This window comes from Metarhizium album (genome assembly GCF_000804445.1).
Source record: "Metarhizium album ARSEF 1941 chromosome Unknown scaffold_46, whole genome shotgun sequence".
Classification (NCBI taxonomy): Eukaryota; Fungi; Ascomycota; class Sordariomycetes; order Hypocreales; family Clavicipitaceae; genus Metarhizium; species Metarhizium album.
In genome coordinates this window covers 1-101495 of record NW_024467620.1, presented here as the reverse complement: position 1 = coordinate 101495, position 101495 = coordinate 1, and the positions used below count along the sequence as shown (strand labels likewise).

The 101495-nt window shown below is 53.7% G+C and overlaps 31 protein-coding genes across 31 annotated transcripts; 16 read left to right on the top strand and 15 right to left on the bottom strand.

Moving 5' to 3' along the window:
* Positions 1-3609: 3609 nt before the first annotated feature.
* On the bottom strand, positions 3610-5780 carry MAM_08213 (uncharacterized protein; the record flags this gene model as incomplete). The annotated part of the gene is made up of 4 exons (XM_040827011.1): positions 3610-3969; positions 4026-4392; positions 4473-4841; positions 5209-5780. 4 exons carry the CDS (start codon positions 5778-5780, stop codon positions 3610-3612), a joined length of 1668 nt encoding a protein of 555 aa, XP_040675024.1.
* A 2583-nt stretch (positions 5781-8363) lies between these two features.
* Positions 8364-9984, top strand: MAM_08212 (uncharacterized protein; the record flags this gene model as incomplete). The annotated part of the gene is made up of 2 exons (XM_040827010.1): positions 8364-9582; positions 9815-9984. The coding sequence occupies 2 exons, from the start codon at positions 8364-8366 to the stop codon at positions 9982-9984; spliced, it is 1389 nt and encodes a 462-aa protein (XP_040675023.1).
* Positions 9985-10396: 412 nt separating this feature from the next.
* Positions 10397-11242, bottom strand: MAM_08211 (SET domain protein; the record flags this gene model as incomplete). Its single annotated transcript, XM_040827009.1, has 3 exons — positions 10397-10429; positions 10492-10686; positions 10754-11242. The coding sequence occupies 3 exons, from the start codon at positions 11240-11242 to the stop codon at positions 10397-10399; spliced, it is 717 nt and encodes a 238-aa protein (XP_040675022.1).
* Positions 11243-14808: 3566 nt separating this feature from the next.
* Positions 14809-16414, bottom strand: MAM_08210 (Peptidase aspartic; the record flags this gene model as incomplete). Its single annotated transcript, XM_040827008.1, has 4 exons — positions 14809-15086; positions 15155-15516; positions 15592-15871; positions 15943-16414. The coding sequence occupies 4 exons, from the start codon at positions 16412-16414 to the stop codon at positions 14809-14811; spliced, it is 1392 nt and encodes a 463-aa protein (XP_040675021.1).
* A 2303-nt stretch (positions 16415-18717) lies between these two features.
* Positions 18718-22109, bottom strand: MAM_08209 (acid trehalase; the record flags this gene model as incomplete). Its single annotated transcript, XM_040827007.1, has 3 exons — positions 18718-19887; positions 19986-20273; positions 20331-22109. The coding sequence occupies 3 exons, from the start codon at positions 22107-22109 to the stop codon at positions 18718-18720; spliced, it is 3237 nt and encodes a 1078-aa protein (XP_040675020.1).
* A 1079-nt stretch (positions 22110-23188) lies between these two features.
* On the bottom strand, positions 23189-25048 carry MAM_08208 (N-acetylglucosaminidase; the record flags this gene model as incomplete). The annotated part of the gene is made up of 1 exon (XM_040827006.1): positions 23189-25048. The coding sequence occupies one exon, from the start codon at positions 25046-25048 to the stop codon at positions 23189-23191; it is 1860 nt and encodes a 619-aa protein (XP_040675019.1).
* Positions 25049-25847: 799 nt separating this feature from the next.
* MAM_08207 (transposase) lies at positions 25848-26753 on the top strand (the record flags this gene model as incomplete). Its single annotated transcript, XM_040827005.1, has 1 exon — positions 25848-26753. The coding sequence occupies one exon, from the start codon at positions 25848-25850 to the stop codon at positions 26751-26753; it is 906 nt and encodes a 301-aa protein (XP_040675018.1).
* Positions 26754-28603: 1850 nt separating this feature from the next.
* On the top strand, positions 28604-29659 carry MAM_08206 (2-nitropropane dioxygenase; the record flags this gene model as incomplete). Its single annotated transcript, XM_040827004.1, has 1 exon — positions 28604-29659. The coding sequence occupies one exon, from the start codon at positions 28604-28606 to the stop codon at positions 29657-29659; it is 1056 nt and encodes a 351-aa protein (XP_040675017.1).
* A 5569-nt stretch (positions 29660-35228) lies between these two features.
* MAM_08205 (Extracellular membrane protein, CFEM domain protein) lies at positions 35229-35790 on the top strand (the record flags this gene model as incomplete). The annotated part of the gene is made up of 2 exons (XM_040827003.1): positions 35229-35451; positions 35528-35790. The coding sequence occupies 2 exons, from the start codon at positions 35229-35231 to the stop codon at positions 35788-35790; spliced, it is 486 nt and encodes a 161-aa protein (XP_040675016.1).
* Positions 35791-36275: 485 nt separating this feature from the next.
* On the bottom strand, positions 36276-36512 carry MAM_08204 (uncharacterized protein; the record flags this gene model as incomplete). Its single annotated transcript, XM_040827002.1, has 1 exon — positions 36276-36512. One exon carries the CDS (start codon positions 36510-36512, stop codon positions 36276-36278), a length of 237 nt encoding a protein of 78 aa, XP_040675015.1.
* Positions 36513-37414: 902 nt separating this feature from the next.
* On the bottom strand, positions 37415-38593 carry MAM_08203 (initiation-specific alpha-1,6-mannosyltransferase; the record flags this gene model as incomplete). Its single annotated transcript, XM_040827001.1, has 1 exon — positions 37415-38593. One exon carries the CDS (start codon positions 38591-38593, stop codon positions 37415-37417), a length of 1179 nt encoding a protein of 392 aa, XP_040675014.1.
* An 889-nt stretch (positions 38594-39482) lies between these two features.
* Positions 39483-40418, bottom strand: MAM_08202 (uncharacterized protein; the record flags this gene model as incomplete). Its single annotated transcript, XM_040827000.1, has 1 exon — positions 39483-40418. The coding sequence occupies one exon, from the start codon at positions 40416-40418 to the stop codon at positions 39483-39485; it is 936 nt and encodes a 311-aa protein (XP_040675013.1).
* Positions 40419-41198: 780 nt separating this feature from the next.
* MAM_08201 (symbiotic chitinase) lies at positions 41199-45319 on the bottom strand (the record flags this gene model as incomplete). Its single annotated transcript, XM_040826999.1, has 10 exons — positions 41199-41537; positions 41619-43146; positions 43284-43494; positions 43573-43825; positions 43983-44482; positions 44543-44611; positions 44676-44756; positions 44825-44983; positions 45048-45077; positions 45139-45319. The coding sequence occupies 10 exons, from the start codon at positions 45317-45319 to the stop codon at positions 41199-41201; spliced, it is 3351 nt and encodes a 1116-aa protein (XP_040675012.1).
* A 1338-nt stretch (positions 45320-46657) lies between these two features.
* MAM_08200 (LysM domain-containing protein) lies at positions 46658-48388 on the top strand (the record flags this gene model as incomplete). The annotated part of the gene is made up of 4 exons (XM_040826998.1): positions 46658-46688; positions 46784-46841; positions 46897-48053; positions 48135-48388. 4 exons carry the CDS (start codon positions 46658-46660, stop codon positions 48386-48388), a joined length of 1500 nt encoding a protein of 499 aa, XP_040675011.1.
* Positions 48389-48889: 501 nt separating this feature from the next.
* On the top strand, positions 48890-49753 carry MAM_08199 (Methyltransferase type 11; the record flags this gene model as incomplete). Its single annotated transcript, XM_040826997.1, has 1 exon — positions 48890-49753. The coding sequence occupies one exon, from the start codon at positions 48890-48892 to the stop codon at positions 49751-49753; it is 864 nt and encodes a 287-aa protein (XP_040675010.1).
* A 229-nt stretch (positions 49754-49982) lies between these two features.
* On the bottom strand, positions 49983-51029 carry MAM_08198 (arrestin domain-containing protein; the record flags this gene model as incomplete). Its single annotated transcript, XM_040826996.1, has 1 exon — positions 49983-51029. The coding sequence occupies one exon, from the start codon at positions 51027-51029 to the stop codon at positions 49983-49985; it is 1047 nt and encodes a 348-aa protein (XP_040675009.1).
* Positions 51030-52763: 1734 nt separating this feature from the next.
* MAM_08197 (alcohol dehydrogenase) lies at positions 52764-54073 on the top strand (the record flags this gene model as incomplete). Its single annotated transcript, XM_040826995.1, has 4 exons — positions 52764-52953; positions 53023-53711; positions 53775-53855; positions 53924-54073. The coding sequence occupies 4 exons, from the start codon at positions 52764-52766 to the stop codon at positions 54071-54073; spliced, it is 1110 nt and encodes a 369-aa protein (XP_040675008.1).
* Positions 54074-55349: 1276 nt separating this feature from the next.
* Positions 55350-57630, top strand: MAM_08196 (uncharacterized protein; the record flags this gene model as incomplete). The annotated part of the gene is made up of 2 exons (XM_040826994.1): positions 55350-55405; positions 55497-57630. The coding sequence occupies 2 exons, from the start codon at positions 55350-55352 to the stop codon at positions 57628-57630; spliced, it is 2190 nt and encodes a 729-aa protein (XP_040675007.1).
* Positions 57631-57941: 311 nt separating this feature from the next.
* On the bottom strand, positions 57942-59006 carry MAM_08195 (Fatty acid hydroxylase; the record flags this gene model as incomplete). The annotated part of the gene is made up of 1 exon (XM_040826993.1): positions 57942-59006. One exon carries the CDS (start codon positions 59004-59006, stop codon positions 57942-57944), a length of 1065 nt encoding a protein of 354 aa, XP_040675006.1.
* Positions 59007-61313: 2307 nt separating this feature from the next.
* MAM_08194 (Peroxidase/catalase) lies at positions 61314-63503 on the top strand (the record flags this gene model as incomplete). The annotated part of the gene is made up of 1 exon (XM_040826992.1): positions 61314-63503. The coding sequence occupies one exon, from the start codon at positions 61314-61316 to the stop codon at positions 63501-63503; it is 2190 nt and encodes a 729-aa protein (XP_040675005.1).
* Positions 63504-64489: 986 nt separating this feature from the next.
* On the top strand, positions 64490-65938 carry MAM_08193 (Metallophosphoesterase domain protein; the record flags this gene model as incomplete). Its single annotated transcript, XM_040826991.1, has 1 exon — positions 64490-65938. One exon carries the CDS (start codon positions 64490-64492, stop codon positions 65936-65938), a length of 1449 nt encoding a protein of 482 aa, XP_040675004.1.
* A 904-nt stretch (positions 65939-66842) lies between these two features.
* MAM_08192 (glycosyl transferase) lies at positions 66843-68490 on the top strand (the record flags this gene model as incomplete). Its single annotated transcript, XM_040826990.1, has 4 exons — positions 66843-67035; positions 67136-67530; positions 67614-68152; positions 68310-68490. The coding sequence occupies 4 exons, from the start codon at positions 66843-66845 to the stop codon at positions 68488-68490; spliced, it is 1308 nt and encodes a 435-aa protein (XP_040675003.1).
* Positions 68491-69122: 632 nt separating this feature from the next.
* MAM_08191 (Glycosyltransferase, DXD sugar-binding motif protein) lies at positions 69123-70100 on the bottom strand (the record flags this gene model as incomplete). Its single annotated transcript, XM_040826989.1, has 1 exon — positions 69123-70100. The coding sequence occupies one exon, from the start codon at positions 70098-70100 to the stop codon at positions 69123-69125; it is 978 nt and encodes a 325-aa protein (XP_040675002.1).
* Positions 70101-73581: 3481 nt separating this feature from the next.
* MAM_08190 (N-acetylglucosaminyl phosphatidylinositol deacetylase) lies at positions 73582-74605 on the top strand (the record flags this gene model as incomplete). The annotated part of the gene is made up of 4 exons (XM_040826988.1): positions 73582-73750; positions 73890-74080; positions 74145-74212; positions 74266-74605. The coding sequence occupies 4 exons, from the start codon at positions 73582-73584 to the stop codon at positions 74603-74605; spliced, it is 768 nt and encodes a 255-aa protein (XP_040675001.1).
* A 3462-nt stretch (positions 74606-78067) lies between these two features.
* Positions 78068-79071, top strand: MAM_08189 (Concanavalin A-like lectin/glucanase; the record flags this gene model as incomplete). The annotated part of the gene is made up of 2 exons (XM_040826987.1): positions 78068-78342; positions 78426-79071. The coding sequence occupies 2 exons, from the start codon at positions 78068-78070 to the stop codon at positions 79069-79071; spliced, it is 921 nt and encodes a 306-aa protein (XP_040675000.1).
* Positions 79072-80075: 1004 nt separating this feature from the next.
* MAM_08188 (uncharacterized protein) lies at positions 80076-80429 on the bottom strand (the record flags this gene model as incomplete). The annotated part of the gene is made up of 1 exon (XM_040826986.1): positions 80076-80429. One exon carries the CDS (start codon positions 80427-80429, stop codon positions 80076-80078), a length of 354 nt encoding a protein of 117 aa, XP_040674999.1.
* A 1022-nt stretch (positions 80430-81451) lies between these two features.
* Positions 81452-82287, top strand: MAM_08187 (putative effector 5; the record flags this gene model as incomplete). Its single annotated transcript, XM_040826985.1, has 2 exons — positions 81452-81522; positions 81588-82287. The coding sequence occupies 2 exons, from the start codon at positions 81452-81454 to the stop codon at positions 82285-82287; spliced, it is 771 nt and encodes a 256-aa protein (XP_040674998.1).
* Positions 82288-83107: 820 nt separating this feature from the next.
* Positions 83108-83830, bottom strand: MAM_08186 (uncharacterized protein; the record flags this gene model as incomplete). The annotated part of the gene is made up of 1 exon (XM_040826984.1): positions 83108-83830. One exon carries the CDS (start codon positions 83828-83830, stop codon positions 83108-83110), a length of 723 nt encoding a protein of 240 aa, XP_040674997.1.
* A 2952-nt stretch (positions 83831-86782) lies between these two features.
* Positions 86783-88061, top strand: MAM_08185 (alpha-ketoglutarate-dependent taurine dioxygenase; the record flags this gene model as incomplete). Its single annotated transcript, XM_040826983.1, has 3 exons — positions 86783-86932; positions 87014-87746; positions 87808-88061. 3 exons carry the CDS (start codon positions 86783-86785, stop codon positions 88059-88061), a joined length of 1137 nt encoding a protein of 378 aa, XP_040674996.1.
* Positions 88062-90269: 2208 nt separating this feature from the next.
* Positions 90270-91165, top strand: MAM_08184 (chitin binding protein; the record flags this gene model as incomplete). Its single annotated transcript, XM_040826982.1, has 2 exons — positions 90270-90521; positions 90587-91165. The coding sequence occupies 2 exons, from the start codon at positions 90270-90272 to the stop codon at positions 91163-91165; spliced, it is 831 nt and encodes a 276-aa protein (XP_040674995.1).
* A 394-nt stretch (positions 91166-91559) lies between these two features.
* MAM_08183 (Major facilitator superfamily domain, general substrate transporter) lies at positions 91560-93795 on the bottom strand (the record flags this gene model as incomplete). The annotated part of the gene is made up of 3 exons (XM_040826981.1): positions 91560-92606; positions 93179-93573; positions 93660-93795. 3 exons carry the CDS (start codon positions 93793-93795, stop codon positions 91560-91562), a joined length of 1578 nt encoding a protein of 525 aa, XP_040674994.1.
* Positions 93796-101495: the final 7700 nt, after the last annotated feature.

Below are 101495 nucleotides of genomic sequence, written 5' to 3'. Positions count from 1 at the left end.
GCATTTCTCTCTTAACCTTAATTATATATGCAAAGAAATATAAGCGTAAAGTATATTAAATCCTTGCATGTAAAATACATGCAAACGTTCCTTGTAGGCAATTTGTGTGCTGCAGTTGTTTCCCTTGTTTTTTATAGGTGTTTTTTATAGTAAGCAGTATCTGCCGCTAATATATAGCTTTATAGCTATTTAAAGTAATAAATATATTAAATGCTAGTACTAAAAGGTAGTTAAAGCTTAGTGCTTATATATATATCTTTAACTATATACTATAGAATTTAACTACAGCTAGTAAGGCTAGTAATAACTATATATATATAGAAATAAGCAGCCTCTATAAAGTAGCTAGCTTAAGTACTAGTTATATAGCTTTATAGCTATTTAGAGTAATAAATATATTAAATATAACTACTAGATATTACTATAATAAATATATATAAATTACTTCTAAACTATTTTAAGACTAAATTAAGCTAAAATAATAAATAATTTATAATTTCTTTACTAGATATATCTTAGAGAAATATATCTTTAATTTATTTATAAAATAACTTAAGCAATTAATCTAAAGAAATAAAATACAAAAGCTAAGTAAAAAAGTAAAGTTAAAAAAAGTAAAGTTAAAAAAAGTAAAGTAAAAAAAGCAAAGTGTTATAGTCTAAGCTATACTCGACCTTAATAGATGCGCAGCAATAGATGCACTGCACTACAATGCGCAATAGAGGGACAAGCCTATGCAGGACCTATATAGTGCTAGATTAAGCAAGCTGTAGACAGCTTGTTTAATACGTACTCTTTTGACTTAACAGTCGGTTAAGGGGTCCGGCAAACTACCAGGATGACTGCGGCTGGCACCCGCTATAGCTCAATAGGGCTAGTCTATTACATTTAAACAAGCTTTCTAGGGTCGCAGGTTCGAGCCGCACAAAAAAGAGAGAGTGCAAGGGATACTCAACCTGGGCTTACAAGGGCCACCGCCACCCTTAGGGGGTGCGAGGTATAGGAGGCACAGAAGGGGGCTATATTATAGTCTGAGCTATGCTTGACCTTAATAGATGTGCAGCAATAAATGCACTGCACTATAATGCGCGATAGAGGGACAAGCCTGTGCAGGACCTATATAGTGCTAGATTAAGCAAGCTGTAGACAGCTTATTTAATACGTACTCTTTTAACTTAACAGTCAGTTAAGAGGTCCGGCAAACTACTGGGATAACTGCGGCTAGCACTTGCTATAGCTTAATAGGGCTGGTCTATTATATAAAGGAAAAAAAATAAAGGAAAAAAAAACAAAAAAAACAAAAGAAATAAAAGAAAAACAAAAAACAAAAGAAAAACAAGAAATAAAAAACAAACTAACTAAACTAATTAAACTAATAAAAACGTTCTTAAACTTTATAAGACTAGTTAAAGTAAGAGGGGGGTATTCTATAGCTATTAGTATAAATTATTTTTAATTTAATTTTAATCTTAACTAACTTACTATATAAAATAAATATATAAATATTATAAGCTATATTAAGCCTCTAGAAACTAACTATATAGTGCATCTTAGCAATTATAAAAAGGCTGTCTTTATAGTATAATAGCTGCATAATAAAGAGTATATTATTTAGTAATATACTAAGTAAATTCTATTAGCTAGAATTAGTTCTTAACTAGTTTATAATTATTTAGTAAGTAGTTTATACTATTTCTATGTCTTTATCCTTATCCTTCTTGTCCTTAGAAAGAGAGAGAGAGGGGGAGAAGCTTAGAGGCAGGGGCAGGGGCAATAGTAATAATAATAATAATAATAACAATAATAGCGGCGGCAGCAGTAGTAAAAGCAATAATAATAATAACAACAACAGCAAGAGCAAGAGCGGGGGCAAGAGCGAGAGCAAGAGCAAGAGCAACTAGGCAGGCAGCTTAGCAGTATTCTATTAAAATTAGTCTTAATCTCTTTTCTAATTACTTTATAAGTAGTTTAAGCAGTATATATACTATTCTTAGTTAGCAGTATATAGTAGCTGCTGCTTTAGTATTAGCAGCAGCAGCTTTATTATATATAGTTTAAACTATAGTATTAGTAGTAGTAATAGCAGTAGTAGTTAGCAGTATAAGAGTAGAAATAAGAATTGCCTTAGAAGGCATTATGCCTTACTATATAAGCTTGATATAGGCTTATATAGTATTTATAATAGCGCTTAGCTATTAATATAGTCTAGATACTATTCTATATAAAATAAATATTAATTATTATATAACTAGTTTTAAACTATTTTCTATAGTAACTTATAAGTTAAGTTATTATTTAATTGCTTTTTATTATCTTTAAAGTAGTACTTCTCTAGGTTAATTTTATAAAATTAAATATAATAGTTTTAAAGTAATAACTTAATTATATATTGCTATATTTATAAGAAATAAATAAGAATTAATTTATATATATATCTAGTTAGTATTATACTTAATTATATAGCATACTATTTACTTTAAAATAGCAGAATAATTCTCTAGGGAATAAAATTAGCTAGCTATCTTAGAATTATTTCTAAGTTAGTTTTAATTATTACTTTTATTATCTTCTTAAGAAGACTTATAGCATTAAATTTTAACTTAAAGATAAGCTTATTAGCAAGTTGCTTCTTTAAGTTTAAGTATTACTAGTATTATAGTAATAACTTATATCTATAAAATATTTTTTTTTAGGCAGTATAAATAGTTTAGAAATAATTTAATAAGATAATAAAAGTAGTTTAAGTTTATAGAAGGAAAAAAAGAGATATAAAAGTTAAGAAAGATAAGTCTTACTTAGATAATAAAAATATAGTAGCTAGGTATTTACTTTTATATTAATTTATATATTATAAGATAAAATTGCAAAATAATATATATATTTATAGAGAGTGCAAGTAAATATATAAGTTTAAGTAAGTATTTTATATAATATTAAAGTTAATAACAATTGTAAAGACGTGCGTAGTAATTAACTATAATTACAAAGACGTGCGTAGCGCTGCAGCAAATCAGCAGAATGCAAATTAGGAAAATTGTAATCGTGCCCGCCCCACTTTATGTGGTTCGGCTAGCAAAAGCCCTCACCACCAAAGGTGGTGCTCGACAGCAAGGCGGGCCGGACACCAAGGCGGGCCAATTTTCAACCTAATAACGCTATTAACCTCTTCGCCTATAATGTACACCCTTCTCGTCCCAAATTTCTAGTAGATCTAGTACAGAATCCAGACGCCATTTACGTGCCTTTTTAGCTGCTTCAAAAAACGTCCTCTTGGCGTGGTTGTGGCGCCTTTTGTCGGCATGCTCTTTATGCTTGCTGTTCGCCTGATGAACTCGAGAAAGGTCTTTGCAAAGGCGTGATTGGAAGGAGAAACGGCGAATGGTTGACGCGACAGGTATGCATTTGTTGGCGGTGACGGGAGGGGAGCCATATGAAGAGGTGCATTATCTGTTGACTGTTTTTCTAGACCGGGAAATAAAAATAGGACATGTATAGAAAACCAGATATTACAGCCCTTTTTAAAAAAAAAATCAAAAAAATCAAAGGTCGTCACTCATTCATTGGAAGCTTCAACGAAAAAAAAAACCCCGGATGTAATTACGCAGCTCATTAAAGATCCACCTGATCAATCGCCGGCCACCATTGAGACCAGGCCCCCTGCTCGTCGAGGTTATTGCTGACTTCCGCGAAAAGCTGGTTCAACAAGGTATTAGTGTCGAGCTCGTGCTCGTGCTCGTGCTCGTGCTCGTGCCCTTGAACCGGCCAAGTCGCCTGCGCCGAGGGCCGCTCCGCGCCCCGAATCTCCCGAGTATGCGCGTCGGATCTATCCACGACACGGAACTCGTGGACAGACTGGTGTAGAGTATCAAAGTCTGCTCGTGTGCGCCCCTGGTATCGTGTCCGGTCCTCGGTTGCTCGCTCGTAGAGCACGGATGCATGGTGTATCGTTTTGATCTTGCGCGTGCCGCCCTCTCAATGTTAGCGCAACGGTGGCCACGGTCGTGTCATGCTTGCGGGCGGCTTACCCATCCGTCGGCGATTTTCCAGACAAGTCGAAACTTTTCCAGGTAGTCGAGACACATTTTGAGACAGTCGCTTGCTCGCGGGCTGCGGCCCAGGTTCATTCGGGGGTATTTCGCCACGTAGAGGTTGAGGTAGCCGGCTGAGAATGCGCAGAACCCGGCAAAGGGCGTCATGAGATGCACGCCACACTCGGAGGCCTCGTGTAGAATGGCGGCGATGTGCTCTGCCGCGCCGAAGAGGAGTCGGGAGCTGTCGTCCCACCAGCCCTCGGGGGCGGGCGCCCCCAGCATGGGCTGGTCGACTGGACCCCGTGGCTCCGACTCCGGGGTCGGCAGGAAGGGGAAGTACTCGCGGTGAAGCATGAGGGTGCTGACAAGGCGTAAGCAGGGGCGGCGGCGGCAAGTTGGGAGCCCCGTCGACCGCTACCGCTGTGGGAAGGGGATTCTTACCTCACGTAGTACAGGAGATTGAGGTAGACGAACGTCTCGCCGAAGCCGAGCGTCATGTGGACGGCCACCGAGTTGCTGGGGTAATGGAGCTTCCGATGCTGGCCTGCCCTCCAGGCCTCGAGCTGGCTTCGGGATTGTGACCAGGGCGACGCCGGGACCCAGGGGCAGTTCTGGGGTGCGCACATGCCCGGTGCCCGGCGTCCGTCGTTGAAGATGAAGGTCATTACCTGGGCCCAGATGTCGAAACCGCCCACTAGTATCTCGAAGCTCTGCGTCACGTCGAGCACGCCGGTCGACTGGCCCGCCAGCGAGTGATGGCCACCCACAGATTGCGGAGGTGCGTCTGGCCCAAAGGCAAACTCGACGGCGCTCAACGGCCGATTTAAGTAAGTATTTTATATAATATTAAAGTTAATAATAATTATAAAGATATATATAGCAATTAACTATAATTATAAAGATATATATAGCGCTACAGCAAATCAGCAGAATGTAAATTAGGAAAATTGTAGTAGCAGCGTTTGCAGATGCAAGCTAATGTGCGACCGTAAAGCTGCGCTCTATATTGACATAACTATTCGACAATCCCAATTCTCGACGCAGTTTAGGCAGACAGAGATGGTACGAATGCAGCCCTGGATACGTCTTATGTTGAAACACCAAGGCCCATGGGCTTTGTAAGGACAGGTAAGGGAAGCCGAGGGGATAGCCTGTCGACCATGGGATCGATATGTACTTCAGCAAAACGGGCATGAAGGTTCCCATGAGTCTCTTGCGGAGAGTCCACAAGGCATCCTCGGGGACGCGAATATATAATATCTCGCGATGCCGCTCCAGCTGGCCCTGTAGCCGAATGTATTCGGAGTACAGGCTCCTCCAACCAGGTCCGCCTCTTCGATTGAAGCGACGCTGGACGTGACGCGCAGTGTGGATCTTAAAGGGATGCGACGGCTTCAGGATGGCTTCAAATATTTCTACTGAGTTTAGCGGTGCCTCGATGATGAATGGAACTGTGTTCACCAACTTGAGCGATTCAGCCACCGGCTCGACGGGAATCTCGAAGGGCATTGTATTTGCGGCTTCAAAAATTCCTGAATAGCGAGGATGTGACCACAACAGGTGGTGCAGCGATTGCAGGGGGAGCTCGTCATCAGACACGGGCTGCTGAGCGGGAGGAAGCTCTCTGTATTCTTCGACGGGATTTTCTCGAAGGTTTCGAGCGACTGCTTCTTCTTCATCAAGCTGGCGCCAGGCCTTGGGCTTTTCACCCGACCGCTCTGGCGGTTCTTTCGAGTCAAGTTGGCCCATAATTTGGTCTGAAAGTTGGGGGGGGGAGGTTATTGTGGGATGAGAAAGCATGCGCGGGAGTTGGGTTTTTGTAGAGATTTTAAATCCTCTCAAGAACGCGTCGCGACAGCAGACTTTAAACCATGCTGAGCCATGTGACTACTACTAAAGTACTTAAGTGAGTAGTTGGGTACCGGCGTGCCGTGGATTGTCTTTAGACTTGTGCGCGCCTCCTTGGGAAGTCGTGCTTGATGACGCTTTGCCGACTTTTGCATTGTGGTGCCAAAAATAAGTTATAGGTGTGGCGCAGACAGTACGTACTTAGTTACAGCTCAGTTTAGGCTAGTCTTTATATAGATACTAGCTAATGGATATATTTGTGACCAACGCAACACATATGCTTTTTAGTTAATAGCCATTCTTGGAAGCTGTTGCCCGACATATTGCCTTGTGCTCTCTGTAGTGAGCAACTTGACACGTCCGCCCGCAATACATAACCGATTTGCACCTCCCGCACAACATCAACTGCACAGAAATCTTTTCGCAATTCGCGCACCGCCCCTGTGCCGATAGCGAAACCCTGCCATTCCTATTACTGCTCTCCACTGCCGCTAACAAATCCTCCGCCTTCTTTCTCGCCAATCTCAACACCCGCTGTTCGCCCAAGCTAACGTGTGCCGCCGCCCATGCGTTTCCTCCCGAAGAATAGACGCCCTCCTTGAGCTGTTCTTCTAGCTTTTCCACGTGAGTTCCGAAATTGTTCAGAAGACCACCTGTCGATTCCACCAAAACCCGCAGGACTTCCACCTCGTTCGAATCGCTGATTTTGGCATCCGTAGTACTAGCTTGCTGAAGTGCTAAGACAGCGACGTCTGATTCGTCCAATCGCTGAACACGGAGGTATCGAAGGACATCTTTCGGTAGCGGATCGGTGAAAGTGAGGGTGATGGTAGTGGTAGAATCGAGTCCAGCCGAGGCCCAAAGCTTCTGCTTTTGCTTAAAGAAAGGAGCCATAGGATGCGTTGCAAGAACGAGATCATAGCTATCATTGGGGTTACCGGGTGCGACAAAGCCATAGAGACGTAAAAGCCGATTATTTGGCATAGGCCCATAATTAATAAAGGGAATTGCTACACGGGCATGACACTTTGGCTACACGGGCATGACTCTTACACGGGCATGACTTTTACCACTTCTGATTGGTCGCATTGTCTCTGTTAACGACGCTGGATTCTGCCACCTCAGCCGCAAGTACCTGGGCCATTTTAACCTTGCTTCTGTGTAAATTACTTCATTTCGGCTAAGCTACTACGCAGCAACCCAGTGGTCGCGCAGTCGGGGCGACCCCCTCGAGCTTGCTTTCTTCATTTTCGTAGCTTTTAATAAACCATAATACGGCACCCTATGCTGTAGAGATAGCGACCAATTCTTTCACTACAATCTTGTTCTCTTCTCAAGACGTCAATGTCTTTGCCTCGCACACCTCCTCGCAGGTCGCGGAGCCCTAGTCCCAGTGATCAATCACAAAGAGGAAAGCGACACAAATCCAGTCGGCGACGCAGATCTAGTCCTTCCACAGTTGAAGACCGACCACAATCCGCGAGTAGCTCTGCTACGAGTATCGGTCAGTTCTACGGCCTCGGGGACGAAAATGCACTCGATAACCTGTTCGCCTCTTTCCCGCAAACACTTTCAAGTCTCCCACACCCCCATGGTTCACAGGGCCGCCATGAGCCTGCATGGGGCCTTCGATCTGACTATGAGATATATCTTCAAAATGACTTCTTCCGTGGAAAAAGATGGAGCCAGCGAGTCAGAGCGCTTATACCAGGCCCAGAATTTGATCCATTCGCCTCTGAACCTCCCGAATCACCCCCATCCGCCCAGCATCTCCCAACAAGGACAAGAGCCGAGTTCGAGTCCGCAATGCGCATAGTACGAGAGGTTACCGGCGAAGGTCGAAGGCTAACTGTAGACCTTGCTCGATCATACGAACGTGTACAAGCTTGGCGAGAGAGATGGGGATGGTCACCATTAAGTTTCGAAGCATATGACTCTCCTCCACCGTACTCTCCACCTCGTAGGTCACCCACACAACCTCCTCGAATATCACCGACGCCCGAAAATATTAGTTCCTCGCCTATGCGACAGTCTCTATCTCCCGCCCCGGAGCCAATTCCGAACCCAATAATCCCTGGCGACCCAGCGCCCTCGGCCGAAGTTCTTTTTAAAACAACCAACGCATTTGCAAAGGAGAACGGATTTGGTATTATTCGGCGGAATAAATATTCCTATAAGGGACGGTTGATTAGGTACTCCATTCAATGCGACCGGTTTGGACAATCTCGGGCCTCGGGGGGTTCTGGTCTTCGAACCCGAAGGTCTCGGAAGTGTGATTGCAAATGGATGATAATTGCTGAAGCCCTAGAGGAAGGCAAGTGGCTTCTTCGACAACATAGAGACCCGAAACATCACCAGCATAACCATGAACGGAGTATTACGCCATCTGCGCATGTTTCCCACCGCCGCCTTACTACACCAGTTAAAGCAACCATCGAGTCAGCAAGCCGTCGCGCGGGTATTCGAGCCAGTGATGTAGCTGCTATGGTTGAGGAGCAATTCCCCGATACAACACTCCTGCGGAAGGATATCTATAATGCCCGTTCGTTCATTAACCGAGAGAAGCTAAATGGCTATACACCTACTGCGGCATTGATCAAACTCTTTGATGAGAAGAAGATCCCATACATCGCGAAATGGGCCGATGATGATCCAGATAGACTGCTTGGTCTTGTCTGGACCTTTCCGTACTGTCTACAGATGTGGAAGCGCTTCCCCGAGGTTATTAGCTTTGATAACACATATAACACTAATCGCTTCAAGCTTCCTTTATTCCAGGCTACTGGCCAAACCTGTCTTGGAACTGTGTTCAATGCTGCATTTGGCTTAATAGATAACGAGAGGAGGGAGGGGTTCCAATTCCTTGCAGAGAGTGTTCGCAAGCTCATTACAAAACACTCACTCAGGGAACCAGATGTCATCATCACAGACTTCGACAAGGCTATGAAAGCTGCCGTTAATGATCAGTTTCCAAATGCACAGCAACAGCTTTGTATTCATCATATCCTTTCAAACGTTTTGCTTAAATCGAAGACTAGGTGGACGGGCCAACGTGAGGACAGTACTACTAGCCCTAGCGCTAGTGACAGTGAAGACATTCCCTCACAGGCGGATGGCGGGTTGAGCACTACAGATAAGCATCTGATCGAAGATCGGTCGAGTAGTGATAAGATTCCTCATACTTACCAAGGCGTTGTTTTAATGTGGAAAAAGGTTCTCTATGCCGAGACTGAGGAAGCGTTTGAGCAGGCATGGAGAGATCTTTGTAAAGAGTTCGACGACCAACGAGCGATCTTACAATACCTCTACTCGACTTATATGCCTGTTAGTGCTCAATGGGCACGTTGCTTTATCCGTCGTTATCGTAACTTCGGAATCCGAGTTACGTCCGGCACAGAAGCAAGCAACAATAATATCAAAAGCTATCTATTAAATGGCATGAGCCACCTCTACCGACTCGTCGAGGCAATGCAGGATATGATACATGACCAAGAACGTGCCTTTAAGGATGCCTGTGGACAGGATGATGTCCTGACTGCTCCACAATACCTAGGTTCGATGGGAAACTATCTTGGTGAACTACGAACAACCATGTCATCGAAAGGACTTGGGTTAATCAACAAGCAATACTGTATTGCTCGCAAATTTCTGCCGACGGGGAAGAATCCCTTCCCCGACTCTATTGGACTTTGCGACGACGACTGTACGGTCTCTATTGAGCTGGGAATCCCATGCTATCATAAAGTCTACGCAAAGCTAGATTCTGACACACGTTTCACTAAATGGGAGGTCCACCCACGCTGGCGACTACGGGAATCGGCATCTCAAGATCCATACCGACGAATTCTTGACCCGAAAGTTGCCACTGCACTACGTGGAAGGCCAAAGAATACAGCGCAGGTTATCCCAGAAAGCCTAGCTATTACATCAAGTAGCCGATCTGATAATCAACCAAGTGGGCGACGAGGTCGACCGCCAGGAAGTCTCAATAAGCCAACTCTTGCTAGGAGAGTGCATAAAGCTACTCGAGAAACCATCACACAAACTGGTGGCCAAATTGGCATCTCAGCCCAGCAAGGGCCAGGTAGACCTTCTAAAGTCCTAAATGCTGGGAATACGACAGGCGTGCGGTACAGTGGACGGAGGACGCAACGAAACATTCGCAGGACAAGGAGTCAATGGGAACTGGCTAAGAGTGATGACGAAGATCCAGATTGTATCGTTGTGAGGCAATAAATTAAGTAGACCACATCACGTCTTTTGCCAGTATTTGACAGTTACTGGCTAACAGTACAAGGACGGTAGTTTAATCCGAAATGCAGGCTTGCAAGATAGCAGAAGACCAATCGCGCCCACAACGATAAGTGACTGCAATTCATGGTGATGTAGGAGCTTGTTAGTGAAGTTGGCTACACCGCCTTTCCGAGGAAGTATCTGTGGGGCCAAGAAAGTATGCGACCAATCAGAAGTGGTAAAAGTCATGCCCGTGTAAGAGTCATGCCCGTGTAGCCAAAGTGTCATGCCCGTGTAGCAATTCCCTTAATAAAAACCTGAAAGAATAGTCCCAAGTAAGCACATAGGTTGGTACCCTCAGACAACAAGACAGACATACCTGATCCCCGGCTTCGTAGTCTTTTCCGGCAAGGACGGATAAGTTTCCAGACGAGGCATCGTAGACATGACATGGCTTAGCCTCGGACGAGTGATTCAACATATCCGCGAAGGGCGCCAAAAGTCGAATCGACTTTCCATCAGGCAGCACAAAATCCATCGCACGGCTCCATACGGTGCAAAGAGCCCACTTGTACTAAAAAGCAGGGAAAGAAGCGTTAGTAGTTGATGAGTCATACCTATCACATGCGCAAATTACTTACATCTTCGATGGTAAATTTGTCCAGTGGAAAAAGATCTGGATAGTGTCCGAGCATTCGCACGACTAAACCCCTGTAATCATCCTCGATACGTTGCTCCAGCTGCTTTGTGATGGTGTACAGTGAAGTCCCAGCGCAAACTTCTAACTGGTCCTCCATAAAGAAGATGCTTGAAGAGTAGGTCGCAGGTAACGCCGCCACGTGGTTTCGAGGGCCATCGTATCCCGATTTGCGCGATCGGACAAAGAGAATATAAATAGCTAACGTGTCTTCAACAGACAGGGGTAGACTTGTTGAGCGAAGGACTGGCCCAAGAATGGAATCAGCATATGCATGCTCGACCGTCCAGAGAATGCCACTTGGAATGGTGAGAATATTTTCTCCTTCCTTGAAACACTTCAGTGTTCTGACACCACGCCCGGTGGTTGGGAAATCGGCAAGCTCCAGGTTGTCCAAGCCCACCGCTCCGGATTCTTTTAGCCAGCTTTCCATGGAATCGGATCTAAGGGGGAGAAACTGCAAATTCGTAGCTATTACCGGATGACGATGTTAGGCTTTTCGTGGTGGGGTCCAAGCTTTTCAGTTGAGGCCGCGAACCTTCGGGCTATAGGTCAGGTGAATTGCTCGGCGGGCTCACTGCTCCACCACGCCCTAATTTTTCTGCGGTCAGCCCTGCTGCCATGCCCTATAGTACATTCTCAGTATAGATATATAGCAGCTTTACTTAACACTAAAAAGCTTTATTAAAAATTAATAGATTTTTTAATAGCGCTATAGCTATATAAATTGTTAATAAGCAGCAGCTTTTTTCCTTCTTTAATAATATTATAATGCCTAATAAAAGCCCTTATAACCTCTTAAATCTGCCTCTGAATTTGCCGCCCTTACTAGGCTATAGCAGCTTTAATAACCTCTATAATGCCTCTAGCACTAAGTATTTAAAGAGAGTGTATATAGGCTAAGATTTAAACTACTATAAGGAATTAATGCTGCCAGTAGCAGCTGCTGCTATTATTATATTAATTAAATTAAAATATAAGTAATAAGTAAAGAGAACTAATTAAGATAGAGCTCTCTAAAGATTAAGTAATTTATTCTCTTAATACTATTACTATTGTTATAGCTAATTAATATAACTAGATAAATAATAAATAGCTAGAATAACTTTAAAATTTAGCTTAATAGTATATATATTAAGTAAAAATACTAGAAATTATATTTTAAGTAATTTAAAGCTTACTAATATAGTGCTATTAAGAAATTTATATAAATTATATATATATCTTTTTAATTAATTAAGAGTATTTTACTACTATATATTTATACTGTAATAGACTTAAGCTGTAGGCTCAAGTGAGTACAAGGCACTGTGTTAGTGCCTTATTAAATACTTTTTAAATATATATTAAACTTATATATATATATAATAAGTAGAAAAGAGGGGATAGAGAGCTTCCTCTTTTCTTCTTCTCTCTCCTTAAGTTTATAGTTAATACTAGTAACGCGTACACGCAGTCGCCTGTAAGGCCAGTCCTTGACATATACTAAGAATATACTATAGAGTATAGCAGTAGAGCTGCTAGACTAAAATCAGGGCATAGTAGAGCAGTGAGCCCGCCGAGCAAAATAGGTAAGCCCGCTAAGCAATTCACGGTAATTGTGCCCGCCCTATTTTAGATAATTTAAAGTAGTGAGAGCTTTGCTAGCCGAACTATCTAAAGCAGGGCCTACACGATTAGCGCGAATAGCACGACTCTATAATGTACACATTTCCAGCAGCGTCTACGGAGTATTAGCTCCCCACTTGTCGACAGAAGGGTAAATAAGGACGCGCTGCTTCGACTCGTGCGAACACAAATGCCGTCTGCGATTTAGCGTCTTAATATAATAGCAGGGGCCTATATAAAATAATAACTATAAATAATAGTAGCTTTAATATTTAGTTCTTTACTACTTTAATAATATAGATAAAATACTAATTATAAGAAGTCTAATTATACTAGTAGTTCTAGACGCTTAGCAAAAAGTTAGTTCTCTATAAAGTTGCTACGCTACAGTGAGCAAAACCTTTCAAATCTGCGCCTTCAACTACGGGATAACTGACTGAGCTACGTACGTGCATCAAGGACCACACAACGATTCCTGTAACTCGTGTCCTCGCCTACGGCATCCACAGTGAGGTCATACAAGCTGCTAAAACGCCCTGCGTGATCAACAGCCTAATCTCCGGGCGGCAATCTCATACGAAGACGTTCCTGTTGACTACGAACGAGTTTGAAAGAAACAGCGAAGCGCGAGGTCCTTGCGGCCCGAGGTTTTCACATCTGTAAAGCGATTCGGGGACTACCACTGCGACATCTTGGCGGAAACGTATCAGCTTCCCGTCCGAACATGTCTCGAAGAGAGCCATCCCGCGTTTCGCAAATCGGGCTCGGTGTCTCTGTTCTCAGCAGCGTATACTCCTGATCTGAGACTTTAAATCGTATCAAAGAAATCAAATGGCGAGTTGCGGAAGACTATGTATAGGCCCCTCATTGATTGCCCAAATTTCTCCCCACGACTTATTGTTGACGAGATATCGGCAAGGAATTAGAGTTCAGCGTTGGATTCGACAACATCCATTTATAGACCTTTACTCCGCTGGGCGGGGACGATGCAGTCATTCATTCGGCAACCCGTCTTCAAACTCTTGCCAGCAGGCATATCGCAGGCAGATGAGCGTCGTCTGCTTTCTTCTCCGAGAAGGCGAGCATGCTCGACTTCCAGTTTGTCAGCGGAGACGGCTAGGTGCAACTAGGATTGAATAGTCGTTGTGAAACTCAACTTTGCGAGTCATCATGATTCACATCAGTCGGGCCAAGCCATAGTACCGTGGTACTTTGTGGAGCTGTGGAAATGTAACGGGGGCTGGTCTTGAAGATCAGGGCTTGGAGCAAATGACTCGTATTCGCATGTAACATTGTAGGGTCCTAAAGGTCCTTGGTTCCTCAGCCTGATGGACCCAACCAACGAGTGCTTGTGTGTGTAACCTGAGTAGGCAACAAAGAGGTGATGCCCTTTGTGGCTTATTGCCTTGATGCCTTGGTGCCTGAGCCCACCAGTGGCCCATGAGGGCATCGTGATAGCTGCAACCTTTGTGCATTGCAGCTAGTCATGTGATGTAGTTGAGGCTTTTCCGTGTACCAGGAAACGACGTGTGTGATGAAGGAATTCAAACGTCATTCGAATACTGGCATGTACAAGATGCTAGACGGTCAAGTGGAAGACTTTGACAGAGCTTCAGACCAAGGAAAAGAGGATGTTCGGAAAATGCACCGCCAGTATCTCCGACTAGCTGCGCTTCAGAGGTTGGGCGTGAGGCGAAAATACGGAAGCACAGTGGTTCGACACATATGACTGAGATGGATATGGAGACGCCGAAGACAAGGAGATGAGGTGCGGTGCGCCTTGGCTCCGTGAAATGATGGGTGGCCCGATACTACTGACAACTTGGTCACGTTGCGTTGGCAGCATTCGGCCTCCAGCTAATAAGAAGATGAGACGGAATATCAGATACAAGACAGCGCAGCCTCCAATCGCATGCGGCCAGACGGTGGATATTTGGCCCAGGGTACGGAGTATTGTTCGCATCATAAAACGTTGCTGTTCTTGAGGCAAAGTTACAATCTTTACAGCTTCCGGGGCCAAGCCTGCGATTGCTGCTGAATAACTTACATGAAGCCAGCCGTCCACTGCTCTTCAGCCGCTCTCCACCGCGAGAGCTTGCCTGGTCTGCGGCAGGATTTGCCAAAGACACGATGGAACTGACAGGCATCGTCACACTCACACGCTTGGGCAAGCACAAAAAGTTACAACGAACGAGCACAGCCAGAGGCTACAATGGCGACCAAGGGCGTCAACGGGAACCGGCTTGACAGAACTGTCTATTCTTGTCGCGAGGAGCGAGACACAACACACGGTTCTAGCCTAGTACTTGGCTGACCCTGCATCCGTTGCAGAACAACAACTGTATGCCCGGGAGGACACGGCACCAATCGTACATGGGCGCTGGCACGAAATCAAGCTTTTCCGTCCGCCGCATCGTCAATCCGAGGATCAAGATACGCCGCGATCTCTTCCTCTGTGAGCCCAAGGAGCTCGCTTTGGACCTTGTCCGTCGGCGGGTCAATCTCTTGAGCTTCGGGGGCACAATCTCCCGTGACATCGTCCGGCATGGCACCGTTGATGGCAACAAGGTTAGAGCCGCAGTCGGCAGCAGCGGCAATGTAGATGTTCCTGTCGATGGGGTCGTAGACGACAAAGGATCTCCGGAGGAAGTGAGTGCCCAGCCACACATCTGCACACGTGTAAGAAAAACAGGTCAGTCTCTCCAACGTCAGCTCACACGGAGAGGGGTTGCCGTACGGGAAGGGAGTCTTGAGTTGAGGTATGGCTGAATAGCCATCATGCACCGCTTGCCGTCGTCGAGCCGTCCCACCAGCAGGTCAGCCAGAGGAAGGGAGATGGTGGTGCTGTCGCTCATCCTCAAGTCCAGCGAGCCCTTGGAGTCGACCAGGTCGCAAGGCAGCGTCACGAGACCCTTTTCCAGCCCGGCACCCAGGTTCTGGGCGACCGCCTTGAAAATCTCGTAGGCGAACACGACGACGGGGGCCCCGGTATCCAGCCCAATGGTCACCGGCTTCCCGTCGGTGAGGCTCGTGTCCAGCACGGTCGTCTGCTTCCCGCCACCGGTCGAGAGAGTGACGGTCTGCATCTTCATGACGTAGCTGGCCGGGACAGGTCAGTGTCTGCATCACACGTGCGTCCGGCGGCGTGGCCTTGGCAGGTTTTCACTCTCTTACTTGTCGTTTTTGTTCGGGACAATGGGGAACTTTTCGAGTCGGCCGGAGAACTTTGCCGTGTCGTAGCCGCCGAGGGTGAGCGAGCCCCGGCCCCTGTTGCGGATGCCGGCACCGAACGCCTGGCTCTGGGTGATTTTCCGGTCGACGAGCCTTTTGAGAATGAAGGAGTCGGCCCATTCCGGAGCACTTGGGGGGAGGAGGCCCAGCGTGCCAACGATACGGCCCAGATTGGACTGGCTGACGTTGGCCACCCCCATTCGGAACATGCCCAGTGAGCGGCCTGGGGACGCGAACATCAGCGTCAAGATGGAAGCGTGGCTGGCGTCTTGCGCTGTACCGTTGACGACCTACCTGCAATAGCAACCTCATCCATGAAGAGCTGCGTATAAGCCTTTTCACCCGCATAGCTCATCTTCTCCGGCCTGTGTAGATCCCGACTAGTCTTGCTGGCTGCCAGGTCAAAATACACAGGCAGCGGTCCTTCACGGCTCAGGCCCGGCGGGAGATTGGGAACCCAGAACGGAGAGGACCCCGTATCTGGTTCCACGAAGACCGTCTGCGGCGGTGTTCCGACCTGAAGGGGAATGCCGAGTGCCGCGACTGCCCTTGGCCCGGTATAGTCGCGCATGTCAAAGTCCGCTGCGACTTGACGCCTCGTTAGGTTGCCGTCAGCCGTGTCCGGCTCGGGATGGATCGTCACAAGGGGCAGCTGAAGCACGCCATTTTTCACCACGGGCTTGGGAATGGCTTGTTCTCGGCTGTCTGCCGTGGACGCCAGCGCCGTGGACGCCAGCAGGACCAGCAAGGTCTCAAAAGGAGTCATGGTGTAGGGAGGGCCTTTCAGAACGTGGAGTAAGGCATAGAGTGGCCTGTGTGGTGCTTGGTAGAGGGAAAGCTGGAAGCATAATTCGGAGCAGCAGCCACCGTCCACGGAGGATGGCTTCGACGTCTTATAGTTCTTTGCAAGCACAGCTTCACTCTGCCGTCTTCGCCGTCCTCGGGGCCACGCACGGCTCGTGCGAGTCACGAGTCAGAATTTCTACTGAGACGTTTGACCTCATGCTTCCTGACACGAGAGTGGAGGGGTAGTTAATGCAGAGGCGGTGCCCAGCACACGTAGAGTCGGTACAGTTACGGGAACAGGAAGAAGTAGAAGCAGCTGCGCTGGTCGTCCCTTGCTTATGCTTGATGAAGTCAAAGTCGTTCAAATCAAGAGCTATTCGGTGCGAAAAACGAAATCTACAGTTAGTCCGTCATCCGAGTAGTCCGTTTTGATGCCTAAGCAGCTAGTTACTCTACATGGTCTTTAATAGACGTCACTACGCCGCCTCAACAGGCTGGGCAGGTTGTTGGTTGTTTCGACAAAAATACGTCCATCTTGTATGTCGGCATTCACAAGACAGGCATCGGGATAAAAGACCGCTCCACGCTAATTAATAACAAAAATCCCGACGGTTTGGACGCACTCTATTTTGTGGGTCCCACGGCACGTTGCCTCATTTAGCATCACACAAGACCCAATTCAGCAGCCGTGGGGTCCGTCCAGATAAGCCGTCCTTGGTCCTGTTTCCCGGGGCATTAGTCATTCGTCGTGACGAAGCGCTCGATATACATGGCAGCCCTTGCTGCTTGTCAGAGTTGTCCCTGATTCCGCTTTTTTTGGCGCCTGGGATATCCTCTCATTTCGTCGGAAACTACTTCCATCTTGGGGCGATTGTGGATAATGCAACAAGGGTAAGCGTGGGAGTCTGAGGGTCAACCGCGGAGCATAAGATGAATGATTCATATCGGGGCCAAGTGGAGTTGTCCACCGCGTCGGTGCGAATGCGTGCTTACAAAACTCAGCACATGCACTCCTCGATCCAAAAATACCCCCGAGGGAGTCCCCCGGATGTGCTGACAAGACGGAGGGGCGCGGCTCGGGCAACTAGGCAAAGCGGGATGAAATTGGTGGCCGGCGAAGAGTCCTGTTGATGCCGCCCGGCAGCCGGCCCCTAGAGGAGATCAATCAAAACGCCCTGTTGTAAACCTCTACAACACTTGCAACTTTGGTGTTTTGGCATGTACACGGACTGACCGGTGAAGTTGCAGCAATGGATCATGTCAGACTGCGCTACAAGCTTCTACTTCCACCTGGTGGGCATCCGGAGAGGAAGAGGCCCCGGCATGGCTTCAACACGGGGTCCGAGTGCGGCGACGTACAATGTGTCCCTGTACAACTTGTGCTTGCCATCCTACGCAAGCGGTCCGTCCACGTGTTTCTGACGGATATCTTGGCGCATGTCGCTTGGAGACAAGGCCACAGAACGCACGAGTCGTAGTCTGTGCCGTCCCTCATGGACCGCCGCTGGCCCTAGTCCCGACGTGATGCGAAGCAGATGACTCGTCGTCTCATCCCTCCGCCGTCCCTGGATTACTGTCGGTCTTGACGACACACTTGAGCGAGTGGATTGGATGAAATGTGGCAGCTGGTTGGACACGACACGTCGGTTGTACTTGTAACGAGGGCTAGTCGCAGACATCAGAGCTGGGCAGATGACTCGATTCACATGGTATCGTCTGATCCCGAGGTCGTTGATTCCTCATCCAAAGGACCCGACCAATGTAACAAGGGCTGGTTAGAGATTGGAGCTTGGAGCAGAGACTCAATGCACATAGTGTCGTATGGCCCTGAGGTCCCTCGTTCCTCCACATCCAGGACCCGACCACAAGGGGCTGCATGCACAAAAAGATGTCTGCCCGTGTGCGCAGCCGACCGGTGGCTGCAACCTCTGCGGTGCGGCAAATCATGTGGTCGAGGCTTTGTGTTTGGGCGCAAGTTCCGCAAGACCCCAGTCTCCTACTACGTCCGTCGATGCAATACAGAGGTCCCAGGACATTGGCGCGTCACGTCTACACACCCCGACACGCGAAAAAGACCAACTCGTAGATTCAACGCTATATAGATTGGCAACTTCTGCCGGAAAAGGGGCCTCAAAGGTCGCCGCATTGCCTCGGATCGTGAATGCGGGAATTACAGGTCCGGGCAGTCTAGTCTGAAAGGTGCAACTCTATATTCATCAACGGCCCGGCCTACGTTTTATGCTGCCGTGCTGCGGGCTGCCGTGCTCAACCTGGTCGTCCCAGTCAGAAGCGTTTGCCTCTGAGCATGGCTCCTCGGCGCCAGCCAAGGCCGCTCGGCGGCTTCGCTGGGCCAGATTGTCCAGCGTCGACAATGACGGCCCATTCTGCCACGGTGGCGCCGGTTCCATTCTTGGCGTCAATGTCGACCCGGCCGAGGGCTTGGTTTCCGGTGATCAGCAGCGTCGCGTACCGGGCGGCCGGGACGGGCTCGCTGAGGGTGACGTTGGTGGTGTTGCCGACCGGAATGGCAATGACGTCCAGGTTGGTGGACTGGGCGCTGTACGGCTTGGACAGCTCGACGCCTGCCAGGTGCGCCACGACTGTGTAGTTGGCGGTGGACTCGGTGGTCGCAGCCGCCGGGTCGACGCCCTCGAGGCTGCCGAGGGTAGAGTTGTGAAAGACGACGGTGGCGTTTACGGGCGGCGCCTGGGCCCAGTTGAAGTGCAGCCGCGACACCATGGCGCCGACGTCGTCCGGCGCGAGCATGACGGTGACGGAGCTGAGGTTGGCGGCGTACCAGGGCTGCCACTTTGTAGACGTGGCGCCGTCGTTGGCCGCGATCGGGAACTGGCCGGGCCGGTATCTGTCGGGCGACGCGGCGGATTTGCACTGGAGGAGGTTGCCGGGGGTGGTGTTTACTCGGCCGATGTTTCGGTTTGGCACGACGGCCGTGCCGTCCGGGGGCAGGTCGTGCGTGCTCGCGCTGCCCTCGGCGCCGACGTGGACGGCAATGGTCTTGTTGGCGAAGCGCGGGTCCGCCGAGGCCAGCGGCCGGACGTGCCGGGCTCGCCGTACCGTCGTGTGTGTTGCGTTGGATGAGGCGCTGAGTGGCCAGCCGCGCCAGTAAAAGGTCCGGTAGGTGAGGTGCGAGATCTGCGGAGGCAGGTTGGGGTTGATGTGAAGGGCGTCGTCGGGCAGCAGGCGCAAGCCGAGATAGCCAAATATGCCGACCTGGTTTGCGCCGCCGTGACCGGTGAGGAAGGGGAAGGCCGGATGGGTTCCGCCGTTGGTGGTGGCATTGTCAATCAGCTGCTCCGAGAGCTGGTAGAAGGGTGCGCGAGCATACGGCTTGTACGAGTACTGCGAGTAGGTGTAGGCCGAGCAGCCCGAGGGCGAGATGTCGTTGGCGATGATGGAGAAGAATGCCCACGTCATGGCGGGCCCGTCTGGCGACTGTTTGTTTGCGTACTAACGGGGCGGGCTGTGAGCGCCGAGGACGGGGACGGCCCATGGATCGATCCATGGGCAGACGGGCGTGCTTGATTACTTACATAGTCCAGGTCGCTCAGCGATTCTTGGGCGGTGTAGTTGGCCGTGTAGGACAGCGGGAACGTGTCCAATATGACGTCGGCCTGCTTCACCACGGCGCTTCCGTTCATCGTGGTGAACTCGAGGGTGACGTCGTTTTCGCGGAGGAACAGCACGTTTGCAGCCATGGAATCCCAGGTTGCGTTTCTCTCCTGGCCGAATTGCGCGCGAAACGTGTTGGCCGTCTGCAGCGTTTCGGCAATCAGGGGCATCGTGTAGCCGCCCGCGTCGACGTGGTTTGCGTATTCGTCCTGTCAGTCACTGTAAGCGGGCAGGAAGACAAGCGGGGAAACTCGAGTATCACGCACGGGGTCCGTCATGTTCTTGACAGTCCAAGACGTGCCATTCGGAGCAAGGAGGTTCGAAAAGAAGGTTGCGATGGAATCGTAGACGGGAAACAAGGTGTTTTTGAAGTAGGCAGTGTCGCCCGTGGCGACGAGTTGGTTGACAAAGGATATGCCCACGTCTCCGTTGAGGTGATACTGGTAATCCCAGCACGGGCCGGTGGCGGTGCAGTTGCCGAAACGGCCGCTGGTCCAAGGAAAGGCGGCGGCGTCTTTGGAGAAGACGGTCTTGTTCTGGGAGCCGGCGTGGCTCGTCTGGGCGTTCGCCTTGGCCTGGCCGTACTTGCTGACGCGGTAGTTGGTGATGCGCTCGGCCGACCGGGGGTGCGACGCGACGAGCCCGGGCTGCATAAACAGGTCGGCATCCCAGAAGATGAGCCCGGCGTACGAGTCCGAGACCAGGCCTCCGACGGGAATGCTGTCGACGTTGACGGGGGCGTCGCCGACCAGGTCCTGGGCGTTTGGGCCGACGGTGCTCTGCAGCAGATAGTACGTGTTGGCAACCGAGACGATGGCCGAGTCGATGATGTAGCTGTCGCGGGGCAGGGTGCCGTTGCCGGGGTCGGCGTAGCTGTCGACGGAATCGTCGGGCATGACGTCGTTCCACTCCTCGACGTGGGAGCGCAGAGACTTGTCGAAGCCCCGCGACGAGGCCGACGACGCCGCCCTCCTGGCGACGTCGCGGGGGTCGTCAAAGGCGTCGCCGGACGCTGCGCCGACGTACTTGGTCACCCTCACGGCCTTGCCGGCGGAGAAGCGGACGGGCACGGCCTGGGCGATGGAGGAGTCGTTGCTGCGCACGTACGGCTTGTCCGCCACGAGGGTCTTGCCGCCCAGGCCGACGTGGTCGGAGCCCGTCAGGTTGGCGTAGATGTAGGCCGTGACGTTGGCGATGCCGGTGGGGCGAACCGCCGAGTAGATGGCGCCGGCGTCCTCGCCAGACTGGACAAAGTCGGTGCGGACGGCGGAATAGCCGTCGAGCACGTTCACGACGGTTGCGTTGGCGTCGACCGACGGGACGATCTCGAGGTCCACGACAGCCTGGTTGATGTGCAGCTTGTGCGCGAACATGAGGTAGCGGATGTCGTAGGAGCCGCGGTTGCCGCCCGACGGAGACCACGTGTACGACCAGCTGAGCACGCCGGCCTTGAAGTCGTAGGTGGAGCGGAAGTTGGTGATGGTGGTGCCATCGACGGTCGAGTCGAGGTAGACGCCGCCGCCGAGATCGAGCACGAGGCCGCTCCAGTGCGGCAGGCCGCTGATGACGCTCTCATGTCCGTACTGCAGCAGCCAGCCGAAGTTGGTGCCGTTGGTGTCGGGCTGGGCGTTCCAGAAACCGGCGACGGTGGCAAAGGACTGGCGCCTGGAGAAGAGCGGCCAGCCGTTGATGACATCGCCGCCCTTGTCGTCGGAGTCGAGCTCGAAGAAGGGGCCGACGCTGGCGACGCTGATGCCAAGGTAGCCGTTGGCGACGGAGCCCCTGGACTGGAAGCGGCCCTGTTCCAGCGTCGTGGTGCTGAGCAGCCAGTCGGCGTCGTCCCACGTGACGCCTGGGAAGTCGGTCTCGTACTCGTACGCCCACGTGCGGTGACGGCCGCCGTCCAGCCCGCTGTACTTGTACCGCGCCAGACAGCGGGCGACGCGGTCCGGATTCGCGACGGCCTGGGCCACGCGACCAAGACTCAGCGTCGCGGCGACGACGACGGCCGCCTTGGAGGGCTGTCGAGCCGTGTCAGATGTCATGGCACGCCCGGGGCATCTGTCACGTGTTCCGAGGGGGGGGGACTCACAGTCGCGCGCATGTTGCGAGTCGGAATCGTGGCAGTGGTGCACTCTGCTTCGCCTCGCTTCGCTTCAAACCGGAGCCATGAGACGAGCAGACAAGGCGCAGATGCCACCCGGAGAGCTGTGACGGTCTGGTCTTATATTCGATGCCTCCTCACGTCCAACGGCCCGACTGACATCTCGTGGCTGGAATAAGCCTTGGGCTTACCCAGCCCGGGGCACTGAGCTCGATGCGGCTCACGCAGCTCGCCCCACAAAGCTGGCCGTAAGCAAGTACACATCACACATCGTGTATGCTCTGGAGCCATCGACAGATGCGTTGATGCGTCGGCGGCGGGCGGGGAAGGCCGTCGGTTTGTGCTCGCCCTCGATGCTTGTCCGGTGGTCTCGACTCTCGACTCTCGAGACGACGGCTGTTGCTCCACAATCTGGGAAGCCGACAGGGGGAGGGAAGGAGACACTCGTTCACTCGAGGCCGGGTACCTGCGGTGTGGACCCGCCAAGTGAACCGAGCTGACTGGCGGCCAGCCAGCCAGCCAGCCGACAAGCTGCTTTGCAGTGTGCACCAGCTGGGGACGTGGACTCGACGACGACGCTCAACCCCGCCCTCGACGTCATGGGGAAAATGCGGGGATCCGATGGGGACGCAATTGACTTTGTCCGGACATGGCCCGGCTTAGACGGCTTGGACGAGGCTTGCGCCTTTGCGGACGCCACGCCGCCATCGCCTCCGTTTCCGGTGGCCAAGACCCGCCGTGAAGAAACATCGCACGTACTGCATCACCAGCCGCACTTCATTCATCATACGACAACATGCTTCCGAGTTCCCCCCGGTTGGGAGTCGGAGGGTTGGCAGTCTGGACCACAGCGTGCTTGCAACGGTCACGGCGGCGAGAGCAATTGGTGCACGTCTTCAAGAAACCTAGTGCTACAGACAAAATATCAAAATATCTGCTACAAAGAAAAATACTTCGTGTGCGCGTCGACGTCTCATCGGCACCCCCCGCGTCCCAGGCCAGCCCGCGTGCATCTGCCGCTCACTTCACAGCGCCCTGGTCGAGGTACAAGTCGCACGCGTGAGCATGTTGCAGGCAGTACTTGGGCGCCAGGGGAGCGGCCATGATTCCATTGGCAACAAGGTACTCTCTAAAGTTGAAGATGCGCTGGGTCAGATACGTCGTTCGCTTCGCGCCCGTCGCGGGATCCCTGTTGCCGGACCAGACGAGCTCGGCGAGCGCAGCTGCGCGCGGCCACATCTTGGAGCTGATGGTGGTGTCGTCGACTTGTTCGCCCCAGAGCGGCGCGGCGGCGCCGACAATGTGCTTGGCCTGCGCCGACGACAGGTTGGCCGTGAAGTCGTAGTCGTAGATGCGCTGCCACGTCTTGTACGGCGCGCACCACGAGCCGCCGGGGCCGCCGTAGTTGAAGGAGAAGGTGCCGTTCTTGGGGTCCGGGTTGGACTGGGGGGCGTTGTAGCGAGGGTCGTTGGTCACGTAGCCGCCGAAGCCGCAGTCGAGGTACATAAAGTCGGCGCTGGACACGATGACGTCGTAGCCGGCGCTCGCGAGCTTGGCGATGTTCTCGACGCCGTTGTTCCACGACTGCATGATGACCGTCTTGGACACGTTTTTGGCGCGGGCGTCGGGCGAGAGCACCACGTCCTCCCACATGATGAGGCGGCGGTCCTTGTTGCCGGTCTTGTCCTCCGACATGAAGAGCGGGTACGCCGTGTCGATCCAGTGCTGGTTGAGGTCGAAGTAGGTGCGCTTGGGGTCGGCGGCGAACCAGTCCCGGATGCCCTTGCTGAAGTTGAAGCAGTTGATCATGAGCTCGTCGCCTCCGACGTGGAAGAAGTCGTCGGGGAACTTGCGCGAGAGCTCCGCGTAGACCTTGGCCACGACCTCGTACGTCTTGGGGTTGATGACGTCCAGCGCGCCCGGGTTGGGCTGCACGGCCGTGTGCAGCGGCCAGTTGTCGTTGGACCACCAGCTGTTGTCGCACGTCACAATGTCCTTGTCAATCTGCCTCCATCCCGAGGCCGAGTGGCCGGGCATGTCGACTTCGGGGATGATGCGGACGCCCCGCGCGCGCGCGTACGAGATGATGTCCTGGACGTGCTGTTCCGAGTAGCTCTCGCGCTCCGAGTAGGCGTCCCGGGTGACCTGAGGATACGTCGCCAGCTTGATGGGCCAAGACTGGGTGTCGGTGATGTGCCAGTGGAGGATGTTCATCTTGGACAGGGCCAGCCCGTCGATCTGCTCCCTCATCTTGGCTACCGAGATGAAGTTTCGGCCCGTGTCGATCATGACGCCGCGGTAGGGGTAGTTGGGGTGGTCCTTGATGGTGACGGGCTGCTCGACAACCAGGCCCCCCTCGCCGTCGGAGATGACGAGCTGCTGGAACGTGGTGAAGGCGTGCAGGGCGCCCCAGACTGTCTTTGCCGCGATCTCGACCGTCGACGACGAGGCGGACACGGTCAGCGTGTAGCTCTCGTCGACGCCGTGCTTCAGGTCGGCGGACCAGTCGGCGACCTGTACCTTGACCTCACTGAGCCGCTTCTCGTCGCCGTCATTGTCTCGCTTCGACTTGGTGCTGTTGGCGACGGCGGTGGGGAAAGGCTCGAACTGGGGAGGCGGCTGCTCGATGGCCTGCGGCACCCATTTGAGGCTGATGGCGCCGTAGGCACGGTTCCAGGCGTCGACGACGATGCGAGAGTTGTTGGTCTCCTGGGAGCGGTTCGCGTTCGAATTGATCCGCAGACACAGCTGGCCGACACGTTTGGGGCCAGAGTTGCCCCAGGTCACGTTCTGCGGCGCAGGAAGCGGGTTCACCTTGACGGCAGAGCCGAGCCCGACCGCCGCCGAGGCGATGACAAGGGCGGGGGTGAGGAAGAGCATTCTGGTTGAAGCGACTTTTTTGCAGCGGATCGCATCCAACCCAGCACAGCGTGAGTGGCAACGGTCGATAATGTAGTGTTTTGCGGACTGGCAAAACCCCCTTACTCCCGTACACAATCGAGGCGCCGAACAAAGGGCACAAACAAGTTGATCACGAGCCGGAGGAGACGTGCTCGAACCAAGCTTGCGTCAAAGGATCGACGATGGGGAGGGGCCAGCCAGCTTAGAGTCTCGACACGACTTGTCGGAGAGACATTGAAGAATATAAAGGCGAACGAAGGTGGCTATGCACGCCAAAAAGCCAAACGACAGCAAGGAATTGCGGCGGTCGGCAAACCACGCGACTACACAGTGACACTAATCGTGCCCGCCCCACTTTATGTGGTTCGGCTAGCAAAAGCCCTCACCACCAAAGGTGGTGCTCGACAGCAAGGCGGGCCGGACACCAAGGCGGGCCAATTTTCAACCTAATAACGCTATTAACCTCTTCGCCTATAATGTACACCCTTCTCGTCCCAAATTTCTAGTAGATCTAGTACAGAATCCAGACGCCATTTACGTGCCTTTTTAGCTGCTTCAAAAAACGTCCTCTTGGCGTGGTTGTGGCGCCTTTAGGCTAGATATAGCTAGAGCTAAATTTAATAGCTAGCTCTAGCAATATCTAGCTTTTTAAGGTCTTCAAAAAAAGATTGATTCAAGTCGAAAAGCTTCAGAAGATGTGACAAGAGCTCTTTCTTATTACAACAAGCTTAAAGAGGCTATTCAGCAGTACGGAGTCCCTCCTGAAGATATCTGGAATATGGATGAGACTGGCTTTCGTATTGGAATGGGAAAGGACCATTTAGTTGTTGCAAAGCGAAGAAGAGCTCATACAATTGAATTCGTTGAATACTGCGAACAGCACGATATAATTCCCTTTGCGTTGCCCTCGCACCTTACACACATCCTTCAACCTCTTGATGTTGTGATATTTCAGCCACTAAAGCATTATCATGCAAAGGCGTTGGATATCATTGTTCGAGACGGCGTGTTGAATATTACAAAGATTGAATTCCTTGCTTGCATTCAAGCTGTACGAAAACAAGCTTTCAAGACTACTACTATTCTCACAGCCTTTCGAAAAACTGGAATTTCACCCTACAATCCACAGCCTGTAATTGAGGCCCTTGAACAACGAGCTGCAATTTACACATCAACACCATCGCCGCCGCCGTTATATCACAACAACTCTTCCGACTTTGAGACGCCCACAACACTCAGGCAGATAAATAAGGTTGCCAACAAGCTAGGGGAGGTATTAGAAGACGATACATCCCTTGAGCCTGAGTTTGCACGCAATATCAGTCGTTTTATCCGCGGCTCTCTTATTGCAGCTACTGAGCTTATACAGACGAAGAGAGACCTTGGGCGTACAAAAGCAGCTCAATTACTATCACAGCGACGTAGAGCTCATAAATATCACGCCCTACAAACTGGTGGCGTTCTTTCTGTGGATAACGCGCGTGAGATGGTCAAGCAAAACGAGAATGACCGCCTTGATACTGCTCGTCGGGTTGTTGAGGCAGCCGACAAAAGGCGCCACAACCACGCCAAGAGGACGTTTTTTGAAGCAGCTAAAAAGGCACGTAAATGGCGTCTGGATTCTGTACTAGATCTACTAGAAATTTGGGACGAGAAGGGTGTACATTATAGGCGAAGAGGTTAATAGCGTTATTAGGTTGAAAATTGGCCCGCCTTGGTGTCCGGCCCGCCTTGCTGTCGAGCACCACCTTTGGTGGTGAGGGCTTTTGCTAGCCGAACCACATAAAGTGGGGCGGGCACGATTAGTGAGTCGTGACTGCACGGGGCTAGCCTCCCCTTCATGTCGTCCGGAAAGAGGCGACATGGACCAGCCGACGACTTGACGCGAAGAGACGGTTGAGACACGGTCTGGATCGATGGGTCCTGCGCAACTGCAATGAATGCAGATGCATGGGATAGATGAACACGACTTTGGCGCCTCACGAGATGGGCTCCACGCAACACCGCCAGTGACCACCACCACCAACCCAGCCACGATGACAAGACTGGAGAGGGGCGGAAATGCGGTGCAACCGAGTCGATAGTTACTTGACATTTGTCGAGTTGTTTCCCCTCCTCCGGGCTGGGCTGGGCGGCGATGCCACAGGTGACAGGAGGAGGCTGGGTCGACCCGGGTTGTGCCATTCGCGCGGCGGAGAATCCGATATTTGCGCGGCACTAAGCGGAATAATTGGCAGTATGTAAATGTGTATACATTTACTGAAAACATGCGTTTCGAAGCGACTGAGGCTCCGCCCAGACTTGCACGATCCAAAGCTAGCGAGTAACGTTAAACAAAAGATTTTAAATTAAACATCAATGAGTTTTTTTTTGACATGCAACCTCAGCAATGTGGGTGTGTGTGTACGGAGCAAATGTTTGGGGTGGGGCGGGTGGGGGCCTTAGCTCCATGCAGCGTAGTGCCGCCCGGATGTTGATGCGTCGATGCGAACGCTCTTTCTTTCTTGGGCATTCCGGAAACATGAATGGACTTGACCGTCAGCGAACCGCGCGCGGCCGGCCAGTCAAAGACGCGCGGCCAGGGCTACAAAGCAGCCACGGTCCCGTCCAATTGATGATTTATTCACAGCCTCTCCTGACTCCTGATGCCTTTGCCGCCCACACGGCCATGGCTTCGACGGCGCAGGCCGCCTCCAATCAATATCTGCAATGGTTGGCGCTGCGCGTTCCCCCGCATTGCCGTGTCAACGTTACGTCGGCCGAGTCTTCCTGTTTCTTTGACAGCATTGTCCTATTTCTGTTGATTGGCAAACGTGGCGCGACACATCGTTTCAACCGGCCAACTTGTCGCCGTAGCCAGCACGCCGGATTCGCGCTGGACGGGGCGACCCGAGTTTCAGCTTCATCTGGGATGGCTCGGGACATCTGTCAACTGCAACCCTCCTTTTGCTCCATCTAAGCCTCGTGAGTCGTGAGTGTTGACGAAATCTATCATCTATCCCTCGTTTTGGCAGCGTAGGTCCGCCACTGGACAACAATCGTGGCCGCCCGTGTCAGTTCTTTATCCAAGAAGCTGATGCGTTTTGGACAGAGTTCGGGGACTAGGTCCAGCCGTCAATGTCCCGGGGCGTTGTGATGCCGAAAGTGACAGCAAAAGAGGCCCGTTGGAATTACCGTGGTCGCGGGCAGCTGCTCGGGCAGCGTCGCCTCCGCCGCACCTCGTCGCCGCCGTCCGTTGCCTTGCCTCGGCATCCTCAGACTCCCCTCACTCACCCCGCCCGCTTCATGTGTCTGGTGCTTGGCGCCCCACACTGCAACAACACCCATTCATCTCGGCTGTCGGCTGTCGGCTGTGGCCAGTTGCCGACTGCAATGGATATCAGGCGCGACCCGTGGTCCTGCATCGCTTCCAAGACGTCTGCTCGCACATCGTCAATCACCCCGTCGAGACAAACTCGCGGGACAGTCTACTATCAACACCCAAACATCGACAAGACCCCTTCGCTGGCGACCCCCTGAGAAGGAGCAACCATCATGGCTCCAAAAGGACCCATCACGACGCCCTTCACGCAACTCATGGGCATCCAGCACCCAGTTGTTCTGGCGGGCATGGCGCATACCTCGGGCGGCGAGCTGTCCGCCGCTGTCTCAAACGCTGGCGGGCTAGGAGTCATTGGTGGTTTGCAGTATTCGCCAGACCAGCTTCGCGACATCATCGCGGAAATGAAGGCCAGTTTCAAGCAGCCCGATTTGCCATTCGGCATCGACCTTGCCCTCCCCCAGGTCGGCGGCAACGCACGAAAGACAAACCACGACTACACGCACGGAAAGCTAGACGAGCTCATTGACCTTACCATTGAGAGCGGTGCGAGGCTTTTTGTGTGTGCAATCGGCGTCCCGCCCAAGCACATCATCGAGAAACTGCACAAGAATGGCATCTTCGTCATGAACATGGTGGGTCACCCCAAACACGCCGTCAAAGCCCTCGACCTCGGCGTCGACATGGTTTGCGCCCAGGGCACCGAGGCCGGCGGTCACACCGGCGAGATTGCAAGCTCGGTTCTGGTACCCGCCGTCGTTGATGTGGCAAGGCGTTACAAGCCGCCCATGCTCAAGGGCTCTACTGCCTTGGTCCTTGCCGCCGGTGGCATCAGCAACGGCCGGGGCGTCGCCGCGGCTCTGATGCAGGGCGCCTCTGCTGTCTGGGTTGGAACTCGCTTCGTGGCCTCGGTCGAGGCGAATAGCAGCAACGAGCACAAGCAGGCCATCTTGGACTGCGACTTTACAGACACGGAGCGGACCCTTGTCTTGTCCGGGAGGCCCCTGAGGATGAAGCCCAACGACTACATCAAGCGCTGGAACAAGAATCCCCAAGAGATACAAAGCCTCTGCGATCGAGGTATTGTCCCGGTTCAGCATGACCTCGAAAACGGCGCAGAGGACATCGACGTGCCGCACTTTATGGGTCAGGTCGCGGGATCAATTCGAAGCATCCAACCAGCAGGTGAAATCGTTCGCGAGCTCGTCCAGGAAGCCTCTGATATGCTGAGGATTGGGGGATCATACCTTGATGGCGGCAGTAAGCTGTAGACCTAGCCATCCCTGGTTCAGATCCCCGGGTGCAATAGTCACCCAAGTTACGGAGTACACGTCGGTCAAGCGGCTCGCGTCAAGGGGCATCTGAGAGGCCGAACTTGGCAAAAATGGAGATGAGGCTGCCTTTCACCGAAACAAGTGAGAAGCCACCATCTTCCTGACGAAACTCGCAGAAGTTGAAGTGGCCTGCAATCTTGGCGCATGGATGTTCATTGGAGCATGGCACCTGGTTTTGATGGCGAGTCTCCTGATCAGTTGCACTTATTGACCGCCTCAACCGGCCAACATGGGTTACACGGCTTGATCACGAGGCCACGATAGGCGCCCGGGCTCGCGGCCCGGCAAAGGAGCTTTGTACGAGGCATCGTGGGTGCGTCAGGATACAAGGGTACACTGCATGTAGAGGCCTTGGGGCGTAGAATCTGAGCGCTTCCATGTCCCAAGGCGTAACTATTATGAGCTTGAACAGAGTGAAGCCGTTCCAAGCCCGGCTATCACTGCCGTTGTCGCATGATGTCTTGTCACCACATGGTATGAATGCCTCGATGTGATGAATCTGAAGTCTCCACGTTTCTGGGAGCCGAGACAGCAGGTTCACAGGCCTGGCACTGTTACGCGAAACCTGCGGTCCGAGATCACAGGGCTTGCTGCAATGCACAAAGGTTGCAGCCATCACGATGCCCTCATTGGCCGCACGCGCGCCCGGGCGTCTGGGCACAAAGCCCAACAAAGGAACCCCTTGATGCCTCAGTCAGCTGGTCAAGCTCGGCGACAGCCTCCCTGCAAGCAGATGAGAACGCCACCACGAACCACGCCCGAAAGGATGTCTTCATGAGACTTCGGGAAGTCTCATCACCACATATGTACACGTAGGCAGATGGCATCAAAATCTTCTAGTCCTTCCGACCCGATTTGACTGCTCGAATGGGTACCGTGGCACCCACGAACCAATACCTAACGTGTACCTATCTTTCGTATGGCGTCTTCATCTCCACGGAAAGTTGGGTTACGCGATTTTGACCAGCCTCACACTGAGCTCCCTCGACTCCCTTGTACAGGCTTAGCTTGGGCATCGTCATCGTCCGTATCGTCGGCGTCACTTGTCGGCTCGGAGGTGCGATTCGGGGTGCGTGCACATGTCGGTACTATTCACTTGGTAGCTTTTAGTTGACCATGGCACCCTGGAAGAAAGAAGATGGCGGTGATGGGACTTTGTACTGATTCGTAAGGATTGTAGCGTGTCTGCGAAAGGGCAATTGCGTCCTTTGGTAACGACTTGGAGGCACATGCGGGTCCTGACGCTAAACTACTTTTATAAGTCGACGTCATTTTTTGGGAGCACCATCAACATCAACATCGACTGTTTGCCCTGGAACGGTTCGTCATGATCTTTAAAGCTTCGGCTTCGCAACTCAATCCTGAAATATCGGTGGCTCAGTAGCGTCTGCATTGTCTTCAACACATTCCAATCCACGATAAATCGATCTTTGCATCATGTTTGAAGGTTTTAAATCACCAGCAGACAAGCTCAGCAATGGCTTGCTGACACAGTAGTCGGCTGGACATGCACGACGCTATTTATGGGCGGCCTTGGGGCTTGGCTAGTGGTCGTACTTTATTTGTGCCTAGTCTGATGCCATGTTAACGATCAAAACATGTCCTACACTGCAAACTGAAGGCTGTCGGGGGCGGGGCGATCAACCTGCAGTAACCATCCATGCCAGCCTTCAATGCATTTCCTTCAACAATCCCACCGCAAGTAGGAAGCTGCTGAGGGTCCCGGGCGCGACCGTGGAGCCAGATGGGAAGGTGGGAGGCCTCGCTGCGCATGAGCTCTCAACACACATTCCCAACCCAAGTCTCTCAGCATTTCCTTCAAGTCATGTCACCATGACCTCAAGTTTCGATAGTACAACGTTCGCTCTATCGCCAGCCTGTTTTGGTATGACTTTCTATGCGTGATTTTTCTGAGCTTCAATAAGGATGCTTTTCATCCGGCCGGAGAGATCATGTTCGGCCTCTTCCACCTCTCTCCCTTAGGAATTACCTCTCGCCGCAATGTATTGACCATTGCAGTAAACGGTTTGAAGTATGGAGTGAAGATTTTCTGCGCAATTTGGAGAAAATCCTCTTCGTCACTTATGACTCCCTTTTGTGAACTTGCCAGCTCCCAGTGCAGCATAATTTCACCTCTTAAAACGCTCAACTGCTCTTTTGGTTTGACCGTCAAAATGAATGCTTTTCCAGAACAGTACCCAGAAGAAAGACTCCACATTGTGCATGAAAGAATGCCATTCACCAAGCAAGGTACTAATGATTATGAGCGCTCTTGTCCCTGTTATACCTTTTGCTCCTAAGGCGGCTACTCGTTGCTCTCTGATAGCGAGATCAAGATCGATTAAAAAAGCTAGATATAAGGGATTCTCTTCTTCTTCATGGATTATAAGGTCGTTGATAGAAACATCTTAGTGTAGTAGGCCTGCGTTATGTAGAGACTTATGCCCTTCAAGGCAACCTGCCAAGCAGGCAAGCAGGCAAGCAGAGACGCTTGTGAGGTAGCCTTATAAATTGACTTTCTATAGTCACAAACAATAGTCCGCCTGTGAACTCGGTTCGCTGGTGATACAACGCTGTGTTTTGTAGGAGACCTTGAGCAGGATTGCTTGCTTAGTGGCATGGCGGCGTTAGTTTCGCTTGATGGCCCCTTGGGGCTAACGCTACTGCTTCGACCTATGCGCGAAATACTAGATCTGCTAGTGGCTAGTGGCAGATTTAATCCAGTAGGTTGATAATTCGCAGCTTTAGTAACGTCTAGTTCCCCTTCAAATATTACCTAGAACATTATGATCTATGCCGCAAACTTAAACAGTCTTATAGTGGTAGTATTAGGCTATATTTACTACATCCTTATTAGTGGCTTTGTGGAGCAGTACACCCTCTTCATCCTACTTAGTATATTGCCACAAGTCTTTAATAACAAGTGGCTGCTTTAGGTTGTCTTTCCGATGAGCTCTCTGACAGGTCGTCGCTTAGCCTGCAAAACACAGTACGCGCTTTATAATATTGACAATAAGACGCTCCTTCTTACCGTTTCGTTTAATCCTAATATACCGCTTGCTGCTAGATACTACAATTGTAGGGTTAAACCTAAGTTTCTCTTTATTTATCCACAGAAATCTAAGAACTGTTATTACAAATATTTGTCCGTTCTTGTTAATATCGAACTGTTCTGAGGCGGTACCCCCTAACCGATCAAATTCCCAAACCCTCATCAGTGACCTACAAAGAGTAAATCCCAAGACAAAACGTCAAGTGTCTTAAGCGGCCAGAACCTCCCTGGCGTATCTGGCAAGGTCAATCCACGCAATTGATGCTGTGTCAGCTTTCAGGTTGTATTTTAACTCGCTAGCCACAAGAACCTGCGACTGTTGATATCTTACATCCTTAGCGTCAGGCTTATATGTAATGTCATTATTAATAAAGCTAATATCTAAGCTACGTTTGCCTGTAGAGCCTAGTAATAGGGTGCTGGGCTGCGACAACATCTTTTGTCGGTGCAGTAGCGTTAAATCGAGACCGCCTGCAAATACCTCCAATTTAGGGATAAGGTGGCCAAGCCAGGCAACCACATCGCTCTGCTTTGCGCTTGTGGGCCAACCAGCCCAGCCTTCATTAAAGAGCGGATTGTCGCCCTTAATACACTTGCTGAAGGCTGTCTTAGACGCAAAACCTAAACCTAGAATGCCTTCAAAGACGGTGTCATGGAGATTAGGAACCCTGATGTGTAGGGGTCTAAGTTCCTGCTTCAAAAACTTGTCCACATCGGTCTGAAGTTCTGATGAGTTGACGAAGCTGCTCGTGTTTTGACTACAGGGTCTGTTCGATGAAGGAAGAAATCGGTCGGAGAAGGGGAGTAGATTTGGTTACGAGATCGTACACATGACTCCAGACAAGCGCATCATCAAGGCTGTCAGCGATGGCAGCTTCGAGGAGTGGCTTGATACGTCCGATATTGAAGTCGCCATAGTTGACCGCGGAATTGAGCCTGAGTAGGTCACTGAGGAGGCTCTTCCCGTCGCCGCTGGAACGCAGCAGGCGGCAAGCTCGAGTAGTTTGGAGTGCCAAGAGCAGATCTACAGACAGATTCTGCAGTTCTTTGTTCACAGTCAGATCAGTAGCAGCATGTTGCAAGACAGTGTGAGGTACCTTCTTGCTCAAGCCGATCTAATGCTTTGGATGACAGCTTGTACTGTGCATGAAACGAGGAGCGGAAATTCTCTAGACCATTTCCGATGGGATTCGTTTTAACTACATCCGTTCAATGTTGGTCGATGATATCCAAGAGCTTTGCTTTTGGTGGTTCCTTGTTGTGAGAAGGGGCTTCGTCACGACCTGCCGGAAAGACACTTCAGGAAGAACTCACGGTCGCTCTGGGTGATGAGCCACCACGGCCACAGCCGGCTGGGAAGTTCCCGACGTGGTGGAAGCCACGGTGGCTGACCTCTAGGAATGTGGACCTGTCAGGCACCGACACTTGTTGCAGCGTCGCAGCCACATGTCAAAGGAGATACCCCTGTGTTGAGTGAACAGAACAATGGCTGTGGCGTCAACGACATCTGGAGCGACATTGCATCTCAAAATCTGCACCCAAATGCATCTTCACCATGTTGAGGGGACATAAGCATCAACGCAGCGTGCAAAGCCATGTTCAACCACATTCAAGCACCGGTGCGCTTGCAGCCCCACGACTTCAAATCCCATCATTTCGTCTTCGTTGATGAATCTGGTTGTGAATAGTCTCCACAATGTTATCCACTCGAAATTACTCGCTTATTCCGTTGAAGGTGCACAACTCGGTCGAGCGGTTTTGGCTTGCGACATGTTCCATTGGCATGAGCGAGCCCTTTATTCACCAGGCACAGAGTGCTGTGGAAATATAGAGCGACGAACCTATCCGACAACGAACTGCGGGGAGCAGCCAGCGTGAGCAGAGACGCGTTGTGTCACACAAGATTAGAGCCGGGGTCGGTATCAGCGCTGATGATGTTGCGGCGCCGCATCGTGACACTAGATATATGATGGCTAGAAGAGCCAAGGTCCTTTGAATACCAAGTCGTCCCGAGAGCCAAAGCGGCCGGGCGAGTCCGAAGCTGTTGGGGTCGTGGTCACGATTCCGCTGGGGCTCATCGCGGCGCGCCGGTGGAGTCGGCTAATAAGACCGGCTTTTTGTCCGACGGGTGGGTCGAAGAAGCACAATAATAAGATCATCCGTGGGGCCGCACCCGCATCTGATGTGCGGATACCCGACATCCAGGTACGTACCCGGTACCTACCCAGGTACGTATCATTTGATGCGATTCCATCTTCCGTGTTGCCGTCTGTACTCGGTCGTTACAAAACGCAAACGTCGGCCAAATTACCCATCCGACTCGACGCCTGCTCCCAACCTCTTGCCCGACTACAACTGGATTCATCGCGTCCCGCCGCTGGGCACTGTCGACGCCAATCTCTACTCGCAGCTCACGAAACGCCCCGTCCAGACTCCGGAGCCCAGAGTCTCGCCATGAGACTCGTCGCCGCTGCCTCTCTGGCCTTGGCCTCGCTGGCCGCGGGCCAGAGCCTCGCAGATCTCCCCGACTGCTCGCTCCCCTGTATCAACGAGGCCGTGAGGCAGGGCACCGCGTGCTCGGCAACTGATCTGGCCTGCGTCTGCGACCAATTCGACGCCATCCAGGGCGCTGCTGCCGGTTGTATCCTGCAGGCTTGTGGCCAGGACATCGCGCTGAGTACGTTGACCGACCAGTCTCACGCAGCTCGCGACTGACACGCCGCGTGCGTCTCGGACTGACCATTGCCATCTAGACCAAGTTCTTCCCGACACCGAGAAGCTTTGTGCCCAGGCTGGCGGCAGCAGCAGCAGCAGTGCCGGCAAGTCTAGACCAACGCCGACGAAACGCCCAGGTCAAAGTGCGTCTGTCGCCACCGTGCCTCCTCCCGCCATGACGGCAGAGCCCTCGTCGACCGGTGCGCCAACCGCTCCTCCTGTCGTCACCGCTGGGGCGGCTGTCCTTGTGCCTGTGGGAGGATTGGCCATGTTGGCAGCAGCCGCGGCTCTTGCTCTGTGATGTCGAGTCCACAGGTCGACCGAGGACGCAACGTCAGCTGGCAGGCAGGCGGCTTTGAACACTCCGAGAAAGCTTCCGGCATGGCCACGAGCCGGGCACACTGGACCCAAGACACGTGGACTTGTTCCTGAACTACGTACATCAAAGTGCCCGACATGTGCAGTCCCATTTGCGCCGACTGGTTGTTTGCTCCGAGACCAGGCAGGTCCTTTGGTTCCCTCTTTGGTCGGGAGCACCATGTCGGCAGGTGAGAATTGGCCAACAGCTGGGTCTTCTTTTTCACTTCTCTTCTCTGGGCATCGCATTCTTGATTGTATTTCTTGGACGGGGGGCTTGGCACTGTAATTACGCGACCACTTATATTATTGCTTCATTCACACCTGAGCCAGCAGGATGCGCCTCGCCATGTACCGTGAGTCCATGACCATGTACCCCATTTGCAAACAAACTGCTTGGCACAGGTTCAGAGGGCCCACGGGCCGATTCTACTCGACCGTCTTGACAGAGCAGCCGCCACCAACGTTCGTTATCGGGAGAGTTACTGCTCCCGGCCTGTTTCTTGCCCTCGGGTCATGGTGAGCGTCGAGGACGCTGCCGAAATTGCAGCTCGCCAACATTCTCTGCGTAGCATCGCGCACAAGCCATGTCACGTCAGCTTCGTACATGGGGCTGGCTGCTGCCCAGGCGAGTGGCTCAACTTCCAAATCGGGCCAATCCTCCATGGCGCCATTTGACAAGCCCAGCTGCGGCGATGGATCCTTTGCCAGGGCTGACGAGGGATTGATTGGGCCGACTTGGTTCGGACGACCAACCCGTTCGACAGCGTGCCCCTGACCATGTCGGCGACCCTTGTCCGATGATGGCGGTGGCGGTATCGCGGCAGCCAATGGAAGAAACGGGCGGTTGGGCGTATCAGATCCCTCGATAGCATGTACACGCTTTCCCTGGACGCCGAGTGGTCGGCATCATCTTTGTCCTTGTCCAAGACCATGTCCGGTGGGACGTCATGGCTGGTTTATCGGCCGAAGACAAAGGATGACAATGTGGTCGGTCACTGGCATGTGCAGCTTTGCCCCGGGGCCAAGGTGTAACGGTGTAACCCCGAAACAGATGCCCGTCGAATTATCTATTGTGTGGGCTGTGTCGAGCCCTGCCCGCCAGTTGCCAAGGTCATGACGGGGTTGGAACTCGGGACGATGGGTGAGGTGAGGTGAGCTTCGGGCCCGTAGGATGGATTGCCTTGCTGCAGGACGTGCGACCCCAAATCCAAGATTTGACGGGGCCCTTTGCTGAAGTGGCTGCGGATTCGGGAGGATTTTTACCCCCTTTTTTTTTTCTTCACAGCAGCAGAGCTGGGAAAAGCCTCATCTGCACCGGCCGTGTTCGCCCCTTGATGGCATCGACTCGGCTGGCCATGCGGCGCGTGTCAAAGCTTAGATTTGTATCGAGAATGCTCATGTTACCAGGACTCTAATAAAACCCAAGTGCCAAAGCCGGCCCACGGGCTCCTCAACGACCCTGTTTGAAATCGAAGTCGCCGGCCCTGCGTAACCATGGCACGCGGCTGCTGCGCAATGCTGGCCCATCATGTACATGTCGACCGTGAGAAATCGTCGCCCCCCTGCTACTGCTCTGGCTCTGGCTCCGGTTGCGGTTGCGGCTGCGGCTGCAGCTCTTGCAGCAGCTTGAGCCGATCCACGACAATCTTCTTCCTGTCCGCCTCGGACAGCTTCTCAAAGGCGGCGACGTCCTTGTCCCACTGCCCGACGCACTCGGCGTCCCAGTTGCACTCCTCCACCTGCCCGTAGGCGGGATGCGTGTAGCGCCGGTGCCTGCTCGGCCAGTTCGACGCGTGGTAGTGATGCTTGACCAGGGCGCCGCGAGACCCGTGGTTGCCCGAGTCGGAGTGGCCCTGGCCGGCGCAAAAGGCCTCGACGGTCAAGACCAGCACGCGGCCCACGACCTTGGACTCGTCCATGTCGTGGAAGTCGTCCCACGTGACGCGCGGCCCCTTGGTCGCCTTGTTCATCTCCGCGAGCACCGCGGCGGTGAAGGCGGACGGGCCTGTCCCCGTGATGACCTGGTCAAAGTCCAGCTCGACCTTGTCGATGGGCACGCGCTGCCTCCTCGCCTCGGCCTTGAACCACCTCATGATGCTCTCGATGAGACGGAGCATGACTGGATGCCGCGCCCGCGAGACCACGGTCCACTGGCAGAAGGATTGCGACTTTGGGCCCAGGATGCGGTGGTCGCGGAACCTCGGCATGTCCACCTCGACGCCCACGATGAGGTCGTAGTCCCGCTCGTTGTAGCGCTCCGGGATGAAGCGGTGGAAGGGCTTGATGGCCTCGACGTCAATGTCGGCGTAGATGCCGCCCTCGGCGTACAGAATCATGTACCGCAGCAGGTCGGCCTTGACGATGCGCAGGTTGACGCGCCGGTAGAAGTCGACAATGTCCGGGCGGTCGAGGCCGTCGGGCCCGAAGTGCTGCTCGACGTAGGTCAGGTCGCTGGCGTCGGTGATGACCTCGTAGCGCATCTGGGGGTTTTGTTTGACCCACGTCATGGCCCTTGCCGTCTCCGTGATGCCGAAGAGGAGGGGGTCGATTTTCCACGTCTGCCATATCTTTTGGGGGAACGTGCTCCCCGGCAGCTTGACGCGCGGCGGCTCGGGTGATGATGCCGTCATGCCCAACGGGCTCGGCAGCAGAAGGAGGAGGTCCAAGTTGAGCAGGAGCACGACGAGGCAGACGCAGCCGACGTATATGGGAAGACATTTTCGAATCCTCTTTGGCAGCGCCATGCTTCTCAACTGGGGAGACAGCCGAGTCCGGAAAGATGGCACCAGCCCCGATTTGTCCATCAGGAGAGCATGTGGCCCACGAGCCCGGCAATGCTTGTTGTTGTTGCTGTTGTGGTGGTGTTGGTGGTGGTGGTGGTGGTGGTGGTGATGGTTGGCGACTTGGGATGGAAAGCAAGCAAGGCCTGAGCGGTCACGCGGTATTCGAGTTGCTTGACGCGGCTCGGCGAGAGAAGAGGCCAAAAGAGGCTGAGGCTCCTTGCGCTTCACCCGCAAACTTGTCGACGGGTGTCATTGTTTGTGGGGCCGCTGGTGAGCTCAGGGGAACTAATGCAATCCATCGAGAGACGGGCTACACGAGCTGCCCCGGTCGTACCAAGTCGCCTAGAGAATTACTCGGCAGGAATTGACGCCCAATTGCCGTGAATCCCCTGATGGATGGTGGCCCAGTGGTTCAGCGCTTCAGCTACGTGCGTGCGTACTACTTTCATGTGAGTGTCTCGGGCCTTGCCGCTCCTGCGAGAGCACGGCGGCCAGCCCCCGGGGGGAAGCGACCTCTCCGGCGCTATGCCGTGACGGGTAATGCTCCGGAGTCCGGACCCGCGGACGGCCAATTACTCGGCCTCACAAGCCGGGGCCGCTTCCCGAAGGGCAGCACTCCGGCCCCGCCCGTTGGCCGTTGCTTGGCTGATGGTCCCAAATCCCCCCCCCGTCAACAGAAAAATACGGCGCCTTAATTGTGCGCATTGTTCGGTTCCAATCGCAGGGACAATTGCGGAGGGTTCCCCTTTGCTGCTGCAACAGCCAACGCTTATTAATTTGCAAGACCAAGGCGGACATCATGCGCTTCCCTATGTGGATGACAAGATGCGCAGCAGCCCCTCGACTCTGCCTAGTCTGTGCTTCGCCGCCTCCAGGAGCCCGGCGCATCTTCGAATCCGTCCAGAGATCTCAGCTGCGGCGGTCTCAGGTACTGGTCCTCCCAGTTCCCAGCATCCGCCAGTCTCTCCTGAAAGGCGACGTAGTCAGTCGCCTCCATGTACATCCAGCCGACATTCTCAAACTCGCTCTCCGTCAGGCCGCCCTCCCACCGTGAATCTCGACCCCGGGGGCCCATCTGCTCCACCTCCTCGGCCGAGTAGCCATCGCCTGCGGCGCCGTGCGCAGCTCTCTGCACGAGCTTGACCACGGCGCCGCACTCCTGATCCAGGGACTCGAGACAGACCTGATCGACGACCAGGAAGAAGTTGTAGCGAGCCCCGCCGGCGTAGCCACCGTCTCGGCCCGCCGCGTCGGCGTTGAACTCGTCCACCGAGGGACGCCGCTCCGGCCTACAGTTGGCGCGGTACTCGTGCACCACCCACGCGGAGAAGCTCTCGCGCAGGGCGTCGATGGTGGCGCCCTCATACAGGCCCCGGTCGCTCATGACCTGGAAGCGGTGCCTGGGATACAGCTCCGGGTTGGGGGCGGGCTCGTACGGCAGCGCCTCGACGGGACCGCGGAGCTCGTCCAGCATCCGGGCCCAGGCGGCGTCGTCGCCGTACGCCGTTCGATAGACCACCAGCCCCCAGGGAGCGTCTGGCTTGAACTGGGCCGCGTCGACGGCCTCGGCCACTTGCCGCAGCGGGTCGGCGAACCGGGCCGTCTCCTCGAGCGACCACGCCTCGCGGACCTCTTGGCTCAGAGGGTATGCGTCCTCCACTCGCGCTTGGGCGCGGAGCCGGCCGTCGGCGTCTTTGCTGTCGACCTGGCTCAGAGCCGTCTCTAGGGCTCTGCTGAAGGCGTCTACGCGCTGGCGCTCCTCGGCAGTGAGGCCTCTCCTGGGCATGTCTGAAGAGGAAAGGGAACGAGACGTCGTGTCTGGCCCGGGGGAGCTGGGGTGGTTGGAGTGCCGAGAACCGTGGCGTGTTCTCCGAGGAAGCTTTGAGTGTCCAGGGCGACCTGCAAGATGGGCGAGACGAGAGGCTGCGCTTGTGCTGTCGCATAGGACACAAGGTGGCATGGACCGCGCCCGTTGTTGGGTGCGATGCCTTTGGAGGAGGCCGTGAGAGGACAACTTGAGGCTCCAGCACGTTTTGGCGGGGGATGACTGCTATTTAAAGTGCCAGACCGACCTGTCGGCTTCGGGATTGTCTAAAATAAGGCATTGCTGTGGACTCCACTCGCAGCCGCGTCCAGCCGAGCGAAACGCGAATAAGTCTCTGGTCCCAGCTTCCAGGCTGCGTGCTGGCCGCAGAGCCAGACAGTACTGACTTGATGACGTGAGTGTGCAAACGTGACGGCGAGATGTGAATGCACTTGAGCAGCTAGCTGGTTGTATTTGCCTAGTCCTCGTCCCGGGGGACCGTCTCACTATACATGTGCTGGACACCCGTGTCTACAAGCCGACACCTCTCAAAGCCAACAGTCGCTACTATAGCGCAATTACAAAGCAGGGAGGATGCTTAGGGGTAGGGTCAGCGGCACTACGGGGTCGGCCGGCCGAGGACGAGCATCACGTCCCAGGGCAAATAATCTCACAATGGGGGAAATGGTCCCAAGGCCAAGCAAGAGGGGGGGGAGAGGCAGTGAATTCAACGAGAAAATCAACCGCAACACGGAAGACTTGTCAGTCGCGGTTGTTGCCCGCCTGCCACGTCAACTTGTCGATGTTCTTCAGGAAGAAATCCACGTCGCTGCGCAGTTCCTCGAGATGGGGCACGCCGGCGGCCACCGCGGCAGGGACCTGGGCAGAGACGGTCGTGTGGACCATTCGCACAAAGGAGACGGCCTTGTTGGCGACGGCGGTCCGCATGGCGGGCACGAACTCGAGCCAAATGTCCCTGATGCCCTGGAGCTCGGGGATGTGGCGATCCATGTGGGTGATCTCGTCGGTGAGCTGCTGCAGGGCTTCGCGCTCGGTGATTTCGGCGTAGGCGTCATTCATGTAGCTGAAGACGGCAAAGACCTGTGTGCTCGGTGGTGGTTGGGACGAACGGAATTAGTCCAGCGAGTCCCGGGGGTCGGGGTTGGCGGCAAAAACACTCACACTCTGCAACGTGGTGGAAATGTGCTGCGCCTGGGCGACGGCGCCGCCGAGTGCTTTCTTGATGCTCTTTTGCAGCGTGGCCGGCGCGATGGGATTCTGGAGGCTGAACAGCTGGCCCTTGACCCAGTTGATGTGGCCTTGGACCAGGAGCAGGTTCTTCATGTTGCCCCAGTCGCCAACGGCACTCATTATGCGGCCGGCGGGCGTGTTGGGGGGCGGCGCCCACTGCGAGGGGACGCCGGTCAAGCCCTGGACGTTGGCGACAATGGGCGGCAGGTTGGCGGAGGACGGGTAGAGCTTGTGCCAGCCATCGTACAGGTTGTCTTCCAGGAGCCTGGCCGCCGACAGCAGCGGCGTGACGCTGACGGCGCTCAGGGGCACGTTGGGGAGGACGCCGGTGATGGCGGTTTTGAGAAACTGCTTGATCATCTGGATCTCGAAGAAGTGCTCGGCCTGCAGCCCCTTGGAGGCGAGGTCGGCGATTTTGTGGAAGGAGAGGACCACGCTCTGGCACCGGAGGCTGTCCTTCATGAAGGCCCCCTTGAGGGCCATCTCGGCCAGGCCTCCTCCGAGACGGAGCAGCCACTGCCGCTGGTCTCCGGGCGGGTACGGCGCCGAGTTCCACACGAGCGTCTTGGCCACCATCTGCAGTCGCTGCGTCCGGGGCAGACCGGGCCTGGCGCCTCCGGCCTGGCGCCCGTGGAGCTCGCCGCCGACGGCGACGGCGACGGAGCGCCGGCCCCACCCGCCCGCCACGGGCCCCAGGTCGTCCTCGCAGTAGCCGTCCTCGCCGCACGGGTCGCCGCCGCACTTGTACTCGTCGACAAGGGCGTCGCCGTCGGGCGTGCAGCACAGCGACTTCTTGCGCCACCAGTTGCAGCTGTTGAAGCTGCCGCCCGTCGACGAGGTGGCGACGGTGATTTCCGTCCTGGCGCACGTGTTGTCGGCGCAGTCGCCCTGGCCGACCCAGTGGCAGTTGGACACGGGCGCCGGTCGGCCGCTGCCGGTGGCCCGGCAGCAGTACTGCTGGCCCCGCCCGTCCTCGTCGGAAAAGGCATGCGCGACCTTCTGCTCGTCCGGGCGGCACGTCCCCCGGAACTCGGTCCAGCGGCACCCCTCCAGCAGCCGGTCGAATCTGTCGGCCCTGCAGCAAAACGCCTTGCCGCCGCGGCTGCAGCGCTTAGCCCCGCTCGACTCGCCCGGCCAGCCGCCCCAGCTCGACCCGGCCAGCTTGACCTCGCCGCCGTGGCACTGGCCGTTGCAGTCGCCGCCGCTGCCGCGCCACGTGCAGTGGCCCAGGCCCGACGACTTGGGGCAGCAGACGATGTAGCCGCACTGCGTGTCCTTGCTGTCGGAGCACTTGCCCGCGGCGTCTCGGCCCATCTGCACGTAGCCCGCCTCGCACATTTGCCTGTGCTCGTTTTCCTCCACGTAGCACTTGTCGCCGAACGTGGCTGCCACCTCGGCCGCCTTGACCGCGGACTGCTTGCTTTGCAGAGACCCGACCGTCTTTTTCCCCGTCAGGGCCCTGTGGGCTGTGAAGTCGTAGTCGTCTACCAGGAGAGCAGGCAGGTCAGTAACGCGGCCGCCGAGGGGTGTGCGTATACATGTGTGTGTGTGTGTGTGTGTGTGTGTGTGCTAGAGAGAGAGAGAGCGGAGAAACACGACTTGCCCAAATCAGACGCCCAGATGAGCGAGCCCGAAAACCCAACCGTCCTCGCCCAGCTCATCTTGTCCGCAAAGGTGTCTGCGTCGTCGTACGAGATCCACTGGTCCCTGTCAAACGTCATGTACTTGACCGCGGCGTCCTTGTCGTACACCGGCTCGAGCCCCTTGTTCTTGTCCAGGATGTCTCGAACCTCGTAATACGCAAGATCTGTCAAGTGACTCGTGAGTACGCGCGCGCGGGCCAGGCAGGGCCGGGAAACGACCCGGCATCAGGATCAAGACGTACAGCCGCTGGTCCCCGTGCACACGCCCGGCTTGGCGCCGCCGCTGAACGCGCAGCCAGGCCTCGTGCAAGAGCTGTCTGCCAGCGTAAAGGCCCTGCCGTAGAAGCCAAACCCTAGAGCGAGCTTGGACGGCGGGATGCCTACTCTCCAGAACAGCTCGGCGGCCAGCTGGATCTCTGTCAAGTTCGTGTGGCCCTGGACTATGGACCCGATAGGATTGGTGCTGTCCCAGACGCCGTGCAGATCGTACGACATCTACAGCACACCCTCGTCGTGTCAGTCCAGCCGCTTGCGTACCTCTAAAACCAGAAAGAAAAATGAAAAAATAAAAATAAAAATAAAAAGGGGGAGGGGGGTCTTGGCCTGGGGTCGGAAGCTCGTCATCAGGACCAGGACCAGGACCAGGACTCACCAGGTTGATCCAGTCGGCCCACCTGGCCAGCTTGGGAAGATCGAACCACCGCAGGTACCAGTACGACGAGGGCGCCGTGAAGGTGATGCCGAGCTCCTGCCCGGCGGCGTCAAAGGTCTGCCTCAGCGTCTGGAGGAGCAGCGGGAAAGTGGCAACCTCGTCCGCGTGGCCGCCTCGGTCCGGGGCCCCCGGGTACTCCCAGTCGACGTCGACACCGTCGTACCCGTACGTGTTGAGAAACTTGAGCACATTGATGGCAAACGTCTGACGGTTGGCGGCGCTGCGGGCAATGTTTCCAAACACGGGCTGGGTCTCGGTGCCGTTGTCGGAGAATGTCCACCCGCCGAGACTGACGTAGATTTGCAGGCTGGGGTTGGTTTTTTTCAAGTCGGCCACGTCTTGGAAGATACGCTCAGGCGTGGCCGAGTCCATGGTGGTAATCTCAAAGCTGCCGGGGTCGATATATGCAAAGGCATAGTTCAAATGTGTCAGGGCGTCCACTGAATCGGATTAGCAACAACCCGTGCGGTGAAGCACCGGCACCACTGTCAAACACATACCGGGCAGATCCTTTGCGGATGTTTGGTGACATTTAGACCGGTCATTCCAGGCTTCGTAGTAACCTATCACTGTACGACACCACGTGAGAAAAGAAGACGGCCTCGCGTATCCGGGCCACGGCTCCGGGCTTACCTTTGGAGAGCGGGCTACCCGATCCAGCGGGAGGTTTTGGGTGCTCGACACAGTTTGACTGGCATTTGCCAGTACAGAATTCTGAGCATACGAGTATCAGTCTGACGGGTCCATGCCAGGACGTGTGGTATGATGCTGGGCAGGGCAACCTTTGGTCGTGCCGCAGAATCCAAACTCGGAGCAGCAAGTGTTCAGCGGACACTTTACGTCCGGGGGATCAGAGTACTGTCCACACTCGGCGTGAGCATTGCAGTTGCTGGTGCATCCGTTGCCGCAATATGTCGGACCGTAGCCACAGTTGCCGGATTCTACATCTTGGTCAGTATCCTTGATGGGCGTCATAATCATAGCCAGGACTAGGAGTGAACGTACCGCCGCAACATGCGCCGTTATTGCAAGGCCCTAGAGGGGATATTAGCAGCGGCCTTCACCACACGAGACATGACTCAAGGTTGCCGCTTACGTCCCGGACCACAGGTGTAATCCTCGCGCCTGACCAGTTGGGATTCCTGCAAGTATCGAGAGCGTCCTTCCAAGGCAGAGAATCGCTTGCGAGGGCCGTGGTGAGGACCGTGATCCTGGCTTGCAAGTCCAAGGCCGGCAAGACTGGCAAGCCCAGTCAACAAGGCCAGAGAAAGTCTCATGTTTGCAAGCTCAGGTGCCGTCAAGGATCCAATTGCGCAGGCAGAACTCTTCTACGGAAGTGAAGAGGGGGGTGATGGCGTGCCATATGTATACGACTTGGTGCCTCACGAGTCGCCAAGCAAAGCCGTGTGTTGTCACAAACTCGATCAACTGTTGTGCTCGTGTTGGATACGCTGGAAATTGAAACCATGGACTGACCTCCGGCCGAGGGAACTCATCCCTGAACGAGGTCCAGTCCTTCCGTCATGGGCTGGGCCCTGTCGGTCCATGATTATTTCCAGAATAGCTCCGAGCCAAAGCCACTGCAGAGACGGAGCTTCTACCGGCGCTTGGACACCCGAACCGGGCCGCATCCCACTCCATCACTGGTCGTATGCAGGGGAACCGGGGCCTTCTTACGGTAGGAAGCGGACTTGGTAGCATGAGCATTATGTACTCTGTATGCACATGTGTACAGGGAACCATGGGGCTGAAAGTATGGCATATCCTTGGATTCCGGGAAGTTTGGGAGGAAAACTTGGCCATTATTGGGCTGTGATTGTCCACAGGGCTGTCCAATCGCCGCCTAGTTGCCGTCGATACGGCCGTTGCATTGCTGAAGAAAGGAGTGAAGAGAAGATATACATTCGGTTTCCATGGTACGGAGCTGATTCAAGCTGGCAGTTGTTTCTCAGTCCGGTTTCTTTCATCATCGCGGCGTCGACTTGCACGGCAAACGACGGGCTTACTTGCTTGCTTCCCCATCTTGTGCGGGCTTTCGCAAACAGCCTCAATCCATATCCGTACTTGCGTGTACATACTTATCCATTGTCGTCCAGCTTTGACCACTAAACCCCCGGCTGTCTTGTACGGCGTGGCCTTTTTTTTTTTTCTGTTTGCCGCCCAAGTCAGCTTGAATCACACTCTTCATTCCGCCATAACGGACGGCATATCAGCATGTTTGCGTCACGCAACTTGGCGGCTCTTGTTTGGGCTTTGACGGGAGTCCTTGGCCAACAGTTCACGGACTACGTCTTTCCCCATGAGAGTCTGGGGTTGAGCGCAGCGTGCTTCGGCGCGGTCAACACCACGGTCGCTTCCTGCCCGGGCTGGCTGGCTGAGAATACGGGGCTGTAAGTTGACAACCTGTCCCTGAAGGGCGGATGGGGAAGCGGAAGCAGAAGCAGAAGCAGAGGCGGCATTTCTGATATAGTCTTGGGCGCGCTACCAGGGAGTCGTCCAGCTTCCAACTTTTGGACGCGGCAAGTCTCCAGACGCTTTGCGAAAGTACATGTCAGAAGGACCTGTCCCGGCTGAGAGACTTGATATCAACCACGTGCACGGCATCTCAGGACGTCATGGTCCCGCCAGGCGACGTTGCGTATCCAGGTGCGTACGAGGTCCAAGCGAAGTGGTGTGTTGCGCAGCTTTGAACAAGTCGGGCTGCTAACCAAGACACGAATGACCGGCTCACTGCACGACAGCGACATTCATCATCGATCGACTGCTGTTTGCGGCGGGAATGTCGTGTCTCAAGGACTCGTAGGTACTCGCGGCCAGCATCGTGTATCGGGTTCCCGCTGACGCGTTTCCGCAGGGCCAGAGGCCAGTATTGCGACTCGATTGCCGCGACGCGGCTGAACCAGGCGCAGAACTGTTCAGAGTGCGCCCTCGCAGCGCAGGCCAAGCAGCTTGCGTCGCCCTTTGGCTACAACTCGGCCGCAGCCTCCGACTTTGCCGTGACCACGTCGAGCTGTGCGGCAAACTCGTACGGCTATGCCACCCCAACCGCGTACGCGCTCAACGGCACCACCGGAGGCCCTTGGCCGGCACCGAGCTGCGCGAGCGGCCGCACATACGTGATCAAGAAGGACGACGACGGCTGCAACGCAATTGCCGGTGCGCAAAACGTGTCCACCGAGGCTCTCATCAGCGTCAACGGCCTCGACGTGGACTGCAACTCGATGCCGGCCGTCGGCGCGTCGCTTTGCCTGCCCGCCAGCTGCAGCATCTACCAGGTGCAGCCTGACGACAGCTGCGCCGACATCGCGGCAGCTGCCAACATCACCATCGGCCAGCTGCTGGCGTGGAATCCCGTCATCAGTCCTGGGTGCACCACGCTGACGGCCTGGGCCGGCAGGTACATCTGCCTGAGCTCCCCCGTCGGCACCGTGCAGGTCCACCAGGGCCACGCCGCAACCACTGAGGCGCCCCTCCCGACCGCCACCCAGCCAGGCTCCACTGCCCGCTGCGCGCAGTGGTACAGCATCCGCTCGGGGGACACGTGCGCGTCCATCTCGCTGGCCTTTGCCCTCTCTCTCGACGACTTTCACTTTCTCAACTCCGGCGTGGACAAGGCGACCTGCAACAACCTCTGGCTCGGCTACTCGTACTGCGTCAAGCCGGTCGGCGACATCGAGACCTACGCCGGCTACCCCGTCTCCGTCCCCTCGACGACCTTTGCGAAGCCGCCGCCCGAGACGCCCGTCCCCATCCCGTCCTTGGACCCTCCTGCTCTCCTGCCACGGGCCCCCGACACCATTGACGGATGCCAGCTCTACATGAATGCGTACCCGGACAGCCTTGCCGCCAGCGACGCCGACCTCAACAGCTGTCGTGTCTGGGCTAGCTTCGCCGACATTACCTTGGCGCAGCTGAAACGATGGAACCCCAGCCTCAAGGACAGACGTGACGACGACTGTTTTGTGTCCTCGCAGCACAGCTATTGTCTCCTCAAAGAAGACGACATGAACGGTAAGCATGTTGACACGTGTGTCCTTGTGCTTTCACATGAGAAGAAGAAGATGCTGAACCACATCCCTTGTCCTCTCCTAGATCCCTTGTCGGTCTACACTTCCACGGCCGCAGCAACACCAACCACTCCCGCAACCTCCCCCCCGCCGGCAGAGACGCAGTCGGGCGCGGCCGAGGACTGCAACAAGTGGCACGTCGTCCAGAGCGGAGACGGGTGCTACGACCTTGCCCAGGCCAATGGCATCTTGCTGGACGACTTTTATAAATGGAATCCGGGCGTCGGCCAGGACTGCGCGCAACTGTGGCTGGGCTACGCCGTGTGCGTTGGCGTGTAACTAACTACCTTGTCTTGTGTGAATCCGCGTCTCTGCTGCTGTACGGAGTAGCCGGAAAACATCAAGTTGTGCCGTTCGACGCGTGGCCAAGGAATAAACGAGTGCAACGCCATGAAATAATGTCGCATTGCATTGCGTGACCCCCATGACCCTTGTATCTCGTATGGTGCAGCAGTCAACAACAAAACGACAACGAGGCACAGGAGCCACTGCCCAATGGCATTGGGAATGGCGTCTGCGACCAAGTCCACGTGTTCCCAGTCAGTCCTCTGCTCCGTACTGTTCCGGCGTACGACCGCGCTCTTGGTGTTGGTGTTATTTGTTATTCCCAACGTCGGATCCCAGGTCAAGCGTAGTGCTTGTCCGACACCGGAGCTGACGAGCCCGCGCCACAAGTGAGTCCGCCACGCAACCCCCAAGTAGGGAGGGCATTTAAGATCAACCAAGTCCCAGACGCGACGGATCTATCGTCGAGCACCGACCACTTCCATCTACATCTTGATGCATCTCGCAAGAAGGGAAGAAGAAGGAATGCAAGAACAAACCGAGCAGGCCACGTACACGCATGGCCACCACTCCTCCGTGCTGCGATCGCACACGTGGCGTACGGCCCGCAACTCGGCGGCCTTTCTGCTGCCTCACGTCCGGCCCGACATGGCCATACTCGACGTTGGCTGTGGCCCGGGAACAATCACCGTCGACCTGGCCAGCCACGTGCCGCACGGCCGCGTCGTTGGCTTGGAGCGCGCCGCCGCGGTCCTGGAACAGGCGCGCGCCCTGGCGGCAGACAGGGGAGTCGGCAATGTCGAGTTTGAAGAGGGCGACGCCAACGCGCTGCGCTACCCCGACGACACGTTCGACATTGTCTTCTGCCACCAGGTCCTGCAGCACGTCAAGGATCCGGTCGGAGTGCTGCGGGAGATGCGGCGCGTCACGAAGCCCGGCGGCCTGGTGGCGGCCCGCGAGTCCGACTACGGCGCCTTCTCGTGGTACCCCGAGGTGGCGGGGATGGAGGAGTGGCAGGCGCTGTACAGGAAGCTGGCTGCTCGGAATGGCGGGCAGCCGGACGCGGGCAGGATGGTGCACGCGTGGGCGAAGCGGGCGGGCTTTGCTGCCGACTGCGTCACGTCCTCGGTGAGCTCGTGGTGCTACAGCACGAGCGAGCAGGTATCGTGGTGGAGTGGGCTGTGGGCAGAGCGGACGGTGGCCTCGTCGTTTGCCGACTCCGCCGTCGAGTCTGGCTTGGCTACCAGAGAGCAGCTTGCGCAGGTTGCCGACACGTGGCGGCGCTGGGGGCGCGAAGACGACGCGTGGTTCTCGGTGCCGAGCGGTGAAATTCTGTGTTCTGTACACAAAGCAGGGTAGTGTAATTTGGGCTGCGCTCATTCGGCATCACGTTATGCCATGGACAAAGGCATGGATGGTCTTGGTTCGACCTGGGACATGTGGCTCAGACTCCCTGGATGCCGAGGGGCACGACTCAAGACCATGGGGGTAATATCAGTCATGCCAGGCGAAGCTGGTGATGGGATTAGGGGCTCACACGGACGAGCTCAAACCAGTGTATTGCCTCGAACCAACTTTGCGTAGTACATCAGAAATACGACGGCAGCTCACAGTCACTTGATTCCAGCACAAGTCCCGACCGCCCTGGATAGCTACCCCATCCTCCTTGCTCGTGGTCTCGCACGGAGGCCCATACAGAACCCGCCTGGATTTCCTGCGGCGTCCCATGATTCGATTCCACCCCGATCTGCAGCGCTACGGCAAGAGACAAGGTGGAAATGGTTTGGCCAACAGAGAGGACGAGGTCTAGAGTATACGTTCGCGATATGCGACACGAGTGGACGGTGGGCAGAAACGTTTTCTCCTCGTCGCGGACCGTGAACTGAACGTCTAGCTCGGACACATACCGTCTTCGTCTTGGCTTAGAGGCCGTCATCCATGACACGTCGGGACACGTCGCAGCACCGAGGGGTCGCGCGGGATCGCGTGACAACGTTGCTTGTTTGATCTCTTGTGCGAGCATGGAGGACTCCCGAGGGCGTGGAAACGTGAGCTCCGCCCAAAAAGCGTCGTTGTGCGGCTCCTCTCTCCAATATAAGTCACCAATGGGGAGGTTGAACGGCTTGTTTGAGGTCGCGTGCTGATAAGTCGACCCGGTTTCAAAGGGCGTCTGCTTGCCAAGATTCGGCAGGCGGTTCATGGAGGACGTGTCAAAATACGGACTTGAGGTGAGCTTTCCCGACACAGAGTTGAGCTTGGGCAACGAAGGGGCGCCGGTGCCGCTGGGGTCAAGGACGAGGGTCAGACGACACGACATCCCAGCGGCTGCGTGGCCGTCTGGCGACAGCATGACGGCCTTTGGCTGAGCAGCGGTGGCGGCGAGTCGTCCAAGCCTGCTGCCCACAAAGTTCTTGCGTATCGTCTTGCTTCTAGAAAGGGCGTAGCCGTCATCCACAGCGGCAATGTCCAGCAGCGCATCTTCCGGAAACGCAGGCAAGACTTTGACCATGCAAGATTCCGCAACCACGCGGCATGGGGAGAGTCGGGTCGCAGAGGCTCTCGTCGCCAGCACGGTTATCAAGTATTTGATCTGCGTCATTTGGGGGGACTGGTCATCGCCTTCCCAGAAGCCCATGGTTGGCGGCGGGCGAGGAGCATTTGTGCCTGCAACTGCCGATGGCGAGACGGGACGGCAAGACGAAATGGAACTGGAGCGTGTACTCTTGGCCGGCCACAAATATCTTGTTTGTGGGCAGACTGTTGCGGCGCACGGGCATGACCAGTTTCATAAAGGGGAAAGCCGTGAATCCTCCCTCGTGCTGCAGAAAATTCTGCGTTGTGCTGACTCCGACAAGACGAATCTCGAAATGGCCAAACGCCAGGTCATGAAGAACAACCTGGCCTTTGACCGGTGAGCCTGACGTGTAAATCCTGGCGTTGAAGTGCTGCTCTAGGTCGAAACGGAGTCGATAAGTATTTGGCTTTGGCGTTGTAGGCCACACCTCGGCCGGCATCGGGGGCTGGCGGCGAGACATGTTGCGCGTACCGTAGAAGAACATTGCTCAAGATGACGGCATCGGCTCGTCGACTGGCTACTTGGTACTCTTCTTGAGCAGATGGGGGGTTTGCTCTCAACTTCTCCGGGCCCTTTGGCGGCTATATCTCGATGCATGGCGTTTCCAAAAAGCACGGCGTCCCGGGTGCTCCTGGCAAGGTAGAGCATCTGAAACCTTGTATTTAAATGCGTGACCGGTGCCGCGGGCGTTGAGCTCGTGCAGCCAAGAGGCGGCGTCGCCACGAGACCATCTGGCTCATACAGCTCGAGTCAGCTTCGACATGTTTGGGCTTCCGTAGAGCGGCGCGACACATGTTCCAGACTCGGAGCGCTCCTGTGCCCAGGTTGAGCAGAGACTTGGAGCAGGCTGGCAGGGTGATACGAGGAAGAAGGCGACTTGCAAAGGGCCGCGGAGGGCCGCGGAGCTCCGCCTAATACGATATACCCGCGGAATCCCGGCAACGTCTGCCGCAACGCCGGTGGCGGGAGACCGAAGCCCTGATCCGGTCACCGGCCGCAATCCTAGACGCCACACATGACCGACTGCTGCGGATAGCACGGCGATGCTGCGCTCTGTGCCCGTTCAAGGCGCGGCTCAGCGGCATTCATTGTCTGACGGGAAGGGGCCAAGCTGCGGGACAGCACATGTCGGCCTGGTCAGTTCCTCGTGTACTTGAAAGCGGCGCATGCCGGCAACGAGTTACGATGTGACTCACTCATGCAGGTCCGCGGCGCCCGTCCTCCATGTAGATCAAATTACACAGTCTGCAAGTCCAGGCTTCGGCCCCTCTCATCGCCCCTGGGACCTCGCCCATTCGGAAATGTCACCGTCTTTTCCTCGACAATCTGCTCTTGCCGCCATCCTGAGAAAGGCGACAAAAGCTTCGACATTTCCTCATGGCAAACATGGGCTCCCCGGAGGAGAACGGCGACGGATCGAGTTTGTTTCCGCTTTGCGACTTGTTTATCCCACTCACGCCGGAGCCTGTTAGTAATTCATCCATTATAAATCACTAGTAGGGTTAGCCGGCACAAGACGCGCACAAGACGCGCACGGCGCGGGGTCGGCGACTGAGCAACTTGTTAGCTTCGGTGTCAGTTTCAAACGCAGAGGCGACGACGATCAGCGGCATAAGCGGCGTGGAAACTACGCTTGGCTCAAAGTACGCTTGCCAGACTCGCCAAGATTATTTAAGCAAGAGTGGAATTACACATGAAGTGCACGGTTGAGCCGTCAGCTGAGATTGCATTTCACCCATTCACCATCGCCTTGTCAACCAACCCCCCCGTGGTTTATTCTCGCCCGCCTGAACAATGACGACGACTACGGCGCTCGTCCTCAACCAACTCAACGGCCCATTCAGTTTCGAGACGGTGAAACTAGACACGTTGCGTCCGGACGAGGCGCTGGTAGAGATACACGCCAGCGGCATCTGCCATACCGACCTGGCATGCGCCGACGGTACTCTTCCCGCCTTTGCCCCGGCCGTCCTCGGACACGAAGGTAGTCATGCAATGTCGGCGTGTCCCCCTCCCCCCTTCTCATAGCTCGCTGTAGTAACCGGGGTTCCAGGTGCTGGTATTGTCTTGAGGCTCGGCTCGCAAGTCGAGAATGTTGCCGTGGGCGACAAGGTTCTCCTATCCTTCTCTCACTGCCGGGACTGTAGACCGTGCAAGGCCGGCCATCCAGCCAATTGCCACCTGTTCAAATCGCTGAACTTTGGCGGCAAGAGACCCGACGGATCCAGTGTCATGCACAAACAAGACGACAAAGGCGGACACCCATTCTTCAGCCGGTTCTTTGGACAGAGCTCCTTCTCCAGACACGCCGTCGTGTCCATGTCCAGCCTGGTCAAGGTCCCAAGCGACACGGACTTGGCACTATTCGCGCCGCTTGGGTGCGGACTGCAAACGGGTGCCGGGGCCGTCTTGAACACTCTCGACGTCCAAGCCGGCAGCAGTGTTGCGGTATTTGGCGCGGGATCGGTCGGGATGAGCGCCATCATGGCTGCCAAGATGCGACGGGCCGGCGTGATTATCGCCATTGATCTTCAACAGTCCCGACTAGATCTGGCATCCCAACTTGGTGCCACGCACACCGTCCTCGGAAACGCGCCCGACATACTGGCTCAGATCAGACAACTCGCCCCTCCCAACGGCGTCGACTATGCCGTGGACTGCACCGGGGTTCCCGCCGTGATCGAGACCATGATTGAGGCTCTCGGAAGCCGTGGCCACGCAGCGTCTGTGGGAGCACCGACTGTGAGTTTGTTCCCAACCGTGGTCGTGGAGCAGGCCGTCGTTGCTGATGGACTCGTCTGGTAGCCCGGAAAGAAGACGGGGGTCGACATTTTCGCCCACGTCGTCCACGGCAGGCGGTATTCGGGATGTTGCGAGGGCGACTCGGTCCCCAGCAAGGCAAGTCGACGCTGTATGCGACGGCGGTGTGTTTGTGCATTTTCTGACCGAGCCAGATCATCCCCTACTTGATGGAGGAATACTCCAAGGGAAACTACCCCGTGGACAAGTTGGTCACGTTCTATGACTTTGGCGATTTTCAGCAGGCAATTGATGACACAAAGCGAGGAACAGCCCTGAAGGCAGTACTAGTGTGGAAGGAATAGTTGCATCGATTGGTCTGAGAGGACTTCGAGACCACCCGGCTCCAACCTCCAACCACACACAAGGTCAGACAGAGATGCCCGATTGAGCGGCATCGCAAACCAGAGTATTGACGAGGTCCGTCAGACATGTTTGGCACTAAGAGGGGGTGAAACATGGGACGGGCTGGCTAGTGTTTCCGTTTCCACGTAGGGAGGGACATTATGGGAGTTGTAAACATCAACAGCATCCGTAGTGGTATTATCACGTGCTTGTATTTGCGGCTGAGAGCCAACTGCCGTGCCCAGCTCGTGGCATTTTTGAATGGCGAGACGCCGGCCCTGAAAATCTGGACCTGATGGTGGTGAAAGAAGCGCTGGTGATTGCGTTGAGGCTTAGCGCGCGCTCTTGCGCTCCTGCCCCGTGTCTTGCGTCTTGGACCCCTGGTCGCTGTTTCCCTGTCCAAGTCCAAGTCCGGTCACTCGTTGGAAGCTGCGTCGGCAGCTTTCGGATGCGCGGTGTCGTTGTACCTGGACAAAGTGCTGCGGTGGCAAGACTGGCGGTCAGAAAGGAACGAGGCTGCTTCGAGGGCCATGGCCTAGGGCGATATTGAGATGGCCTGTGGCATCTGGCGAGCGTGAAGTCTGCAACCACGGGCAACTGCCGCGCGACAAAGTTGCTGTAGGGCAGTGGAAGGGAAGAGTACCGAGTCCGGGCTTTGTCAGCCCAGGTGTGCACAAGGTGGAAGGTGGAACTAACCCAACCCAGCCAATCACTGCAAGGCGCTCGGATTCACGCCGATTGCTGATCAACGAAGCTCAGGCCCGCGTCCAACCCTGTCCGAGTGGGCCGCCGCCGACCCCGGCAAGTGTGCATGTCTGGTTGAACAGTTCCAGTTCAAGCGACGTTGACCTTGAAACTCACCGTGTCCTCCAACGACCCCGCGTATTCCCCAACATCACATCGCATCAGCATCACGACTCGACTCAAACCACCACCCGCATTGACCAAACGAACCGGGAGCGCTCACGGCCGCCTGTTCTTTGCTTTGGCCCGCGCCTGTTTCACGATTCGACGTGCCGCGCGGCTGTCTCTTTCCTTCCCCCAGCATGAGATTCAACGGCGCCAGACGGCAAGCACCCATTTTCCAGCGGCTCCGTACATGATACATTTTCAAGTCCACCGCGGGGTTTCCTCTTGGGTTTTCTTTGCTTTTCCTTTTTTTTTTGGTCTCCCTCTTTCGGATTAGGTTGAGAAACTGTGTGCGCTTCAACACCATCCTCAGCATACAGAACAGACATGAAATCCCACCACCGCCTTGACCAAATCGCCGCGCGAAAGAGATGCAGCAGGGCGTGCGACATGTAAATCCGATTCTCTGCGCCGCCACATGGCGAGATGGCCCGTTTTCTTCCAGTTGTAAAAGCTCACACTACTTCCTTGTAGGTGCAAGAGGCGCAAAGAGCGATGCGACGGACGGCAACCATGCGGCCGATGCACCGAGCGCCGCGTTCACAACGAATGCCGTTATGAGACGGAGCACGGCGGAAGAGCTTCCAAACTTCATCCCGCCAGGCAAAGAGGGGGCTCAGCTTCAAGTTCGAGAGGCCGCGCCCCAGTCGACCCGCCGCCCGTCGCCATCGACATAGCAAACTCATCTCCTGCGGCGCCGCCCCTAGATCAGTCGCGCTTGATCCTCGACAAGAAGGGGCGCTTCATGTATCTGGGCGACTCGGCGAACCCCTCCCTTTTGCAGTCGATCCGGCGGCTGGTGGCCGAGACTCAGGGCAGAAGTCCCTTTGTAGACGATCCGTTGCGACCGGCCATGGTGGAGGCGTCGCCCGAGGGCCCTCCCGCCTGGCTCGAGGCCGGCTCTGACCCGAAATCGCCGCCCGCCTTTACCGAGCATGAGGCCAGACACTTTGCCAGGCAGTATTACCTGTGCACAAATGGCATCCTCGACCTGTTCGACAAGTCTGTGCTCGTGGACCAGGTCCCCCAGGCCCTCGCGCAAGACGCCGTCGCTCTCCCGCTGGCAAAGCCGCTCGTCTATCTCGCCCTCGCCATCGGCGCCCAGTCGTCGCCAAAGGACTTGGGCGAGGTGGCCGAATCGTGCTTCAACTATGGTCGCTACCTGTCGGCCAAGTACCTCATGGACGATCCCAGCACGCTGACGGTCGAGGCCTACATTCTCGTCACCATGTACCTCTTGGCCTCGTCGCGTCGCAACGCCGCCTTCATGCATCTTGGCTTCGCCGTGCGGGCCGCGTACGCTCTTGGGCTGCACCTCAAGTCCGTGTCGATGCGCTTCACGACGGAGGAATTCAAGCACAGAGAGCGCGTCTGGAAGTCCCTTCGAAGCATGGACATCCTCTCGAGCGCCTTGCTCGGCCGGCCGCCCTCGACCAAGGAAACGCGCAACACCACGTCTCCCGAGGACTACTCGGCGTGCAACGATTTGCTCTCCATCATGGAGGACGTCTTGACCGACGTCTACGAGCAGAGGCAGATCGCGGCCGTGACTCTGAACCGCGTGGCGTCCCGCCAACGCGAATGGGCCGCCATCTTCACCCGCGGCCTGGCCGCGGACAACATCGAGCTGGGAGACCAGATGGAAGGGGGCAACGTTCCCAACATGGGCCTGACGCACCTCAAGATTGTCTTCCACTGGACAGTCATGCTCCTAACCAGGCCCTTCTTGTCAGAGCGAGTCGCGTGGCACGCCCGACAGGCGGCGTCCGGCATCCAGGGCGCCACCGCCTCGCCGTCGTGGACTCCCGCAGAGTCATCGCGAGTGCTGGCACACGCGTGTGTGAATTCCGCCATTCGGACCCTCGCCCTTCTCGAGCCTCTAATTGACGCCTGGGACACTCCCACGCGGCTTCCCTTTTGCGTGAGCTGCGTCGTCCACTCGGCCCTCGTCATCGGCCTCGCCCACTTTGGCGACATGCATCAAATCTTCCCGCTCGACAAGTTCATGTACACGGCCCGCAGTCTGTTGCAGCGATTCTCCAGCGACGCCATCGCCTTTCGGAACTGCACCATCATTCAGCTGCTCCACGAGGCCTGCCAGGCCTACTCGGAGAAGCGACATGCCGCCTCCATGGACATCGAGGGCCAGCTCATCAGCAATTTCTTTGGCCAGCTTCACTACACGCCTCGCGGGAACCAGCAAATACCCAACACGTCACTGCAAGCCTACCAAGCAACAGGCGGCGCGGGCTCGGCCGGTGCCGACAACACAAGTCTGATTGACAAGGCCTTTGCGTCCACGGATTCAGCAGCAGCAGACACTGCGTGGGATGGCAGCGTTTCGCCGGCCGCGGGCGAAGCTGCCGTCAAGACGACCACATCCAGCGCAATCCGGTCCGTGCAGCCACTGTCTCCGAGCTCCACAAACGCCACGATGCCCAAGCAGGATGACGACACATGTGCCACAGCGGACATGGAGTCGATAAGTATTTTGGACGGCAGCAACATCCTGGGAGACTCGGATATTGTGAACCTGGAGTCTCAGGACGACTTGATCTCCTTGTACGCCTTGATCGACACGTCTGGAGGCTACTTGGGCCTGGAGTGAAAAAAACCCTTTTTTGCTCTTCTCTTTTTCTTCTCTCGAGCGTGATGATCTAGTACTATACGATACGATACCTTGACAACGTACAATCCGCAGTCCGCAGTACGCAGTACATACACACGTAACTACCAACATGACACGTAAAATAAAATTTGCGTCTATTCAAAAGGTATCAATCGTGTTCTATGCGTCACGTCTACTCGTCATCACCATCGCAAGCTCTCCCCTCCCAACCGGATCTCCTGTTTATCGTCCATAATGCCGTCCGTGCCCGTGGCTGTGCTGACGAGTCTAGCACCCTCTACCACGGCATCCTAGAAGAGCGGAACGTGCGCCTGGTTGACATAGTCGACGTTGTCTGGTGCGGACTCAACCCGATCGATGCACGTGCCAAACACACGGTCCCAAAGCCTAGTCTGTTTGCCGTAGTTGTGGCTCTTTCGCCAGCCCTTACGGTGATGCAGGTCATGATCCTCAATGACAATCTCTGCATTAAAATACCGAAGAATAGGGTGGAAGGTCGACAGCCCGGCTGCGTGTAGCCGCAGTCCACTATGGCCAGCAACCTCGATAAAGGCAATGTACTGATGGCAGAGCCACCATTCGTAGAAGCCCAGCGGCAGACTGAGGGCCCGGAGGCTCATGTAGGTCAAGAATGGGATGCCCACGAGATCGAAAAACTCCTGCTCCTCGTCTGCAAAGGCCGTCATGAGCGGGTTAGGGTGCTTGGTAAGGTGGTGAGTGCGGTGGTACTTCCACAGGAAGGAGACGTCATGCATCAAGCGATGGTACCAGTAGAACCAAAAGTCGAGAATGACACTATAGAGGCCGATTTCGAGAGCCAGCCACGCCCACCACTTCCAGTCGGAGAGGGCGTCGACTGGCTGCACGGGTCGGTCGTAGGCGAAGTAGATGGTGAGGGCGACCCTGCCGCCGGTGCCCTTGAGAGCCGACAGTAGGACCTTTGTCACGCCGGCGTCGGGAACGCCATCGCGGTCGTGGACGTCCCCGTCGAGGAACCCCCACCTGTGGCCCATCTCCCGGAGCGTGTGCAACTCGCGGATGAGGATGATGTTGAAGGCGTTGAAGTAGAAAAAGAAGACGGCTGCAGGGTGTAGACTCTGCGTCCCGGTAAGCGTCAGGATGGCCTGGTGGAGGAGTAACGGTGTGACTGCGTGCACCAGCACCCAGACGTGCTGCGACCATTGCGAGAGATATGGGACCTTTTCTGTCTTTGCGTGTTCCGGGACAGCCTTGTCCAGATAGATAGGGTAGCCGTCAAGGTACTCGAAGATCCAGTGGCTCAACTTCCAGGTGTCTCTGTCGGCGGTACGCCACGTCGACTTCATGGAGTCCTTTGGGTTGGGGGCCTTGGACATTGTGGACGGCGCGGTTCTCGGTTTCAGCCCAGTGACGATGTTGGTATGATGGGAGAGATTGCTGCGCGGGGAGTTTGTTCTTTGTCAAGTTTCAAGTTTCCTTGTTGCGGCGGCATGAGACGATCCCACGTAGTTATAAGCTGGCTGGAACCGTTGTAGTCGGCCGTGCCTGCGGCGGCTGCGGGACAACAACGCCACATCTATAACGTTTCCCCTTGTCTGTATATATGGGGTTCCCCACAGTCTATGGGGTAATGTGTTGCTATCCAAGTTTGGTCTTTACTTCTTGTGTGCTGAGCGCTGTTATGACTCCGGTTTTAGAGGTTGAGTTTGAGCGATTCCGCCCGAACGGCGGCCATGCCCGGACTCATTACCTTTGGAGTTGACAAGAACTTGGAAACATGCCTAGATGTTTTCGTCTTGTACAAGTACTTGTTTTTCCTGTTTCCCAAGCGTCATGCCAATCTTGGCCGGCGTCCCAGCAGCCGTGACCTACCTCGTGGAGCAGCATTCGAACGGGACCACAGGTTATCCCGATTGACCGTGGGTCAAACTAGACAGACCACGTTACCAGTGTTGGAATAAGCAAGTAACTACGGAGTACAAGTGGATAAAGTTGTGGAGAACTACACAAGAGCCGAAAATGGATTTATACTGAGAATATCCCCCAGCCAGAGTGTCCTGGGTTGAGGGATCAACAACTACTGAAACTTTACCTTTTGCCACTTCAACAACCAGAGAGCCTCATCTCTGGAAGGGTGCACCGTAGTATGTGATTGGTCGATCTTCGCTCACAGAGTAACGACCAGAGCGTGCTCCGAGAAGAATGCCCGGTCCGAGTCTAAAATTCTCTCTGCCAGTAAGTGGCAAGACGATGAGTCGTCGATGTAAAGGTCCTGTTAAGTACTTAGGGTAAGTCGAGCCAATTTGGTCGTGGAGACCCCCGCTTCCTCGGCTGCCCGGCTGGACATGCCGGTTGCCGGATGCCGCGCCCATGGAGGGGCTTGCTGGAGAAGAGTCACGTGAGGACGAGCACATATGGTGATACGACCCCTCCTTCGCGTCAATACGATGCATGCCAAGCAACCCAGGTCGCGTCTGACTGAGCGGTGGCGGGCGAGGTTGTCAATGGTCAAGGGTCATCGTCGTGCTTCGATCCTCTCAAGTGCGTGCCATTTCGAAAAGCCTTTCTGAACCTGGATCTCGAACCAAGAGCGATGTGGAACGATGTGGCCCACAGGTGGCTGCAGGTCGTGGCGACAGGCGCTACAGTCAATCACCGCGGTGTTTGAAGGACGCTATGACAGTCCGAATTGCCCGAGGAGGAGAACTTCCCCACAACAGGGCGCGTACTGACAGCTGTGCAGCTATCGGCTCAGCTGTCGACAATGTCAATTGACGGCGTGTTCGAGGCGTCTTGATGTTTCGAAGCAAGGCATTTGAGCTTGCGATGCGAGCGCTCCGTACTCCGCACAGAGAGTGCAGAGACAGCTTCGGCAGAGCAAGGGTCTTTTGAGGAGCAACGTCGGACGTTGAGGCACGGAGGGGCAGCGGCAGTGCGGGGTAGACTTGCATGATGCAAGTACTTAAGTAAGCAACGTACTTAAGTTGCCGAGTACATTGTCGTGACGGTACCCAGGCACCCAGGTACAGGACGTCTTCAGGTACTAGAAAACAGACCCCGATAACCCAGTACCTCCTTCGAGACGCTTTTCAAGGCGTCAACATCTTATGCAGGCAAGGTGTCAAGGATGAACAGTCGTCAATTGACCCATATTTGCACCTGGCGGCCAAAGACCAAGGCCAATGCATGTGCGTGCAGGTCCAAGGCATCGAGGTATCGCCGTCGCAGACTCGTGACCCCAGGGCGACCAACGAGAAGCCGGCCATTGGTCAGAACCGTGCAAAACGTACCAATCGGCGTTTCAATCGAGCAATAATCGACACGGGCGCTGGATCACCGAGGCCATGCGCAGGGTCCTGGCCAACTTCAAAATTCCTGGCAGTGACTGGCCCATCATGGTTGGCCATTCTCAAGCCATGTTGCCATGCCATCTCGCCATGCTCCAGTCATCTTGAATTCCCTCGGCCGATCCCCGTGGCAATTCTGGCTACCTGGGCAGGTACCCAGGAGCTAGTGACGGCCCTGCTTTCCGCCTTCTCTGCCGTTTTGCATTTTTTTTATATACCCCGCCATCCTGCTCCTTCTCTCTCTGCTCAGTTTCTCTCCTCCTCCTTCTCCCTTCCACACTTCATCCCATTCACTCCACCACATCTCATCCCTCACTCGTCCTACAATCCATCACAATGGCCGAGAGCAAGTGTCCCCATCTCAACGTCGCTGGCGGCGGCACCCGAAACCGCGACTGGTGGCCCGAGTCGGTCAAGCTCAACGTTCTCCGCCAGAAGACACCAGTCACCAACCCTCTCGGCGAGGAGTTTGACTATGTCGCCGCTTTCAAGACGCTCGACTACGAGGGCCTCAAGAAGGACCTTCATGCCCTCATGACAGACTCGCAGGACTGGTGGCCTGCCGACTTCAACCACTATGGTGGTCTCTTCATCAGAATGGCCTGGCACAGTGCTGGCACCTACCGAGTATTCGACGGTCGTGGCGGCGGTGGCGAGGCCCAGCAACGATTTGCTCCTCTCAATAGCTGGCCCGACAATGTCAGCGTCGACAAGGCCAGGCGTCTCCTCTGGCCCATCAAGCAAAAGTACGGCAACAAGATCTCATGGGCTGATCTCCTCATCCTCGCCGGCAACGTTGCCCTCGAGTCCATGGGTTTCAAGACGTACGGCTTCGCTGGGGGTCGTGTCGATGCTTGGGAAGCTGATGAGTCCGTCTTCTGGGGTGGCGAGACCACCTGGTTGGGCAACGATGCCCGTTATCACGGCAACAAGGACGTCAAGCAGCGTGATCTCGAGTCTCCTCTGGCCGCCGCCCACATGGGTCTCATTTATGTCAACCCTGAGGGCCCCGACGGAAACCCCGACCCTGTTGCTTCTGCTCGCGACATCCGCACCACCTTTGGTCGAATGGCCATGAACGACGAGGAGACGGTGGCTCTGATTGCCGGAGGCCACTCCTTTGGCAAGACTCACGGTGCCGGCCCTGCCACCAACATTGGCAAGGAGCCCGATGGTGCCCCCATTGAGCAGCAGGGTCTCGGCTGGAAGAGCACCTACGGCACTGGCAAGGGCCCCGACACCATCACCAGCGGCCTCGAGGTCATCTGGACCAAGACGCCCGTCCAGTGGAGCCACAACTACCTCGAGTACCTCTTCAAATACGACTGGGAGCTTACCAAGAGCCCTGCTGGCGCCAACCAGTGGGTTGCCAAGACAAACGACGAGATTATTCCCGATGCCTTCGATGCCAACAAGAAGCACAAGCCCAGAATGTTGACCACTGACTTGGCTTTGCGCTTCGACCCCGAGTACGAGAAGATTTCTCGCCGCTTCCTCGAGAACCCCCATGAGTTCGCCGATGCCTTTGCCCGCGCCTGGTTCAAGCTCACCCACCGTGACATGGGCCCCAAGTCTCGCTACGTCGGACCCGAGGTTCCCACTGAGGACCTCATCTGGCAGGATCCCATTCCTCCTGTCAACCACGCCTTGATTGATGACAAGGATGCTGCCGCCATCAAGGAGGAGATCCTCAAGACTGGCATCGACGCTTCCAAGCTTGTCTCTACTGCCTGGGCTTCTGCCTCCACCTTCCGCGGCAGCGATAAGCGCGGCGGTGCCAACGGTGCCCGCATCCGTCTCTCGCCCCAGAAGGACTGGAAGGTCAACAACCCCGCTCAGCTATCCCAGGTTCTGGGTGCCTTGGAGGACATCCAGAAGCGATTCAACCAGTCAGGCAAGATCGTCTCTCTTGCAGACGTGATCGTATTGGCTGGTGCCGCCGGCGTCGAGAAGGCGGCGCGCGACGCTGGTGTCAACGTCACGGTGCCCTTCGTGCCCGGCCGCAACGATGCTACCCAGGAGCAGACCGACGTGGAGTCTGTTGGGTACCTTGAGCCCCTGGCCGATGGTTTCCGCAATTACGCAAAGTCTCACGGCGCTGTCAAACAGGAACACCTGCTGGTCGACCGTGCCAACCTGCTCACTCTCTCGGCCCCTGAGCTAACGGTGCTCGTCGGTGGTCTGCGCGCCCTGAACACCAACTATGACGGCTCTGCCCTTGGTGTCTTCACGTCTCGTCCTGGTGTCCTGAGCAACGACTTCTTTGTCAACCTCCTGGACAACAACACCGAGTGGAAGGCTTCGGGCGAAGACACGTTTGAAGGCGTCGACCGCAAGACTGGTGCCAAGAAGTGGATCGCCTCCCGCAACGATCTCATCTTTGGCGCCCATCCTGAGCTGCGCGCGGTTGCCGAGGTCTACGGCAGCTCCGATGGTGGTCAGAAGTTTGTCAAGGACTTTGTCGCTGCTTGGGATAAGGTGATGAACCTGGACAGATTCGACCTCAAGAAGGGAGCTCGCCTGTAGAGTAAATATGAAGGAAAAGTTTCTGTTGATGGCACAAATTGAGATTCAGCTGCAGCGAGATTTGCCATAGCCACAGATTAGTGGGACAAGTTTAATGACGATTTTGTTATGGATTCCACGATGCCGTCAGTGACTGAGCATATACAGCGTCAGAGCTGCCACGTACGTAGATTTTGAATGCGGACCATGGCGCGAGACACGACGCACTGGAGTATGAAGATGGCGCCAGACACGGTCTCCCCGTCGTTCTTCCGCTCGCTCTCGAGTCTGCAACCGAGTCCCGTGGGCCAAGGACACAGGCGGCCCGCCTGCGATGCAACACGGGAGGCTCGAGGCCCATGCACAAGACCAAACATGGGAAAAATCAATCCGCCAGCTGACCATGGTACAGAGGCAACCGATCCAGACAGCAAATGCCGGTACAGACGACGCCGTCCACTCTCGGGCGCCGTTGCCAGCCATGTGCTCGAGAAGCAAGGCTGCTGCAGGGACAGCGACATTTCTGCCTCTGGCGCGGTCCAGTAGCCGCGAGTGCAATGCGGCCACAACGCACACGTTGCAGAGCCCGCGATCGCCACTGGTTCCTGAGTCCCGAGTTCCTCGAGAGCAGCGAGCGGTACGCTTCCAGGTCAGATGTCGTCTGTCCACGAGCGTGACCACGAGCAACACACGCGACACCAGGCATCGCACCACACCTGTGGTCTCGAATTTCTTCGCACAATATCCCGGGCGCAGCAACCGCACGGATGGCGCGCGTGGGAGGCATAAATAGTTTGGAGACGGCTGCCGAGACAGCTTGGAATGCTGCCATGGACAGCAATGTATGTTCAGAATGGGCTTGTGAGACGAGACAAAGCTCACGTATTTGTTTTCGGTGACTGACTCCCTTGGCTCCCTCCGCGGCCTCCCTCTGCGGCCTCGACGTGAAGAGAAGAAGAAGAAGAAGAAGAAGAAGGGGCAGAAGCAGCAACCAAGCCCTCTTCGCCATGTTGCCCGCCGCGCTGCTGTTGATGCTGCCCGGACTTGGTGGCGTCTCATTCGCATCCCCGGTGCGACGAGATGGCCGGGTTCCCAAGACGTATCGCCCGGGCAAAGGCAACAGCAGCAGCAGCAGCAGCAGCAACTTCAACCGGCGGCTGTCGTTTAACCGCGATGGAACGTTTCAGATATCCATATTTGAAGACTTGCACTTTGGAGAAAGTAAACTGGGCGCCTCGCTCTTCTCTCACGCTCACACTCCTTCCATCCTCGCAAGAAAACCACGGCTGACGTGCCTCACAGACGCATGGGATCAATGGGGCCCGCAGCAGGACATCAACTCCCTCAAGGTCATGGACGCCGTCCTGGACAGCGAGAAGCCCGACCTGATGGTGCTCAACGGCGACCTCATCACGGGGGAAAACACGTACCGCGAGAACAGCACGGCCTACATGGACCGGATCGCCGGGCCGCTCGTGTCGCGCGGTCTGCCCTGGGCGTCGACGTACGGCAACCACGACCACAACTTCAACATCTCGGGCGCGGGCCTGCTGGCGCGCGAGAACAGGTGGCCCAACTCGCTGACGAGGAGCATGGTGGCCGGGCGCAACGCCGGCGTGACAAACTACTACCTGGCCGTGTACGGGGCCGACTGCGACGGCGGCGGGGACGAGGGGGACGAGGGGGACGAGGAGGACGAGGAGGACGAGGAGTGCGCGCCCGAGCTGCTGCTCTGGTTCTTCGACTCCCGCGGCGGCTTCTACTTTGGCGAGCGCAACGCCGACGGGAGCCACGTCGGACAGCCGGACTGGGTCGACGCCAGCGTGGTGCGGTGGTTCGAGGCGACGGGGGCGCGGCTGCGGCGGCGCTTCAACAGGGTGATGCCGTCGCTGGCCTTTGTGCACATCCCGACCAACGCGTCGCTGGCGCTGCAGACGGAGCACGTCGACGCGCACCGCCAGCCCGGCGTCAACGACGACGTCCCGCTGGCGCGGCAAGCCCAGGGCTGGTGCGGCGACGGCTCCAACCGCAAGGACTGCTCGTATGGCGGCCAGGACGTGCCGTTTATGCAGGCCGTCGCCGCCACGCCGGGCCTCATCGGCGTCTTCTCGGGCCACGACCACGGCGCGACGTGGTGCTCCAGATGGGACGGCCTGGTCCCCGGCATGAGCGTCGCCGGCACCGGCGTCAACCTCTGCTTCGGGCAGCACTCGGGCTACGGCGGCTACGGCAACTGGATCCGGGGCGCGAGGCAGCTTCGCCTGTCGGCCGACGTGCTGCGGCGGCGGCGGTGGGAGGCCGAAACCTGGATCCGCACCGAGACGGGCGGCGTCGTCGGCAGCGTCAGTCTGAATGCCACCTACGGACGGGACCGGTACCCTGCCACGCCCAACGACAAGACGTACTGTCCCACGTGCAACTATACCATCGTGACGCCGGGTCCGACCAGAAGCTGACGGACTGTTGGCCATCCATATAACCAGCACGTATACATGGACATTGTACGAAACAGTCGTCAGCCCCGAGTTCCAAGTTGCTGCAACAGGCTCACCCTTGTACCTGAGCCAGCAAGCAAGTAGACTTGAGCCCGGCCGACGGGTTACTGATTCGTTTTTTTCTTTTTCAACGTAAATATATTGTGAATATGTATAAAAATATACGGTCGAGTATGAGCAGCTAGCCATCAAGCTAGACCAAGTAGGTAGTAACTATTTAGTAGCGCAAACAAGTTGCCATCCTTTTGGTTTTGATCTGCTTAGTCACACGCCAGGCCGGCCTGTAGTTGGACTAGCTGACCAGGCCAGTCAATGATTGGTTGACCCGTCGACCCGTTGAACCACGTACAGCGCTCGGCCCCTGTGGAGAGCTCCACCCCCAGGGGGCGACACCAGCACTAGCCACAGTAGCAGCACCCAATGACTTGTTCTCGTCGAGGCTACAAAATCATCTGTCCTTGGCCGAGTCCTGCAAGAACAAAGAACCTACCGCTCTCGTCCACACGACCACAGGCGCCCATCCCTTGGCACATCTCTGCGCCCCTTGCGTAGTAATTCCTCATCGTCATCCCCCTCGTCTGTTCCTGTTTCTGCATCTCCTCCGCTCGCTACTCCGTACCTGGGCAACCGGCGTCTTCTCTCCCGCTCTCCTCACGGCGTCCCCCATCGCCCAGATTCCTTCCGCCATGTCCAGCATGTCCCTATAGAACGGAAAAGAACATCAATCCATCCATGATCCAATCCTCCCTACTCGACTGCGTTCGACCACGTTCTTTGGTGGCTCACGATACTCCATCGGCAGTTGCTACTCGGCTACCTGGGTACGCAAAACGTCTCCCTGAGGTTCGCACTGGGAACGCCAGCGATGCTCATTTCGCCTCGTTTTCTGCGCCTACGCCCGCGCGTGCTGCTGCTCTCCGCCGTCGTCTTCTGCGCCATTGCTTTTTCTGTTCTTTCCAGGACGCGCGGCCCGCGGTTCCTGAATCAAGCGAGCATTCGTCAGAGATTTCCCCTGGCCTGGGAGCACATTCAGCAGTTCAACCGCACTGCCGGTGGAGGTATGACCGTCCCCCCCTCCCCCAATTGATGCCTCGCAGCGCTCGTTGGGCAGCACCAAGCGCCTCCATTGACGAAACTGTGGCGCTGACTCTGGCACAGCCTGGTTCGTCCCCCCGTCATGGCAGGGGAACCACCCCGAGCCAGCAAATATCCTCGACGCCGCCAAGTTCGCTTCCGAAGCCGCCAAGCTCAGTCCTCAGCGACAAGTGCCCTACTCGAATATCCCCCTTGTCGTCCATCAAAAATGGAACGACGTCGACTTGAGCAGATTGAACAGCCATCTTCTAGGATACATTGAACGATGGCTCGAGTACTCTGTTTCCGCAAATGATACCTTTCGCGAGATGGCGTATTTTTTCTGGGCCGACGACGGCGTCGCCGCCTTGGTGAAGAGCTATGAGCCTGATTTTGTGCACGACTTTGAAACCATGTTTTCGAGAGTGGAAATGGTGGACATTTTCAGGGTATTGGTGTGCAAGTGGTTTGGTGGTATTGTATGCTGCTCTTGCTCTCTGCCGCCTTGATTCGGGCAGGGCAGGCCAAGACATCAAGCTTTGCTGACAGCTTGTCATTCTAGTACGGCGATGTCGACACCGTGCCCCTCAAACACCCCGCCGACTGGATCCAGAAGAAGGACATCACGCCGTGGACCGACGACGAAACCGGCAAGACATACGGCCATGTATTGCCCACGGGGGATGATGCCGATGTCGAGCTTGCCAACACCAGGCCCGTCAACCTTCTCTGGGGGCTCGAGGCGGATACGGACCCGAATACCAATCAGTTCTGGCGCATGGGATACACACATCCTGTGCAGCTGACGAATTGGGCCATGGCATCTGCCCGTCAGCATCCCATTCTGCACCGATTCCTTGACGGCTTGAAGGAGAAGCTGGCCCGGGAGAAGCAAGCTGCGTTGCAACAGACAGGCAACGGCGAGAAACCCGAGGTACACGATCCCCTGACGCGCACCGGCCCGGCCGCCGTGACGGAAGCCACCATTGTTTGGCTCAAGAAGCAAGTCGGACTGCGGTGGAACGCAATGACGGGTCTCAAAGACGGGGGGCGGTCCAAGTTGGCGTCGGATGTTCTTGTTTTGCCCATTACTGGCTTCAGGTATGTACCGTTTGGGGTTTCCTGTTATTCTTCTTATCATTATTGTTTTCTTTTTTTTTTTATCTTTTCTTTTTCTTCTGCTTTCCTTTCTCTTCTTTTCGTCTTGTCAGACAAGTGCGTGCGTGTCTCGTCTGATGCTGATCCGTGGTTGCAACAGCCCTGGACGTGGCAGTTTCGGCAACATGGGCTCCAAGCCATATACCGACCCCGACGCCCGCCTTGCCCACCACGCCATGGGATCGTGGCACAAGTTTGATGCTCGTGTCGAATACGGCAAGTTTTGTCGCACCTTTTTCGGCATGTGCAAAGACTGGAGCAAGATGCCGTCGTGGAAGTAGTGAAAAGGGGGGGGATGAAGGGCATTGATCTAAATAGCACTTTGCATATAATGATGGCTATTGTGTACAGCGTATTCGTTTTTAGAAGCACAGAACTGGCGGCTTTGGGCAGCATCACTGGGCGTTGAGCGGACAGAGTCGTGCTTTCCAAGTCGCTCCCTATCTCAAGCGTCCACGAACGAGATGCACAAGTACATACATACATACTCAAGTACATACGGAGGAGCATATATACAACATATGTGGACTGACTGACTGAACTGAGCTGCCACCATCTCCAGCGACTGACTTGATCATTTTATTCCGACAATTCCATCTCCATCCCTGCTGCATTACCCACGAAAGTGTTTTCGTCACACCCGCATGCTTGAAGCCCGCTTGACCTGAAAAATACGCTGTTAATAATCAGGACATCCATGTGTCCGGTAAATTCTATGCAACTCTCGCTGAGCAATCAACCAAAACCAGGTATATACATGCTTGTCTGGACGACTCGGCTCACCGGTCTCTCTGTCTCTCTGTCTCTCTCTCTCTCGCTCGCGCGCCCCCACTCTAGCGTGCGGAAAGCAGACGCGAATCGAGCCATGACATCGAGGAATGGATCCGACTCGGTGAGGACCATGGGCGGCCATCTAAAATCGACGTAGCAGAGACTTTCTTCTCAAAAACAGCGCCAGCGCGACTCCCACAAAGAAGAAGAAAATCAGGTTGATCCGGCTTCCAATTGTGACGATTAGTTTCGCGTCGTACGAGTGCCATGATGAGCTGCCCAAGTGGTCGAAGATGGGCGTCGATACCCGCCCGTTCAAGCTGTGCAGAGGCCCCGGGAGGACCTTGAGGTCGGTCCGGTTGGATTCGTACACGTGAATGACGGATGCGAAATGGCAGCCAGTGCTAAACATGACGGTGGCGTATGGAAGCCCCAGCCATTCCTTGTTGTAAACCGTCAGGTTACGCACAATGTCGCCGACAAAGGCATTACCCTTGCTGGCCATCATGAACCCGATGGAGAAGCCAGTCGGGTGAGCCTCGGGGGCGACGAAGGAGAAGCGTCTAAGCGGACCCAGAGCTCGCTTGCATTTAAGATCCATGTCCAGGATGACACCTCCATACGCGTACAGTAGCATGTAGCGGAGGGCGTCGATTCTCTCGACGGGATAGTGATAATTATCCCAGAGCGCCTTCAGCTCGGGGAACTTGTCGGCGACAAACTGGCTAGCGTTGTCGTCGGTCCAGATGTGCGACTCCCAGTCGGGATGCATATCCAGGCAACTTTGCACAGCCTCCCCCCACCGGGCCTTCCACCGGCCTTCATTGTCTCCCAATGCGATGTGGTGCAAGATGGGCGGCACAAGGTCCTCGTAAGGCTCGGCACTGACTTGGTGTATGTCGTAGCTGGCAAAAGACACGTCGAAATTGTCGTGGGACTCGGAAAGAATGAAATCAGATGCGTTGTCGTGCCAGAACACGCGAAGGGCGGCTAGTGTCCAACTCGTGTACAGGAGGTGGCGGCCGAACCACAAGGTCACGACTAACAATACCACAGCAGCCAGGAGGATGGGCCGGGATTTTCCTCCAGACTGGTTCCGCGCATGAGATGACTTGTGCATTGTGTGGTTTCCTGCGGATTCAGAGAGAGAGAAAGCAACAAGGAAAGAAGGAGAACTCTCTGGTTGTGCTTGACAAGTTTGCGTGTCGCCCGTCGCGTCGCTGCCAAAGTGCCTGACCAGTCGAGGGTAGGTTAGCGAGCCGTGGGACGACAATGCGAGCACGTGTCAAGACACTGTAACCAGAGTGTGCCAGTCCTTTGAGGAAAGACGGTAAGCTCTGATGGGTGGCGGAATTCGGCGAAGCGGCGATTGGAACGAGATGGACGACAATGGAGGCAACGTTATTGCACCGTCGGCGACGGAGAGCAGAGGCGTGTGGATTGGGGCGGCAGCATGCGAGCGGCGGAAACAGAGGCCACGATCTTGCAGCATCAATGAGTGATTGAGGAGGAAAAAGCAAGTTCAGGATCGAGGGGGCGCAGACATGGTGAGGTCGAATGAGGAGGTCCGAAATGCAAAGGAAGGGCAGTGCTTGTCGACGATAAGCAGAGGTAGGTATGGTATGACGCGGCGCCCTTGATTTCCTCTTTCCCTCCTTTTCTCTGTTCTTCACTCCGTATTTCCTTTGCTGCTTTTTCCTGCTTCTGGCAAGGGTGGACGGGAGCTGATGGTTGAGAAGCGTTCAGAAACGGGTGGCAGGTGGCCAAGGCGGAAGACGCAGTACATGAAGAGGAAAGTTGTGGAGGGGAAACGAGAAGGGAGACTCACGGCAGACAAAAGGAGCTGGCTGGTATGAGGACAAAGTTGAGATTCAGGACGAGGGCAGAAAGAGCAGGCGGGAGAGACAGCACCAGCACAGGCAAGCAAAATGAATGGGCGGACAGACGGGCAAAGATTGAGTGAAGATGGAAGATGGGTGGGAGCAGGGGGGGGGGGGGTTCGACCGGGGATGGAGAAGGGGAAGGGAGGGGCGGATGCGAGGGTCTGGAGAGATGACCTGGTCCATTGATGTCGACGGCAGCCAGCCAGCCAGCCAGTACTGACGGAGCATGTTGTCAGTGGTCACGGTCACTGGGCGGGCGGCGGACGGTTTGGACGGTTTGAGCCTGGCAGTTTGGACGTGTGGGGAGAGACCAGAGACCAGTTGACGGGTCAGAGGACCTGTGGGGCTCGGGTAGCGCCTGGTGGGCGGTGCCACCAATGGCGTTGCTGACGCCAGTGGACCCGGCGAGTACCAGTTGCATGGGGGCTTGACTGGAACAGGAAGTGGGTCGCACACCACCTGAACGGAGAACCAGCATCGGCGTTTGTGATTGGCGTCACAGCCCGCCGGTGGACGGTGGACGGTGGACGGTGGACAACCGCCCGAGTACTTGCGTACGCCAGGCTTGGCCTGTGCTTGACTCCTGCGTCCTGACGGTCGGCAGAGAGCGCGGTCTGGCCAGAAGCCTGACGCCTTTTGTTACAACTCGAACACGGCCTGCCTACTCGAGTAGCCATTGTCGCGGCGGCACCAACCGACCGCTCGTTGAGAGCCATGTAAATACCTCGAGCCGCAGCAGTTTACTCAACGTGCCTGTCTGGTGGCTTCAGAATAAGCTTTTAGGCCCCGTCGTCATGATGCGTCATGACATGCCACGTCGGTCTCGTCGTGCCGGGCGCCGAGTCCCGTCAACTGACGCTCTTGGCCACGCGACGATTGCTTGGGGGCCAACCCACCACCACCAGCACACACACCTGTCAGAAATGGGAAGCCCCTTCGTGAAAAGACGTGACTGCGTAACTACTTGCTGCTACATCCTCTCTGATGATGTAGAAGTTAACGACCCATGGCCCATGGGCCAGCCCTGCTTTTCCCTGGGCACGTTCCCGTGTTGGGCCGCGTCACACTCCATCCCAAGTTTGCATCCGCTCGCACAGTCTGGTCTGGTACTGGTGCCTACCTCATCCCTTGGGTGAGAGTGCCCCTTGCATCACCCCCCAAGGCTCGCCAAGAACGAAGGTCCCAGTCTGCCGAGAGCCGCCCGGTCAGTCAGCGACACATTTTTCCATACTCCGTACACAACTGCATTTGGTGTGTGGCTTTGGCTTCCACCGGCAGTGCTGAGGAAAGAAAGAGACCGTCACGGAACTGAGTTGATGGAGTTTGGCGGTTCACTCCCTTTGCGGTGCTTGCCGCAGCCACGACAACAAAGCAAGAACAAAGAGACGCATGTCTGATCTTTGACGTCGAAAACGTATTTAAATTGCTATCTATTGTTCGCTCTCGAGAATGCCTTCCTCAAAGAGCGGGTGCCTGGCCCCGCGGGTTGATAAGGACAAGGGGCACCTGGCATCGAGCCCGCCGAGCCCCGTTAGCGGCGTCTCGAAAGCACTAGAGCCAGTCCGAGCTAAATCCAAAGACCAGGAACGGCCTGAGAATCCCCGTCCTCATGACTGACTATACGGAGTACTAGTGCTGTATTATCGCTGCAGAGCCGGAGCCGGAGCCGGGGCTCCAAGCGGGCCGAAATGAGGGAGCTTTTAGACAAGGCTTTCCGACGTCACGGTGGCTTTACCGATTACGACGCCAAATTTGACGAGCTTACAAGTTAGTTACAAGTTACAACCACCCCCTCCAGAGTCGCTTATCGCTGCTCCTGCCGTTCTTCCAAGTTCTCCCAACAGCGCCCACAGCTGAGGTCGGTGGCGCGGCTGCGGCTGCGGCGGCCTCTGCCGACGCCGTGGAAAGCTTCGAACTCAATAACTTATATCTGCGGTGGCTGAGGGTGGACGGAGCCGGTTCTCTCACCAAGTTTTAGCTTCATCAGCCTTGTCTCGATTGCTTGGGGTTGCTGAAGTAACTCGGCAACAAGGGCAGCACCGCAAGCTCGATGGATAGATTTTGTCGCGGCCCATCATTTCGCCACCGGCTCACGTGGTGCTTGAAGCATTTCCAAGGGACAAACAAACAAACCGAGAAAAGGAGAGGTTTCATTTGGACCCTAAAACTACTTCACATGAACTGATCTCATTTGCACTTTTCACGCTTTCACGGGATTGAATTAATCCGCCCTTTCTCCGCACTCCACACAGTGTGTAGGACGGCTGCGCCACACCCCGCGCTGCGCCATAAGCATAGACAAGGAATCGGTGGCGCAGCGTTCTTTCAATTTACGGCCCAGCGGGCAACGCAAGCTTGCCTTGAGTCCTTGACAATCACGACGACATTCACCCCCAGCACCCGTGACCCAGCAGCGGCCTCTTTTGCGTCGTCTCGATACACACAGAGAGCTGCATGTGCGCCTCGCTCATCGACGCGTCATTCCGAGGTGACTGATCCCTGCATCACACCCCCAGTACGCGACTCCGTCACACAAGAGTCCGACATTCACCTCAAACGTCGTCGGCATTCATGGTGCGCAGACTCTCCAACGCAGTGCCGGCCGTATCGAGGGCGTGCCACCGGCTCGTAGCTACTCGCGTCCGTCGCCGGTGGTTTATTCGATTTGCGTTGATTCTGTGTCTGCTCCCGCTCTCGTTGCAATGGCTTTTGGCGTACATGTTGGGCAGCGATGCTCGTCTGCTGCCATCGGAACTCCTGAACGCAAAGAACTTGCTTATTGTGACGGCTCATCCAGACGATGAGTGCTTATTCTTTTCACCGAGTATATTGGGCGTTTTGGATAGGAACAAGAGCATCAAAGGCGGCTTGGTCGTCATGTCCACAGGTACGACACGGCGCAGTCCGCCTCTGCCGACTTTGATGTTGGCATTTCCTTGGGCGTCATGATACCGCCCGACTGGAAACACTTCAGACTCGTTGTCGGCCTTGGCCCATCAGTACCTGGCTAATACATGGCGTGATAGGGAACAACTACGGGCTTGGCGAGACCAGAAAGAAGGAGCTTCTAGGTTCATGTGAAGCACTTGGTATCGACACGTCTCGGTGTGTTGCTCTAGATAATCCTGACTTGCAGGACAATCCCACCGTATGGTGGGAAGAGGCCAAGATCAAACCCATCTTGAAAGAGTACATTGAGAAATGGGACATAGATGCCGTACGCAGTCCCATGCTTGTGAGAAAAGTGGCCATGCTGCCGGCTAGCTAACACTCCGGAATAGATCATCACCTTTGATGAAGGTGGTGTGTCGGGCCACATCAACCACCGGGCTGTCAGCTCTGCGGTCAAGTAAGTTTGCCCACGGGCAACTCTCGGACGATGCTCAGCTAACCTCGACCCAGTCAATACGTGGCAGAGAATGAAAAGGCACCAGCATCGTACATGGTTGTATCCGTGGCGCTCCCTCGAAAGTACACCTTCTTGTTGGACTTGCCGCTGACTGCACTCTCATTCCTGTGGAGAATCCTGGCCGCCATCTTCTTCCCGTCAAGGTCAGCGGAGCCTGCGTACAATACGCGCGCGCTGGTGTCCAGCACGTGGCACCGTTACGCCATGACCAGACAGGCTTTTGCGAGTCATGGCAGCCAGTATACGTGGGACAGACACTTGTACATGATTATCAGCCGATATGTCTGGTTCAATGATTTGAGAAAGATTGTCGGGACGCGGCATGGGGCTTGACCGCGAATCCATTTCAGCCGTATTGCACGGCGTTGCATAAAAACACAGTAATGTTAATTTGTTCGATGCGTCTAGTCGCCACTCCTCGTAAGCCGACCTTGGCAGGATTATGACTAGGTGCAAGACTGAGAAGGTATGCTCTCCCACCCTTCTTCAGCAGCTCCTCAACCGCTTTCCTTGGCAGCGGCTTGGTCCCGAATCCGTTGAGTCTTTTCATTGCTTCGCTTTGGGTCATGGCACTCGGAAGCGCCCCCCTCAGTCGCTTCGGCAGCCGCACAAACAAAAGAGACATGGAGAATTCGCCGCCTAGATTTTGCCTCGACACTACAAGCGGAAACTTGCGAGAGCCCTGTAATAGCACGCTGGGCTATGCGTCCAAGATGGTGTGGAATGAGAAGGACATCAGTTACCTCTAGCCGCTCGCATGTAAATAAATGAATGTAAATATTGCATAAAGCTAGGGACCTAGGTGTGTAAAGAGTGACAATCAGAAGAAGACTAAACTGCAGGCAATACCTGCCATGTTCCATTGATGTGTGGGTAGTTCCATGCACGGCGACTCAAGCCCATCTGCTCGTCTGACAGAGACTTTGTTTATGTCTCAAAAGTGGTAGTGCCTCCCATTGCGCAAACACCGCCTGGGATTCCTCCCGCCTGATAGGTCGCAAAGCAATTTCCGTCTCGCCAGTAGGTAAGCTCCCAGTAGCCCTTTACATATGTTAGCCACACTTCCGTGCCCATGTGAGTATAGGACGGAGAAGTCTTTATGACTAGCTTACAACACCACCACCTAACTGGGTAGTAACGCCGCTGCCACTGAGATCGTCGGCGTTGTTATAGTATAAATCTCCCCTTCATAGAGCCTGTGATTAGGATTCCGCTTAGATAGTACCGTAACAGGGAGCGTACCATGTAGCACCACCAGGCAGACTGAAGCAAAGACCACCTAGATCAGTGACTGCTCGTTTCACATTAGAGAGGTCGTGAATATCAACCCAAATTCTACTATAGAAGATCAAGTTGATACTGGAGCTCTGCGCGGGCGTTTTGTGTTGAAAAGCCCCAACTCCACTTGCCGTAATTGTGGCCAATCTAGCAGTAGAAACTGTACCCTGTCAGCATCTTACTATAGCCAATAGGCATTAATGAAAAGAGGTATTATCAAATGCATTTAGCTTATGCATACATTGACTATGGTTGAAATGTTTGGACATTTTCAGAACGAGATCAATAATCTCATTACCATGTTCCTGCTTCTTAACATAGTTATAAATTTCTTGAATCTGCTCGGTCGTGTACGAGCCTGGGCGAGATTGAAAGTAGTGAAAGAGCCCAGCGAGGGTCTTATCATTGCTAGGCGTCGGCATATTGATAGGGCCGCTGGTCGCTCGGTGGAAGCTTGGAAGGAGGTAGCACTTAATTAAGATTGATCGGATATGCTTTAGGATGAGTTAAGGATGATCGACTGAACTGGCAAACTACAGCTTATATATGTCTTTCAGGAATTCGCTGACCCCAGAGCAAGGTGGCTGTCGCATTGTGAATGTGATTGTATGGTTTCCCCAAATTTAGCGTTTACAACGGAAGGAGAACTATAAACGAATTGCGATATCAATGTTTACCGGAGGCTGTAAGTGTATTCATGTTGTGAAACCATACTGCTGCCAATCATGTTCGAGCCAAGAGCTTTAGAGGATGCAGGATCAGCGAAGCGGGATAGCCACAAGCTGGGCTTGATTCACTTCCGACTCATAGATGACGCATCTCTAGTGCGAACGAGTTTCTCCCAAACGCTCGCGAGTCAAACGACATTGGAGACTATGTGTGATGATTAAGCTAGTGGCTGGCTGAATTCGACTTTCTACAGAATACTGGAGTCATCAATATTTATTGACACGCATCTAATGCGAGGGTGTCTCGTAAACGCTCGAGTCAACAAGGTCAAAACGTCCATCGGCGGCACCCAAGGTCTCGCGTAATTGGCCAGAGCGAGGGGCAACTGCCTCGGGGTCTCGAGTCGAGACACATGTTCTTCTGCAAGTCTTGACACTTTCTGTGCAGGCGGTATGCACGTGAGACGGTAGTAAACTTGACATGACGACACAACATATATCTGGCCAACACACAATATAGACACACCCGATAATCGAAAAATTACTTCAAATCACGGAACAACTGACAGCTGACGCGGCATGCTGGTGTAACGGGCTGAGCCTAGTGTACCTACCTCGGCTTGCACTCTTGCCTTCCGCATGCGGGCCGGGACCTGCCGACAAGCGAGATTCAACATACGTCGAGCTGAGGCAAGAGCTCCCGAACCTCGCCTTTTCTTGTTCAGTCATCTTTTCCTTCTTTAGTGTTTGAGTGCTCGTAGTAGTCGCCTAGCTAGCTGTCAATATCCTCAGCTTGGACCGTCACAGCCGTTAAGACCTCGTGATGCCTTCACGCGATGAGATCAATAACCTGGTACCGTCATGGTATGCAGCAAGAAGGTGAAGGTGATGCTGAGACGGGGCCGGAAAATCCGACCAAGAACGCGGTGCTGGCGCCACGGGCTATACACTGCTGGATTGTCATGACAGATCACACAACAGGTACTATCGTAGCCAACTACAAGAACAAGACAAGTGCAGAAACGAAATATGCTCACTTCCTGGGGCAACCTTGCCCACCCTCCGGGTCCCGAGGAGCATGTCTGGCCACCAACTTGCTGGCCCTCGACCGTATGTGTTCTACGTCAATCTGTCAGTCATCCGTACTGTCATCATTATTCTGTACAATCCAGGCTAACAGCGTATTCCTTGTCCTCGTGGGCTAGCCCGCGTGCTGGCGTTCAGGCCACAGCTCAGCGTGGCAGTGTCACATTGTTCGAACTGCATTCACCAATACCACTCACCACGTAGAAGTGTATGAACGTACCGTTCTTGGTGCCAGTGACACCAGTTGCACGAACTCGGCCGCATCATGTGTCGTCTTGGCCGACACGAACGCCTGTCCAACTCGGTCAGTTTTCATTTTCTTCAACCTGCAAAAACGACGATGTCTCGTGCGATGGTGCACACATCCTAGGGACGTCGAGGACAATATTGCGAGGACCTGCGACTGTAGGCCCATCGCAGATCCTGGGTCAAGGTTGTCGAGCCATGATTCCAGGGTTGTTGACAGCCCGTCATGACGTCGGGCTGGAATCCCTGGCGTGATGGCCGCATTCCGTTGTTTTACGACGCTGTTTGTCGCTTTGAGCAGTGACGTTTCCCGTTCCGAGTACACAGCCAGTCAATCCGCGTCGTTGTGGTCTGGTCAGGTGACGTCTGGGTCGAATCGGCGTGGCAGCTTCGAGCCGACGTACGTTCAATGAAATCGTCCCCCATCCATCATTCGAAACATTGCGCATCATCTGGGTCAATCTGGCTACGCCCAACTCGGATGCAATCAGTAGACAACATCGTGTCCTACCACAGAATGCCTTGGAAGGATAAGCTCCAGGGTCTCAAGGCCGACATCGAGAGCATCATCAATCCCAAGGATCAGAGTCAACGTCAGCAACCACCTCCACTGCCGATGGCATCCAGGCCACCGCCACGCCCCAGCCCGAGCTTCCACACCTACTGGGCTCCGAGATTCTACCCAGATACGCCAGTCAATGTGGAATGGGACGCAAAGCTGGGCAATGGGCCCGACGGTTGGGGAAACCAGGAGCTGGAGCATTACACCGCTGCTCCCGAGAATTCCTTCCAGTACGATCTGATATTGCATCCGACTTGTTTCCCCATGAAGCTTGTACTCGTCAACGATTGATACGACTAACCTTGCCACGTAGCACCCCAGATGGCCGGCTGATCATCCGCGCCCTAGCAAACAACTCCTCGCCCAACCCCGAGCACAAGTACACCTCGGCCCGTCTGGTGAGCAGACGTACTCTGGAGCGAGACCAAGGTGTACTCACTGCCGTCATCGCGTCCCCCTGTGCAGACGGCATCTGGCCCGCATTCTGGCTTCTGCCCCAGGAGCCGTTCAGCTGGCCCGTCGACGGCGAAATTGACATTGCGGAGACGTGGAACGGCGACTGCGAGAATAGGTCCTGCCTCCACTGGGGACACCACCACGAGCCTGAAAAGCATCGCGTCCTGGGGACGAAGATGCCCGATATGCACGCTCGACCTGTACGCTATGACTTTGCCTGGCAGCAGCCCGGTGGCCAGCCAGGCCAGGGGAGGATGGTATGGTACATAGATGGCAGGCCCGTCATGAAGGCGCCAATACCAGAGGGGACGCGGCCTATGAGGGAAATGACAGTTTTGCTGAACGTTGCCATGGGCGGAAATGTGTGTGGCGGCAAGACACCCGCTGACGGCTACTATGACATGGTTGTCTATACCATGTACATGGCCAGTGAGCTGGAACATGGTGGCTGGGAACGCTTCGAGTCGGACTGGGGGAGTACGCCGTTTGGAAACACGTACTAGCCCGAGACATTTTTCTCTCTCTTCATCCATAAGAGCGGCATCTATGCGCAAGATTTGTTTACATAACGCAGCATCCTGCGGCAGCTGTGCCCTCCCCTTGGTACCTCACTCTCCGCTGGCGATGAAAATTCCAGGCTCGATCTTGCCTGGATCCTGCTCAGACCAGGCTCAGGGTGCGGTTCATTTCCTAGTTTCCGACCAACATGCCTGAACCTGGCCTCCAGCTGTACGGCTAATCTCATAAACTTGGAACCTAACAAATCGTCCTTGAGCTCGTCAAGCAGCTTGGCCGCTTCGATTACCTTCACCATATCCGCTGTAGACGCCCATGCGGCTCCCAATGCGAGCGGTGTTAACGACGGCCCTACCGGCTTGAATTTGAATGACTGTTTTGCGGCCTCCACACACTGAACGGACAAAAAGTCCTCGTTCTCGATCAGGGACAAGTTGTGGTTCAGCTAGTTTCAAGCAAGCACAAACACGAATGTCAGCGTGTTGACGCCCTCGCAGGCAAAGTACGCTCGAAAAAGCTGTACCTCAGCGCCCAAGGACTCGAGTTGGGCGTCTCGTTTGCCCACGGCGTCGATAAAGTCACTGATAGAAGTTGACAACCCGCCGCGACTCCACCATTAAGGTTTTGTACGCAGATCGCATATCCCGGATGTGCTATTGAGGCTCTTGCGCGGCGACGAGGAAAAGACACAGGTTCTCGAGTCGCAGGCTTGTTGCCTAGACGCCGTCGACGAAGAGGGGACCCGGGTCTGGGCCGCAGACGCCTCTCGACGTGTCAATTATAGCTGGCGACAGCTTGAGTGTGGGTTCGGAGATGCTTGCCAGGACCTGAAGCACCCGTCAATCAAGACGTGGTGAAAAAGAAAAGGCCCTCCAAGAAACACACAACGCTGAACGCTGCGGATGTCAAGGCCTCGCCGTGAAAGGGATCTTGCCATTCTTGCGGCGAAGCTCGCTCCACCAGCATGGCCAGTCCATTCTAGTGAATCCCGTCATGACCATCCGCGCCGAGGAGACACGCCTGGCACATGCAGACACAGCTGGTACGTAGCGACGAGCGTCTCAGCTGCCTTGGCCGCCTCGGGCTCCGTGAGGGTTGCTCGAAACGCTTTCATGCCGCCGCCGTAGTCGGCAAGAGCTTGCACAGTAAGTAACCTTTCCGCGTCGAGCACTCGCCATTGCTCGCGCGAGGGCTCTGGCACACCGATGGAGAGCCTTGTTGCGACCCAATCTCCCAATCTCTGGAGAACATGGTACAGAAACCCGCCCAGGTTGCGGACATCATATCTTGGATCCGAGACGACAAGAGTAGAGACAAAAGTTCGGGATGCCCGTGGTGACTTCATTGTACAGCTTCCTGAAGGCTGCTCGTTCAAGATCAGCACGAGGGCATTCGGAATGGATGAGGAGTCGCCGAATAGAATAAGACACGTATGTGGCAATGCTATTCATACTTTTTTTGTTGTTGTTATCCTCCATTACCTGGCCAGGCTAAACTTGGTCTGCCACGATTGCCTGAGCTTGTAAAAGCTGTAGCATTTGACATAATGCCCATCACAAGGCCAATCCCAAGGGCGAGTTTGGTTTTCCCCTAAGTGCCAAGAGAATATTTTTTCCCACAACAGCAGACTTGATGTTTCCGATGCCATATTCTGTGCGACGTTATCGTCAGCGTCCTGTCTGATGACGAGATGAGGAACTTCTTTTCAACCTGGTCAGAAGTGAATACCCGCCAAGGTTACCTGTGCTGTATGACAAAAGAGTTCTGGCTTCTTTGATACATCTCTGGTTGAAATGACCCTCCCTGGTCATGGCCCTCTGACAGCAGAGACCACATCAGGAAGAGTCCGTTTCTGTGAGCGCCCAGGACAAAAGAAGAACAATGTGTCAAGACAAAGCCGCCAAGACAACAGACTTCAATGAGTTGGGACAATGTGGAACAAACGCACCACCGTGAAGATAGGAACAAAGAAATTGGTTCGGTTCCGCAGCGGACAAGGAGCCGTAGGATTGCCATGCCAAGCTAACGCAAAAAGAGGACCTCAACGAGACGCGGACGGTTGTAGCAACTTGTTCTGTCATGGTGTTGAGTCGCTGTTCAGAGGGACTGGCAACAAAGGGACTCAAGACCTCGCCTAGCACAGATTATGAGGAGACCTAGGGCATTGTGTAAAATAACAAAGCCGAAATGGTTGATGTCGGGTCTCGAGATTCCATATATTCGTCCTGTTCCCGCAGTAATTGTCCGAACTTTGAGAGACCTGGTAGCTTCTACTCTCCTTCGGCTCCCATGTAATCATCTTCGCAAGTCCCTGTACATGTCATTCTCTTATTTTGCCGCGACGATCTCTATCATCTATTTTGTACCATGATACCCGTCACTTTCATTGCTGCCATTGCGGCATTTCCTTCCGTCGTCAACTCGGTCGCGACCGGTTTGTAAGCCTTTTTTGGCCCCTTGTATCGCGCTCTGCTGGACGGCGCCGGCTGACAAGGGCGAGTAGCAAATCGGCATTGGAAAGACGTGGCTTCGATTGTGGGAAGCCCGCAGACGGCCTCACTCAAGATGACTGCGAATACATGTCAAGCATTGGAATGGCCGGCCAAGGGGTGAACGCCAAGTCTCCCGCGCCCAATATAAATATCTGGATAGGCGATCAGGGGCCCAGCAAGCTCATCTTCACCAACGCAGGCAGCGAACCCGTCATAGTCATTGTGTGGGATTTCCCCAAAGGCGATTATCAGGCCAGCTTCATGAACGCACGGCGGCCTAAAGTCTCATTCTCGCTGCCAAAACACGGCGACAGCGTCAGTGTGTCCATGGGTAATGGCGTATCTGGCGGCTGGTCCGCTCTCGTCAACCGCAAAACTCGGCTTTCTGCAAACGGTCAAATCGACAATACTTGGGGCGAGTTTACGAGCGGAGAGCACGCAACGGTTGACATATCTCGTCTGATCAACATGTCGGGATCTCACATGGTTGCTCGCACCAAGGGAGGGTGCACAACCGGCATGGACAAATGTGTGTTTCTCTGCAAGGCCGGCAACACTTGCTGGGAGGCGGGCTCCTATATATTGGACAAGTGCGGACCAGGCAGCCAGCCCGGGGCCAATTACGGTGTTTTGAACGGAAACCCAGAAGGTGGTTGTCAGGGATGGGAAAATGGCGGCCATGTAAACGTTGAGCTGGGCAAACCGGCCTGAGTGCTTCGTATACATGCCATTGCTGAATAGGCGCAGTTTTTACATGGATCTAAGCACGAGACTCGTCTTTGTACACAGACTTGTGAGTGCCATAGACGAGAGTCTGCAAAATGCGACGTGAAATGGCGAATACACAAAAGGCTCTTGCCTCTCCAACCTGAGGCCGTCGGTAGCTCACAAACTACGGTCGCACAAGGTCATGCCCACACCTCACCCAGAGAGTTGAGACAGCCGATCGTCATTCGGATTTGCTCGCGGGCTGTGGATAGCTTGGCGCACGTGATAAGAATCTACGAGCCGAGACGAACGGGTTCGTCTTGGCGGTCACCATGCACAGGGTAGATGGGCTATGGCATGCGGAATTCTATGTCGCGTGTGATGACTGCGTAGTTTCAGCCGACAATGTACAATATGCTTTTTGCCAGATCAGCATCTACGCCGCTGTACGCATTGGCAAATTCTTTGATCCGACATTGCCAACGATGTCGCGATGTCAATGCAGCCCACCATGACGGCCGCTCTTGGGGAATTCTTCAAAGCGACTTGCGTGAGATTTTGCCGGAGTGTCGTAAAGGCTACCTGGTCTGGAGCTGCTTCCTGTACCTGCGGCTGCTAGAGCTCAAATTGTTGCTGCGTATGCCTGGGGCGGCAAAGTAGCTTCAGTCCTCGGAAATGAAATGGCCAATAAATAAAGATACTTGTGACGAGGCGTTACATTCCGTCAGAGTATTAACAATGAAACTGGATGCTACTCCTCTTCCCCCATGTCAACACGGACAAATGCTTCGTCACGACCGGCTTCGTCTCTGCGGTCCAAGCATTAAAACCCAACCTCAATCTCAAAACCACTAGGGACACCCTTCGAAGAAAAATTGACCTTTCCCTTACATTTCCCGTATTGGTGTATGTTTTTCATGGAACCTGTTCCAGCGCCGCACGTCTTGGACTGGGGTTGATACATGTCTGCCTTGAACTTGGGCAATTCTGCACAATTGGGGGCGCCGCCGCCGTTCCATGGGAAGTATTCCACGAAACCAGACTGGGAGGACTTGATACCGCCCGCGCCGCTCGGTAAGGTGTAGGTCCCGACGCGTGTCTGGTTTCCAGAGTCCGTGTCGACAATAGTCCCGGTCCAAGTGGTGCCTTTGACATTCTTAACGACCAAGTTGTAGGTGGTGTTGTAGTTGCCGACAACCTCGACGGCGCAGCTCACACCAACGCCACCATCGGCTCCGATGTGGCAGTTGGCATCGTTGGTAGTAGTACCTTGATGAAACATCGAAAATACAGCGTGTACAATGCTTTTCCCGCCCTGGTTGGGTCGGTTCTGAATGCCGCAATAGCCGCCGCCACTGATATTCAGGAAAGAGAACTGCTGGGCGACGTAAAATCCACTTTCGTGTGCGGCACCGTGCATGTTAAAAGGAAAGGTAATGTCTTTCAAACCGTCTCGGGGACTGCCAGAGAAAGACCATTTGTTCCCAACTAGGGCAAAGCCAAACTGGGGGACGAGTGTGGCAACGGCAAACAAGGAATGCTTCATTTCAGAATTACTGCGGAGAACCGACTATAATTTGGAACAGGATCGATCAAGGATTCTTCCTAAACGTAAACTGCAAATTTCCAAGTCAGGTTGGCCAGCCCGTCTCTTATATCATTGTTGTCATTATCTGGCTGTGCTGCCAGGGAGAAGACTTCGACCCATATTGTTCCAGAAGCCAGATGAAAGCATGAGCAAGGCCAACAGCTTGACGCCTCTGGGATACAACCAGTCTAGTCGCGTTTCAGATAACTAGTGCCCCCTCACTTCGTACAGAAGCGTAGCATTATGCAGTAACTCAAGGGACCTGTTGGTAGTTGTCCACTACACGACGCGACTAGAGACAGACTCTCAACATGAAGCTACTGCCTAGCTCAAAAAAAGACTTGCAAACTAATTTACGAGCAGGTATGATGACCTTCCTATCTTGTGATGACTGCTCCGTATGTGTGGGTCGCAGACGATCTCTAGTCCAGGCTATTAATGCCGCAACACATATTAGGCACCTCTCGTAAAGATTAGGGCCAATAGGAAGCCTGGCGGACCAGACAAGGCTAGAAACTACAATTCGTTATAGTGAGATTACAGGCTTCTCGATGATACAACGGGAACACCGCTCGCCTGCACCAGGCACTTTGTGTTTCATTTGCGGCCTGATCCTGGCTTGTTGCCGCTGATCTTGGCGAAATCAGTTAAATGCCTGCTGCTGTTCCCTATATTTCAACCACGGAGAACAGGCCATCATGGGACGAATTCCATGGTGCGGCGACAGTCGAGTGGGATGCATCCTGTCCGCTGGACAGCAAGTACGCGTCAGCTTCCCAATACCACTCACGAGTCACAGTGTACTCATAGAGGATGGTCGTGAGCGACGGCAGTCTACTCCTCTTCCGAATTGGACTTTGCCCCAGAATCAAAGCCTTGGAAAGTCTAAAAACTTGACTCCACTGCTATTGTATATTGATGTGTTTTCCGAGGCAGCAGAGGCACAGGAGGACATATCACATAAAACTTTACACAAAACTGTTACGAGACCTTATGTTATGCACAACAAGAATATCCATTGAGATATTTCAGACCTTTTATATTTGAAAAGAGTCGACATTACAGTCAATGAAGTGAACTCTAGCTATGTAAAGTGTTGTTGAAGCACTATTTTCTAACATATTGCGACGTTAAAGTCTGTAGTAGGCGATAAGGCTCTAACAATTGTAGTGACTTGCGGCTTGACTATAATTCAACGCTTGTCACACAAATAGCTCCTCCCAATCATCTGCGTCTATGTTTCCTACTGAATATTTGAGCAAAACATAGTTGTTGGGTTCGCCGCCTAAGTGGTTTCCCGGCTTAAGAGTTTGGTTTTCTAAGAGTTTCTTCACAAGCTTTCGCCCCTCATACGGGCAATCCTTTTCGAGCACTAGTTCTAAGCGTAAATAGTTAGTGCCACTCTTTAAAAAAGAGAGAGAACAAAAAGGGCTTCGCCGCTTAGTAAAGAAACACTAGACAAACGTACCATCCAGCTTTATCTCTATCGTCCCACCAATAAACGGTATATTATGGTGAGGAAAATATTGTAGATAAATTGTCAATTCGCCCTCAGGATTCTCACGAGGCAAAACCGCAACTATTTCGGAGCCGGCCGTGGGGAATTCCTCAGTGAAAAAATGACTTGACACGAGGCCCTCCCGGGGTTTGAACTTCAATCCTATGGGATATTGGGATACTCTGTCACCCAGCTTAAGCAAAAATTTGTACCCAGGATCGCAAATCAGCTCCACAGGGACATCGGTCGACGCTTGGGGAGCGCTTAGCGCGAGAGGCAGGGCAGCAGTGAGATAAACGAGGGAGTGCATTTTGTATGAGTGACGTAGTCTTTGTCAATAATACCGTCTGGCATGAGAAGATACTCTGTTGCTTTTATACTAGAGGAGCACTGTTACTGCTCTTTAGAGAAGAAATGCTTATGCTTGCAGCATTAAATGGCCTGATTGTAAATACAGAAGAACCCATTATGTGTAATCTCGTGGGGCGTAGTTAGATGCCGCTTCCACAAGTGCCCTGTACACTTGATTTCTGTGACACCATTGTCTACAATTTAAGCTCTAAAGATTTAGCTAGGAGGAGTCTATCGCGTGATCAGTTGTCAGGCTGTGACTTGTCAGGACATGGGTGCGAAGCTCCTAAATGGCTTGCTATTGGCACGACGGTTTGACAGTGCCTCACGCTAGGTTCGGAAACTTCCGAGGCTTTCTTCTGAACTGCCCCTCTATACTCGGTGTTTGCGCTTCTGGCCGTGCTAGTAGGAGAGCAAGATCTATTGGTCGTATTGCTACCCAGAGCGTCGCATCACCCAAGGATCCGCCTCGGCTGGAGCCATTCATATGATACGTGCCGCGCACGCTTGGGGCTCAATGCGTTGGTGCCTGAGCTGACGTGCCTTTGAACTACGTGGGGACAGGCAGTTTCTTATAAATAACGAGCTCAGCGCTTGCGCCGGAAATTCCAATGATGCGCCGCCCTCTCCCGATACCATGTCGAGCAACATTCCTAGTCGTGGTTAGGACAGCGTGACTCGGCATGACATGATTGAGACACGCTGACGTATGAGACGGGCTTATGGAGTACGGAGTACTTGACGAATAGGAACGAATTAGGTGTTGCCTGGTCGAAATTGCGTGATTGCAAGCCTGCGTGTCAAGGGGCGTTTGGCATTGCGGGTGGAGTGACGTGATCGGCACCATCATCGCGTCAACGCTGATTAAACTGCTCCGTGTCCACTAACAATTGTAGGTGATGACTAACATATAAGTTTGTTAGGCATTCGTGATGGGACATTGTTCTTCCAACCTAGGGCAGTCAAGTATATAATGAACCTGAGCCTCGCCTTCCATGCCGTGTGTGGACTTGGACAACGGACTTGAAAGAAGCAAGAAGTTGCATTGTGAAACCGCCAACATGGCACCTGCAGCAATCTCTACCACAGCTGCCCAGGAGGCTGAATCTCGCTCAACGTACAAGGTGAATTTGGGACAGTACAAAGAGATCGACGTCTATGGGGTGGATCGCGATGTCGAGACCGGGAAGAAGGGCGGTAATGGAGCCAAGGTATGGAAGCCTCTCTTAGCTACGGCATATGAAGCAGCCAGCCTTTTCCCTCCACGATATACTAACGGTATCACTTGACAGTACCCTCATTACCTCCCCACTTGGAACCGGGAGCAGAAATGGGGCCCCCTGGAGCCATTCGAGCACTACGAGCATGGCAACGACGCCGATACGTCATATCCCAACCTCCTTCCGGAGGGGTCCAAGGTCACACAACTCACACCAACAATTGGCTCAGAAGTCTATGGTATCCAACTATCTTCTCTGAGCAACGCCGGAAAAGACGAGCTGGCTCATTTTGTTGCCAAGCGCAAGGTTGTTGCCTTTAGAAATCAAAACTTTGCGGACCTGCCCATCCCAGACGCCCTTGAGTACGGCGAGTATTTTGGCCGCCACCACATCCATCCCACCTCTGGCGCCCCAGAGGGATACCCTGAGATTCACCTTGTACACCGTGGCGAAGGTGACAAGGGAGCCGCTCAGCTCTTTGAGTCCCGAACCAGCTCCGTGGCATGGCACTCTGACGTCTCGTACGAAAAGCAGCCGCCAGGCACCACTTTCCTCTACATCCTCAACAAGCCCGAGACTGGCGGCGATACACTATTTGTCGATGCCGTCCAGGGTTACAACCGTCTCAGTCCCCTCTTCCAGGAGCGCCTGCACGGCCTGCGAGCAACCCACTCAGGCATAGAGCAGGTAAATGCTGCTGCTTCGAGGAACAGCATCAAGCGACGAGAGCCCGTCGTTAACGACCACCCCATTGTGCGAACCCACCCTGCCACGGGTGAAAAGGCGCTCTATATCAACCCTCAGTGTAAGTCCGGGTCACCAAGCCGAGTGCTTCCCATTCAAAGACACCATCTGACGGTTATTAGTCACCCGGGAAATCCTAGGCCTAAAAAGGGAAGAATCAGATGCCATCCTCAAATTCCTATACGACCACCTGGCACATGGTGCGGACTTCCAAGCCCGAGTAAAGTGGGAAGAGGGCACCGTTGTTATTTGGGACAACAGAGTCACTCAGCACACCGCTCTTGTAGACTGGGAGGACGGTCAGCGACGTCACTTGGCTCGCATTACGCCCCAGGCTGAGGTACCATATGAGACCCCGTTTGAGGCGCGCAAGTAGGCCCTTGGGCTCACCTAAAGAGCGAGTCAATGAGAAATGGAAAGCCCATTTAATAGGTAGCCTATATTAATGGGTACACAATACAGCGACAGCTGGACAAAATACTGGTGTACGATGTCTGGCTTTGAATAGCAACGCGAGACTTGATCATTTGGATCAAAATAAACCAAGATGGCATGCGGCACCCCATAGTTACACGGATATGTAAGGCAAGCGCAGCCACCCAATGTCGCGCACAAAGCTTCAATAGCCGTAAGATTAAAAAATCAAAAGTATTTCAGCATCCTAGACAGCTGGATCAGAAACGGCCTTGATTAGAGGCCCACGAAGCTCTACTCAGAAGCCAGCAAAGAGCAAGTAATACTTCCTACTATAAAATATTAACGGCTGCTCGGCTTTCTCCGGCTAATTTATTTCTACTTTTTCATCTTTTATTTCGAGCCTTATCTCTAATTATAGAGGTTAAAGGAATTATGTAGTCTTAAAGGTCCTTAGTTCCTCTATCTAACAGACCTAACCCACGAGGGCTATATATACAAGGGTTTGCCTGCGTGTGTAACCTAAATAGGCAGCTAAGGGGGTAATGCCTCGTGCCTTTGTGCCTTTGTGCCTTTCTGTCCGAGCCCAATAGTGACCTATGAGGGCATCGTGATAGCTGCAACCTTTGTGCATTGCAGCTAGTCATGTGGTTAAGCCCTTCCGACCGATAATTCCGTGGAACAATAGAGCTGACGTTAGCTGTTGTCCGTAACTGTTTTTTTCACGCTCGAGTAAAAGATAGAATATAAGTATGACAAGTGTCGTCTTTCACCCAACTCCGGGGGCCCGGGGGGGAGGGGCGGCATGCCGGCGCGGGTCAATATAGACAGCCCTAAACAGGTCTGGTCTGGTCTTGTATTCGGCGCTCTGACAACTATATAACGCAATAAACGTTAGAGATAATTATTTATTAGGTGGAACGTTGCAGCAATTAAAGAAAAAGAGGTCTGTGAATAGCAGAAACCTGACCCAATTTATGCCGAATTACTCACATCCGTCCAACCAGAGCAAGGCGGGCAGCGTATAGAGTGTATTTAAACAAGTTTAGCCAGCGTGTTTGCTCGCATGTTTTTGAAGTCTAAAACTTGGGCTCGCCCCTTGCACATATTTCTCGTATTGCTACATGTCAGTACATCATCCAATACTTGCTGTCCGCTGAGCCCAGCGACTGTCACACGAAAAAAAGGGCGTGGCCACACCACACTATTTTGCTTCCTTATATCTTATGCGACAGCGACTTCCCAGCCCCACTGGTGACATCAAGGAGAACCGCTACCTAAGATGCAGAAAGTGGACGCAGGTGGCTTTGTGCTACTTAGCTTTCAAAGACTTTACTGTTATGCAGAACATTCTATTTTCGCTATCAAGGCAACGTCTGGCCCTTCATGACTAACTAATGCAAAAGACATGTCTCATTGTATTGGAGCTTTTTTATGTGTTACAAACTAACCGGGATTACACGAGCTACTATTATGTTGTATTACACACCGAATGCAATCTCTAATCAACTAGCTGTAGAGCTAATTATAGATAGTGGCATGTCTGATTACGCAAAGATGACATTATGCTAATGTTCGTGCCTTGTGGCTTCAAGTTGCTGACAATGTAAGTTATCGGGGTTAGGCATCGTGCTACACACCAGTGCCGCCAAGGGCATAAATTGACGCCGACAGCTTCAATCGAAATAAATGCGCTGCTCGTTCGGAGAGTTTTGAAGCCTTAGTTTTTAGCTAGGACGTGCACATTGCTACTCCCGGGATACACAGAATTAGCGATTTACTCCTTGTTGCGAAGCTCTCCAGGTACCGTTCCGACCATCCAACGACAGAAACAGCTGAAAAGAAAAGAGCAGTTCCGTACCTCCACTAGAGTACTTTGACATTTACCAAGTCTTGGGTACGGAATGAGGGCCTCGATACATACATTATTAGCGGTACAAGGCGCTATCGCTCTCAAATTCGGATCCTTCCGACATCAAGTCAATGACGGAAACCAAACAAGTGACAAACCTGTAAAAGCTGGTGATTTGTCGTCTAGACAAGACAGTCGATGCGGCCTAGGTCATGGGGAAAGGCCCTGTCCTGAGGGCTACTGTTGTTCCCAAGAAGGGTTAGTACCAGCTCAATCAGGTCTTGGAAATTTCTTGCATGAGGAATAACAATTTTATCCATGCCGAGCGTCAGATGGTGCGGCAAGGGCTATGAGTACTGCTCATCTCCTGCCTGCCAGGTCTACTTCTCCGACAGTTGCGATGGCAACATTCGCCCGGACGGTCCCGACACAAAGGATTTCGGGCGGCCAAAGTATGGCTCAGTTCCGTTTGGGCAAGCGATCTACCACTGCGAAAGATACGGCGTGATTGCGTTGTCGTACGATGATGGTCCATATCAGTACACTGCTGATCTCCTAGATTTGCTTAAGGTACGCTTCTACATCTCAGTCCATGCCGCACTACCTGCAAATGCCAATGCACACAAATTTCAAAGAAATACGAGGCCAAGGCTACATTTTTTGTTACCGGCCGAAATCTCGGCAAAGGTGCCATTAATGATCCTGCGTTACGCTGGCGCAACCTCCTTATGAGGATGATCGATGAAGGACACCAAATCGGCAGCCACTCTTGGTCCCATCAGCATCTCCCTGAGATCAGCGATGCGCAGCTTGATAACCAAATAATCTACAACGAAATAGCGCTTGCTGATATCTTTGGATACTTCCCTACTTATTTTCGTCCACCCTACTCTGCAAGTAATGACAAGGTCGACCAAAGGCTGGGCGAACTGGGATATCATGTCACGTACTTCAATCTTGACACCGAGGGCTACTTGCACGACTCTCCAGATGAAATTCAAGATTCCAAAAATATATGGGACGAGAGCGTCGAAGGAAAAGACCCTGGGGAGACGAAATGGCTGGACATTGAGCATGACATTGTGTATCAATCGGTGTATAATATGACCGAGTACATGCTCAAGTCGCTCTTTAGGAATGGATTCAAGCCTGCAACGGTGGGGGAATGCTTGAACGACCCCAAGGAGAATTGGTATCGGAGAGTGAATAATTGAAAAAAAAACTACTAACGAGTGTTCGACTCCTAGGTTGTTTTAGGATTATGCATGCATTTCTTAGCCTGCACTCTATATATTATATCAATTAGTTACTAGTTTATCTAAATGCTCTGCTTATAACATTTAGGGGTGGAAATTTGTAATTGCTTAACTGCTAGCAAAACTTCAAGCTAGCAGCGTAGAGCTAGGGAAATACTCGTACAGAATATAACTAACTAGTGCTTCTCTCCTAGTTTTTGACTTAAGCTAGTTGAGCAGTTGAGCAGCAAACAGTTTGTAGTTTAATAGGTAACGTAGTATTAGCTTAAATATGTTACTAGCTTACATTGTGGAAGTCAAGACATTGCATTTCGCAGCCGCCAGCCTGGATGGAGCTCCCCTTCGGTCACCTCTAAAACTTTTCCATGAAATTTCTCCTCACTGTCCAAAGCCTGGCCCGCTTGCCAAATATAAACATAGGTATCGTGGTAATCTGCAAGACGAGTTGCATTATTCCCAGCCACATAAATACCTCTTTTGGACCATCAGCGACTAACCAGTGAGAAACAAACAAGCTAAATACTAATCCATGAAAGATATTCTTAGCAAAGTTTAGCGTCACTAGTGCCTCGCCAGCATATTGTCGATAACTGTCCACACAAAAGGTAATTGATGTTGTTGAGCCTAGAGAGCAGCCAAACGAGAGGACTCCAAAGAAGATAGTCGGAACCATCCAATGATCTTTTTCCTCAGCTGACCACCCAAAGCCCATCAGGCCAATGCACGTAGCTAGTGTGATAGGTATTGCCATGACGAGGCGGAACTCGGGTTCGTACAGCCCGCCATTACGCGAGGACATGGCTCGGACAACTATATCGCTAACCCGGCCAGCTACAGCAGTGCCGAGAATGCCACCCACAAACGGAGCAATATAGACGAGGCCTGTCTGCAGGGAGGTAAAGTTATACGACGTTGGGTCACGGTAGATGATGGCCATAATCTCGGATACAACCATAAGCCAGCCGATAGAGCATGAATACACTGCTGCCGACCACAGCACGGATGGGTACGCGAAGAGGACAAAGGGGCGCACCATAACTTTGAGCCACTTGTCATTATTTAAGCGGCCGTGATATGGTCTGAGTTGTTTCGAGAAAGACTGGGCGGGCCTCTGGCGAAGCTCATGTGTGTATGCCTTGATGGACGGGGTGACACTGGTTGAGGTCTGACCACCTCGTTGCCCTTCCAGCTCTGTATTGAGAGTTTTGACGTAGTCGACTTCCTTCACTTTGCTCTGCTGATCTGTGTTATTGAATTGGCCGCTACAAGCTTTCCCCGCGATCTCAACTGGCGGTGTTTCGTTGGACGTAATGGCCGGCGTCATCTCTGACTGTTTGTTGTCGTCATCATTTTCTTGCCGGCTCTCCAAATTGATCGGTGCATGATCTTGGCCTGCAGCCTGTGATGGTGTTGGAATTGATATTGGAGGCTGCAGAGGGGAGATGGCTCTTCGAGATGAGAAACGTCGGAGAAAGCTTGGTCGCCTGGCCAGGCTTCTTGTTGGGGTCCGATCCCAAAAGGTCTCAGGGACAAACAAGATCAGGAGGAGGAAGCTGAAGCACGCAATAAAAGTCACAATACTATTCTTGGTCAGCTTCCAGTTGAAGAGTTGTTGGCGGACCCCAAGGCAAAAAAATCATTGATTTGCACTGACAAGAATATCCAACGCCATCCAAATCTTTCAATTATAGCAGCGCTTACGAGAGGGATTAGGTTTTTTCCCCCAAGAAGCAATAAGGTGTATATTCCGATACGGTAAGCTCGCTCGTGAAGGAAGAAAATTTCGGCAATTGTAGCTGATGGTAGGCACTCAATGGGGCTTAAGGACATGCCCTGAACGATACGAGCAACCACAAGTGACGGGAAAGACGGGGAAAGCCCTGACCAAATGCAAGTGCCTATGAAAATTACAGCACTTGCAAGATAAATAGGCCTTTTGCCGAAAAGAATCGCTGTTGGGGATATAAGTACCCCTCCGACGCCGAGACCTGCCATGTAGAGACCGACAACTAATGGGACAGTTTCCACACTAACGTGATAGTCGTGAGCAATATTAGTGAATCCGGCAGCCATGAACGATCCTATTCCACCTCCAATCATGCAGTAGAAGCCGAGCGACAACAAAGCGGAGTCTCGCCTCCATCCAGGCCAGTTAAGGGGATCATTTGCAGACTCATCTGGCTGGGGATCAAGGATTATAGTGCCATCCTGAGTCCTTTTCTTCTCTGGCAATGTCCGCTGGTTGATTGAGAGTCTATCAGAATCAACGGGAAATCCAGTTGGAATAGATGAGTGCGATGTGCGCGCGTGGAGGGTTTGTAGACCTAGAGGCTCGTTGCGGTCCGCAGCGAGCAGCAACACGGAACCTGAGCATCTGCGGTCAGCACGGAGACTTTTTGATCTGTATGCTTGTTCAGGCGTCTCTGCCGTCCATACTGAGTAAACAACCTACCTGGAACTTCTATAGTTTTCTTATCATTGAGAACCCCAAAACTCCATTTTGAGTGTGAGCACGTTCGCTTTTCTGGCGAGTCATTAGTCGTTGTGGTAGACTCGTAAGTGACCTGCCGAGTTGTAGGAGCAGCCATATTATCTTGCGAAAGGTCTTCAGCAGCTGGCTAAGATGCTCCAGGCCTTTACGGTTGTGTTTATAATATTCTGGCAAGGTACACCGCTGTAGATAACGTCCGAAAAACTGCATACGGTCCAGGCGCGGCAAGCAAAAAGCAAGAAGTGTTACGCATGTCTAGAAGAGAGATCAAAGATCACACAGTTGCAACAGAATGAGCTCCATCGGGAAGCTCGGCCATGTAGACGATGAAATCGACTCATTTAATCACTGTGAGAGCTGTGACAAGACTCAAGAGCCACGCGTATTAGTCTCATGAGGAACAGCACTACCCACATGAGATACAACCTTGCGCGTGATGTGACTGCACACTAGGCTCTAGAGCTGTACACAACTCTTAAAGACTAACATATGAAAGTAGGAGAAAAAGAAGTCTGGAATCTTTGAAGCTCGGGCCTAGTTCAGCCTCAAGTCGATGACACCTTGTTCTACGTCCAGCTAATCGCGGAAACTCTATCTTTGTGAGAAGCTATCCAAACACTGTGCTACCTGTGAAGTCAAATTTGCTCGCGTTCCCCAGAATGTGACGCAGCCATACAATAACTGTGGTGCAAGGATCACCCGTGTGATGGTGCAGTACGTTTTGCAGGCATACAGCTTTTTGATACTGCCGAACGTGAAAGGTTTCTCCACGAACTGATTAGACAATGCCCCATGCCTATTAGCCTAGATATATAATGTGTGAGCGTGATCAACGTTTGCGAGGCGCGTCCCAATTGTGTTTACTCAACTAATAAACCACGATTTTTTAGCTCTAATACAAGCAAGTATATAAACTACCAAACAGACAGATTCCTTTACTAAATATAATGAATCATGACATTTTAGACTGCATAGCGAATTATAGAGTGAGAATCAGACGAAACGTTCCACATTGATTTAGTTCCGCTTTTTCAGAAATCTCACATGCCGCCTCTGTAGTGTCTTCGTCTAGTACTGCTACTTTCTTGATGCTACTCCGCTACATTAGCGGCTGTATCTAGCTGCTTGATGATACTTTATTTTACAGACTAAGCAAGGCTGGCTAAGGTTCTTACTAGTTAAGACTAGACATGGGATTGCTTGATGCGTATATCTAGAAACTAATAATGCTCAAAGGGATAGAGAGGACTTCGTCGCAGTTTGGATAGAGGGGATGTGCCGTCGATCCGATTTTCCGCGACTCCGTGCCCGATTTGTGGGCTGGTACGGATTTTCAAGCACTGGAAGCGCTCGGTAGACTCCGGTTCGCCTTACCAGTGCCACGCCTACCTATCCCGATAGGGCAGTTGAGCTAACTACTCCTCTGGCAAGGTGGTCTGAGCTGCTCCGTACGATCTACCGATCCGTGCTCCTTGACGCGCATGTTAGCGAAACATTCCTACTTTTGTCTGACATTCTTACCCTTTTGCCAAATCAATTAACTTACACTCCCTCTACTTTCTTCTTACTTGCTGCGTAAACTCTACGACAATGGCCCCATTCAGTAGCCTCACTAGCCAACTCAAGCCCTCTGTTGCACGGAAATAGCGGTCAAGCTTCAACCACATGACTAATTGCAATGCACAAAATTCGCAGCTTCACGATGCCCTGATAGGCTATTTATAGGCTCCGGCATAAAGGCACGCGGCATCACCCTTGATGTCAAGTCGGGTTACACACGCAGGGACCTTCTTGTATATATAACCCTCGTTGGTCGGGTCCATCACATTGAAGAACTAAGGACCGTTGAGACTATACGATATTATTAGTGAATAGAAGTTCTTTGCTCTAAGCCTTGATCTATAAGACTAGCCCTTGTTACACCCTCCGGCTCGGCAAAGCGCAAGCGCGACACAAAACGCAAAAGTGATGGCTCCGACACCACAAAAAAAAAAAGACACCACTCGTTCCGCGAAGCGACCAAGTCGCAGACTGAGACAGCAAATACCGTGACTCCCAAGACCACCTCTGTAGGTCTCAGCAAAGACGCCAAGCAACTCTACACCGACAGCCTCGAGGCCCTTGACAAGCGAGTACATGAATGAGACGATGAGGGGCAACAGCTCGGTGATCACCACCTCCGACTACAACATGTCCGCGTGCAAGCACATAGCTGCTGTCAAGAAGTGTTACTAAGGACACCACGCCAGCCTTCAACTTGCTGCTCAGCATGGTTGAAGGCGTCCCATGATGACCCCGACACTACGTTGAAGATGTACAGCACATCATGTGACAATAGCATCCCAACTTTTAAATTGTTCGATGATGCACTTTTGCCGCTTATCAAGGCGCAAGAAAGGCCAGCCAGTCTGAGAGCTGGGCTGCTGGAAGTCCCGCGGCGGTAGAGAGAGGAGCAAGCAAATGTTTTGGTGTTCAAGAATGAGGGGCCAAACAAGCAGCAACGCAGCCAGGTGTTCTACCAGAAGCAGGTGTAGGAGAAGAAAGGCGACAGGAGGACACGGAGGGAGCAGACAAGTAAAATTAGTCAAGGTGGCGTTGAGTGATTTGGTCGAGGGATGAGATTACATTGCTGCTTATGGGGTAATCTAACACCTGCCGAGGTTCATAGCGAAGCTAGATGCGTGGTGAGAATGAGAGGAGAGTGAGTTAGTATGTGCCACTGTTAGATCCAGCGGTCTAAGGGCGTAGACAAGGTCTATCCTTGCGCGAGCGCCCCCAACAGCCCAAACTGCAAGAACACGCTGTATAGTCATTCGATTTCAGAGAGCAGAGTAAACAAATACTGTGACTACTATATCGCAGCGGGCAAGGCAAAGAATTAAGAGATAAATCACGGCCTCTACAACACGTCGTCGCCGATACGTTTCTTGTCGAACTATGCACTTCTGCCAATTGCCACCTATCCATCCCGAACAGTATGTCGATTATATTGCCTTTTCGGGGCGCACCTAGAGAGTGTCTTAGCACTAGACCATCGCAAGGTATGGCCTATGCCCTTGACAGGAACATTGTTCCTAAAGTGTCATTCTGGTTTGAGTTTTCTTCAGACACGGACATGTCTCAACCTCTCGACCAGAAGCTTTGCTGCTATGGAAAAAGAGATGACTGTCTACGATGCATTGCAAGTCCAACCACACCGTAACTTTGCCCAAAAACTTGGACCGGGCAGCACTAATTACTTGTTCATTGAAAGACTTGATCCTTTGGAAAAGGTGTGGTCGGCTGCGAGCCGTGAAGATTGACGCTGATGGGCTCTAGATTTACTTGATGCAACCAGCTAGCTCGAGAAGCTTAGCTTTGTCAATGGAGATCTCGCAGTACATAATCTAGGCGTTGACAGCGTCAATACGTTAAAGGTCTTCGACTTCGGATCAGATTCACGATCTGAATAATCAACCAATGTGATAATCGATTACTTCGATTTAGTAACGTGTTTGCATTTTATTCTTTCGGGTGTGGATCCTTTTGCAGGTGATTAGTCGTGTTCAGAAGCTATTCAGATACAAGATACGTTGAAGGCTAGTCGATGGACTATCGCAGAAGTCGCCGAGGTTATTGGGGACGTCATTCAGGACGGCTGGACTGGAAGGGCTGGGGTCAAATCTTTCAAGGATCTGTTTCACCAAGTCACCAGGATCTTAGGCGCTCCAAATCTGCCTCCAGACTTGAAGACTGGGGGAGAGTATCACCAACGTCTTCAGCTGGGCTGTCAGGATTGGTTGCGCAGTACACCAAAGAACCCGCTCTGAAAGAAGCTCGACGAGTACATTGCGGCGTGTAGAGACGTGGGAAATGAAAGAACCTTGGACGACTAGCAATGACTAGTAATGACTAACTGGGGGTAAAACTGTCGCAGTATATAGGGGACATTAAGTACACCAACTAATGTGGCGTGGCTACGCGCGTTTTTTGGTGTGACACAAACACTCACCGTGAAGGACACTAAGCAGGAAAATAGTCAGTGAGTCAGGAAACTAACTATTACAACTTTTTATGAATGTAATTTCTTAACAATAGGGGGCTAAATGTTTGTGTAGGAGGATATTTAGCGGACTACAGACATTTTGCAGGGCTTCGCCGAGGCTTGGGACCGAAGAGGATTCTTTAGGAAGAGTCTAAGTGGTGGCATTAGACACGCCTGGCGGCTGTAGTAATGCGAAGGCAAATCCAGGGCTAAGGCACCGTGAAGTCGTCTAGGCATACAGGCGCTGTTTGCTTCATTGCTATGCTTATATACTGGGGGCTAGATGGCGGAAGACACTACACTTAATTAAGGTCTGGGCCCTGATGTTAACAGTGGCCTAGGACTCAGCCTCAGCACCTGGAGCGACGGGAGGAGGAGGACATATGTGCTTAGGCAAAGAATAGGATGGTAGCTTAGGGTTAGAGGGCATTTGATAGAGGAAACGGACGATATCTAAAGCAGAAAAAACAGCTCAAATATCAAGAATGCTTAGAGAGAAAGGTTAGCTGTAGGTTTGTTGAACTAATATCTTGCCTAGCGCTTTGAAACAATTCGAAGGTATTATAGTGAGTGGACATTTTGATAGTGGCTGGGCGACCGTGTTGTTTCCCCGAGAAATGCTACAGGTCTTGTCATGGCTGCAGACGTCAGCTAAAAATACAACGGCACTAATTATAGGAGAATGTTGTCTATAGGGTAGGACACTTTGATTATTTTTTTTTTCTTTTAACAGACACTTTAGCTGCCAACTACTTGCTTTCTCTAGAGACTTAACATCACAGAATGGCGTTGCCCCTGCTATCTTTGTTCACTCACAATAGTTATAACGAGAAATAGCAATCACACAAAGTTTTTTAGGCTCAATCAATAAAGACGACCTTGTCTGCTATTTTGAGGGCACGTGAATGAAATTTGTTGTTCCAAGCCCTACAGTCGACCGGACAGTGTTATTCATCACTCGCACAACGTCATCGGACAACTATTCCCGAGTCGCTCCACTAAGCAAAGAAGTCCATGGGCGGGATGGGCCGCCTTGGTGATCATGTTAAGGTAGAAATAGGGAAAAAAAATTAGGGTTACTATCCTGCTTCGATGAGCTGGTTCCACCGCGGGACGTATCGACGAGTCACTGTTGTAGGTTTATCTACGCCAAAGTATTATCGGGCAAATTATGTGTGAGTGCACACAGCAGAGTAGCAACGTGAGCAGAGCCCTCAGCGGTAGTGTGTATCCGATGTAGCGACTGAAGGCGGCCACAGCAAGGATCGACGAAGAGTGAATCGCATTTAGTGTGACGCCGTACGAACTATATCTGACAGAATGGTACAAAGAGAACTAGGTGAGCTCTGGTAAATACTACATGCACTGTACTGAGTATGCTGACAGTATTGTAACAGAGCTCTAGGGACTAGTGGAGGCGAGAGCAAGTAGGCAATTCGAAGAGCTCCCTAGGAAGTCTTACCTAGAGACCTAGATATCGTACTCCTACGACCCTGTACTACAGACGGTGACCCTGGCCTCTAGTAGCAGTTTACAAGCGACTTATAGGTATGCCACTTATACTTGTTGATTTAGCTGCATCATCTGCAACGCCACTATTCGGGCTTTCGGAATATTGGCGGGAGTGAGAATTGCCTGCAAATGCTTCCATGGGACCGCAACATAGTTAGCTTTATTGCGAGCTGAGTGGCTGATATACCTGACGGCAAGATCCCCAAGGCGCTGTAGAGGAGGGCGTAGAAGATGATCCAAGCGATGCTGACACGTCGGCGATCCTAAATTTGCGGGTTACTATGACTGAATTAAACGTCTGGCATCTTGAATCCTGAGTAGGCTGGGCCCTGCACGTGATGCTGTGTTATGTTCAACGATGGCCCCGTAGCTACGTCACGTGGAGAAAGAAGTGCACCATCGCCGTTGCCCCGCGAACCACCTAGTCCCTCTGTGCCAATTTGCCTCTTTCTACGCATCGTTCATGGAGGTGTAGGATACCAACCGACATTAAGGCTTGCGTGCTGTGATTTGGGCAAAATCGAGCGACTTAGCGACATGAGAAAAAGGAGTGTTGATGAGTGGCTAGAGGATATCATCACGCCGGTCATTGACTGTTGTCAGCTGGATGTCCTGCTACACTCCGAACAGATGTCCAACAACAACCAAGGTGCCCACGCTCTAGAGGCCGGCGGTGACGATCTCGATGCGACACCGCGACGACCAGCAGCTAAAACTCGATCAACCACTTCTGAATTGTCACACCCAGCAGATTCTGGCGACTGCTTTTCAGTCGAACTCGAAACATCCGCCACTGCGTCCTCATTTCTTCCACCTGCTTCCGGAGCCCGAGCCACCGAACTCCCGTCGCGCCCGCTTATCCGAAGAACACTCTCTCCGACGAAACGGCCGCAAAATTCAAGACACGCTTCTTCCCCAACCAAAAGAGTCAAGACTACGGCAAGTCTCTTGGGCTTGGAACGCCCAGTGGACGTAAAAAAAGCGAGCGCAAATCAGCTTCCTATAGATATAAGACAGCTGTATGAAGATCTATTTGCGGTATCAAACAAAGAGGGCATTCTACCGCAAGCATTGAAGGACTCCCGTTACTTCGATGAAGAGACGCGGCCCTTTATGTGGGAATCGGACGAAGTCCCTTCAAGTCTGGGATCCGAGAATGCTGAGAAACTACACAAGAATATCAAGAAACTTGTTGCTAAGGCTATAGAGTCCGCTAACATGCGCCGCTCAGAGGCCGCCTTGAACACCATGGTCCACTTCCCATTTCTCGAACTTTTACTCGAAGACATTCCTTCTGTGGGCGTTGAGGTAGTTTCGTCGGCTCAAATTGCCAAGATATTCCGCCCTCCATGGAAGGAGACAACTTTCGACGATGAAACTATATCAACAATCTCCGGCGTCTCTAGTACTGAGACTGGGTGTGTAGCGCAGAGTTTCGTTCACAATATGGTCGATTACGCCTTGGTCCTCCACCCAGACAACGAACTATCAGCCCTTATCGATAAATTCCTAGATTCTCAACTGCCTGAGTGTGCGACTATAAATCAGACGATGTATGAACCGCTATGTCGACTGCCCGCTCCAATTTCAATAGAAACGAAGACCGCTACGGGAAATAGTGCGGCTGCCAATAGGCAGTTAGGCGTTTGGGTTGCAGGTTACCATCAGAGGCTGCAGAGTATCTTTGACCAGCGTTCTGGCGGGGCTGATATAGAATCTATTATAACCTTACCAGTCTCACAATGGTATGATGGATTATTTATGGTTTTATTCGCGACGGACACTGGATCCGGCATTGTAAGTTTACTGCCTTGTAGCTTTCTGTTGCGTTAATTCCAAAGGCTAACACAGTAGTTTATTAGGATATACTCGACGTTGACCTCAAACTTGGGGGATGCAATTCAATTCTTAGTGCTTACCAATTACGCAAGGCATTAATCTGCCTTGCAAGTTACATAAATGTCCAGTTCAAGTCATGGCTATATTCTCTGTTGAGAGTATACGCAGAATAATCGCACTACAACTAATAGAATAATAAGAAAAGAAACTATAATATCTGTAATAGACTTTAGCTTACAGCTTAAGCCTGTGCAAGGCACTATAGTAGTACTACAACCAGTCAAGGAATAACACAAATGCTGCTACTTATTTACCGCCAACGCAAACATATAGACTGCATGAGGCAGGAGTAAAAGATAAAATAGAAACAGCCTTTCCTAATGGGAATTGCTACACGGGCATGACACTTTGGCTACACGGGC